Source organism: Alligator mississippiensis, chromosome 1, assembly GCF_030867095.1.
Source record: "Alligator mississippiensis isolate rAllMis1 chromosome 1, rAllMis1, whole genome shotgun sequence".
NCBI lineage: Eukaryota > Metazoa > Chordata > Crocodylia > Alligatoridae > Alligator > Alligator mississippiensis.
Genome location: NC_081824.1, coordinates 298,901,694 through 299,045,872, shown reverse-complemented (window position 1 = coordinate 299,045,872; position 144,179 = coordinate 298,901,694). Strand labels below are relative to the sequence as shown.

The following is a 144,179-nucleotide window of genomic DNA, read 5'->3' as shown; positions in this document are numbered from 1 at the left end:
AGTAGATCCAGAGAACATCAGGCCAATCAGCTTGACCTCAATCCCTGGAAAGATTCTAGAAAAAATCATCAAAGAGTCTGTTCTTGACAAGCTGGCTGATAGCAACATCCTGATGGACAGCCAGCATGGGTTTGTTGCAGGTAGGTCTTGCCTGATCAATCTCATCTCCTTCTATGACCAGGTGACATATCACCTGGACAAGGGGGAAGAGATTGACATCATATATCTGGACTTAATAAAAGCCTTTGATTTGATATCCCATAGATTCATAGATGCTAGGGTCGGAAGGGACCTCAATAGATCATCGAGTCCGACCCCTGCATAGGCAGGAAAGAGTGCTGGGTTCAGATGACCCCAGCTAGGTGCTTATCTAACCTCCTCTTAAAGACCCCCATGGTAGGGGAGAGCACCACCTCCCTTGGGAGCCCGTTCCAGACCCTGGCCACTTGAACTGTGAAGAAGTTCTTCCTAATGTCCAGTCTAAATCTGCTGTCTGCTAGCTTGTGGCCATTATTTCTTGTAACCCCCGGGAGCGCCTTGGTGAATAAAACCTCACCAATTCCCTTCTGTGTTCCTGTGATGAACTTATAGGCAGCCACAAGGTGCCATGATCTCCTCTTGAAAAAATTGGCCAACTGTGGCCTTGGCTACATCATAGTCTGATGGCTGGGGAATTGGCTCTGAGGCCAGACCCAGAGAGTGGTGGTCAACGGAAGTGAATCATCATGGCACTCTGCGACCAGTGGTGTCCCCCAAGGCTCCATCCTTGGACCTGTTCTCTTTAACATCTTTATCAATGACATGGATACTGGTGTCAGAAGTGGACTGGCCAAGTTTGCCAATGACACCAAACTTTGGGGTGGAGCATCCACACCTTAGGATAGGATGGTGATCCAGGCTGACTTGGATAGGCTGAAAAAGTGGACAGATACAAACCTGATGACATTCAATACCAATAAATGTAAGGTACTCCACCTTGGGGAAAAAAAACCCTGTAGCATGCTCATAAACTTGGCAGTACTACTCTTGCTAGCATGAAGGCTGAAAGAAACTTGGGGGTCCTGACTGACCATAAGATGAACATCAGCCACCAATACAATGTCACAGCTGGTAAAGCAAACAAAACTCTGGCTTGTATCCATAGATGCTTCTCAAGTAAATCTCAGGATGTTTCCCTCCCACTGTACTCAGCCTTGGTGAGACCGCAGCTGGAGTACTGCATCCAAGTCTGGGCTCTACAATTCAAGAAGGATATGGAGAATCTTGAGAGAATGCAGAGGAGAGCCACGCGCATGATCAGAGGGCAGGAGAACAGGCCTTATGAAGAGAGGCTGAGAAGCATGGGACTCTTCAGCTTGGAAAAGTACAGGATCAGAGGTGACCTGGCGGCAGCCCATAAATACATCAGAGGTGTACATCAGGATCTGGGGGGGACGTCTGTTCACCAGAGTGCCCCAAGGGGTGACAAGGACCAATGGTCACAAACTCCTCCAAGACCATTTTAGACTGGACAAAAGGAAAAACTTCTTTACTGTCCAAGTCCCCAAGGCCTGGAATAGACTCCATCCAGAGGTGGTGCAAGCACCTACTCTAGACTCCTTTAAAAAGGGTTTGAACACTTAACCTTGCTGGGATCCTTTGATCCTAGCTGATTTCCTGCCCTTGAGCCAGGGGGCAGGACTCAATGATCTCCGGAGGTCCCTTCCAGTCCTAATGTCTATGAAATCTATGAATACAGCACAGTAATGCTCACTGCCATCTAAATCAGACATGTGGTAAATGTCCCATGTGGCAAGGCCCCAAAAACAGTTGTCACTGAATTAGAATGGTGTAGCCTGCAAATACAGGGCTTCAGCAGTGTTTGATGATGGGACCTTGGCTGCAGGTGTTTTCCTGCTGCCACTATGGGGACAAGCAGTGGCAACAGCAAATCCTAGCACCTACCCTTTTGCCTGCCCACCTTTGACCTGAGGTGGGTCATTCCAACCTGCAGCCAGAAAGAGTTCCCTACCCCTGCTCTAGAAACATTCAAAATTTAGAAAAAAAATCAGTTAACCTGACATAGCACTGGAGCAGGCTTATTTTTCTAAAATTAGTTATAACTCCTCCCACTCCTGTTAGTTTCATTTTGGCAGGTGACTGTAGGTGAGAACAAGCATATTGAGAACAACTACAATAAACTTGATTGTTATCCCTCCGTGGAGTGGAAGCAGGTTTCATCTCAGCTTCTCATCTGATGCAGAAAGTGATGACGCAGATTCAGAGTGTTTTCTTAGAGATAAGCTGTTTATATATGAAAGGTACACAAACTTTCTTTCTTTCAACAGAAATGGTCACAGGCTGCAGGCAGGTAGCTTCTACATGCAGAAACCTCAGGAACCCACCACTACCCTTTGCCCAAGAGGCAGATTCCTTAGGTCTTGTCTCTCTTGGTCTCCAGCTGCAGTCTGACACTGGATTTATCTTCACTGCACAATTAGCCTGGGTTCTTGCTAGGTTTTAGTCCAAACCTCTTTACTAACCACAGAGCAAATCCTCTGACCAGTATTTGGAGCTGCTTTAGGATGAGGCTAAGTTACTTGATTAGAGTAAGGAATAGGAACTGATCTCCACACTAATCCTTGGTGGAACCCTCCCACTTGGCTATGAGGACCACATTAAATCATTTGAGTGCTAATAGCCCTCCAATATCCTCCCTATAATTCCCCTTGAAGGGCAGACTTGTTCTCTTGCAAATTACAGTCGACTGGGAAAGAATACTGGAGGGTCTCAGCAAAAGGCGTCTAGATATGCACAGGTGAATGCTAAAATAGTGAAGCACGTAACACAAGGAGGGCTTTGGTGCATGTGGGCTAATCTAACCCAGGAGCCATTTACTCTGCTAAGTGTTCAATGGAGACATACCCTCAGATACAACTGCTAACTACTCAGTTCCCTCCTCCTGCCCCAGCATGTAAGGTTTATATGGGGAAAACACTCTTAACCCAAAGTTCTTAACCTGGGTCTAAACATGGCCTTGAAGGGTGAATCTGGGCATCAGTTCCTTCCTCCCACAAGTTTATGAAGCTTCTCTGAAATTTCACATGGAAAGAACTTAACCTACACCAGCTGTTTTTTATAGTTACTTCTAATGTGCTCATTATTCACACCTTTTGCCATAACGCTATTTCTGACACCTTTTATCAGATGTCACACCTACTTTTATGAGCAGTCCTCCATTCAGCAGAAGTGGTACTATGCACAGTTTATTACTTTGTCTGCTTTACAATTATTTACATTACAGCTTTACACTTGCCTAAGAGGCAAACTGGAATTCTGTAACTCCTGTTGCATTTCTTAGTACAGTATATTTTTAGAAACAAAAATCCATTAGATTTGGGTGAAAGAATTTACCAGTTATTTAATCTTTGGACAAGATCTTCTTTCAAATGTAAGATTTCCTTGGGAATTGTCCTTGTTTTTTCCTCAGGCTTGAAGTTGCTTTTCAAGCTTTTTAATCTACTCCTTGTTACTTATAATAGATGAAGATTTCCAGGAAATGCGCACTGAATTCTGCCTTCCATGCCATAGGCAGATCCCAGAACCCAGCCTAAGAAGTCAAGCTGTTTTGTGCAGGGAGCAAGGGAAATCTCCATCAATCTGGGAGGTAGTATCTGCAACATGAAAAACATAAAGTAGTCCTTGAACAGCCCTGGAGGAAGGAGCTACAAAATGATATGCTATGTAATTTATTTCTAGGCTTGCCAAAAAAATGTCATCAAGATTTTCAAGCAGAGTGGAGCATGCTCCTCTGCAGTCTTCCCATCACTAGGGAATCTTATGCAGAGGAATAAAATAATGATTAGGCCTCATCCATATGAGCAACTTCACCCTGTCTGTCAAGTACTTCTGACAAATATAGCTGAACTGAATTTTGCTTATCCACTCAAGTGAATGCACGTGAACTGTCTTGGCCTAGTGCTTATTATTGCAAGTTTGATGACTAAGGGCATGTCTACACGTGTACATTTAATGCACATTAATGAGCCTTAAGTCAAGCTAAAGGCACGTGTCTACACATGCGCACCCTTAATGTGCCTTAAAAATGGCAATTTAAGGCTATTTGAGCCTAAATTTGATATGAAATTAAATATGATATCAAATTTATGCACGAATAGTTAAATTGCATTGGCAAATGTGTAGACATGTTAATGTGCATTAACATGAGGTGTGTCCATTGACTTGGGACTCACATAGACTTATATAGTCCCAAGTTGGTCCACACACCCACATTAATGTGCATTGGTGTATGCATGTGTGGACATGCACATAAATTGCCTTAATTAGGCTAGTGCATATCAAGTTTAGACATAATCTTAGGTGTAAAAGCACATGTAGACACACCCTAAATTTCTCTTTATAGTGCCTGTCCCCCCAGCCTGTGCAGGTCAGAAATATCTGACTAAAGGGAGATCAGTCTGTCCTACTGTTTCTCTTTCGTCACTAATCCCTGCTGCAATCTCCCACACCCATGCGACAGCAAGACAATAGGAAAGGAGCAGGACATGCCCCTGATTGTTTAAACACCTCATTATGTTTCCCTAAATACTATCTTCCCCTGTAACTGTGAAAGTCATAGCAAGCTGGCTATAAAGTTTACCTATAAACTCAGCACATGACAAGTTTTAATTTGATAGGAAAAGTCTCTCTCTCTCTCTCTTTTTTTAAGTCTGCTGTGAAATGTAAGTTTTATGAGGACAAGCCGTTCAGTTAACAAAGGAGAGCACCAAGCACAGATCTTTACATCAGTTTTTATATAATGTAAACCAAATGTTCCCCATGCATTTTGTATCAAAATGAAATCAAAGTCTGGCTTTTCTCTTTGGTGAATATTCTCAACTGACTTTTTGTCTTATTATGGAGTATCTTTTAAGCTAAAGTTGAAGATAGCTTCCCACTACTATAAAGCCTTGTGTCCACTTCTCTTTTTCTTTACACAGGTCAATTTACATCAAACTCAAGTTAATCAACCTGAAATGCAGCATGCCACATTTATCCCGTAAAGTCTGAAAGAAGTCACACAAGATGTTTTCAAGATATAAGGGTTTCCAAAGTTGACCTGGTGTTGACTTTTCAAAAATATTCTAATGAATTTTGTCTCATCACACCCACCTATAACTGCCTGCATTTGTCTGTGCCTTTCACAACCTGTGAGGAAAGTCATGTTGTAGTTACCAAGATATAAAAGTTAAAAATACAAGGGAAAATGTAATGAGAATGGAATTGCATATCATTAACTCCTTGACAAGGAATCTGTATCATCTTGGGATACCTGAGAGCTATGGATATTACATTTCAATAAAAAAAGACTAAGAACTCATAGACATTTTGAGTGCATGCAGTTAAAGGGTACGTGCTTCCCAAGGTCTCAGATTCTCAACAATACTGAGGTAAGGAGTTGAAATTACATATGCTGGGGAGTGATACTAGTGTCTCAATAGTCAAAATATACACTTGGTTTTGATTAGTCCAGTTATCTCTCACACATATACTTCCTTCTATTTATTCCACTTCTGTCTGTAGCCAACCCACTTGACTGAAGTCTCACCTGCCTATAATAAGTCAGGGATACAATTTATTGGCATATGTTGGGAAAACAACCCATTTGGAGTACGCTGGGCAGACAATTTTTGAAGATTTAAATTGTCATCGTAGCAGAATTCCAAAAGAAGTGTCAAATGTCTGGTGGTGCTTTCAATGAGGGCTTTGTTGTTGTTCTTCCTGCTTTGTCATGCGTTGGGTGGGGATGGGGGTTAGAGTAGAGGAAGGGAAACTGCACTTTCTACTTCCATAAAGGCTGCTTGGCTTGTATATGTGCTTTATTCTGGTGCAACAGATCAAAATTTGGCCTAAAACACTGCCTACCGAACAACCCAAAAGGACTTCAAACATTCTCATACAAATGGGACTGTCAAATGGACAGCGGTTCTAGGCAGAATCTGAGATGCCTATGTTTTTGGTCAATGCAACCTCAACTTGGATTTCTCAGGTTTTTTCACCCCTCTTCTCCAGTCTCTCAAGAGTTTTATTGGCTAATGTGATGGATTTTTTTAATGTTAGCTCCAGGGTTACATTTCCTAGGCAGGCTTGTTGCATAATTTCCAACCACACTTACATGAGAATTGCCCAACTGTTGAACTCTTCTTATATTTCATTATTTAATGTGCTAACCACATTTTGATGTTACACCCAGATTAACAATGCAAACTGAAATTAAGTCTTAAGGAAGGCACTGGACCTGTTCCATGTTTTTATAAGAATCTGAATCTGGCCCTACAAATTTATTTGAGGCTTAAAATACTGTTAATATTGAGCTACCAAAAGTGTTCCTTATCCTATGGTATGTCCTTCTAATTTGTTATCCCTGCCAGGGAAATAATGCACTCATTCTAACTCAACTCTTTCATGTTTTCCCAGCCCCAATAAATTCCATGCATTTCTAGACATTTTGTATGATGTCACAACAACTCAGATAACAGATTTACACATACTCTCTGACTAAAAATCTGGGAGTCAGGCCTGCCAAAAGAATGAAATTGGCATAAAAAATAATGATTTTTTTAATATTAAATGGATTTGTTTCCTTGCCTTATGGATTCTAAGACTAACATGGTTCAAGCTCAGCAGCTGGTTACTGAAAACTTTAGACTGAAAAGAAACCTGAGCTACTCACATAATAACATGATTCTAGGAGCTGGAGATTTGTCAACAAATCACAAGAGTTGCTAACACTGTAATTTATGCTGTGAATCAAAGGATATAAAAAGGCAGTGTTTCAGTGCACTCCTGTTGAAACCCACCATATTTTTTACCTACCTTTCAACTCCTTCCCTGCCTCTGTGTTGGTGACAGGGCTGGCCACACTACCAGGGGAACCCAATTATGTTGTCTGCTTTCCTTCAGAGGCCACTTTTGTGCCCATTATAATACCAGACAAGGAAGGACTGAAGAGAGTCATTCCCAGTACCAGTATATACAGATTGCTTGCAAGGTCACAAAGCCACCAACCTAATTATTTTATGATCCTTAAATTTCATAATCTAGTACAATGACAAGTATAACATTGTTTTCAGGTAAAGCAGGGTGAATTCCAAGTAAATTAGTATGCTTCTGTGGGCTTATGGAAAAGAAACCCACTTGTTGCATTTGAAAATGAAAAATGATGCTGAGGCAATTCACCATGTTTCACAGATTTCTCATGAATCAACTTAACTTTTAACTAGTTACTCTCTTTTTAACTTACCTTTTAACTAGTTGAAAGTGGAAATATTTAACTTTTAACTTAAGTTAATTTTAAAGACTGCTAACTTTTAACTTTAACTAGTTACATTTTTTCATAAACTTTTCCCATGACTGCAGTATACATACGTACAAATGGTGAAAATTATGTCATTAACCAAGAGTCTTACACTGAGGGAAAATGGGTTTCTCAGACATCATTCCTCTTTAAGGTTGTCAAAGCAAATTCCCCTTTGTAAAAAGCTACTGAAGCATGGTGCTGGGTGCAGAAGTATGTCAGCTGTAAGATTATGCCTTTGACTGGCTAGGATGCAGAGCAGCCAAATATGTACCAACCATATTCCCTTGGAAAATGCAGACTGAGTTAAAAACAATCACAAAAAACCAAGAGATTAGTAACAGCAGAGCTTATAAATATCGTGGAAGATAACTGAACCAAATCCATACACAGTTCACATACAATTGAGCTCAGAAATCGTGCAGGCCCTCGTTTCCAAATAGATATGGATTTGCAGAAAATCTTCATTCTGAAAATAAGAGTTGATAGAGTTTACCAACAGCATAGCACATACAGAAGCTTGCGTGGTAGGAACTAGGAAAGATCTACGTTAGGTCAAACCCTGAGAATGAGAGCAGATTCTCAACACAGTGCCCCTGCAAACAGGGACAGAAGAATGGGGAAGAGGAAGTGTCCCTTTCAATAGAAAAGGGTGCTCCTACACCCAGAGGTGTAGCAAGCATATTGAGGCCAAGGGCATTGGGGAGAGGGGTGAGCAGAAGTATGCTGACCACTGTAGATGGGGGGAGGGGGACGACCATGGATGACAGGAAGGGAAGGCTTACTTTCCAAAGCTATTGCTACCACTGCTGCTTTGACAGCATCCCCTTGGCTGAGCTCCTTGGGAGATGACCCTAGTATTCTGTTCACTCCCTGGTGCAGGGCTGTGCCTGCTCTTATAAAGGCTTTGGAAGGGGTTGGGGGGAGAAAGTACCATTCCACTCATTCCACTCACCTGCTGCCCCCCAGATACAATGCTGGGTGCAGCTCCCCTGGCCAGGCAGAGGTAGGGACAGTGCATGGCTTTTCTTCCATGGCAAAAACTCCGGGGGGGGCAATTCTGGTGCCTCCTTATAGTCAGCACCCAGGGCTGGTGCTACACTCACCTCGCCCTAGTTACACTACTACCTACACCACACAGCAGTCCCATAGCAGCTACTCCAGAAACATGTCCAATTGCAAGAGCAGAAGGACAATGGAATTAGCTGCTTACGGAAACAGTAGAATTTTGTTCAAGGAGAGATGTTCAAGGAGATCTGGACAGGCATCTATCAGGAATGGTTTAGGAACAGCAAATCCTGTATTGGGGCTGGAAGTTGGATTACATGACCCTTGAGGTCTCATCTAGCCCTACAGTCCTGTGTCCAAATAGCCTAATGACAGAGAAAAATGAGCAAAGTTAATAATGAATTCTATTTAGCCATTAAGAAATGAATATATCTGAAGTACTTTGCAAGTAATACATTTCTGACTATTGTGTTGAACCACGGTATCCAAAGTATGCTGCCAGCAATAACAATTTAGCTTAATTACATACAGCTCACATGGAAAAAGAAAATACTGACAGGAGAGCAAGAATTCTTTGCCCTGAGGTTTGGCGTGTGGAATCTAAACACCTTTGTGTTAATTGTACTAATGCTCTTAGAAACAGGAGGAGGTGGTCTCGTTTTATTTGACTACTGCCACCAGTCACTTCCATTGTTCTGTTTCCTTCCTTCCTTTCTTCTTTCCACTTACATTGCTTTTTAATTACTACAAAACCTTCACATTGTTTCTCAAGTTGGGCTTTGAATTCAGGAAGAGACATGCCTGCCATTGTGGAAAAATATCTTCAAATCACCTAGCCTAATGGTGCAAAGAAACACTCAGGTCTTAGAAAGGGAAGAGTGTGGTCTAGTGACCAGGGCAGACAAGTTTCCTTGGGTGAATTTGATATCTTTTATTAGACCAACCCAAATAGTTGGAGAATAGTTATTAAGCAAGCTTTCAAGTTCAAAAACCCTTTGTCAGGCTCAGGAAGTTTCAGCAGTTGGTGTGTGCTCTTCCTGGATGGAATGAAAAGTAAAGAAGCCAGGGGCTGGGCTGGGGAGTCAGTTGCCAGGCAGATTATAATCCAGGTAACTCAACTGGAACCCTAAAAGCCAGTTCTGGTCCTAGCTCTGCTATGACCTTGGTCAAGCCTCTTGATCTTCCTATTTCTGTGTATTTGGACTACTTAAAGAGCCAGTTCTTCAGGGTAAGGACACTCTTGTAGTACATTTTGCACAGCTTCTATTGCTATAGGGACATGGTCTCAGTTGGGGCTTCTACCTGCTATTAAAATAATTACAGTGACAAAGGGAGACGATTCCAATGCGAGGAAAAAGAGGGAAAGGGGCCAGGAGGCTTCCTTGGCTGACCAGAGAACTCCAGGGCAGCCTAAGGGCCAAAAGGGGAGCACATAAAAAGTGGAAACAGGGAGAGATAACCAAAGACGAATATACCTCCTCTGCTCGCGCTTGTAGGGAGGCAGTTAGACGGGCCAAAGCTACCATGGAGCTGAGGATGGCATCCCAAGTAAAGGACAACAAGAAATTGTTTTTTAGATATATAGGGAGTAAAAGGAAGGCCCAGGGAGGACTAGGACCCCTGCTAAATGGGCAGAAACAATTGGTGATAAACAGGGGGGACAAGGCTGAACTCCTCAACGAGTTCTTTGCCTCAGTGTTCCTAAACGAGGGGCACGACAAGTCTCTCACTGGGGTTGTAGAGAGGCAGCAGCAAGGCGCCAGACTACCATGCGTAGACCCTGAGATGGTGCAGAGTCACTTGGAGGAACTGGATGCCTTTAAGTCGGCAGGCCCAGATGAGCTCCATCCGAGGGTGCTGAAGGCACTGGCCGACATCATTGCAGAGCCACTGGCGGGAATATTTTAACACTCGTGGCACACGGGCCAAGTCCCGGAGGACTGGAAAAGGGCCAATGTGGTCCCCATTTTCAAGAAGGGGAGGAAGGAAGACCCGGGCAACTATAGGCCAGTCAGTCTCACCTCCATCCTCGGCAAAGTCTTTGAAAAAATTATCAAGGCTCACATATGCAAGAGCCTGGCAGGACAAATTATGCTGAGGGGAAACCAGCATGGGTTCGTAGCAGGCAGATCATGCCTGACTAATCTAGCCTCTTTTTATGACCAGGTTACGAAACGCCTGGACACAGGAGGAGGGGTGGATGTCGTATACTTAGACTTCAGGTAGGCCTTCGATACGGTATCCCACCCCATACTGGTTAACAAGTTAAGAGGCTGTGACTTGGATGACTACACAGTCCGGTGGGTGGTGAATTGGCTGGAGGGTCGTACCCAGAGAGTCGTAGTGGATGGGTCGGTCTCGACCTGGAAGGGTGTGGGCAGTGGGGTCCCGCAGGGCTCGGTCCTTGGACCGATACTCTTTAATGTCTTCATCAGCATCTTGGATGAGGGAGTGAAGTGTACTCTGTCCAAGTTTGCGGATGACACAAAGCTATGGGGAGAAGTCGACACGCCGGAGGGCAGGGAACAGCTGCAGGCAGACCTGGACAGGTTGGACAAGTGGGCAGAAAACAACAGGATGCAGTTCAACAAGGAGAAATGCAAAGTGCTGCACCTAGGGAGGAAAAATGTCCAGCACACCTACTGCCTAGGAAATGACCTGCTGGGTGGCACGGAAGTGGAAAGGGATCTTGGAGTCCTAGCGGACTCCAAGATGAACATGAGTCGGCAGTGTGACAAAGCCATCAGAAAAGCCAATGGCACTTTATCGTGCATCAGCAGATGCATAACGAATAGGTCCAAGGAGGTGATACTTCCCCTCTATCGGGCGCTGCAGTTGGAGTACTGCGTGCAATTCTGGGCACCGCCTTCAAGAGGGATGCGGATAACCTGGAGAGGGTCCAGAGAAGGGCCACTCGTATGGTTAAGGGCTTGCAGACCAAGCCCTACGAGGAGAGACTAGAGAACCTGAACCTTTTCAGCCTCCACAAGAGAAGGTTGAGAGGAGACCTTGTGGCTGCCTATAAGTTCATCACAGGGGCACAAGAGCGAATTGGTGAGGTTTTATTCACCTAGGCACCCCCAGGGGTTACAAGAAATAATGGCCACAAGCTAGCAGAGAGCAGATTTAGACTGGACATTAGGAAGAACTTCTTCACAGTTAGAGTGGCCAAGGTCTGGAACGGGCTCCCAAGGGAGGTGGTGCTCTCCCCTACCCTGGGGGTCTTCAAGAGGAGGTTAGATAGGCATCTAGCTGGGGTCATCTAGACCCAGCACTCTTTCCTGCCTATGCAGGGGGTCGGACTCGATGATCTATTGAGGTCCTTCTGACCCTAATGTCTATGAATCTATGACTGCTCTAGGAAACTCTAAGGTATTAAACAGACATTGTCAAATGAAGTAGATTAGCTGTGCTAATGTTGGACGTTTTGCACAGTTGATCCACTTCATTAAGTTAAACAGACATTTACCTGTTGTCCCACAATTGGGCCCCTGCTACTCCCAGGATGGCCAGGGCTGGATCCCGTGGGACAACTCTTGCGGTGTGCCTCTGCAAATGGGGGAACCCTGGTTTTTCCTGCTAGAAAAGGACAACTTGGGAAATCCCAAGGTTTCCCCAGTTGCAGAGACATGCCCAAGTCAGATTCCCTGAGCACATGCCTCTGCAAATAGGGAAACCCAGGCAGGTTCTCCCAGGGGCCTGATCTGGCACACTTCAGAAATTCCTATTCCTGGGGTTCACCATATCTGGTCCTGGGAGTCCGTGCCTGAGGCGGCTGGAGAGTGTGGGAAGCTCTGGGCTGCCCATGCTCTCCTGCTTAAAGCAAGCAGACATTGCAGCAAAATAGCACAAATTCCTAACACCAATGTTGCAGCCAAAAATTTGGGGCATTCATGGTGTGACAAGGGGTATGGACTTCAGTTTTCTTGACCTTTGTGCCACCATAAACATTTTTATAGTGGCACAGAAGTAATGTCTATTTCCACCCTAAGATAAATGGACTAAAGAAACAAACTCCTATTTACACATCAGCTGCAGTCCAGCTTTCCCTTTTTCCCAAACTTACAGGAGATTGGGAGAACATCCACCTAGGAAATGCAGCAAAACCCAGTTGGGGTTGGGTCACATTTCAAAAGTAGTTAAAGAGAAGAGCCAGGAGGTAACATATTAAAGGGAAAAGCCTTTGGGCAGCTCTCTATTCAGCAGCAGCACCTGGAAAGTATCCTGACACCAGTGAAGAGCCAATTGCTACATAACAGAAAGGGAAGCTTCTTCCAGTCCTATGCTCCTATGTTGACTGAAACACTATTTTCCAATAGGCAACAGTTCTGTCAAAAATATTTTGACAAGCTGTACCCATGAGACAACTAGACATATAATAAAGGGTAGGACTTTCAGTACAGTAATGGTTTCTTTCACAAAGAACAGTAACTCTGTTAAAGGAACTGCTTCTGTGTTGACCATCCTCACAAGTCCTGCAGAATTCACACACACCCACACACACACACGCACGCACACATATTCTGTGGTATGTGCCACAGTCTCATATGCATACAATACAAGGAAATTAAAAATTAAGGCTTCAAAGAGTTCATACCCTCTTTTCCCTTACCCAGCAATGTGCACCCCAATGCTAACTCCAACATCACGAACCATGACAGATAATGTACCACAACCTCATAGGTCTCATAGTTTCACAGAAGGCAGAGGGGTTGAGGCATCAGGGACAGTAGGGAAGCGTGTAGCAGAAGGATAAGAGAAGTTAAAGGGAACATATTGTTTCTTCCTTCAGAAGCAGTGTTTGTGGGCATTTCACTTTTTTTTTTAAGGTTTATATAAACTGTTTCCCATTGTGTCACTGATAGGTGCAAATAAACTTAAGAAGACTTCAGCTACATGACTCAGAAGAGAAAATAATTAAAAACAAATACACCACACCTCTAGGTGGAGGGCCCTTTTCTAACTCCACATAAAAGTTAATTATTGCCAGTCATCAAAGCCTTTCAGGTGGATCTTTATATCATTGATAAAGCCACCTTTGTGTTGCTAGAGAATTCTTCTAGAGAAACACCTGATCCAGAACCCCTTGTAGTCACTAGACATCTGTCTGTTGACTTTAGCAGCTACTGAACTGAATCCCATTTCCAGAGATGAAGAGCAATGAGACTCTTCCCAGTCAGGGTACCTGGGCACCCTCCCTTACATTATGCATAGCTTGTGCAGGGTCTCTGGGGGTATGTTTAGCAAATAAATCTGTAGGACACTAGTTCAAGACAGTTGTTTTCAGCTCCAAAAAACAGATTCTGACTCTTCATACTGAGTTGTAACTCATTCCTGCTAGCTAGTGAGGAGACAGAGCCATAGCCCCCACTTCTTTCCAAAGCTGGCATTTTGTCACTGAGAATTCAGGACTTCCTTAAGCAGAGACACAAAAAAGAGAAAGTTCTTTGCAGCTAGCTCCCTGAACACAACCAGTGAACACATGTGTGCAGGGGTCATAGAAATGAGAATGCAATGAGTACCTGCAAAGTGATTTAATATATGGGAGCATGAGAGAATAAATGGATTCTTAGATACGCATTTCTAGAACAGCCACATTGTACAAGATAAATAAAATGAATGAATGGTTTAAGTTTGTCTTTATAGGCTTAACATTTTCAGGCAGCAGTGTTAATCTCTATTATTATGTTATACGCTATTTGGCATATCTGGGATGGCTATGCCACCCCTAAACATATCACAGGACTGCCAAGAAAATGACTGCATTGTACTAGGCAGTAGATGGAATGCAGTGCATTCATGAGTGAATGAGGAGCTAAAGTTATTAGGTTTGATAGCACTTAAATTCTTCATCCAGGATGAGCCCTTTTAAGGGACATGCCTGTGAGCATTATTTCAATGAGGATTTATCTTTTTATTTTGGCCTTGGAATATTTTTGTGCCTACCATGAGCCATCAAGCTCCTCCTGATGTTAATACACTGGTAAAGCATGTCCCTCCAGTGACAAATTCCAGGCCAGCGTTCTGTGCCCATACCTGTTGAGAGCTGGGCATTACAGTCCCACGAGTCTTGGTAAAATGCAAATTACCCTTTTGGGGGGACTGGACCACTGAAGCCAACAAGAGTAAGATTAAACCTTTAATCTCCCTTGGCTGAGACTCAGGTTTGAAAATAATAAATATTTTGTCTCCTTGTAATTTGTATTCTTTCCTACAAACCCGTGAGAGATCAAGAACTCATTTTTCTCATGCTTCTGGAATTTGCTTGCATCTCCATTTTCTTTTGGAGAATGCCCTTTTCTTTCATCACTGTCTCTGATTGGCGTTGATTTGGCTTCCAGCCAGGACATTAATTTGATAAAGCCTTCCCTGTATAAATTCCTGACCATTGGAAACTTTTCCCTTTAGCACTTCCAACTGTGTTTCCAGAAGAAGTATTCATTTGGAATATGCAAGTTTGCAAGCATTTTATAGCCATTATTGGTGCACTTATAGGCTAGGAACAGAAGTTACATATAAACCGGTTTAAGTGATCAGAAAGTGGTTTAAACCTGTAACAGAACAGAATCTCTGTGCACATAAACCAGTTTCAGAATGGCTGAATCTGGTTTAAGATAAACCTGGGTGAATGTAGTATCAGATTTAGGTCAAACCAGTTTATAAAATTTCTGTCCCAGACCCCTTACTGGTTCATGGTAAATCAGAATCTCCAAGTATTTTGCAGCCCTGGGCTGGGCTGTCTGGTTCAGAAAGCAGGGCTGGCCTTCTCTTCTGCTCCCTATCTGGGACACTGAGGGCTGGCTGACAAGGGGGGGGGGGCAAGCCCATCTGGGGATGCAGCCCAGTCTGCAGGGGGAAGGGTGGGGACTATCCCCCCACCCCAGGCAAACCCCAGCTGGGGACTGGGGCCAGGGAGGGGAGTTAAACACCTCTTCCCCCACTCGACCTTACTGCTGGCTGCAACTGTGGACTACAAATCCCAGAGGCACCTGGAAGCAGGAAGAAGTGATGAGCAACCCTGCAGAGTCCTGCTGCTGTCATTTTGGACTATAAATCCCAGACACCTCAGCAGCAGTAGGAAGAGGAAGTGAACACACAGCCCATGCTGGCTACATGCCAGAGAGCTGTGGTCTAGCGCCCCCTGTTTTGGGCCTGAAGCATTGCAGGCATATGGCTACATTTCCTGAAAAAAGGTAAAATGTCTGTTCACGTTTGTTTCAATTTAATCTTTGCAATTTAAACTAACCTGCAAAGACTGAATCAATTCAGCCTCGGGCTTTTTGACTGTTTGTACTTAGCCATAGTGATTTGCTTGGGAGCTAAGTCTTCAGATAGGCTTTCTATAAAGTGTCACAAAATTTCAAAAGTTACTCTGTCTTAACTTAGCTCAGGAGAATTTTTCAAACTCAGTTCCCACCATTCTCTCATTTAGTTAGATGTCAACACTTTTTACTTCTAGTCTGTAATGGTAATTTTGCTCAACTTATTTCTAAACATTGCAAGTGAATATTGGCAAAGAAGCATAGATTTCATAGACATTAGAACTGGAAGGGACCTTGGATATGAAGCAGGGAAAAATACAGGCTAAATACTAGAAACAAAAATCTTTAAGAGATGGTTACAAAGACTGGAGTTTTCCTTTAGTTTTAACCTTCAATTCAGTGATCCCAAACTGTCCTTTCTTAAGCATCCCCATACATATATATTCATTAACAAGTTATAGGACCTTTAATAATTCACTGAGCAACAATGAAAACCCTGTAGTCAGTGAGTTGAGGATGTTCTTGGTCTGGTCCTTGTCATTTCCACACGGGCTATTCTGAATGTTAACACAATGTGGACAGAAGGGGTCCAGTTCAGCAAAGCACTTAAGCTCTTGCTTAAAATACTTTACTGAGAAGGAATGGATTTAAGCACAATGTAAAAGCAAACACATTGGTGATTCACTAAATTGCAGTATTAGCAGACCACAGTCAGGTCACAAAAATATGTTCATTATTTTTGGCAGCCATTGATCCTTCTAGATAATCATGTATGTGAGAGAGTTCACCCAGACCTTCAACATATATATGCATAGTCAGGAGTAGGGAGAAGTGAAGGCTGCCCGGACCTTCAATCCTCCTTTAGGCCACTGAGACAGAATCCAAAGGCCAGACCAAGTCCAGATGTTTGGTGTGTCTCCATGGCTGTAGTTGTATAAGCATCCAGGAATTGATTCGGGTTTCTTGTGTGACAGACGAGGAGTCTACCACTGAACCACAAGGGCCTCCATGTTTATTGTAGGGTTCAAATTATAACTTTCTACTATAGTAGTCTCTATATGATATAATTGATAAAATAATATTGAGACAAAAAAATAACAGTGAAGAGGTCAAATCCTGGAGCCTTCCCTCAGTTCCTATACAGTAGAACTCCTTGGACTTCAGTGAGAGTTTTGACTCACTACACACTAAAGGTAGTAAGATTTGGCCTACACGTAACAATAGGTTGTATTTCTATAGCACCTGCCATTTGAGGATCTGAGAGCATTTTACAAGAATTAATCAAATTAAGCCTCATAATAGACCTGGAATACTTGTGTGGCATTATCCTTGCTTTACAGAAAGGGAAACATGACTTGTCAATGGTCACACCATGAATCTCTACTGGGTGATAAGATTCCCAGTCTCCTATAATGTATCTGTTGGTAGGGTGCCAGGGCCTAAAAGGGGCCAGTGATACCTGCCAAGCGAATAGGTTTCTGTGAGAGGCTGGTACTGGGCAGAGCAGCATAGCAAAAATAGCATAAAATTTCAAATCTAGTCTCTTGAAAGAATTTCCCTCCTACAAGTGAACACTGAAGTGCCAAGCTAGCTTAAGGGAATGTGATGTGTAAAGATATGTATACAGATTAGTTAAATCTGCTGCTGGAAGTCAGGCAGGGTAAAATAGGAGAGGCTGTAGGAAGAAACCCTTACAGTACAGAAGGGTGAAAGACACAGAGAGAGACAGAGAGAAGCTTTATGAATAATACTGTTATCTTAGTTTCATATGCTTCCTTGTTCAGCTTTAGAAGGCAGCACCTGAAATTCCTTACCATTTTCACATACCTATTGTGTTCCTTTGTAAACTGCAATACAATTTCTGTTAGAGAAATGCTTGACTGGGATGGTTTAGTGAATTATGACCCTGTCTTGAGCAGAGGGGACCTCCAGCCCTACTTTCCTATGATCCTATTTACTTTAAATTGTAAACCCTCTGAAACAGGGGATATTATTTACTATGCTTGTAAAGCCCCAATACAATGGAGTCATGACCTGGCTGGTCTCTGATCTCTCCTACAATACGAACTATTAATACAAATTTTAGAGTATACCTGCCTTCTCTTCAAATTACTGAGCAAAGAGGAGCTGTAATACTAATTCAAAAATGGCTGAAACATTGACTACGTAAACCAGATGATTCTGAATTTCTCTCTGCAGTGATCAGTTCATATAAATAGCCCTCTGTTTGGCTCTACTCACCTCTCTGAGTGATATGGCATGTATAAAAAGATCTGAGAAAAGAACTATAAATGAGGATAATTAAAGAAAATATCCTACAGAGTAAGTAAATTTCCCACACTTAAAGAAATGTGATAGTGTAGCATTTCACCTTGAAACCTGCCCTTCCTTTGAGGCTTTGATGTTTATTTTAAGCTTGTTGGCTAGGAGAGGGTACTTCTGGAAACCTAACTTCATCTAGCAATACTGCAGTTATCCAAACAAATGATAATATCTGACGATTAGTATCACATACATAAAATTGGACATAAAAGGTCAGCACTACTTATATTTGCCTTCAAGTGTTAGCACTGATTGTGTCATTCCAGTGGGTATTAGTTTTCTCGTTTGGCACATTCCTTTCAGTTTACTCCTGGAGCTTGGAAATGCATAGATGCACAAAGTATTTTCTTGGTGCATTTTGCCAGCAGTATTGTTGAGGGCTTTTCCCACTCTGTGTTGCCACACTGTTGTCTAGAGACACATAGTGTTTATGAGGCACAGTCAACGCTGAGGAAGAGAGAGGGCAGGAATTTTGGGACAGCCTGGCTGCATCTACATGTGTACTTTACTGAAGAGTTGACTAACTAGTGCTGCAGTAAAGCGTTACCGTATACAGGTGCACCCGTATTAGGGTGCAGTAAATTAACTCCACCATAGGATACTAGTGTCTGGGACACGTACTATCCTACGGTGGAGTCATTTACGCTGATGCAACACACAAATAAACGGTGACTGGGGCTGCCTAGCACCTAGCCGAACACTGGAGCATTCTTGTGTCCCAGTCAGCCCCTCCATTACCTAATGCCATGACCCAAAGCCATGGGCTGGCCCCCTTGTGTCTGCTGCCAGCCCCGCACAGCTCTGCTCCAACTCAGACAGCTGTGGTTCCAGGTGCATCTATATCTGCTGTGCCTGGGAGCCACTTACTCCAGCACGAACTGCACCAGTTTATTGCTCCATGCTAACTGCACGTGCAGATGCACCCACTGTACCCCAGTCTAGTTCCTTCAAGTTCAGATGTGGTAAATCTTGACAGCATACACAGTCTGTTCCTCAAACATGTCCAGACTACTCCATGGTCTGAAAATAGAAACAGAAGGCAAGGCCATATATTTTCCAACTCCTCACTCCCTCCTTTAGCTTTTTGGAGAGACTTATTTCCCTAGGGGAGACCCAAGGCTGTGCTAAAAAGACAGCCGCCTCTCTGTCGTATTGGGAGGAGCCATGGGAGGGGGTGTTGCACCTGCAACTGGTACCACAGGGGTGGCTGCATACCCTCTATTTCCCAATGCCCCACTCCACCTTGATCCACCCCACAACTACCCCCAGTTTGAACTGCTCCATCAGGCACTGACTGGGGTTCAGGCTGGAGCTGGGAAACACACAGGTGGCTCCAGTTCCCCCTGGCCCCAGATGCCAGGATCCCCTGAAGAGTCTGGAGATCAGGAACTGAGGTGAGACCATGGGAGGGGATGGGGGCAAGGCACAACCAGACCCAAGGCCTACAAGGGACACCTGGTGAATGGGTGGACAGAGATATAGCTAGTTATTTCTATACCACAGCCAGAGAGGTTGTGAAGATAGGGTTGTGCTGAGAGCAGAAGAGCAGAGGTGGAAGGACCAGGCCTGTAGATCCTGGCTGTAAAAGACTTCATTTTGCATGGCTGTGAAAGGGTTAAGGCAGTAGCTGTTGCCAGACAACAAAGGGAGGACGATTGGGGCTGCCTAGCTGAAGAAGGCCAGCCCTTTGCTGTGGCCCTGGTATCCCCCACTATGGTCAGTACCTGTAGCTCATGCTCCAGTCACCCAGCCCTCCTCATGCTACTGATGGAAGTGGGGGGAGATGGAGCAGGGACAGGGGTGTGAAGGGAGCTGACCTGGGGGCTGTGGGGAGCATCTGCACTGGTGGCTGAGCTCTGCTGAGAACAGCTGTAGAGGTGGTCAGGGAGCTCCTTCGTATATGTGTTCCCTACCTCGCCCATCTCCCCACAGGCCCCAGCATGTCCTATGGGGATCTTGGAGCATTACACAGTTTAAAGAGGGTGTGGCTGCACCACCACACCCCATGAGATCCCCTCTGGTGAGGACCAAGAAGGATCCTTAAAGTAGAACCATATAAGTAGTCATGTGTAGATCACTTGATGCCTAAACTACTTGCCTTGGCATCTAGCCAGTTAACAAACCCCTTGCTCTGTGTTCTAGGACTTGAAAATTTCAAAAACCTCAACAAGAGACTTCTCCGCTTCTAGAGTTTCCTTCTGCTACCCTTAAGTCCCACCTCCCTACCTGTGCACAGGCAGAGGACAGCCAGCGCTCACCCTTTTGTACCATATTGATTGACTTTCTCCCTCTCTCTCTCTTCCAGTCTCCCACCACCCCACTCCCAACCACACAGACCTAGTGTGCTTGTGACTGGGCACTAAAGCATTTGGGAAAGAATGCCTGTATTGTATGCAAATGTACGTGACTAAGTTTTATGAGTACAAGGGTATTTACCAGTTTTCACCCTGAATAAAAGTGTGTGCCCAAACATCTATAGAAATCTCTGAAGTGACAAAGCAGTCCAAAAGGGCATAACCACTGTGGAATGAAATTGCAAGGTAAAATTAGCCAATGTGTTTACAAAACACCTTTTCCAAGCTCCAGTCTTAGTTTTGTGAGGTACATAGAAACTCTGCAATATACTAAACAAATACTGACTCATATAACAAAGGTGCAGAACTGAGCCTCCAGATTCCTTCTTGATAAAGTGTTCAAACTTGTTGAAACTTTAGTTCTTCATCTCATTTTTACTTGTATTTACATAACAATCATTGGACCTCATTAAGACTGGTATTTCTTCAAGACTGTCCACTATTCAGTGGATATACAGTGCCTAGCACACAAACAGGACCATAATCTTGCTTGGCCCATAGATGCACAGCACAGCCAACTCAGAAATCCACCAAAATAAGATGGATCTTGATCACGCCCAATTGTTCTGTTCATGAAGACTTCAAAAAGTGCTGCCCTAGGACCTTGCAGTGGGCACTGAGGATTTGGTCAGTGCCGTAACAAGGGTGGGGCAAGCAGGGCAATAGCCCCAGGTGCCAAAGCAAATGGGCGCCAACAGGCACTGCCCAGCCATGGTAGGGTGTGGGATGGAGCTGCAGGCGGCTTGTTTGGCGAGGCTCAGGGACAGGGGAAGGGTGGCTCCCACTGCTGCATGCACTCCCAGGCAAGTATGGGGGGGGCATGTACCCCCCAAAGGCAAGGGCAGGCCGCTGCTGCGGGCTTTGCCCCAAGTGCCAAATCTTGTTAGTATGGCACTGGATTGGATAATGAACATGGCAAAGAGCAGAAGTGGTCCTTCTTGGCTGCTAGGAATCCATAAGGGGCCACAAACCGCCAACAGATTCCCTGCTAGCCATCCCATGAAAGATAGGAAAACTTTGCCCCACTATCAGATGAACTCACATAGCCCCTTAACTGTAATATCTGAGCACCTTACTAAGACTGTATTTATCCTTGCAATACCTCTGTGATATAGGGCTGCTATACTTTCCCCCCATTGTGTAGAAGGCGAACTGAGACCTGCAGACACTATAATGTTTACTCTATGTCACTGGGTTCCAGGACTGGGGTACTCACTCAGACCTCCATGCTTTGGGGTTCTGTCCTCAAGTCACCATTCAGCAGAGACTGGTGGGGTGGTAAATAGCTTTATCTTTATCAGGAACAGGATTTAGCTACTCACATGCTCACAGCTTGCAGGGAGAACTACAACTACCCACCATCACAAACCACACCCACAGGGCATCAGGGGGAGAGACTGGGTTATCCCACTGCTGGCCCCTTAAATGTACATTCTATATACCACAGACACAAAGGAGCAAAACATCAAATGTATTTAGCTGTCTCAATGCCATTGATTTCAAAGGCAATTAGGCCACTAAATGCCTTTGTATATCTAAGCCTAAGTTGTGAGCCACTACAAGGAATCTGTTGCAGCAAAGAAAATCAAACCCCTAAACCTGTGATAGTGCTGTCCCTTCCTTCCTTTTACTGAACTGTCTAGGGCAGTGCTTCTCAAAGTGGTGGTCCGCAGACTGGTGCCAGTATGCGAGCCACTGGTCACTGGTCTGCAGCGAGTTGCCAGGAAAGAAAGAAATCTATTTCAGTGTCACAACCCAAAGTTGTGATTTTTTGTTTGTGTGTGCTTTGGCACTGCGAAATTATTTTTCCTGCTAAATTGCAGCTTCCTTACACGGTGGAGTTTTCTGCTGCAGAAGAGAACCCCGGTGCAACGGAGAATTTCCCGCCAATTTGAAGCTTTCTTTGCATGGTGCATTTCTTTTGCATCTAAGAAATGCATGGTGCAAGGAGTTCCCGCCATTTGTATGAAGATTCGTGCCACATTATTGGCCGATTCTAATACATGCACACGTGGCGGCTAGCGATTGGCTTGCTAGCCGTATAAAGAGCTTGGGTGGCTTCCGCCCAAGTTGGAGAGAAATCAGTTGGAGAGAGAGCAATTGGAGTTCAAGAGGGAGAGCGTGAAGATCTCTAAGCACTACGGATCCTTACGGACCCAATGCATTTCTTAAAAGGCAACAGAGGCCTGAACAGCCTCTAGCCTCTCCCCGTCGCCGATAAATTCCTAGACGTATCCCTTCCTGCATATTAAAGATATGAACCCGCGGAGCCTTAACAACTCCGGGGCCAGAGAACCGAACCAAACCCACGGAGCTTCGACAACTCTGTGGGGAAGAAATTACTGAACCCGCGGAGCTTTAACAACTCCGGGGCTAGAACGAATTTGTCGTAGTCCTCCAACGAGGATTTAAGCGGAGCTGCACCTGGAAACTGTCCGGCCTACACCGCGACCATCTTGGGTGTAAGTAAATAATCTTTAAATCAACCACTATGCGTCCGTGACTAATTCTAGCTCGCCCCGGTCTCCTCCGGCCCCGCGTGCCCGGGCTGCTGGCCACAGCCCGCGTGCGCAAAGACGGACCTGGCTCGCCCCCGGCCCGCACACAGAAGCATAATATTGAGATGTCATAGCACCACAGTTCATATGTTCCAACACTCCAGGTGATATCACATCCTGCAAGGTGAGGAAAGAGAAAGAAACAGCCATTCGCGCATTTGTGTAGCACTGTTACACGCAGTTGCTGCCACCGGCTGAACCGGGCACCGGTCCCTGGCCCACTAGAAAAAAAATTGCCAGTCTGCCACATCAGATGGTTTGAGAAGCACTGGTCTAGGAAATACCTGAATCTCCCCCTTACACTGTTCTTTTGTTGCATAGACAAAACAAGTTTCTCTAATTCAGTGGTCACCAACCGGTTGATCCTGATCAACTGGTCAATCAGGAAGCCTCTGACAGCCGATCTCAGTCTGGGGGGGACTAGCTCCCCCAGACTGAGATTGACTGTCAGAAGCTCCACAATTGGGAGCAATGGGACGCAGGTGGGTAGAGGCCAGGATGCAGCCTGGGAGCGGCGGGACGTAGAAGCAGCAGAATGCATGTGGCTTGACTGAGTTGTACCCCTTGTCACTGGGGCCGGGCCAGGTGAGTGGGATGATCCCCCTCTGTGCCCCCTGCCAGCAAGTGAGTGGGGCCCTGGCCGGGCCAGGCTATGAGAGGGTTGGAGCCTGGGTGGCTCATCCAGGCTCATGAGGGGCATTCCACTGCTGCAGAAACCCCAGCGGAGGCCTGGAGAGCATGTGCCCACCCAATCTGTGCGCGGGGTGAGGCGGCTGCCCCTGTGCACTGCACTTGGTGCCCCGAGCCATGCTACAGCTGCAACACACAAAGTCTAGTATGCAGCAGCAGCCGCTATGCCCCGCGTACAGTTCAGGGGGTATGTGCCGCCCTCCCCCTGGGACTCCACCAGGTTGTGTGCTGTGGTGGGAGCCCCCTCACATCCCTGGATGAGCTGCCAGGGCTCCAACCCACCCCCAGCCCAGCTTGGCTGGAGCCCCACTTACCCCTGCCCCCACCCCACTCCCTCCCTCACTACCTCCCTCCACAGACTGACCTGCTGGGTGGGGGAGCAGGGGTGGGCAGCAGGAGGGGGCACAGTAGATCCTGAGTTGCCCTTTTCTTCAAAAAGTGATTTTCACCTTAAAAAGGTTGGAGATCACTGCTCTAATTCTTCTCAAAATACCCTGTTAAGTACATTTTCTGAATCCAGAAAACAGATCTGGCACCTCTTCAGATCACTTGATTCCCAAAAACTTGTACAATTGTTCTCCCAGCTATTCATTTGGTCTAATAAAATATATCAAAAGAAATTCTTGCCTCTCAGAGATTTCCTGGACCATCATGGTGACAAAAACCACTCCAATCCTACTATGATCTAGACAAGGTATTTTCTGTGGTTGTTCACATGCTCATTATTTTTAAATCACCATGTTCTGATGGGCACCTTGCTGGGTTTACCTGAACCCAGTTGCCTTTCCTGCTTGATGCAGGGAGCTGGACCCAATGATCTTCTGAGGTCCCTTTCAGCCTTACAGTCTATGCATCTATGACTGTATTCATGCCCAATTCACATTTATTTTTTATAATATTCTATGTAGTGACTTTACTAAGAGAAGAATTTGTGGAAACAACAAAGTATATCTTAATGCTGAAAAATAGTCAAACAAAGGAAATATAAGAATCCCACTAATGAAGTCAAGTAACAAAAACATAATATGTGTTCTGTATGCCTAATAAAAACTAACCAACTTAGTCTGAAATATAGATTTTAAATATCACATTTTCTCAGTTAACCATTTTCAGACCATGACAAATTATTTGTAAAATGTATTTAAGGAATTATTTAGAATAGGGGTTTCCAACTGGGGTACATGTACCTCTAGGGGTACTTGGGATGGCCTCAGGAGGTACTTGGCAGTGAGCGCTGCTGCCAGCACACTCATGCATTGGCCATTGGGGGACCCCCCACCCTGCGATTGTTGACTGGCTACCAGGGGACTCCTGTCTTCTACCGGCTGCCAGAGGTACACTGACCCCAAAAGACTGAAAATCCCAGATTTAGAACAACTGATACTCCAGAATATGTAAGCAGATAGAGAAATGGAAATTTATCAGCTAAATCAGTTCATACACATTTTTCACTCTGCCTTGTTAGACAGTGCTGTCTGAGATTAGCTTGAAAGGTTCATGACCCTGCTATGAAAAAGACTAGATTCACCCACTTCCTGTTAAAGTTTAAAAAAAAAATAACATAAATTAACATTGAACTTTTTATTCAGTTTTCACCAGTATGAATATGACAGCAAGGGGGTTAGATTTTTTAGCAGTACCATTATACCATCAGAACCCTTGGTGCAGATATAGTTATACTAATATAAAGGTTCTTTACACAGATGGAGTTTGTTCTCTTTTCTACATAAATACAATCCTACCAGTAGAAGCTAATTTACACTGGTATAAGTACATCACATCAGAAGATTCTGTTTCAAATATGCCAGCAGTTAAAGCAACAAACCTTGTGTAACAACAAGGCCTGTACATAGGTTTTTTTGGCTATGGTTCAGCAAAAATTAAATAAAAGCTCAGAGAAATAGGTGTATCCCAGAGAAACTGACAAAAATGAAGTATCTGTTATATCCTGGACACCATCTTCCCAAGCTATGCAAGTTGGGGCTAACCCCTGCTTTAATGCACATAGAACAACCTCATTGTATAAATGTTGCTTGCTTCCACAAAAATACGTTAAACAGCAGGATAATTCAAAATGCAGGTGGCTAATTAAATGCCTTGCTGGCTATAACACAGGGCAATTTTTTCAGTACTCCAAGCAATCACTCAGGCTCTGCATGAACTAATTTTGTGAGTACATGGATTCTGCCTATCTTTCTGTATGACGTCTATTTGATGTGGTGCGTTTAAAACTACAGAGCAAACTGAACATGAAATATTTAGCCGATGCTTATTTGCATTCCCTATTATTCAGGAAATAATTCATTGTTTACAGGGCCATTAACCATCCAGACGTGTATGATTTCCTCTTTATGGGTATGAGGATGCAACGGTTCCAAAAAACATATTTGCACAATGTTGCCTAAAATTAACTGTTACTGTTGAAACTGGTGCCCTTTTTGACAAGCATTATGGTTTCTGGGAAGAGGAAGGAGTGTCAAAGCACATCAGAAGTGAGAGAGCCTTGGGTTGTTTCCTCCACTCATACCTACTATTACCGTTATACGTGTGGTTTTTGGGCAAATGTCCCACCAATTCCACATTCCTGATGGGAAAAAGGAATGGCAGCTTGTCCTGTACTTCAGAGTTTCAGTCTCAGGCAAGTACCAGGCCAATTATTTTGGATTGTTCCCCAAACTCGTCTGCTTTCCCAAGACTCTTTCCTTCCTCCTCAGCCAAAGTCATTGCTTCTCTGAGTCCCGCTCCCTTTGGTACAAAATGTGGATGTAGTCTTTGAATGGGCCAGACCTTCAAACACACACAGACCTTTTCCTCTTCAGAAAAAGGAAAAGTAAATCTTTCTGAGAGAGAAAATTCCCAATCCAAAGAAGCTGTGCTTGATTTAGTGGGAACTGGGGTAGTTCATCCACTATTGCATTTCTGATTTGGGGTTCAACAGGCCCTTGAGTCATGTAGAGCTGCTATAGATTACACCTGCTACAATGTGAATAAGCAGGGAATATGCAGGCTACAATGTGCTCTCATCATTTCTCTGCTCCATGCTTACTTCCGCTTTATTTTGGAGATAGGAGGAACAGGTGGTTTAGAATCAGCTAAGTCAGGTTCTCTAAACTATCATGAGCCATGAACCCTTCTTCGAACCAGCAATTCTTCAATAAGGAAACAACCCCTCCAACTGGTTCACCTATAACCAGTGTCCAGCAAAGCCAGGGCCCCTGCAAGTCTCCATCCAGGCAAAAAATAAAGGCAGCAATTACGCTGTGCAGTGCCCCACATAGCCTTCCTGGTAACATTTCTATACTCAGATATTCTGTGGTCCCTTGAAGAGAGCCCTCTTTAACACTTGTTATAGAGATCTGCATGTCAAGCATGTATGTATCAACAATACAGAGAGGGAAATTACTTATCTTGTCATTCAGCTCCTCCATACACATCATGTGTGTGGAATTAATCCACCAGCTGCTAAGATTGTTTTATTCTCTAAGGGCAGTGATAGCAAGCTGGATTGTGCACTACACCCTTAACCAAGCCTCACCTGTCACTCTAACTAGTGCCCCTGGAACTGTCTGGCATTTCATTGCTAGAAAAAAGGAAGTTCCCCAAGGAAAAAAATGAATCACAAAGCAAGATCCTGAAATCAATGCCTAAAAATATCTACCCATACAAGTATTAATATATGAAGTATTAAACTAACCCTCTGAATTCTAGATCTGCTTAAGTAATGCAAAAAGACCAGGGTTAAGTCAAAATCAGCTAACACCTAACCTTGACCTTAGTTAATTCTGACATACTTTTGGCCTCCATTCTTAATCTAGGCAAACTCTCTGAGGGGGCCATGTGGGCATATACACATACATAACATATATTTATATACACGTCCACACCCCTGCAAGGGCAGGGTAGAGCACCATACAAATATTTCAGGCTGAACTCTTCTGTACTCTGTAGGATGCATTCAAAGCACAGTTCTGAACTCTGGAAAATTTAAAGAAGAGACATCCCAAAGCAAAAGAAGCTCTAGAGGATAGGAAAAGTGATCCTTCCTTCTCTGCTTTCAAAAAATGACTTCTATAGTACTGGGAGACCAAAGCTTTACTAGGCATGAGAGGTGAAAACTCTTATGGCTGCTTTGCATTAACCTTGTCTGAAACAGAAATTTCCCCAGAATAGGTAGTGGAGACCCATAATTTGGAGCAAATGAACCCTTAAACTGTGGGCACATATAGCATTTGAAACGTTTCAAGCAGCTTTGAAATGCCCTTGAAATATTCCTAAACCTTAACCAACAAATATACAGATGAGACAAAGCACTCCAGAGAGTGACAAAAACATACCTGGAGGGAGCACTCCATGTACTTGGGGTGCTCAGAGCTCTGTACCACCCCTCTTGGCATGTGGGGGACCACCAGACCCAGAAATGCCCAGGCCTCCCACCACCAGAACTGGGAGACCCTAGAACCAGGAGACCAGAGACTCTGTGTCCTCCTGCCAGGACTGGGAGATCCCACATCACCCTCCAAGAATGAGGAGTCTGGCTCTCCAGGCCCCAGTGCCCACAGACCTCTCTGTGCCTGCTCTCCCAAGTTCCTGCAGCCCCTGACTGTCATACACTCTGACTGGAGAGTGCACACCCCACACGGAGCTGCCGTGATTTTGAAGTGCTCCAGCCAAGAGGAGTGATTGGGGTCTCTGCATCCATCTGCAACTGAAATGTTCTGTTTTTTTAAACATTTCAGACTGTTCTACTTTGAAACACTTGAAATGTTGCATCTGTCCACATCCTTACCTGTTATTTCAGTTTTAAGTCAGCCAAAACAATCGAGGGGAATGTGACCTGCTAGACCAATCCCCGAGATCCACTGAAGTCCATGAAAAGCTTTATGTATAGAGTTCAATGGCCAGCAAATTGGTGTGTTAGCTCAAATTGGTCCCTTAGCTATGGGGAACTGCGGAAAATAGTACAAGCTGGGTAGAATTTAAGGTTTATATTCTACAGTAAGAAGAAATGCATAGATTATCTAGCTGTTAAAACAGAATACACAACTTTGCCACACAAATAAATCCATGACTCCACATTGTATTGCTTTGATAATCATTATTTTTAAAAGATAATGTTACATTATTGAGCATCTCTCAGGTGTCAGGGATAAAGTATCAGCTCTCCTTGCTGTTTTGTCACATCATGGTTGCACTTCCAGTTATGACAAGTGGCAACACATCCAAGAATGGGAGAGAGAAACTGGAACATAAAATTTCCAAAGGAGCTGAGGAAAGGTACTTGATACCCAAAAGTTTGTCTATCCAGTTGGTTCAATCAAAGTTCCTGCCTAAAACAGTCATTTGCAATTATTTGCCAAATTAGACAAACAGATACCAATATTAGTGTCTCTGGAGAATGTTAGTATCTCTGGAGAATGTTTTAATTGAAATTTGTTGTCTTCCAGATGCAAGATAACCCTTCCCTGCCTGCTTCCTCTGGGATAGATAATGTGGGCAGCCACAAGTAAGGGGTGGGGGAAGGAGAAGAAGTGGCTACATTTTAGTGCAGTGGTTCCCAGCATTTTTTTGTCATGACCCATGGCTGGGAGTGGAGTGTGGCAGCCCGGGGGCAGGGGAAATCCTGGCATGCAGTATGACTCATCCTTTGTGTGTGGCGCCATTAACATTGCTCCTGCGACCCTCATTTGGGTCACAACCCAAGGTTGGGAACCACTGTCTTAGTGCAACATGAGCTGAATAACATGGACCAGAGATAATCCTGCCCTGGAGTGGCATAACTTTGAGCCATATAACAAGTGCTTAAAACCAGTTTCAGGTGTTAATGCACAGATATATACATGGCACCCTTTTGTCTGTGAGAGACACATTGCAGCCTATGACATAGATGGTTTGCAGTGTCTCATGTGACTGAATAGTCCAATCTGAGATTTATATGATCTGTGGCAGTGGTCATAAATGTATGTGTCATGGTTGGGTGATTTGGGAGCTGTCTCCTTCCTATGGACTCTTTTCTCTTCAAGCTTTTGGAACCAATTCCTGTCATGGACTTTGATGCCCTGGTGGAGGTAATAACACCACTTGTTCTGATCACTTGCCAAGGTTTCCCATTGGCCAGGATCAATTCCAAACGCCTTCATATCTTGCTCACATGGGTCTTTATAGCAAAGCTTGAGGCATCCTGTTTTGCTTGTTCCCTCTGATAATTTCCCATATAGCATGTCCTTAGGTATACATCCATCTTCCAGTCTACCCAGATGACCTAGCCAGTGCAGTTGTTTCTCTCTGATTAAAGTTTACAGTGGCAATCCCTTTTTCTGTAACAAGAGCAGAAACAAGAACCAAACCCCATCTCTAATCATGGCTATGAACCAGCTTGCTGTATAATGTTAGAAAGCCATAAAAACCTCCGTTCTTCACAGATTGAGAGTTGCAAAAGGAGGGAAACTGAGACTAGCATGACAAGGGCTGCCACAAGCAATAAGTGAGCAACATTTGCATAAGTCTTTGGACCAGAGATAATCCTGGTCCAAAGGATCAAGTGTGACCAGCTTGGTAAATTGTCTACTCTTGCCACACTTGGAAAATAACCTTTTGAAGAACCTCTGCCTTGGTAACCTTATCCTGCCATTTGACGTTGAGTATGGGGTGTAAACAGCATAAGTGGAAGCTGTTTAACCTTGCCTCTTGATGGGCATAAGTTGTCCATGTTTCCCCACCATTCATGAGAGTGCTGAGTGTGCAAGCTTTGTACACTAGCATTTTGGTCTTGATGGTAAGCTTTGAGTTGTTCCATGTTCTTGGGCTGCTGAAGCCTTTTTGATGTGAACATTAAGTTCTTCATCCAGTGAGAGGTTGGTGGTCACCGTAGAACCTAGGTAGCTGAATTTTTGGACTACTAGCTGGATCTCATTAAGGGTGATTACTGGATCTTGTGGAACTCCCTGTCCTAGACAACTGTTTTCTTTATGCTGATAGTGAGAGCAAATGCCTGACAAGCTCTTGAAAGGCAATCCATGAGTTCCTGTAGTAGGTCTTCATTGTGGGCTGTAAAGGCAGCATCACAAGCAAATAGAAGCTCCCTGATAAGCACCTTTCTATCTTTAGCCTTTGCCTTGAGTCATGAGTTGAAGAGTTTCCCATTCAATCTTATGTGAAGGTACACTCCGCCGTCCATATCTTTAAGTGTGCAGTTAGGAGTATGGGGAAGAAGATTCCAAAGAGTGTGGGGGCAAGAACACATCCTTGCTTCACTGCGCTTTTCATCTCAAAGCTGTCCAAAAATTGCTTTCATGTTGTCATGGAAGGAACGTATAAGACTTAACAGAACTGGTGGGCATCCTATGTGCAGATAATCCAGGGGTTAAGAGCTCCAGGAGCCACCCAAAATTACCACTTAAAAAGGCCCTTATTGTAGCAGGATCAGCCCTGAGAACAGCCATGGCTCTCCCTGGTGGCCAAACTACTTCTGCTTCACTTTGACTTCTCAGGGCAAGCCCCCCAGACCTTTCCTGCCTCGCCTTGATAGATGTATCATACTACTCAGGGAGACTGCCCCAGGGTCCTAGAGCAAGCCTCAGTTTGCCTCAACTGGTTTCACTTAACCAGATCCACAATCCTACTCACACTCTGCTGGTACTAGTCCTGCCTAAGGACACTAACTCATTGTCCTCCTGGCCCTACCCATGCTCTAGGGCACAAATTGCCTTAGGAACATTAATCTTAATCTCCAGCTGCCCCATAGTCATGCCCATACCTCACAGAACTTTCTCTTTTCCTCTCCGCATCTTTTGGAGCTCCTACTCCTCTAAGCACTCATTCTTAACTGTTCCCAAACAGGCTACCTTTCAGGGCTCCAGCTCCTTCAGACACTCATCTCACACTTGTCCCTGACAGGCCACTTTTCAGGGCTTCAGCCCCTCTAGGCATTTGTCCATTGTGCTGCTCCTCCTGGTCCTGCCTCTCTAAGTCATAAACCCACAATGCAAGGTATCTCATTGGCACACACCTTGACAGCACCCTTCCTAAAGCACCTCTTTGTGGCCACCACCTCCTCCCCCTATGGCTATATCATACCTCAAAGTCAGAAACAACTCAAAACACAAACCAAATGGTTTTTAATACAAAACCTTACCCAACCTTGGGTGTCTGCTCTCCTGCAAAGCCCTACCCCTTCTCATTAGACTTCCTCTCTGTCTTCAGAGTATCTTCTAGGTCTGTGGTTTTTTTTCCCCTGGCTTCTTATGCTCACAGGAACTCCTTCCCCTGCAGAATCCAGGGCCAGACTGCCTACTCTGGCTTACAGTCTGGGTTTATATTCGCCAGAAACACCACCCCTTCCAGTCACACCCTGCACTGGGGTTTCTCTTTGCCTGCTCCCCCTGCAACTGCCCTATACAGTTCTGCCCTATTGTCCTGCAGCTTGCTCCCAAGTCATCATCTGTAGGCTCTTGTCTTTCTGCTGCCTCCACTGCTTACTCTCTGGTAGCTAGCTCTGCTCCAGCTGCACCCTGGCTGCAGCCCTGTTGTGCTGACCTTTCTCTTCCTTGAAATAGCAGGGGATGGAAGTCCCCTGTTAGTTGTAAATATACACTTTATTGAATAGAACAATGTGACTGTATTTATACAGACCTACTGGCAGGCGCTGGCCCATTCTTGTGATATAAGTGAACTTGAACTACATGAGAGCTCCCATCATTTTCCTGTCATTAACTTCCTAGAATATTATGGAGGCATTTAGTGATGATTTCCTTGGCCTTTTTTAATTCATTTAGCAGCAGTCACATTTATTACCATATTGCAGTGGTTTTCAACCTTTTTCATTTGTGCACCCCTAGAAAATTTCTAATGGAGATGTGGGCCCCTTTGGACATTTAAAATAGAGGTGCGGACACTTTGTACTGTAAGTGTGAGTATTCACATACTTTAGATTGATCATTGTCATCTTTCACGGACCCCTTGGACATAGTCTACAGACCCACGGGGTCCATGGACCACAAGTTAGCAACTACTACCCTATGGACTGCCAAGAACAGGGCCCTTTTTGTGCTGCACTATATAAACAGGGAGTGTTAAAGAGTCCTTGCCCAAGGACTGTTTAGAGTGTGTCTTGCTATTAGAGAACTCGGAGGAAGGGTATAGTTCACTTTCACAGACCTTTTTAAAGTAAAGTATTTCTTCCATACTCAGTCTAGGTAATTGCAACTATAATCCAAAAGAACTGAATTAGAAAGGGGGGGGGTCATTTCCTTTTCTGAGACCCAGCTTATTGACTGTTAAATATTGCAAAATTTACATCAACTTACTTGCCTAACAAACATGTCTTCATTTCAGGAAATATAAGTGGTAGAGGTATTGATTAAATTATGCCTGGGTGAGTTTTCAAATTAATTCAAACAGCCATTTGTCTTCTTTTGCTTGGCAAGAAAAATGGGAACATTGTGCCAAGTAATTAGAAACCATACAGTATTGCATCAAGTACTTGCACTTCAGCCACTGGACAACAGAAAGAAACTCAAGAGCTGTACAAAATCCACCATCCAAGAAATTGTTAAAGAACAGTACACATTGTACAGCCAGACATCATGGCTTTCAAAGACTTGTGCAAACATTGCTCACTTAATGCTTGCAGCAGCCCTTGTCATGCTAGTCTCAATTTCCCTCCTTTTGCAACTCTGCAATCTGTGAAGGACGGCGGTTATATGACTTGCTAACATTATACAGCAAGCTGGTTCAGAGCCATGATTAGAGATGGGACTTGGTTCTTGTTTCTGCTCTTGTTACAGAAAAAGGGATTGCCACTGTAAACTTTAACGAGAGCAAAAGTGAGCAGTTAGGAATGTGTTTGTCATCTGTTACGTATCTTCACATTCATTCCCACATTCCTCACACACATTTTTATTGTTATCTTAATCAAGTCAGCTATCACTTTTCATCATTTCTGTCATGTGGGCTTTGTAATAAATAATGCTATTCTTAAGTATGTAAATAAAACACAGTTGAATAGTAAATATTAACTAGCAAGTGAAATAAGATGTGCTATAAATGATCAAATGTAATAAATAGAGACCTATGAAGGATATGATAAATGAATTAGCTGTAAGTTTAAGGTTTAAGATAGGGTTTAAGTATTGCTATTTTTGGAAAGACATAGGTGATCATCGGGGATCCTGTTTTTCTCTGATAAAAAAATTGCATATTCTCTGATAAAAACCACCCAAATCCACGATTAAAAAAAAATGCCACTGTATATCTATGTATCAATTGAACACATTGTTTTCTTGATATATTTACAATTTTAAAGAAGTTTGGAAGCCTACCAGTGTCTCAAGCACTACGATAAAATAAATTCCAAATACCTATACATTTTGGCATTTGATTTTGCGTTTTTTATCATGGAAAAATCAGAGCTCCCCCTGCCCCCTTTGCTTACAGAATGCAGGTCCAGGCCCCTCACTCCCAAGCCACATCCCCCCAGCCCTGCTGGTGCCCCTCGCCCCCCACCCACAGCCCCCTACTCCCCCACAACCCTGCCAAAGGGGGCCCCCAGCTGCCAGGGCTACAGAGCCAGGAACCTAGGTCCACAGCCTCCTGCCCCCTGCAGCAGCACCCAAGCCCCAGCTGCCACCTGCAGGAGGCAGTGGCTACTGCAAAATAACAGAACATGGAGGCCAGCTCCCCACCCCACAGGTGGCATGGCCAGAGCAGAGCGTGTGGGGGGGGCGGTTCCTCACCACTTGGCACACTCCCAGGGGCAGGAGGGACCCAGGCCCCCCCAGTCTATGCACAGGGTGGAGGCAGGGATGGGTGTAGGCTGTCCACTGTGGGCTCAGACTCTCCACCCTGCTGCTCCCCTCCGGGGCCTCCGCAGTCCAGCAGGTGGGGCCCAGCATGGCAGGGCAGAGCGGGGCTAGGTGGGGAAGCTTCTTGCCTCTGCAAGCTCCATTCTTCCCTGGCAATGTGCCCCCTACCTGCCCCACTGCAGCAAGGGGCACAACCCCATGCCACTGCCCCCACTGCTGCCAAGTGGGCAATGGACACCTCTCCAGAGTGATGCAGGGCTCACAGCAGCAAGGAACTTCCCTGTCCAACCCCACCCCGACCCCCTCCCCACCCTGCTGCATTGGGTCCCACCTGCTGGGTTGCAGAGGCCCCATGGGAGGGCAGCAGGATGGGGAGCCTGAGCCCACAGCATGCAGCCCATGCCTGCCCCCTCTCCATACACAGATCTTGGGGGCACAGGTCTCCTCTGCTCCCTCAGAAGTGCACGCAACTGCAGGGAGCCTACCTCACCCTCCTGCCCCTGTCTCACTCCCTGTCGAGGCCCTGTGGCTGCTCTTTCCAGTCCCGGGCCCCAAGCCCCATGCACCGCCCAGCTGGGCAGCAGTCCCAACCCCAGCCATAGCCGCTCCCTGCCTGACTGCCCTCCTCCCACTCCCCCCAGCCCCTCGCTGGATGGAATTCTGTCAGCCCACAGAGAGCTCTTTGCAAAACTGCAAAATTCATGTGTTTCTCTGTTGAAATGAAAAATTGCCATTTTTCACGGATAAAGGGGAAATCCACATTTTTCTTCATTTTTCCATAAGGAATGGAAAACCCAGATCCCTGGTGATCACGCTGAGGAGAACATAAAACGTATAAATACATTAAATATAATTGCAACAAGGATTGATTTTTCCACCAAACAGCCTGCCATCTCATGAATGTAATTACATTTAATTACACGTGTCCATATTTATTTTAAACCAGAGAAGGAGGAAATAGCTCTATTTTTCTTTCTATTCAAAGTGTGGCCAGACTGTGGAAAGGACACATAGCAAAAGGCAGGTATTCACTGCACAGAATTTCATGGTTTGTCTCTGTTGGACAACTCTTGGACCTTTTATTTGTGACCTGGATGATGAATCGGTCACCTTTTTGAAGATGAATTGTGAATGGAGGAATTTAAGGATGCGCTCGAGCCTGAGATAACTTCAACACTGTCACACTTGTTCTCACTACAGGCAATCCTCGACTTACAACATTTCAAGTTACAATGTTTCACACTTACATTTATTAATTGACACCCTGTTTCAAATTTATGATGTCAGTTTTGACTTACAACGCTTGATCCGATGCAACGCCATGTCAGCGAACAAGTTCGCTGCATCGCTCATCTCCCTGGAGAATATCTGTCCAAACTTCCTTGGACACCTTCTTTAAGAAAGCAGACAAGACTCCAGAAAAACCTGCAGCCAAGACTCCTGAGAAGACTCCAGCCAAGAACTCTTCAAAAAGTCCAACCAAGAGCCTTTCAAAAAGTCCAGCAAAGTCACCTCAAAGAAGTCCTTCCAAATCAATATGATTGCTATTTATAATATAAATACATTCATGTAGCTATATTACTCATCTATAATTGATTGAATACAAAATTCTGAGGTATTTTTTATGAAAATAGGGTATCAGGCCTTGGTTCAGGAACCAATCCCCCATTTATAACCTTGTTTCTTATGAGAAAATTGGTTCCGAGTTACAATGTTTTGACTTAAGACATGGTTTTCAGGAACCAATTGTGTCATAAATCCAAGTATTGCCTGTATTCCTTTTCCAACTGTCTACTCTTCCAGGCTGTGACTGAGATTTTTAGTTTTAGCATAAGAACAGATGTGTAGGAACTGGCCACAAATAAAGTTTGCCTGGAAATTAGAGGGTGTCTAACCATTAGAGCAGTAAGGTTCTGGATACAATAAGCATAGTGAAGGCATAGAAAGCTGGCTGCTTTTATGATGGAAACTGATAAATTTACAAAAGGGATTATATGACATGATTGTCCTATGATGGGAGGGGACTGGACTCGGTGACCCAGAAGGTCCCCTTCAGTCCTACATTCCTGACCTTGATCCCAGAAGGAAACTGTCAGAATCTCTAGCAACATCCAGTCTAGTGTTCCTTTCAAAAGATAGCAATCATGTCTGTGTTGCTGTTTGATCCCTACCATCTTCATTCTGCAAAAGCCATCGTTGTCCTCTCTTTCCCTATCCCTCCTCTGTTTGTCATCTTGATGCAGTAAAAAAATGAGTGATCATTCCACATTGGCAGGATGGAGTTAAAAGCAATTTTATGCTCTACCCTTTCCTTGGCTCCAAGGTGGACAGAATCTTCTCCAATCAACAGAGTAAATCATTCTCATTCATTCTCAAGCTAAGCTTCCTATATCCCATTACCAAGCCACTAAACTGGTCTAACAAACTAGTGCTATTTAAAGCAAATTAGTCTTTTCTTCTGTCAGTTTCAGTGAAAACTATTATACCCACTGTTGTGCTTTCATTTCTGCTGTTGTTCAAAGCACTATGTTCTGCACATGTTCCATTCAAAGTAGATACAATATAGTCCTCATTGCCTTCATAGAGATGGAAGATGGTATGTTAGCTGATATGACTTGCTAACAGAGCAAGATCCATTCAAGCAAAGGTGAAGAATGTCATTCACTAAACAGAAAACACAAAGACAAAAGCCCAGAACAACACAATAGCTCAGGGGTAAGCAAAGTTTGGTCCATGGGCCAGATCTGACTGGCAGTAGACTCCATTTCCCAGCAGCCCCTGTCTGCGTTGCTAGGGCCAGCCCCCTTGGAGTCCCCACCAGCAACTGCACTGTGATAGAGCAAGGTTGCTGTTGCCATGGAGACCGGCCCCAGCCACACAGGCAGGGCATATGGCAGGGCAGGGCAGGGGCTGCTCCAGAGCCACTGGGGTCTTGCAGTGGAGGCAACTTGGTTGGGGCCAGGCAGAGCCACAATCTGCAGCCAGCACGCTCCAGGCAGGGGCACACAGACAGCGGATCATGACTCTGTCCTGGCTCCTTAAAGCAGTGAGAGTGTGGTCCCAAGCTGGTGTGTGCTTGGGGTACTTGGGTACCTAGGGTGCTTGGTGACTATGGGAGGGGGAGTCAAGGATCAAAGATTTCCAGAAGAAGGGAGATGGATGGGGGGCTAAGATGAGAGACAGGGAAAAATAAGAGAGTGAAAGTGCCAGGAGTGAATGTTGCTGGGGCCAGGATTAGAACTGGCAGACTGAAGGGGAGCTGGGTTACTTAAGGTTAATTCATGTTGATTGATCAAAGGAAAATGCTGAAAGCAAGCAGAGCGAGGGAGTGATACCAGGGAGAAGCCAGCACAGAGATGGGCTGGAGCCAGAGCCAGAATGAGAGTGAAGAGACTCTGGGGAGTCAAGAGGTAGGTTGGGGAGCAGGGAGACTGAGACTGGGGGAGCCCAGGAACCAGAGAGGGGCTCCGGGGGGAGTGGGGTAGCTGCAGGTGCCAGCTGGAGAGCTGGGAGCAGCTGCAAGGACCCAGAGAGAGGCTCTGGGTGCTAGGAGCCAGATCAGGGCTCTGGGCACCAGGGGGAAAGAGGCTGCAGGTGCGGGGAGCTGCTGGAGGCTGCGGGGCAGAAACAGAAAGCTAGGAATGGAGGAAGACAGAGAGAGAGAGAGATCGCGAAGGCAGCAGAGCAGAGATGGAAAACAGGAACAGAGGCAGACACAGAGATTGGAGACAGAAAGTGGAGGTAGCATTACAGAGGCAGGAAGCAAGGAAACAGAGAGAGACACAGAGAGATCATGGAGGCAGCAGGGCAGAGATGGGAAGCAGGGAAACAGAAAGAGAGATTGGAGACAGAAAGTGGAAGAGACTAGGATTGGGGAGAAGACAAAGGCAGAGAGAGAGAGAGAGAGAGAGAGAGAGAGAAATGGGGGGAAGATCAGAGGGGCAGAGAACAGGAATTGGAGTAGGGGCTGGAAGGTCAGTAAGACAAAACCCAACTTGGGTTCTAAATTAACAGTTTTAATAAACAAATAGTATACTGTACAGCTCATGGAGTTATTGGTTCCTACACACACACGCACACACAAGCACTCACACACGCACCTATACAATGGCAGCAGGGGAGGAAAAAAGCTTGGTGGAGAGATTGAAGTTAAAGTATGTAGGGACAGAATCTAAATCCTGTGTTTAGGGAAGGATGGTGGATGATAGCTACCTATCCTGGGCTGTAAGTTGATCCTTGATGGCCATTCGGGGTCTTCTCCAGCAAGGTGTTGTGCAGAGGGGGTCGCCAGCAAGGCCTCTGGTTGGATAGGTGGCCTGGCATAATGCTGGTCCAGATGGAGAGGGAGTCCCAAGGAGGTCACACTCTACCACCCCTTTTATAGGGGTGGGCTACCTGTGTCTCCTGTGGGAAGAACATGACCAGGCAAGGACAGTCCTTCCCAGATGCCTATGTGAAGATCCAGATGTCCTCGTTGTCTGGTAGGACACAATGGTGGGGTTGCTGGTTTCTGTAGGGTCTTTGTCTTTCAAATGCTAGGTTTCTATTGTTCCTGGGTGTGGTCTGTGGTTCCTGGGTGAGTCAATGCACGGCAATGGTCCGGTTGTTGAGTTGATGGTCCAGTCATTGAGTTGATCATTCAATAGAGGGCTGCTACCGTTGTACCTCAAGCACCTTCATTCTTTCCCATTCATTCAGGAACCAATTTACATGACAGTGGTTAGACATGAGTCACAGTTACAACATAGAGGTAGAGGACACAAGATGGAGGCTTGACATACAAAATGAAGACTTGAAATTACTTGACATTACCTTACAGACATAGGCTTAAATCATATAAATTCAATATAAAACAGTAAAAATCAATACAAACATAATAGAACACTATTTCCAATATCGAAGGGGCTTGTTACTATGTATAAGAACTTCGTTTACCTAGTATTACTTTTAAATACTTATAAGGAATGGAGAGGGCAGAGAGAAAGTCAGAAATGGTTGGGGAAGGGGAGGGAATGCATTTTAAAATTAAAAAAAGAAAAACTGGGGGGTTTGCTACAGTAAGAAACAACTCCTTTATTATTAACATTGTAAAACTGAACCTGAAAAGAACCTGTATAGGTAAAGCACTTGAAAAGCAGAAGAGTGAGTTATGAGGGCAGACAGAAATTACATATGTCATGCAATCCACCCCTTGAAAGCCATGCCCTAACAAAAGAGCATGGCTACAGAGTGCTCCGAAGTGGAGCGCCTTCATTAATTTCTGTCTGCTCCAATGCTGGGCTGCTGCAGCACAGCTCAGCCCCTGGTGCTGTCTCAGGATGGGAGGAGAAGGCAGGGGAGCAGGGTCCATTCTGGAATATTCCCAGCCATGCTGAAGTAGGTGGATGGGTAGATTGGAGCTTCCCTAAAGTGGGGGGCTCTAATCCACCAGCCTCCCAATCCAGCACAGCTGGAGAATCCTCAGAATGGACCACCTTCCCCTGCCTTCTACCCTTCCCATCCTGAGATAGCATGGGAGCTGTAGGGGGAGGGCAGAATTAGGGAAAGAGGTTGCAGAAACACAGCCTCTCTCCTTGGATTGTCTCCAAATTGGAGCTCAGTCCAATCACAGTTAAATCACAGTCCCCCAGCATCCCAGCATTGTACAGCCCTGGGCTGGACTGTGCTGTCTGCTCCAGAGAGCAGGGCTGGCCCAACCCCTCTGCTCCCTAGTTGGACCAGTGAGACTTGGCTCACTGGCCTCCCGAGGCTACCCTGGGTGGGGTCTGGGTGAGGGAGGGGGGTTAAATGTCCCTTCCCCCAAGTATGGAGCTACCCTGCCCTGCTTACTTAGTGCTGGCTGTGACTGTCATTACCTCTCAGCTCCATGTTCTTGGGAAACCCTGGCACAAGACACATCCTGTCTGACTCACAAAGAATTCCTCCCTACCCTGCCCTCCTCTACCTAAACAAAACTGATTAAGATGCAGTGGGAGACATACCTAAAGGCCTCCAGATAAGGGAGCAACTGCCCTAGGTCTCATTTGTATCCAAGATGGAACCAGATGACCATTCATTTACATGGGAGATGGAGAACAGAAAGCCCAAAGCAGAGACTGCAGTGAATTCTGGGACCAGTGAAGCAGGGGAACACTGCATGATGGGGAATCTGTGCTCCAAATGCTAATCAACCCACATTTACACACACCCAGCTCAGCATTTATCAGACCAGTTCTAATCTGGATTTACAAAGGACTCACCCCCCGCCGCCACACACACACCTCTAAGCAGACGTAAAGTTTAATAGGCATCTCGGGCCATACATTCCCTGGTCCCACTATGGGAGGCCTATTTAAACTGGATTGACAAAAACTCAGTTGCCAGGTTAGGGAATGCTGAGGCAAAGAGGCTGAGTCAGAGGGGGTACGGGCAACATTTGAACAATGGTAAAGGGTTCATCACAGCATCTAGCCTGTTGGAGCCCTGACCACAAGTGTTGTCATACTTTTCCTGGGATGACTGGTGAAAGTTCTCCCCACAGAAGGTTATGAGAACTCCAATAATTGCCTTAAGTATGTTAAAAGACTATAGTAAGATCTGGAAAAGTCATGCTAAGCTGAGGCTTGTTCACAAGTAAAAATCCAAAACCCTGATGCTGCAAGCTATCTATTGTTTCTGAAGAAACCATGAGATATCCCATCAGTATATCTGCTATCCATAGGAATTTCAAGCTGGCTCCTAAGTGTCTGGTTACTCCTTAACCTTATGTTTTCCTAATTATCAATCAGTTTTTTTGAGATGTTCCAAACCAGATAACCCCTTGTCAAGAGAAAAGACAATGATTTACACTATTGAGAATGCTTCAAAGAAGCTGAACTGAGGGTATAAAAATCTGTAAAAAAAGCAGCAAAGTGTGCGTGTGCTTCAAGAGGAGAAGTCTCTCTCTAACCATCCATTTGTTCTTGAGAAGCTGGAAGAAACAGATCATCTCCCTTCAAGGACTGTGCTAAGAACTTTACCTGTCAGCATTGCAACCCAAGTGCCTTAGACCGGTGAGGTCCCAGCTCTCTCTCTCTTTTCTCTTTTCTCTCTAGGCATAAATTTCTGAACCTGAACTGTCTTAGTTAAGCTTGTGCTAAGTTTCCCCAAATACTTAGTTAAACCAGGGTAGTATTGTCATTGTTTGTGTTTGTTTTTCCTTTGCATGTCTATTGCTACTAGTACCATTATACATTTCATATACTTAGCAGTAAATAACTTTTATAGTCAAACTGGTAGTAACTGGGTATAGTTCTCCTTCTCTACTTCTCCTTCCCCACTTGCTCTGCAGCAACACTTCTTTTCCTAAGCTAAGGATCCCTGTGAAGCCCAAAAATACTGTGGGGTCTGCTCATCAAGAGGCTAAAGATTGGGACATGCTAAGTTTGAAACACATAAGGGGATCAGCTTGTACAGGCTGATTGACCCAGTTTGGCTCAGATGTGCCCTAATGAACTGAATGCTGGCCCATGAAGGTGTCAGCTGGACACCCAGCTGGAGTCAGAAGTATTCTGTTTAACTGTGTGCTTGTGTCTGACTGAGTTTATTGTTGCTCTGATTAACTGATTCCTGGCATATGAGGGTGTCAGCCTGTCCATGCAGATCAACCCAGCCGGGTCAGGCGTGTCACATTAATGTGTGTGTGTTTGTGTGTATGACTGATTTGGTGACTGGAGGAACCCAGCCCCATTGAAACTGAGTCCTGCAAGATAGCTCCATTGCGGGTGAGGACTTGCAGAAGGGAGATATACAGCTCCGTATAGAAATACAAGTAACACAAGCAGCACATTGATAGAATTACAAAGACTCTAGAAACATATCCCTAATAAATGAGCACACCCCAAAGTAATGGGCAAATCTGGTAACACTGTGGACTACAAATCCCAGAGGTACCTGGCAGCAGGAAGAAGAAATGATGAGCAACCTTGAAGAGTCCTGTTACTGTGAGCCTGGACTGCAAATCCCAGAGACCTTGGGGGCAGCAGGAAGAGGAAGCAAACACACAGTCCATGCTGACCACATGCCAAAGAGCTGTGCTCTAACACCCCCAGGCTTCTGGCCTGAGCTACTACAGGCATGGGGCTGCATTTCCTGAATTAAAAGTGAATGTCTGTTCATTTGCTTATTGGTTCAATCTTGCAGCTTAAGACTAACCCGCAAACCCTAAATCAATTCAGCCTCCAGCTTTTTTACTGTCTGTACTTAGCCCAGGTGTGCTTGTCCAAGTTTATTCTTGCTGTTTGGACCCAAAAATATTGCATCTTTATTAGGGTCTTTCTGAAGGAAAACCACCATCTCCAGGTAAATAGGAAATAGTATGCTTTGTCTTTACCTGCCATATATTAAACGTTTTCTTCCAAATGTATCTATATCCATTCATAGTGTTAACATAAAACTAAGGAAGTATTTCCTCCTTCCCTAGTTTACTCTCAGATCACATTATTCTCCTGTCAAGAATTTACCAAGAAGTTCAATAAAGATAAGATATAGACTCACATGAGCCATAAAGAGTCATCAGAAAAGCTGATGAAGATCCTTGTCCCCAGAATGGCCTCAGTTCTTTGTCATTGGGAACCTCTGTCCTCCTCTGGCAACTTCCCCCTCCCTGCCCCCGACACCCCCAACCTTGGGCCGAGGACACATTTGTATGAAAGAAGAACAGTAGCAGATGCTGTGGCTGTGCTATGAACTGGTGCAGGCACCTTTGTTTCTCCCTTCTCTACAGCAGCCTCCAAGGGAACCCCAAGAGATTAACATATAGGAAAAGCAACAGAAACTCTGAGGAGGAGAAGAAGGACCTGGAAGGAGTTCTGGCTCAGGAGTGCCTGTAGGGAGAAGAACCTTGCTGTGTCTTTAGCAAACTGCAGTAGGCACTTAGCTCTACAAGTCAGAGGTTGGATTTGACTAGCAAAGAAAATAGGTAGTTCAGTAGGAGAATTCCTGTTTCCCATATAGGGGATCTGGGTCTGATTTCCACCCAATGCAGGCACATCACTTTTTGCCACCAGACAGATTTCCTGCCATTTCAAACTCTAAGGAGAGCTAGAGAGGCAGAGACACAGGAACCATTCAGAGCAAGCTGAGATTCCCACTGGAAAAAGGAAACACTGAGAAAAGAAGGCAACAAAGCCTTTTGAAACAGGAACCGAATTTAATCAGCCACAGATGTGTCTCTGGTCATTGTGAAGTGCTCCACTGGCCACATGGTGTCATCTCCTGGATCTGAGGCAAGTCTCATGTGGGACTCTGCTGGAGGCTGGTCTTACCGCCACAACACCAGTGGAGCCATTCTCAAGTTTGCAAAAAAATGCTTCAAGTTTTAGCAATTCAAGTCTTACTTCAGCAAGATGAGCCTGGCCAGAAAAGAGGGTGAGGATAGGTGGAAGAGAAGACTTGCTTGCTTGCTTTACTCTCTAGTCTGATCATCCCTCTCTTCCCTTGACATTTCAGGCTGTGCAGTAACTGCTCCCCCTTCTGCAGTGGGAGAGGACTGGGCATTGTCAGGCAGGGGGAGCTGCACAAAATTTCTTTCTTCTAATTCTCCATGCATGTGTTAGTGGGCAGAAGAGGATGGATGGGAATGTGCTGTGAATGCTCTAGTAGCCTGGAACCAGCCTTTGTATTTAAGTACCAGGGGGTCACAGGAACCTGTCAGGGCATCACACCTCTACAGCCCGGTGAAGCTTTCCTAGATGCTTTGGTTTCTGAAATGTGCATTAAAGCTGAGCCAGGAAGTACCTGCGGCAGAAGCAACCACTTCTGCCTCTTTTGGGTTTATCTAATGCAGGCCAGAGCACCTGTTTTTGCATCAGCCCTTCCTGGTCAGTCCCACACACACCTCCCAGAGACACTGGTTCCTAGAATACTTTCACCTAGCTGTGAAAGCAGCAGTGCCTGATCAAGAATCACTGCAGTAGCTGAGGCAGCATACCAGTGGTTCTCAACTGGAGTTGGTTCTGCCAAATGCAAAAAAAGTATGAAGTGTGCCCTGGGTCTAAAAACCTTGAGAACCACTATTCTAAACAATGTGGAAGGGACTTTCACAGCACTAGTCATGCGAGCAAAGATTAGTCAGGATCAGGCTCCTCTGTTCTGTTTGGAAGGCTAGATATGCATTAGCTTCCCTGAACTAAACCCACATGCTATTCCTGATACACAAGGTTGACTAGCTGTAGACCTGGAACTGAATCCAAATCCCTTCATCCCGTAAAGGAGAAAGATCCCAAACAAAGGGAAAAAGGCAAAGAACCTGTGGCAGAATTGGAGCCAGATTCCCAGATAATTAACAATCTTGAGACTTCTCCTGGGGGGAAGGAGAAAACCCTTGCCTTTCAGAAGAATTTCATCAGACCACCCTGCACAACCCACTATTCAAAATCCTCCCAGCAGTCCTGCAAAATTGCTTGTGGGTGCAATTTAGCCTTGTTACTATGGACAGAGGCTCTCCTTTTTATCCAAATGCTATTCTGTAAAATCAAAGCCCCAAATTCCAATTTAAACATGGTTTCCCCTAATATTTGTTAAGTAGGCTCAATAGAAAACATTTGTTTATTACTTTCTCTCCAAACAAGCACTCTATAGTTAAATCTGGTAGATTGAGTTTAAGAAAGCCATTCACATAAAATGGTTGGTAATAATTATTTTAAGGTTGGCACTGGAACAAACACAAGATTCTTCTGTCCACATTTACTAATAATGATCAAATTTGTAGAAAATTCTCAGCTAGAGGACTATTTCTGTCATCCTTTGAAAATGACCAGGTGTCTAATGTATATAATAAATGAGAGCATTGTTTGCAGTTGGCATTTGAGATCAAAGTCCAGTGTGGCAGAAGAGGCAAGGCATTTCCTGAGTGGAGTTGAAGAGTTTAAGCATTGCTGAATATAAGTCATGAGGAACCCACAATGTCAATGAATTTATTTGATGCCAGCACTTTCTGCTGGGTATTGTGTTTGAAAGAGCAGTTTTATCCGCCGTCCCAAGAGAGGAAGGAAGGGGTCCGGGTATAGCCATACCTAGGGCCTGGAAAATGCTCTCCGAACTCACTTGTTATGGAATCTGAATTCCTGGTACTTTGGGACAGATTTATGCCAATCTCTTGATACATGGCTGCCCAATGTCAACTAAACTAGACTCTGGCTGACCTTCCTGCATAATCAACTTCCAGATAAGAATAAGAGTACCCAGAACTGCACTTACCCATGAATTCCTCTAACAATTTTCATGGCTTCATAACCATCTTTTTACTATGTTTCCAGTGCTTTTTCTCTTCTTCTGTTATATAAAAGACCCATACATCAGGGGAAATTACCATACTGACTATATGCAGAATCAAATTCACAAAGTAATTATAATAAGAATTGGATAATTTTTCACTTCTCATTTCCTTCACTTCTGATGCACCAAGGTGTTACTTGTAGCAACAGTAGACAAAAAGAATTGCAGACAGAATAGCAAGCAGATGTTAGTGACAATGTTCCTTGAAAGATCAAACAGAGAAATCATAATGGGAAAATTTTTTTTAATTTATTTTTATTTGCAGGGGGGGATTTGTAAATTAAGTAGCTACACAGGAAGTCAGGGATAGGAAAGAATCTTTATTCCAATTATATTAACTACTTCATTCCTGTCTACAATACCTATGTTTTCAGAAGGAATAAAGTATTTCTATGCCCATGAACTTTGTAGAGAAGATGAACAGTCATACTAATATATTCTTTGGAGGAAAAGGAAGAGAAGGACATTATAGTCAAATCAAGTGTCAACACTGCAACTTTTCTCCAGAATGTGTCACATTTGCTTTATCATTTAACTGCAGGGTTTTTTGCATACATAATATTTTGTCATGTTCATCAAAATATGTATTTGGAGGAAAATATTACATTTCTTTCATTCAACCAAATTCTTTTTGAAAAGCCACTTACCACACAGTGACATCTAATTATTTTAACTTTCTCCCTTATAACCTGGTCCTTATCACTGCAACATCTGACCATCAGAAAATAGTGTGCCCATCCTCAGTGCGTCAGTAATTTATCACTAGCATTTATACAGAACATTTGTTTTTATCACCTCTGCCCTCTAATGCTCCTTTTCTAATCCATCTCCAAAAGGTCTAACTAGTTCCCACCTGTTTCCCTGCATCACCATGTCTGGCAGCCTGCTAAGCATTTGCGATAAGAAGAGGTATTTTTATTGAACATATAACATTATCTTTTTTATGAGTGACAAATAAAAAGGGGTGTTTTCTGAGCAGGGGGAGGGGTTGAAGACATTTTGTAGTGAATTTCACATTCATGAAAAGGAACTGAATGGAAGTTCTGCTACTTGAAATCCTTTCTTTACTCCATAGAAGTCCAGCTACCAGCCAGGCTAGCATATTTACTTCAAGCATCCCCATGTAACCTTTCCAATGGGCCAAAAGAACAACCACTCTGACCAAGGGCATATTTATACTACAGCCTGTGGTGTGATGTAGATATTCCCAACTTTGCTGTAAGTGAGCTAGTTTGGAAAGAAGAAACAGTCTAGCCCCGCATGAAGCATGGTGCTCCACTAAGGGAAAGTTGGCTTGGCTGAGGAGGAGTGCCTGGGAGATGGGATGGCACCACTTGCAGATCTACGTGGAACTTTCTGACCAAATAGCTTGCTGGTCAACATGCAGTTTTTGGTCAACTGAAACTGCTAAGGAACCTGGGTCAAATTTGGTGACTATTCCTAGAACTTAGGAAAAACTCTCGCACTAGGAGGGTAGTGAAATACTGGGACATGTCACCCAGAGACGGGTAACATCCTTAAAGGGTTTTCAAGACCTGGGTAGACAAAGCCTTGCTGGAGATGATCCAGTTGCGGCTGGTCCTGCTTTGAGCAGGGGGTTGAACTAGATGCCCTCCTAAGGTCCCTTCCAACCCTCACTTTCTATGAGTCTATGCTTCTATGAATAGCTTCAGCCAAAACTCACAGGCATAGCAGGACAGATCTGCACTGGGGCAGCTGTGGGACACAGTGCAGTACTGGGCTGTCACAGTGCTGATCATGGTAGCTATTTTTGTGCCCCTCCCACCCTGGGCCCCGAAGGACAAGTGCTACCCAGGGCTGCTGTCCCAATCACTCCCCTTTCTGTAAATATCAAACGCAAGCTGTCCCATTTCATTAAAAACTGTGGGCCGGATATTCATCAGTCACTTCTCTTTAGTCACTCTACTACCAACAGTATTGTTTTTAAATGGGAAAGAGACAATATTTCAGGATTTCCAAACTAGGACATTTTGATATTTTTTGAGAGAGAGAGAAGACCAAATTTAAATTTAATTTTTAAGTAGGAAAGTAACAGCGCTGAAAACCAAAACAAGTCATTTCATTTGAGGTTCATTGAGTATTTTTCAGGTTTTCATCTCAGTGAGAAAAAAACAAACCTTTCATTTAGGGTCAATTCTATCTGAAGTTTACTTTTCAGTTTTTGGTTCTGGCAGTGAATTGGAAAAAAAAAAAGTTACCAGTATCAAAACACTCTAATTTCACAGAAGCCAAATACAAGTGCCAGTGGTTGGAACTGGTTAAATAAAATAACAATACAGATTTACAAATACAGGTGTGAATAAAATGGGCCAACAATTTGATTTGCTGTTATTGGAGCAGTTGTAGCATTTATTCTTGGCATATAATGCTGATTAATGCAGTTAAGCGTTCTTGGAAATGCTTCAACCCTACCCACAAGGCTTCCAGGCAGCAGCACCTGGCACTGACTTGGGTGAGAAGGGGGGGAGAGGGGCATCAGAAAAACAACATCTGTTGCCACAGCCACACTTTCACGCCGGTGGCCTCAGCAGCTGGAAATCATCGCTTCCCCATGTATTGCTACTGCCCCAGGTGCCCAGCTGCTCTGTTATGCCTCTACTTCCAGGAATTAATTTTTAACACAAATGATTATTCCTCTCTGAATTTACACTGAGACTGTTTTAGTGGCTTATTTTGTCATTTGTTGTCTTCTTCTCCTGCTTTAGAGGTTCAGTGATCCAATCTGGATGCAGAAACTATGCTCATACACCATCACTAGACTTTTGACTTAATGAAAGTTCAGGGTCATTGTGTTCTTCCCTCTTTGTGCACTACTTCTCTCCATTAGCAACATGGCCACCCATTGGCTGACTAGAGAGACAAATTGTAAAAGAGACTGCAGAGGACTTTTCTACTTGCACCTACAAAGGCAGTTAGTAAAAGGTCTGATGAGATTGCTGTTGCCCTAATTTCAATCTGCCCATTAGATTATTATCTAATTTGATTTGTGCACTTATATTATGTAAGTGGTGAATAGACTTTAAAAAAAATCCAAAAATGTTTTTGTGCACATCTTGAAAACCATTGAAGAGCTGACCCGTAACAAGCATATGTATATAAACAACTGTAATTGCAATATGTATATACGTTAAATACATTATATATTAAATATTATGTCACATTTTATGACTTGTTATTCATTTAATCAACATTTGAGTTGTTCTTCAGAAACTGTCAGGGCAGAGCAACTAAAATTGCCACATTCAGAATGTCATATGTTGTGTGAAAGTCTCAATTTTTATGACCAAATCATCAAATTAAATGCAAACACTGGCAGAAAGCTTGGACATTGCTTTTATTAAGACAGCAAAACTTGGGCTACATAATAACTGATTCACATCTGTTCACAGTAAGTTTCCATTTAGTAGGCAAAATATCAAATGCAAACTACCCCATTTCATTAAAAACTGTGAGCCAGATCTTCATCTGCTCTCTACTAATTTAGATCCATTACATTCAAAAGGTAAAGCTCCAGCCCTCTAATTTTAGAGAAGTATAAGAAGTGCAAATACTACTAACTATAAAAATATAGATATTAAAATAGTTTCCTCTTTCACTGTGTGCACAAGGCAAATACATTTTGATACGCAGAGTAAATTTACCAACAATAAAAGAAATTCCCATAAAATGGGAAAGTACTGGTACATTCATCAATCTTAAAAGCATTGCAGCTTTACTGATCTACCATCAACCACAGCAATGGTTTGCACTAGGCTCAGTCTTGCTGTTGGAACCAATATATTAAGGAAAATTCTCTGTGGCAAACAGAATGCAAGAAGATATGATACAAGGGACATCTGCATACTCCATAAATTTTTTTGGGTCAAAAGCTGAGAGAACTCACTCTGCCAACAAGTTATAGATTATAAAATGCCAAAAGAAACCACCAAGATCATATAGTCCAGAGGTGACAAATATGTGGCCCTGCAGGCTGAATCTAGCCCACAGAGCCATTGCACCTGGCCTGCAAGGCTCCCAGAGGGGCCAGGAGTTCAGAGGTGGGGTGAGCAGGGACAGGGCCTACTGCCAAATGTCCAGTTACAGAGACCTCTGATGGGCATGCATGTCAGTGGCAAGAGTGCAGGTGAGTTTGACACCCTGATCTAATCTACATAACATAAACCAAAGAACCTCACCTGATAATTTCAGCATCTAGAGATGAGATCCTGCAGATCCTGTCCATTTTCCACTGAACACTTTCAGACTTCCAATTATAATAGAAAGCACTTATTTATGATGATGTCCATCAACCTCAAAGGGGTGTGACTGTGTCCCCTGGAAAGCCAAATTGTGACATGGGCCCAGATAAATAACTCCACAAGTAGAGTTTCTTGAAAAATCAGAAACAAAGTTACCATCATTGCTAGATAACAAGATATTATGCAGCTTCTCTCCCCATCTCACCTCCTTACAGTACAGGGCTGGAGCAGCATAGGGAGGAAGACCAGGCTATGACAGCTCCTGAGATGTAACTTGCTATAGGGAAGAGATTGGACTAAAGAGCTGTAGAGATACTGGACATTTATCAAGTTCCCTGTTCTCTATTAGTGATCAGAGATTTAGCTCAATTCCCCACAAACCTTGGGCCATCTGGTCATCTCATCTCTGGATGCTGGATGCTTATCTTTCCTCGGGCTGTGCAGGGAAGATATCCAGATAATGGAGAATTAGTGGAATGTTTGCATGGTGAAACTCAACAAATAAACCCAGTGTTTATAAAGGATCTCGGCCTTTCCTTTAAAACCAATAAGAAACACGTTTCATCTTTGCTTAGAAAACAAGGGTTTCTGAGCAGCAAAGAAAAGAGCTGAACTCTGCACAAGAGAGTAAAAGATGCCATAACAGAAAGTAATATTGTAGACAATGTTCTTTTGATCATTTTTTCTTAATCGGGTATGAAATTAAGGGTGGTAGAGCTGCATCACCTGTGCGGAGAGGATTTTTTTAAGCAAATAAGTCTGGGGCAGTGGCTGGCAAACATGGCCTGTGGGCCAGATCTAGCTCATGAACAGACTGGGAATCAGCAGCAGTTTCCAGTCACAGCTCCAGAGGAGGCGCCTCCAGGCTCCTATGACTAGGGACCTATCTAATTCACAAGGGCTGCCCCCTGACTTCGCAGGTGAGACGCAGGCCTGGGCAGCCATTTTGCAGGTGGAGCACGGCTCCCTCCCTCCACGTGCTTCTGATTGGCCGAGGGGCCCCAGTGGCCCAGCCCCTCACCACTGATTGGCTGCAGGGCTGCCTGTCATGTGGCCCCGCCCCTCTCCATTGATTGTCTGTGAGGGCTCTCCATCACACAGCCCCACCCCTTGGCTCCCAGCAGACAGCCCCCCCACCCCTCCACACCCCAGCAGGCTGCTGCAGTGTGGTGAGGACTGCTGGCTCCCTCTGGAAAGCCAGCATTTTATTTTTAATAAGGTTTTTTTTTCCTGACGTTTTCACAGATTCCGCGGATTTCATGGGCATTGCTGAACGTCACGGAAATCGTGAATTCGGTAACTCCCTACCTATGACCTTCCATGGTCGCCATGTTCAGTTTGTTCTCTCCACTGCTGCAGATGTGGCTTCTACAGGGTCCTAATCTTTGCCACTTTCCTAACTGTTCCTTTGACAGCATCTGCTGATCCCCAGGATGGGCACACGAAGGTGGCCTGTGGCAGAGCCTGGATTGCAATGACTGGCCTGTGGTGGCAAAATGATTGCCAACCCCTGGTCCTGGACATAGCTGAAATTGGTGCCACTGATCTGGGAGAGAAAAGGAGGGGGAAATCTTATTTTAAAATATTTTTGGACAGGGGGAATAATGCTGCCTTTGTGCAGAGGAGAGTTGTTCTGTGCCTTTACAAATAACTGATTTCTGTTGCCAAAGTAAATAGGTAAGTAAATGGGCCTTTGGTCCCAGTCTGGAAACTGGCCTACTGCTGTTTACTACAGAGCATGCAATCTAATTGCCTACAGTTGTAGAAGCTCTCGGCCAAATAAAATGCTACTCTGCTGTATCAATAGTCAGCTGTAACAGAACTGCTCTGGGGAGGAAAGCAAGGAGATAATATTCTACACTCTAGGTGAACTTGAACTTGTAAATGGATCTCTGTTTAGGAGAAGGATATGGGAAGGATATTTGACTTCATTTAGTAAAATAATAACAGACAAGCAGGTGCAACTGGATGCCTGGAGAAATGGAAGTTGACATGCCTGGGTCACTGGCAGGAAGAACTCTTTCCTTCCACTGTAGTTTCAATCTGTTAAAACTCTTAAATCTATATTCTAGAAATTGCTCTGAAAAAAACTTTTGTGGAGCAATTCAGGTATTTTTTGCTGATCAGCCAGGACCCATTTTACAGTCTCTCAATTCATACAATTTCTATACCCACCCCCACATTTCTGCTGCAAGCCTAAGTTATGGGTATCCCTTACCTAAATAGCTGAATTGAAAATCAAAAAGAAGAGCCATCCAGGGATTTGTTGATTTGCTTCCTTGTATAGTTAGAGATGTACCAGCTTTCAAGAGTAACAGAACACATGACATGAGCAAGGGTACTCTGCAGCTGGGTAGAGAATAAAGGCAACATGCTGTGCACAAAGCTGATTGAGGATGCACAGACCTACACAGCCAGATGGCTTGAATCTAGAGCTGAACCTATGGGATGCTCTGAGGGCACTGAAGAAAAAGCCTGGCAGACAAAAAGACCAGATACAGTAGCATTTTATAGCCCATGATAACGTGGGAGGATTCAGTATTGTGACTGGTTGTTGGCCTCCATCATAAGGGCTAATGGGAACAAACTGCTGAGAGGGGAGAAGCCGCTGCTGTCTGTGTGATGAGACAAGTTCCAGCTAGAAAAAGAAAATATCAGAGAATCAGTCTGAGGAGTTGTAATCTATCATCATTCTTAGAAAACTGGACAGTTATCTCAGTTTCTAGGCAGAAGCTATAGTGTACTGCAGAGGTTATAGTCTGTTGAGTATAAACAAATAGACTAGGTACAGACATTATACTTTTACCAATATAAGCGATCAAAAACCAGTCTATACCCAGAACAGAACAGAAGTTTGGTGCACACACTCATTTTAAAATGGCAGAACCCACTCTAAGATTTGCCCATTCACCCCCTCCCCACCACAGGGTGAATGTCTTGTTCTGTTCACTACTGATCTAAACTATGCCGCTTACAGAAACCCATGTAACTTAGATCGATTCCACTTTGGGTTTTTTTACTGTCTCTTCCTGTCCACACACACACACATTATAAGCAGGGTTAGTCTCATTTATGCTAAGATCTCTTTATGCGGCTCTGGCTGTGTGAACAAACCTAATAAAATGGGTGTTAACATGCCATTTACAGTCACAGAAGTATAAAGAGGCCTTCTGGTAAGTGAAAATCAGGCCCTATACCTTGAAGGATGAAGCTCAAGATGCAATACAGAATGGAGGACATTCAGACCACATCCCCTTTCCTCCCTCAGAGATGCAACTCCATACATCAACATGGAGGCAACCAGAGGATCACCCTCAGCTGGGGTGATCTCCTTGTGCCTGGCCATGCCTATAAACCAGAACAAAGTATCCCAAGCTAGCTGAAGTTCAATAACAGCATACCTAATAGCATCTATTGAAATGAGATAACCTTAATACAATATCACCTATAGTTTTGATAGGATGTTCCCAAGGAATACTGAACATCACAGCAAATTATTTGCAAAGCCATTTGTAAATGCTGTAACTGTGATCTATGGTATAAATATACCTAGTTATGATCAGGAATAGGGTGGCCATCATAGAGAATAGCCCGGTTATCCTCTGTCCTCTATTGATATGAAACCGGACGACTTTCTTCAAGAGAAAAATAGAGAACATAAAGGCGTCGGGTTTTGTATCAATAGAGGACAGAGGACAGAGTAGCAGAAAACCGGAATGTCCTCTATGATGGCCACCCTAATCAGGAAGCAATTAGTTGAGAGAGACAATCATGATAAAAATCTCATATGAACACAGACCCTGTACTCTGCAGCCTAATGCAACCAAATTCTGCAGCCAAAACTCCAAAATTATGCGTTCATTTATTATATTGCCATGAACTGTCCTGCCACACCCAAAGCCATGCTTCTTCTAAAAGGAACAGCTGAATTCTGAGGTATCTTGGGAAAATGCCAAATTCCCAATTGCAGAGTCACTGAGTGAGATGACTGGGGCTGTTCATTCCTTGCAGAACCATTTTTTCTCAGGCTTTCTGCAGACTCAGATAGGCAATGGCTCATACTTAGTTAATATTTTAAATAGTATGACCTAAAAACTTCCTTTTTCACATTTAAAAAAACCCAAGCCACTAGTACAGGGCACAATTCTGCAGCACATTTCAAATTCCCTGAATCATGGGCTAAGTGGGAATCCACCAATAAATATAGTAGCAATATTTCCCTCAGAAATTCTGTTTGATATGTGGCACAGAATCAAATGGTTACAAGTACTTCATAGGTGTCATGTCATCCACTGCGAGCTCAAATGAAGCCATACAAAGTAAAAGGAAGTAAATCTCCTTTACTTCTTTCCCTAGTAGTAGGATTGCCAACCCTCCCGGACTGGCCAGGAGTCTACTGGAATCGGCATTGGTCTCTCAGTAACTATTGAAAGCAATCTGGGAGATTTTAATAAGCTATTTTAAGAAAATGAACTTAATGACATTACATCATATTGGAGAAAAAAAATCTCCCAGAATAGCTCCAGTAAGCGTTGGCAGCTCTACCCAGTAGGACCTACCTAGATAATGGGTCCAAGTACAAGGGAGGAAAGCAAGGACTAGATGCTCAATTCTCCCAGTCCCCCATGGGGGTGGGAAGCATTCACTACACTATATAAATATTCCCTGTATCACTAAACTAGAAAATGCTAGCCTGTGAACATTTCAGCATTAAAGGAAAAGCTGAGGCATTTAATAATGAATTGATCATGATTTAGTACTTACATGCGATAACTTTGGAATATTTAATCATAGAACACTTGGTAGCTAAAGTTGTCTGATTTGATTCTGAAGTTGTATCTCCCAGTCTTTCGTTGGTATTGGAAAATTAAAACGGCTGCTACTGCCAGCACAAAAACAAACACAGTGATGACAATAAGGATGATGTACCCAACTCCTAGCCCAGGCTCCTTTCTTGTCTTTGAATCAGATGCTACAAATAGAAAAGGTAAAAGTTTTTGAATTCTAAAACTTTGTTCCTGAATAAAGAACGCAGCAGAGCAGTAAGATTTTGCATAAAATTTAGGGTGCATCAAGTAGCTCAGCACAGTGATAAGAGTATAAATACAAAATTAATTAAGTCACTTTGGGAGGGTGATTATCACAAAAACATCTGTGACTTAAAGACCAAGAATAATCCAGCTGGTGTTTAGAAATTTGGCTCTAAACTTTTTTCTGTAAAAATTATGACAAAGCAATGGATGAGATGAATACATAGATTTCTGACATGCTGTCCTATTTTCAGGATAACCACACAGATACAACTCCCATTGATTTTAGTCCTACTGTCATTATTCCATGAGTAAATTCAATCTTTTTCCCAAATATTTAAACACTTCTCTAAAGACAGGTGTTCAGTCTTCAGTACATATGTGCATTTGTGCACGTGCTCTTAATTTACATATGCTTCTTATCTTTTTAAGTACATGCTTGATGTGCATAAGGAAACAAGGTATTCATCCAAGCACATAGCCAGCAAGGCACCCAACTGGTTATGAGCTTGTGCCAATACCTGATGGACATTCAAGTTACTGACATCTGTATGCAATTAAGTATAAACTCTTTGTTAAGGTGTCGTTCTCAACCGCTTATGTGCAGGATACAGAAGCCATGTTATTTTTCCAAGACAGATGTAATGCAATAATGCTTAATGTATTTACTACTTATCTGTGAATCCAAAAGTCAAAGCCATGGAATTGAAGTGAAGATATACTATGCACATGGCAGTCCCTGGATTCCTTAGCACTGCCAATATTAGGCGCAGGTAGAACATATATCTATAGGCACATGCAGCTGTTCCCAGGACTCAATCTATATCATGCAATTTAAAGCTTGGTCACCTGTTTGCTGGTGCCAGAAGCCAGACCAGGAACATGACCTAAGTAATTAGGGTGACGGTGGGATTGGGGATGGGCTAGTGGGTCTGTAAGGAGTGTTGACAGGACCAGGAAGGGTCTGGTAGTCATGAGGGCACTGTTCATCCAGGGCTGGAGGTGGTCAGGGGGGCTAAATATAGCCCAATCAGAGTGGGGAGGGTAGGAAAAGTGCAGTCCCAGGGCTAGGGTGAATGGCTGGGCTTTCCCAGCCCTGGGGCTGTGCCCTTAACGTGTATACATGTTCAGTAGATTGAGCTAACATACCCAAGCTAACTTAATGCACTTCCTCAAGTGAATTGAGTTTAATCAGGCTGGCTATATTTTGTCCAATCTAACTTCTCTGAATGTGTCAGCACTTGGATCAACCTAACCCTCGTTAGATTGATATACACGTAATGTCTGCATGTACCCTAGATCTACACTTTGCAGTACCACTTGCTACAGTACATGGCAAGCAGAGTAGCATCACTGTACAACCTAAACAGCAAAGGTTCATAACATTTAACTATACCTGCTCCCCTGCTGTCACACATTTAGGCTTACCTTTTCTTTATGTTTAGAGTTAGACATTAAAATCTTAAAATTAATCTCACACTTAAAATTATAACCATGTCTGGGCAGGGATGTGAGGTAGCAGCAGAGTGGAAAGTAGTATCTAATATTTGCAATTTGGATACTAGCATAGGCACCAATTTCATGAGTGCGCCAATGCTCAAGCACCTGCAAAAAAAAAATTAGCAGGTGCTCACCCACAAGCCATGTTGGGCAAGCCGGGTTGAAGTAACATGCTGCCTCTTCTGGGCATGCATGGGGCTCAGCACAGGAACCAAAAAAAAGCACCCACTAGCATAAACCAAAGTCAGCATCTATGGATACCAGAACTATTTTTTTTAATACAAGTAGTAGCACACAGTATGATCATCTGTCCATAAATTTAGTGTCCATCATTTATTAGCAGTATGCAACATTGGTGATAGTATTTCCAAATGCAAATGCAAGAAAGATTTGGTAAATGTTATACACAATTGTATTTACTGGACTTAATTGCCATATGTAAAAAAAAAATTAAAACAAAATAAAATGCAAAAAATAAACTTTTAAAACAAAACAAAATGATGGCAGCAACCAACTATGAATTTCAGGCAACAATGGCACTTAAAAAGAATGCTTAGAGATAAATTCAGATGGGAAGTGCAGATTTCCTGGCACTAACTCTTCCCTAGATTACCCTATTCCTAGGCCACCGCTACTGAAAAGGAGACTATGTTGGTGCTAACTACATGGCAAGGCACCAAGTCAAAAATCAACCCATGCCTAGCAGCCCATTGGGCTAGTGTAGTAAAGGCATGCCAGCTTTGATAGCAAATGGCATGCAAGGAAGGGAGGTAATTTGCCTTACATCCAGCCATCTTTGATTTCTAAGCCACCTTGACCAGGTACAGTTAGGGTGACTGGGAGCAGCCTGTGGTGTAAGTTCTGAACGGGGCTTAAACTCATACCTCAGAAGCCACAATGAGACACCAAAAGTGTTCTGTCCTACCTCCAATGCATGAAAAGAAGGCGTAGACTAGACTCTATTCCAATTCCAACTTATTCCAGTCCTCCAACATTTTGGTATTACATTATTATGATGTAAGGGAGAAAAAGTTTGTATATGCTAGGTCAGTGGTTCTCAATCTTTTTTAGACTGGAGGGGCGTGTCTACATGAGACACTTCACTGCACAGTGGGCTAATCTAAATACAGTAAAGCATCACTGCCTACACATGTGCACCATTTACCATGCAGTAAATTAGTCTACTGCCCAGTTAGCTACTACCTGTAAATGCAGGTAGTAAACTAACTGCCCAGTAGATACTGTGCAGTAGTGCATGTGTCGATGCTAACCAAAAGCAAATTTGCTCCTGGTCATCCCCAACACCAGGGGGGGACAGAGAACAGGCAACTCCCCCAGTCCTGGTGCTCCTCAGCTACTGGCTCCCCCCAGGAGCTGGGAGCTATGCAGTGTCAGGACAGGGTAGCTCTTTGTCCCTCAACAATAACCAGGAGGCAAGTAGCACTGGGGCTGGGGAGCTTTCTATTCCCCAGGTGTTGGCTGGGAGCTGTCCCACTTCTGGGGCAGCTCCCAACCAGTCTTCAGCTGGGTGGGGAAATCCTCAAGCAGCCAGAGGTTGGCCTGGAGCTACCCCAGAAGCAGGATGGCTCCCAGCCATATCTCAGCTGCTCAAGGATTTCCCTGCCCACCCAGGGGCTGGTTGGGAGCTTCCCCAGAAGCAAGACATCTCCCAGCCAGCCCTGAGCTGCACAAGGAAGCTCTGCTGTGCATGGGACTTGTCCCTATGTGCATGGAGCCTGGACAGTTCTGCAGCAGCAGCTGTCTCCCAGACCCCTGCATATCAGGACCCCTCCCAATGTATATAGGGCCAGGAGACAGCTATTCCTGAAGGTGACACAGCTCTCCTGGCCCTGTGCACATCAGAATTGGCCTCCATGCTTCCTGCCAGTGCCTGGCCTAGTACCCTAGGGGAGCCTGGAGCTTCTCCTGGCTGCTGTAGGAAACCAGAGCAGAGTAGGAGCAGCCCTGTACCGGGCTGCTCCTGTTAGGAGCAAATTTGCTCCCAACAGGAAGCACATGTAGATCTCCCAGGGAAAGCTTACTGTGCAGTATTTTACTGCACATTAGGCTTTTATAGCATTAATAGCATGTGTAGACACACCTGAGGCACCCCTTTTTGACTTGAGGCACTCCTCAGAAATTGCCAGCTCTTACAGGTTATTCATTTTTTTTGACTGCAGAAAAATAGTAGAGCAATTCTTCTGTTGCAAAGATCTTGGAAAGTCCATAACAGATCCAAATGCTTTTGACAATACAGATTCCTATTTGAAATTTCTGGGTTAATCTTGTGAATCATGTTTGTATACTTAAAGTGTTAAGATTGCATAGCACCCCACAGCACTCTAGTTGAAGATCTTTGTGTTAGGGAGCCTAAGGGAGTGTATCAGACTTATATTATATCACCTCATATCATCTTTGATTTTGGTCTTCAGAGCTTAATGGGCTGCGCTCTAAAAAAACAGGGCTAGTTTGCCAGGACACTGTACAAAAAAAATTACTGATTGTGATACTTAATACTAGGGAGGCTCAGGACAGTATAATTCGAACTACCTATTTGTCTGTGTAAATAATTCCAATTGATCCCCAGCACATATAATTGCAAAGAACATTTTCTTTTTTTTTCTTCCCCTCCAATTGTTGACAGTCATTGTATCTCAATCAGCACAGATTTTCTTGTAAAATATCAGCAATATCTCAATCAACAATCATGCTTCTCAGATATATAGTATGGGTATCTCCCTAACAGAGAAGGCTTTGAGGCTCACCCATCAGTAAAACAGAATCTTAAAAAAGTTAAATAATTAGTCTTAACTTTTTGTAACCATCTATAACTTACCAGCAGCTTTGCACAGGGGTCCCCAGGAAGTTCTGTGCGTGGCAATAATTTCACCTGTTTTCAGGGATCGAGCACCGTTGCAGGTCTGTAAAAATCCCCCAAAGATCTATGTTTAATCACAGATGTTATACCTTATGCCTTTTAATGACCACCTTAAAGAATTAAGAATTTATCTGGCCATCAAATCCCAGATACTGCCTTCAATCTCTCTCAACAATAACCTTTGGCCTTTAAAAAGAAGCTAAAAAGAGAAGATCAGAGAGAATGGCACTAGCAAGATATGTTGTGGTTTGCCAGTCACAACATTGGAACCTCCATAAATGGGACTTTGGAACAAATAAGTAGCCCAGTGGTACCCTAGAGATGCCTAAAAAAGAAAGCCCAGAAACCATGTTTTTAGTATTTTCTGTACAGTGTAGTAATATGCTAGCTAGCTTTCTCCTTGTCTCTTAGGACATGGGAAAAAAGGAATTATGAGTTGCAGAATGTTTCCTCAACAACACTGCTCATTATTATTATATAGGTTGCAATATACTACACATAACAGTTTTCATCAATATCAGTGCTCCTATAAAAGACTGTGCCATTCCTGAAGAGTTTACAGACTAATCTAAGAGAAGCTTTAATGTGTAAATGCAATATGCAAAACAAAGAATACAAAGGTAAGCCCAAAGGGTAGCTTGACTACATCAGAAAGTTTCACTTGTTATACTGATATACCAAAAGGTGAACTTAAACTAATAAATGTATAACTCCCTATATAGATACCTGTTTTAGTCTAAGAGTGATTTTTTTCCTCTCATTTGCCCTAAGTGCCTTCCAAAACAGAACAAACTAAAGTCAGTAATGTCACTATGATACTGGAATAAGAGTATTCACCTGAGGAATTACACCAGTATAAATGTGTCAGCTTAAATTCACATTGTAACTTATATCAGTATAATTTTCCCATGAGGACAAACTCTAATACATATTTAGGTAGAGAGTTATTACACACTCTGTTGGATATTTAGCTCCAGTTTCTAATCATATAATAATACTATATTATAATGTAGCTGGCTTGCCAACAGCAGCCCGATTTGCCAGCTTGGAAGCGCTCCAAGCTATTGGTGGGGCATTCCCACCAATCAGGTGATGGCAGGGGAGGCCTGCCCTGCCCCTACCCAGGGGCAAGGTGAAGAGCCAGACCTGAAAGGGGCCTAACCCCTTCTCTCTCTGATTAGTCCATTTGCAATCTGGGGGTGTAACCCCTAAGGGAATAAAAAAGCAGCATGCCAGGCACACAAGTGGCTGCAATGAGGAACAGAGAAGAGGGTGAAGAAGAGCTGGCAGAGCTGGCCAGTGGGGCAAGGCTGTTGCCTCTGAAGAGCCCAGAAGAAAATCGTCGAATGGGGAGGGGAAAGCAGCAACATCCCCCAGCCCTGCCGCGAGGGAATGTGGAGAGCAGTGCACGGAGGGTCCAAGAGGGACCAAATCCCTGGAAGCTGCACAAGGCAGCTCAGATCTCCAACCCCTGGCATGAGGCCAGGCATTTGGTGCGTAGCTGGTGCATGGAGAGTCCGAGAGGGACTGAGGCCCTGGGAGCTGCATGAGGCAGCTTGGGTCTCTAACCCCTGGCACGAGACCAGGCAGTCAGTGCACAGCCAGTGCGCAAAGGGTCCAGGAGCAGTCTGGGATCCAGGAGCTGCTCGAGGCAGCTCGGGTCTCTAATCCCCGGCACAAGGCTGGGAACACGGTGCACAGGTGGTGCACAGAGGACCTGGGGATGGACCAAGACCCCAGTACTGCACAAGGTGGCTCAGATCTCCAACCCCTGGCACAAGGCCAGACACATGGCAGAGAAGAGTCATCGGTGCACAGGACAATGCACAGGGCCTAGAGAGGGCCCAGGCCAGAGGGAGTCATGGGCAGCTGAGGACTTCCCTGCTGAGGGAGGAAATGCTTTGCCCAGGGCAACCAGTGCAGCTTCATTGGTCCCAGAAAGTTGTGAGTTGCCCCGGGAAGGAGGATTCTCACAGGGGAGGAGGGATTCCACCCCATCAGTTGGGGCTAGCAGCCGAAGGGAAAGCCCCAAAGGGAAAGGGCTCCCAGGGGTCTTGAGGGTTTCCTTTCGTGGGCTATTCAAGCTGGGTAGCAGGGAGCCTGAAGGGCCCTGGGGATCTTTTGCCTCTCCTTATCTTTGGGGCATTGCCACTGCCCCAGGACAACAAGGGCTGTTCTTCTGTTCCTTTTAGAGACGTAGCTTTTTCATCTGATGTTTCTGTGTCTCATATTTTGTGAACCCTGCATCTCATATTTTGTGAATTTGCACCTCATGCTTTGTAGGTTAGTATTTCACTAGAGCATAAGGTTGCATGATGTTTACTGAGACCTTTGCTTCCCAGATCCCTCACCTGCATCCAGAGTATATATATTGCACATAGTTTCCATGTTTTTAATATATGTTCCATCTTTAACTCTTCCTATGTATTAATACATTTGTATATGCTTAAAGTCCTAAGACGTATCCTGGCTTTACTCTATAGGAGAAGGAGGAAACTGCGTGTAGTGGGGAGTTTCACCCCACAATCCACTTGCCCTGCTAACATTCCCTTCAACTGGAGAGGGGAGTACATAATTGGGTACTATCCAGGCTACAATAACATTAATGTTATATACATGGCTCTGTCCTACTTTCTTCCAAAACCAGAATTTTGAATCTTAGCCATTTCCTATTATGAGAGGTTTTTTTCACCTAAATTTTTCCATTCCAGAGCTGAGCGAGTCCAAGACTCCCATACCAAGAAAATGAGGAATGACAAGATTGAGAGAAAAAAAGAATGTATTCTAAACCTCTGAGCTAAGGTCAGGTCTTAACTGTGAAGCCAGGCCAAATAAGGAGTAGTGAAGAAACACAGCAAAAATCAAACTGGGACTCAGAACTGCAGTTCAATCCTTCCTTTCTCCACAGGTTCTGAAACCTTTTCCTGACACAACTTGATTTCCCAACTTTTTCAGTGAGAGGGGTGGATCAGCACCAAGGCTTCAGTCCTTCCCTACCCACTATATGAAAGGAATTAGCAACCTTGAATTTATTTAGACTTCAGTAAAGCCTTTGTTTCTTTTTCCCACATCATGCTCTCAAACAAACTGGAGGGTACTGGGCTGAACCAGTCTACAGTGAGGTGGGTGGACAACTGGCTCAAAGGCTGCTCCCAGAGAGTTGTAATCAGTGGGATGGCCTCATCCTGGAGGGCCGTCTCCAGTTGTGTCCCCCAGGGATCAGTGCTTGGACCCATGCTCTTTAAGATATTTATTAATTACTTGGATGATGGGGTGGAAAGCTCAATGATTAAGTTTGCAGATGATACCAAGCTGAGGGGAAATGCGGGCACATCAGCAGATAAGGTAAAGATCCAGAACGACCTTGACAGACTGGATTCATGGGCAGAATGGAATCAGATGAGATTTAATGGGGAGAACAGCAGGGTTCTTCACCTAGGTAGGAAGAACCCTCACCATAACTAAACAATGGGTGGTGGTCCACTGGCTGGCACAGCATCTGAGAAAGACCTGGGGGTTGTGATTGACCAGAAGATGAACATGAGCGATGAGGTTGCCAGCAGGGCAAATAGAACTCTGGCCTGCATCAGCCAATGTGTGGCCAATAGATCCAGGGAGGTGCTCTTCCCCATCTATTCAGAATTGGTGAGGCCGCAGCTGGAGTACTGTGCCCAGTTCTGGGCACCGCACTTCAAGAAGAATGTGGATAAGCTTGACAGGGTACAAAGAAGGGCCACCCGTATGATTAAGGGCATGGAGGATAGGCACTATGGGAAGAGACTCTGGGAACTGGGCCTGTTCAGTCTGAGTAAGAGAAGATCTGATAGCTGCCTACAAGTACACCAGGGGTAAGCATCAAGATGTAGAGGAGCAGGAAGGCACCTCAAGGCAGGACGAGGACCAATGGGCATAAGCTAATAGAGGGTAAATTCAGGCTGGACATAAGAAAAAACTTTTTATCTGTAAGGGTCACCAGAATCTGGAACACACTCCCAGCAGAGGTGATGCACTCCCCGTCCTTGGAGGTGTTCAAGATGAGGCTGGACAAGCTCCTTGTTGAGCTCATCTGAGACCAATACTTTCCTGCCCTTGGCAGGGGACCAGGCTTGATGATCTTACAGGTCCCTTCCAGTTCTATGATTCTAACCTAACAGCACCAGTTCTCCCTCTCTGCACAGGTCTGGTAACATGTGGGCCTGCAGCCAGGCCCATAAATCAATCAACTGTACAATAAATCAGTTCAACCTAGGCATCCAAGGCCCAGTCCTGCTTCTCTCCAATTTTCCCACCATTTTTTTGGTGACCCTTAACACTCTTACTTCGGCATTCTGAGTGGTTCTCTGTACCCTGCATCCTTTTTTGACATACCCAATAGTTTCCAAATGCCCCTCACTCCCCTGCTCTGACTGTCTTGATGGTTTCCTTTTCCCATCTTCCTGTGTTTTCTACAAAGTTCTCATCACTCCACCATCCTCTCCTAATCCTGCACAAGGCCATTTTGAAATTAAATTCATAATATGCACCAAATTAACAGTATTTGCATAAGACCAGGGTTGTCAACTGGGGGTACGCATACCCCTGGGGGTACTTGGACCGGTCCTAGGGCGGGCAGGGATGGAGTACCACTGCCTCCCAGGAGCAGGACCACAGCAGGGTAAGGGCAGCGGTGCCCCTCTGCAGGGTGGGAAAGCTTACACATGGTGACCACCGCCACCACACACCAGCCTGGTGAGCTTCCCAGCCCCACAGAGGAACACCGCTGCCCTCACCCCGCCCAGTGAGCTTCCCTGCCCTCACCCTACCCTAGCCCTGCTCCTGGGAGGTGGTGGCACTCTGTCCCGCCCGCCCACAAGCCATCCCTGCTTCCCTGCTCCATATCTGCCTACACGCTACCCCCCCTCAGTGTTCAGCTGTGTGCTACCCCTCCCTCCACTCAGCGTTCGGCCATGTGCTACCCCATGCCCTGCTCGGCATTCAACCACACGCTACCTGCCCTCCCTGCTCAGTGTCTGGCCACTGGGGGTACTTAGACTAAAAAAGGTTGAAACCCCTGGCATAAGAGATAAACTTTCATTAATATGAGGCAATGCATTTTCCATTCTTGTTCCATATCCTACAAGAAAGATGGCGTAGAAAAAGCTTCTCACCTCCCTTGCTGTAAACCAGGAGTCTTTCTGATTAAGTCCATGAAAATAGGCCATCATGAAACCACTCTAATTGAGATCAGCCGGAATTAATGTATTTAGTCTTGTAATGTAAGTGTAATATGTGTAACAGCAGGTGGAACCAGGGAGCAGTCTGCAGAGCTGTGCTGACTGTTAATTTGGACTGCAACTCCCAGAAACATTCAGGGGAAGAGGAAGCTTGAGGCTGGAGTAAGGACAAGAAAGAGCAGCCTGCATATGGAACCTGGTCAGCCCTACACAGAGAAGCACGCAGCGGAGCTGAAGATCTCACTGGCTCAGTCAGTCAGGACTGTGGACTGAAGGAGCTGGACTCAGATTTGGGGGCAGCTGCAGGCTGCTGTTTGAGCACTTTAGGAACTAAAACCTTGTTTGGGGACACCTCCAGTGGTGTGTGGCAGAAATTGAGGTGCTGAGTGTATGCAGGGATTGAATTAAACTCCAACTCATGGGGGTTTCTGTGACGGTGGCAGCCAGAAGGAGCTGCTGCCACCACCACCCGAGCTACTTAAAAAGGTGCCGTGTGGGATGGGGGCTCTTGTCTCTTATGCAGGGCTCTCGTCTCTTATAGGAGGCTCAGTCCCCACCTCCACCCCGCCCCCCAACCCTCCCCCCTCCATATTTTGAACCCTTAGTGTATTTTATAACAGTGTTGATGTTTCTTTATCTTTTACCTGTTCTCTCCCTTTGGTCCCTTTGGCTTGTGACCCTAACCCCTATGATTTTCTGTATAAAAGTGGGAACTCCCCCTTGCTTCATGTACCAGTTTCTGGAGCTTCTGGGTTGGCACAGTCTTCCCCTGGCCCATCTAATAAAAGATGTTAAGATAATAACAAATACAATATTGATCTCTGTAGCTCCTCCTAGTCTTTTCCTCAGATCTGTTCACTGCTCTTTACCCTTTGTGTGTAGTTCTTCAGCCAGTTTTCATGTTCACGCTACTTTGGACTAAATAGGCAAGTAATACTTTGTAAAATATTGTATCAAACACTTCAACACACCATGATGTACATTACATCTACTGCAGATCCTCTCTCAACAAAACCTGTGGTTGTAGCAAAAAACAAGACAATGAATTTCCCCCAAAAATAAACCCTCCAAAAATTGGAGTTCAGTCTTAAGTGGGGAAGCTGATTTTTTTCGCCTGGAATAGAAGCACAAAAATGTTGTAAAATGACTGCTGCTTTTTTCCTTTTCTCTACCCAGCGGCCACGTGGAGGAAGGGGGAAAGTCCAGGCTTTGGCAGTAGCTATAGTTTTAACCTTTTCACAAATGAACTGAAGCAGAGACAGCCTAATCTTAATCTCATTTACGCATCCTCACAGCCAATTCAACTATGAAAGAGTTAAAACTAGCTTTTGCCTGAGCAGGAAAGGGAAGGTGACTGAGCTAAATGCAGCAAGAATTCTGGAAAAATCGTTTTCTTCATTCTGCCTTCTCCAAACCAAGGTGCATGTCTTATTTAGGGTCATGTGGGATGCAAAAAATATGCTAATCTAGTCCATGGTACTAGATTATTACCACGGTACCAAATTAACATGGTAATCTAGTCCATGGTACTACAACTTTGTCCTGTAGGAGATTGACATATCACCTATTACATAAAAACAGGATATCACAGATTCTAGGAAGTAAGATCATTTATTTAAACACTTAGTCCATCAGTAGGTTTGTGCATGAGTCTGCCCTGCAATGCTCCCTACATTTCCTCCCAACTGGGCTTTGTCCAGATTATGTACCTTGTATTACCTTTTCTTTACAAAAGGGGAGAAGTAGCAAAGATGTTGCTGGGCTGAGACTTTGGCAACCTACTCCATGTTTACACATCATCCCTGCCAAGCCCAGAACGGCAATCCAGTCACTCCCTCTCCACCCATAACCAAACCTAGCAATTAGAGAGCACATCTGAATTAGATGACCCTGGCCACACACTCCAGCCTCACCTCGTGGGCTATCACTTGGGCATACATTCAGGACCACCACTAAATCAAATACACTGGCTCTAAACCAGGCTTGAGTGAGGGCAGCACAAGAGCAACTAGGCAGGGTTCATTTCCTCAGCAGTAGTCCTGAGAAGCAGAGAAGCAGCATAGACATGATCATATATTCTGTTCCTTGCTCTGCTACTAGCTAACTGCGTGAGCTTGGGAGAATTCCTGCCCCTCTTTGCCCTGCAGTTTTTCCCTCTGTAAAATGGAGCTAATGATACTTACCCGCCTTTTAAAACACTATGGCCAAATCCAGATGTACAGGCACATGCGGAGCAAATGGAGTTCACATAAGGAATACCTCTTACTACTGAAAGGTTGATGTTAGTTTGCCACAGGCCAGTCAAGTTAATTTTGACAAATGAATGTGTGTTTAGGGAAGAAGAGAACTCTAACCCTATTACCTTTTCTTCTTTGTTTAATTTTGTCAAATAGAAACTAAAGTTATAGTCAAGTAAATTGTCAAGCCCTATAAACCATGGTGTTACTTTAAATATTCAATCTTACATAAATAATTAGCTGTCAGACCTACTGCCTTCCTTTTTTTTTTTTTCAATTGAATGTCTAACTCCTCTTTTCTGTTTTCTCTGGGGAGAATTTTGTAACTTGAGACAGGAACAGATTTTCATCTCATATGCCCTACTAGGAGGTATCATTTGCTTTGTATTGAGGCAAAATTGAATGATATATGGCTAGAGAAAACTCTTACATAAGGGATCAAAGAGCCAATGAAAATAATTTTGGCAAAAGAAAAGGAAAAGATCCTTATATATTCAGTAAAAAGAGAAAGCCAGCAGAGAGTCCCTATTCTTGTTTCCATGAGCAACAAATTATAAAGGTGGAATAGTATATGGTATATGCCTGGAACTACATAGAAACTATGGTCTTTTTTTATTACACTCAGAAGACAAAGGTTGACACAGATTATGTCATCAACATATTGCTCATTATTATCTTATTTTAAAGTAATTATTAAAAGGTGCTGGATTGACGGTACTAGAAACCTAGCTCCATGGAACTAGATAGTTACCATGCAAGCTTCCTCACACAGTGCCAAAGCCGTGATATGTGGAAACAGTGCTTAGGGAAAAATATGGACTGTTATTCTGTTCTTGAATTTTCTGCCATTACTATGAGTAAAGGTGCTAGTTGACCATTTTTGTGGTGTAGATGCAGTGAGGAGCAGTATTGAGACTAGCTGCTCTTTTTGCAAGAGTAATCAGATGATAGGTTTCTTTCAGTCATTGAAGATCAGTAATCACCAATTTGAGAGTAAAAGGCTAAGCCACCTAGCTCCCAACCTTTCATGCCACTTTTTAAGTTCCATACTTGAACTAGGCAATGGAAAACAGAAAGAGGGGAAGATGGGGGCTTACATATGACTGTATTGTTTCTCTACCTCTCACTGCTTCCAGTTGAAAAAAGAAAGGCAATGTAGAAGAAAGGATGAGGACGCCAATACATTTTTGGAAGCATATTTTCCAGCTGGAGTAGTATATAGGACATAGTCACATAGAAAAAGTTTAAAGGAGCAAACCCCTTACCGTCCTGCAGGTGCTTTCAGGAGTCTCTACACAAATGCGAATTCTGCAGTGGAGATAAACCACAGAATTGTTGACAAAGGAAAAGATATTCAGTTTAAACTGAGCTTTGCTTGAGTTCCCATTCTCAATGAGAGATGTGTAAGTATTTGGGACTGGGCAGCTGAAACACAGGAACAGGAACACACACAAAATAACTAAGAGCTATTAGAGTTATATACCCTGGCAACAGTACTTTGTAATTCAGCTTTTAAGCTGTTTTTGAATATCGATAGCTAGATATTCTATATAGTATTCTCTATCATGGACAGTGGTAACAAGATGCTGGTTGTAGACTTATCCCCTGAACAGTACCACTGGACAATAGCACTGGGCCATCTAAACAGAACAGGAAATTCAAAGACAAGCATTAGTGGGGTACTGCAGTATCAGTATTTGTGAGGGGGCAGGGGAGGGAAGGAGGCGTGGGGGAAGGAAACCAAATTTAATCCTGAGCTTACAAAAAGTAGAAAGGAAATGGAGTTCACATATGGAATACCTTTTACTGCTGAACGGCTGATGTTAGTTTGCCACAGGCTAGTCAAGTTCATTTTGTCAAATGAATCTGTGGTTCTAATGACCAAAGCTGCCTCCATCACATCAGGGATCAAAACCAACACCTAAAAAATGTCTCCTTTACAAATACTAAGGGAAGGCCCCAACCTCACCAAGATCCCTTTTAAATTGTCTGAGGTATTTATTTTGAAAAGAAGAATGATTCTTGGATGGCAGATAAAAAAGAGAACTTAAAAGAAAATGTATAAATAGCCATCTTAACTTACACAGAACGGTCTTCAAGCTAAAAGGTAATACTGCTAGAAAGCTGGCACATCACTTCCAGCTGCAGAATATGCTATACCTGTTCTTAATAAAAACAAATGACAGAGGATCCATTGAATTATTGGATGGAGTTGCCCAGCATTCAGTGAGGACCACCTTGAGCTTGCTTCCCTCTTTATAAATTCCTACTTCAATCAGTATGTCATCACTGGCTGAAATGCTGAAATTTTTGGGTATTGGAGAGTTTCCAACGAACAGCTGCATTTCAGTAATAAAGTGTCCAGATCCATGTAAATCCTCAAAAATGGTGTAAACCCTGCAAAGACAATTTTAAAGATCATAGATTCAATAGTATGTTTCTATAGGTGAGAAATATAAAGCTTGGTTTTCTGGCATCCATGAACCACCAGAGTGAGGAAGAAATCAGCTAGCCAACATGATGCTAGGATTTTCAGGAGAGGGTCAGTCCATGTTACATTGGCAGACCTAAGGGAAGTATGGAAAAGAGTGGTGGAGATGAGAGTAGGAAGCTACAGAGGGTGAAGTGTACTGGCAGTGTAAGGAGAGAACACCAAGGGAAGAGGATTGCACCTTACTTCAAGGCTCAGAACCAGGAGAGCTAAAGCTTGATGCAGAAGACAAGAGGAAGCCAATGAAGGGATTCAAAGAGAGAGTGACCTGTTCAGAATGACAAGAGAAGGACACAACTGTTTGGACATGCTGCAGGGGAGTGATGGAGAGGAGGGAGGTGATGGTCCAGTAACCAAGGCCCAGATAGGATCTCTGTTATAGGGATAAGGAGGAAGGGCCAAGGTTTGCAAATGCACTAGAACAGCATTTCCCAAACTTTGATACCTGAAGCGCATGGTCTTCTGAATCAAGATTGGTGGCACACATCACTCATGCACCCAAAAAGGGGTGGGGGGAGGGAGGGAGGGAAGGGAGCGTTTTAAATAGATCTAAGTTCAGAAAAGATATGGAGGGGTGCTTTGAGTCTAAAAATGTTGAGAATCACTGATTCACTTAAGAGCAGAGGGGGCAGGGCCTCACCTTCTTGTGCCCTGCTTCTTCCACTGTCTGCCCTCCCTTCTCCCCTAGTCTGTAACTCAGGGGGCAAGGGCAACCCCTGCTGCTAAAGCTGCTCCTGCAGGGTCTCACATGCCAGTGATCACCTCTGTAGCCCTTCTTGCTACCTCGCCTCCATCACTTATTGTAATGTTCCTAGAGTACAGCTTAGAACATAGCATTTCTTTCCCCCCACAGCTACAGAGTTCTACCCATTAGCATCTGAAGTCAAAGAAAGGTTTTATTTACCATTCTGGAGTGTATCCAGATGAAGTCAAGAGGTCATTTTGAAATACACAATGAATAGGGCTTACAATCTTCAAGTGGTGGATAACTCCCTGCAAGGAAATATCATTCCGAAGTATTGTTTTCACTAAGGTGTTAGTCAGATTCTGAAAAATAAGAAGGAACCAGGGACAATTTATGAACCTTAATGTTTCTGAGAACACCATAGTCCCCCTGGTGAACTATTTCTGGTAACCATAAGCAATATCTCAGGAATTCTGTATGCTCCTTGCCATGAAAACCAAACATGTCAGCATCTATTACCTCTGTCATTTCAGGACTAGAAAATACTCTTCTCAACTGAACAAACCTGCTCTTCTCAATTAAGCCACAATGGTCACTGTTCCATGAAAATACTCAGCATTTATGACTCATGTTCTGTGAGTGTGGCATATGAGATATATATGATGCCATACCCTTTTCCACAAAAGGTTCTTACTCCTCAGTGTCTACTATTTAGTACAGCATTGCTTGGGATATTTATTTAGATATTACAGTAAAAAATATTTTGAAAAAAGGTAGAGGTTATGAAAATCAAGAGAAGACCACCACTAGGGGCTTTTGTAACCCAAGGTGGCATGGGAAGCAGGTCAGAATTCTGGATGCATTGGAGACAACAACATCTCCCTTCCATTTACTTCCCACCTAGGTTTAAGGATCACTTTTCACTGTGCAAGAAGAGCTGAGTTCTTGGTTCATCAGAGCAGGAATCTCTGACAAGAACTAACTGCCCCACTGCACACCGTAGTCCAGTATCTCCTACTACCTTCAGTAGGGACACAGACGTATTGGACCTGGATGTTTCTTCATATTCACCCACTCAGATGACTTACACTTTGTACTTCAGCTGCACATTCGTTCCACCCTGTCTGCAGTACAACAGAGGTGTCATTGCTGAAGCTCACATTGCAATGAGGTTCCCCAAGGTAAAGCGAAGATTCTGGGATAGATTCTTGCTGCAGAAATTTCTTCTGAATTGCAATGACAATCTTCTCAATTTCACAGAATACCTTCACAGCATCTTTTATAGAAAGCCTCTGGGCAGAGGCAATGAATGGGAGAGGGGTGACTGGTGGAGAATGGTAGACATTTGACATAGAGTCTAGGGAGGCCTGCGGTACTGCAGAGCTAGAGAACATAGCGTGTTCCAGAACTTTGGGTTTAGTAGCAAAGGAATCTCCTGCAGCAAGTGAAGATACATGTGCCCAAGGCAGTGAACGTGCCATAGGAAAAACTGTGCTGCCTGCAGGATTGTCATCTGTAGCTGCAGGACTACCACTGGGAGGAAATGCTGTAGAGGAATAAAAAGATTTAATCCAATTTGTAGACCCTAACTCATTTCTTAAGGACTTCCTTTTATTTTGAATTTTTTTTAAGAAGGAAACTCAGTTATTGGCTAAAAAGTAGATTTCTTTCTTAACTGATCACTTGCAGGTACTGCACAATGGAGCTTTCTCTTGATTAAAAATGACAGGAAAAAACTCAATGTCTCTAGAAATGCAATAACTGATTCACTCGCAATGTGTATTCAGCTTCCATAAGTCTTTTGGAATCCAGAATTTAAAAACTGATCAGCTCTCATTTAGGCACAAAAATGAGTGGTCAGATTTTGCTGCACAAACCTTCACAATAAAAGCCGCTGGCTGCTGAGCAATTTGGGAAGTCTGGTCCTCATAAGGGTGCCTAAGTTGCACTAAAGCTCTTTAGAAAATCTGGTTCTACTTGTTAGTGCCAGACATTTGGGCTAAGTGCAGACAGTCAAAAAGCCCAAAGCAGAATCAATTCAATTTTTGCAGGTTAGCCTAAGCTGCATAGATTTAACTGATAAGCAAGTGAACAAAAATTCACCTTTGATTTGGAAAATGCAGCCATATACCTGCGGTGTCTCAGGCCAGATGCTGAAGGGTGCCAGAGCACACCTCTCTGCTCACCTGGAGCAGACAGTTTGGGTCAAAGCTAGCCCACCCACCCTGCCAGGTAGGGTTTGCAGGGGAGGTGCAAAGCATCCTGGGATAGTGGGGGACTGTGAGTTAACTTGAATCTGTAGGGGATCTGGGACAGAAGTAAACCAATTTAACATAAATCAGTTAAGTCTGATAATATATCCATCCAGGTTTATCTTAAACTGGTTTTGGCAATTTTGAAACACACTAAACTTCTGTTGTGTTACAGATTTGAACTGGTTTCCACTCACTGATACCAGTTTATGTGAAATGTATGTCTCTAGACTTAAATATCTGTCCTTGACCACTTGGGAAAAATCTGGAGTGCAGCATGGTACAGGTACAGAAGATGTGTATTACAAATACATATTTTAAAATAATAGAAATGTAGGGGTGAAAAGGACCTCAAGAGGTCATTTAGTAGAACCCCCAGCTCTAAACAGGATTGTCCTGACTATATCAGCTCAATCAAGTGTCCATCTAACCTGATCTTAAAAACACTCAAGGATAGAGATTCCACAGCCTCTCTGGATAGCCTGTTCCAATGCTTAACTACACTGTCATTCACAAAAGGATAAATGTAAACAGATTTAGTGAGAAGAATAACAAATGGGGGGTTTCTCTGGCAGGGGGAGGAAGGGGAGAGAATTGAGGGGAGTAATATGCATATGGGCACTAAACACTAAACTCCTCCTTCTAATCCTTCTTCCTACCTAGTCAGTTAACCTGTATTTTTTTTTAACAACACCTACAATACCTGTCTTCATCCATCATTGATAGTGGCAATGTAAATGGCCTACACCCACATAACTAATAGTGGGTGCAGCTGGGGTCATATAGACTCTGTTATGCAACATTTTACTGAATTATACACATAAATAGCATCTATCCTGCAATTTACATTGGAAAAAGAACCTCTTAGGAAACCATTCATATCTTTCAAGAATATCCCTAATTGAAAAATTCCTGATTTGATGCCAGGAAAAAAAAGAAAAGAAAAGGAGCAGAAACTATTTCAGAAACATCTTTCCCAAATCTTTACTATTATAGTGTTAAAGTTTCTTGATTTACTGGCATCAAACCAAGACCAGTATATATTTACAAGCCTTGTGACCTCAGTCAATACCTGTAATTTATCACTATGGCTACAAAAACAAATACAAACCACAAAAAATGTGGTCAAAGGATCTGTGAAATCAAACCACCTATTTTAGCTAAACAGTAAATTATTTGAGAAAACCTGGAAAAAACTGGATGAAATGAGTATAGACAAACAAATCATTAATAACTTTAGTATTTAATGTGACTAAAACTGCCTGCTCTCTGATTTATAGTTTCTTTTCTTTTGCCTCTGCTGCTCCCTCTGTTAATGCTTGTGAAAATAACTAGTGCTTGTAATAGTTCTGTTAACTTGTCAGGGCAAAAATAAGAAAAAAAATCATTGTTAAAAAAATAATGAGAATGGCCTGACCCCATCAAATGCTCATACTCTTGCAATGAAAAAAGCATGTCGAAAATCTACTGAGTATAATAATAGAAATACTAATACAAACACTAAAGATACACCAAAATACACTTTTTTTCTAATCAGATATGTTTTCACACACTGAGGGCATATCTACATGTGAATTTATGCACCCTAAATTTAATGCGCCTTAGCTTAAGGTGCATTAAGGTGATTTAGGTGCACGTCTACACATGGACACCTTAAGTTGCCTTAATGCAGCTCGCTGGGCAGTCTGCTTTGGTCAGCACCCTAGACAGTGCAGGCTTCTGAGGGATCCTGAATCCCAGGCAAGCAATGAGGTGTCCTGGCTCTGTAGGGCTGCACTACCTGGCCAGCAAACCTGCTCTAAGGGAAAGGCACAGGGGAGCCACTACAAAGGCTGTGCCCACACTGCACTGCCCCCTTCCCCTGCAGGGAGTCATGGAGAGTCCTGTCCCTGGTGCTTTGACAGGCATCCTCCCACCGCTACTCCCTCTGCTGACTTACTGCACATTGACAGGGACTGCTGCTGCCAGACCGCTACAGCACAGGACCCCTCAGCCTGCTCAGTCACATAGCATTAAGGTGCCTTACAGCGTCTATATGTGGGTTAAAGTGCCTTAACTAATCACACCTATATTTGACACTTGCTTCATGCAGGGATTAAATTTAGATGCAAGTAGCCTAAAATCACCATTTTTAAGGTGCATTAAGGGTGCATACGTGTAGACCCATGCCTCTTAGTGCCCCTTAAAAATGGCTAATGCACCTTAAATCACCACATGTAGATGCGCCCTGAGTCACATTTATCCTACACATAACTCCATGGCCTGAGGTGGAGACTCATTGCAGATGGATGTGACCAAATGATTTTACAAAGACGAGATCATTAGAACATCAACAAAGTCAGGAGGGAATAGAAATTATTGCCTTTGCAGTTTCTTCCGGGCCTGTCTGAATTTAGATCAATAAATCCTTCATTACAGCTGCATTGGTAGGACCCATATATGTTATGGCATGATGCCTCCGCTGAACAGTCATCTTCTTCTCTCTTGCATTCATCGTAATCTGTTTTTTAAGGGGGGAGGGAAAAAAAAGAGAGTTTGTGACTGAAGTCCTGATTATTCACAAACTGGAACTTCCTTCATGGTGTCACTGTGAAACCAGTTCTTGTTGGTAGCATCATGTCACTATTATGCTTGTTCCCTACTGTACAGTACTGCTATTAACGGGAGTCTAATACAGCAAAAATACTTATATCACTGCCTAGAGGAATGCCATCAACAAGAGCCTCCCTCTGTACTGCTGATGAGAAATCCTATGACGCTCACCCCAGTGATTTTTTCATTTTTCCCTGAAAAATGACAGCTGTTACTCCCCCTGCCCCACCCCAGCCCCAAGTATTCCTATAAGGAAGGAAATGTTTAATACGCTGGCTGAAAAGCTGGAAAGGAAAAAAAAAATGTGAAATTTTTCATCTGAATTCTCATTTTTAGTCAAAATGTATAATTTCAAAGAAAAAAATGGTTGAGGTTTCTGGGATTTTTGCAAGTTCAGATGGAAGCATTGATGCAGGCTGGTTTCCAACTTCCTCCTATTACTTGCTGCTATAACTAATATGACGCACCAACCTATAACACTTGTAACATCAGCCTCTAGCACTTGCAGCACAAATAGTCCTTGATACCTTGCAACAAACCCCTACTATTCATTAGTACAGTTTGCAGGGGACAAATACAGCCTTGTAGGTGCTGAAAGCCTACCATGATAACAGTCATCATCTTATTATGTGGCACACGGCTGTGGTGATGATGGTGGTGGTAGTAGAGGAAGTACACCACCATGTGGTAAGTCACTGGCACAGCACAAATTTCTTATGCAAATCAGGCTCTGTTCCATACAGGGATCATGTACTTGGGTGATTTATTCATAAAAGATTTAAATTGAGCGCTCACAGCTTAAATCAGAAGGCAAAAAACAAAAGTGAACTCTTCTAAACTTCCAGGGTCAAATTTCAGAATCCTCAATGCACTGACAAGTGTTTTGCCCTACAAGAAGTCACTTAAATGTGACAGACTATAGCCCTTAAAATACAATGCCTTGCTGAATAGCGCAGCAGAGGACACAGTTATAAAGGACACATCAGGGCAGACAGTTTTCAAAATCTTTCAGAATATACAGCTGGAGATCTGGCAGACAAGGAAAATGCACTGAATTCAATGCACATATTTCAATAAAGCTCTCATGTATCCTCCCTGAGATTCTAATTGAGAGGTTAGAACTGTATCTTTTGAATCAGCATAGTGAAACAGAGGAATACCAAATACGGTGATGGTTTAAAATTTTTTTTTTTCCAGAAATACATCAATCTGTGAAGTAGGATTCAGAAGCAGTTAAGAAATGAGTATTACTGATCAGTCTCAAACGTGATCTGTAAAGAAGAAATTGTATAGTAGCCATTTATGATTATACCAAACTGATGGTCTTCATCTGAGTTTTGCAAGTGAGCAGTAGGCAATATTAATTGATAGTGTAAGGGACACAATTATTGCCTAGATAATTAATGTGTTGGGGTTTTTATGGTTTTGCACCTGGGCTGGGGGAAACCAGTATACTGTAGAGGGAAATACTGCATTTTAGGTTGGGTTTAGGATAAGGGGAGCAGTTGTTTTCATCCTTGCATCACATTTCTTGCTTTATCTTTTCATGTTCTCTGAAAAAGTTCATTGGATGAATTGGCAGAAGTACTTAGGGGAAAATAATGGCTTTTCATCTGTCACTTTTTACAGTTTCTCTGTTCCAAAAATCACAAACTAAAGATACTCTTTATCATTTTGCCAGCTTTGAAAAATTACAGTGATATAAATTGCACCTTACCATGTATGGAGACACTGTTGTTGTCAGCTGTGAAATAAGAACTGTGTTGAAAGGCATCACGGAAAGCTGTGGCAATGTACTGGATGTCCAGATCTTCTGCTATCACTAAACTGAAACCTACCACGATGCTCCCATTAGTAATACTGGTAATGGACATTTTAATCATACCATCATCCATTTGCTGAATAAGGTTAAGGGGCATAGATTTATATACCTGTGATCAAAACATAAATGCACATGAATATAGACAGAATTAATAAAATTTCATACAGCAATATTATGTATTGCAAGAGTGCTTCATGCTCAAAACCCATTTTCTGCAGTCTTTAACTACTAAGCTTTCCTGATACAGCTGAGACTCAATATGCATTTAACTGTGGACATAAAACAAGGGAATGATTTCATTCATTTCATTTATTCAGACAGGGATAGCATAGACATTGGCAGAGGCTCCTTGTAATACCAAAGTCTGCCTAGGAAGCAGGTTATATTAGTGCAAATTAGTTTCAACATTCCCTCCCTGAAGATGGCTTCAGGGAAACAATGCAGCCCAATGCGGAGGTGCTGACCAGGAGCCAGTCTGACCAGCGGGATGCTCAGGGTTTGGCATCTCCACAGAAATCTCAGTCAGGGAGACCCTATGGAGCCTCAGCCACTTCTTACAGCTGCTCATGCAGCATAAACCTCCACTCAGTGAAGGGAATTCAAAGTGGGAATTCAAATGTATTCAAAGTGGTAAAGACTAAAATGGACTGCAAAGGCACCATAGAAAGATCTGGCACCATTGACTGAATGGTCGACCAAATGACAGATCAAATTCAATTGAAATAAGCGTAAAGTGATGCACCTGGGCAAAAATAACCCAAACTACACCTACATTACGATGGGCTCTACATTAGCTGTCACCACACAGGAAAAAGATATGGGAATCATTGTGGACAGTTCACTAAAAACTTCAGCTCAGTGCTCAGCAGCCATAAAAATGGCAAACAAAATGTTAGAGATTATTACAGGAATTGTAAACAAAACAGAAAGTACCATTATGCCCCTTTCTAAATTCACTATGTCCACACCTTGAATACTGTGCCCAATTTTGGAACCACACCTCAAAAAAGATATAGAAGAGCTAGACAAGATACAGAGTGGGGCAACAGAAATGACTAGTGGTACAGAGGGGCTTTTGTATGAGAAAAGACTAAATAGTTCAGTTTAGAAAAGAGATACTCTAGGGGGGACATAATAAGGGTTTACAAAATACTAAACGGTAAAGAGAAAGCAAATGGGGATTTATTATTTACTGGGTGCATGTACATGGGTGCTTTATTGCACCAGTATTAGGGCACAGTAACTTAACTCCACCACAGGATAGTACTGTCAGGGACATTACTATCTTATGGTGGAGTAATTTATTCCTCTGAAACACACGTGTAGATGGTGACAGGGCTGGCTGGGGCACAAGGTTGCTAAAGTGAGGGGGCTGACTGTCATGTAGCCCTGCACTGTAGCACCCTCATGACCCAGCCAGCCCCTCCACCACCAGATGCAACCACCTGAAGCCTGGGGCTGATTCTCCCCCACCCCATGGCCTCACCCTCCCCTGCATGCCTTGACTCAAAAGTGCTGCAATCCCAGGTACATGAACAGTTTTCTCCAGCATAAGCTGCACTGGAGTTTATCATGTCACATTAATTGCACGTATAGAGGTACTCACTGTCTATTATTATACAAGAACTAGAGGTGATAAAATGAAATTAGTAGGCAGTAAGTTTCAAACTAACAAAAGGACATTCTTTTTCACAAAGCATGTAATTACAGTGTGGATCTCCTTGCCACCAGATGCTGTGGAAGCTGACCATTTAGCCAGATTCAAAAAGGGATTGGACAAATTCTTGGAAGAAAGGGGCATCAATAGCTATTGAACATGGGAGTTAGGGGTGCAACTTCTGAATTAGAACATCCTAGATCCTGGAGGCTGCAAGTGGGAGAGGAACAGTGGAAAAAACCCTTATTATACCCACTTCATTCTCCCTTTCAGCATCTACTCTCTACCACTGTGTGACACAGGATACTGAGCAAGATGGACCTATGACCTGACCCAATAAATGACAGTTCTCACATTCTAATAGCAGAACCAAGCACTCCATGCCCTCCCTCACAGGGAACAAGGCTGGTGCATGCATCACCAAAAATAAACTGGGCCTTCATTTATACCCAAATGTCAGGCCACAGAGGAAAGAGAAAGGGAGATTTTCATGCTCTCAGCACTGCCACATGATGACAACCTCCCCAAGGTCTGAGTCCTCTACCTCAAGCCTATCTCATAAATGTTTCATTCAAGTCTTCTCTAAGGAGTCTTACATTATCACTACAAGTTATAACAGACCCTTGGACACATGTCATACGTCTCAGACCTCCACAGTCCCCTGAGAGCCAACAGCCAGATCCTATTCCACCTACTGGGCACCTAAGTGAATTTAGGTTAAGAATGAACCTGTTCCACCCTGCTTAAATCTCTTGAGTTTATGAAACAATGCATGGGTCATTCTCCTCCTTGCTGCTTTTTGTGACAGCTGTAAAACCAAGAGCATGGTGTGCTACCAAAGGAGACAAACTTCCCCAAGTCCTTGAAACATTTTTTCAGGGACTTCAGCAATCCAGGCTGACCTTGACAGGCTCAAGAAATGGGCAGCCGAGAACCTGATGGCATTTAACACTGAAAAATGGAAGGTTCTCCACCTTGGAAAGAAAAACCTGCAGCATCCTTATAGGCTCGGCAGTGCTACACTGGCTAGCACTACAGATGAAAGGGACTTGGGGGTCATGATTGACCACAAGATGAACATGAGCCTTCAATGTGATGCTGCGGCTAGTAAAGCAAGCAAAACGCTGGCTTGCATCCATAGATGCTTCTCAAGCAAATCCCAGGACATCATTCTCCCCTTGTACTCGGCCTTAGTGAGGCCACAGATGAAGTACTGCATCCAGTTTTGGGCTCCACAATTCAAAAAGGATGTGGAGAAGCTTGAGAGAGTCCAGCGGAGAGCCACGCGCATGATCAGAGGTCAGGAAAACAGACCTTAGGAAGAGAGGCTGAGAGCTATGGGACTCTTCAGCCTGGAAAAGAGCAGGCTCAGGGGTGATCTGGTGGCCACCTATAAGTTTATCAGGGGTGCTCATCAGGATCTGGGGGAACACCTGTTCACCAGAGCGCCCCAAGGGATGACAAGATCGAATGGTCACAAACTCCTCTGTGACCATTTCAGGCTGGACATAAGGAAGAACTTCTTTACTGTCCGAGCCCCCAGGGTTTGGAATAGACTGCTGCCAGAGGTGGTTCAAGCACCTACTTTGAATGCTTTCAAGAGACACTTGGATGTCCATCTTGCTGGGATCCTTTGACCCCAGCTGACTTCCTGCTCTTTAGGCAGGGGGCTGGACTCAATGATCTTCTGAGGTCCCTTCCAACCCTAATGTCTATGAATCTATGAATAGCATCAAAATTAGGCACCTAATAGATGGAATAGGATCTAGCTTCTAGTGGCTAGGCCAGAAAATAACCCTACATTAACTGGAGAAATTAACAGCCTCCAGTTAGCCTCAAAGTACTATACAATTTATGACCTCTGGAATTGGGCAAATAACTCATTAAAAACAGACATTTAAGCCAGGTACAGACATTATACTTTTATTGGTACAAGTGATCAGAAACTAGTCTATACCCATAAGAGAACAGAAGTTCAGCACACACAGACTGGTTTAAAAATAGTGGAACCCTGTCTAAGATATTCCCCTCACCACCAAAAGGTGAATGTATATTCTGTTTGCTATCTATCTAAACTATGCCACTTACAGAAACTGCATAACTTAGATCAGTTCTGCCTCCGGCTTTTTTGAATGTCTGTATCTAGCCTTAGGGCAGAATCCTATTTAATTTCAAGTGCCCAGATGGTGCTTGCTTAATTTAATGATTGCCATTTTGGCATTTTTCAGTTTACAATTCTATTCCACATACAGTGCAGATCCACATAGTTCCTGAGTATGTACAGTATCCTGTGCTCTAGCTGGGCAGGTACATGGCTCTGTACATGCCTGCCTGAGCAAGCATAAGTCCCAAAATTGTAGCTGGGCAAAACCCCATGACTAGATGGTGTTATCCACTCCCCTCTTTGGCCCCTCCTCTTGAGGCTCAGACACTGCACCTTGCATTTAATATTAATTGAATGGAAGGTAGGAAGGAGGTTTCTTTCACATTGGGAGTAAGAGTCCAAGCAAAAACTGAGGACCTCTCTTAAGGAAGCTGCCATCTGTCTTCCTCCTAGTCCTACATCTCTCTCTCAGATAGCTCAGCTTCAAAAGAAGGGCTGAAGAAGGGACTGGACAATGCCTAATTTGTGGTCTGGTAGTTAGTAGGCCGGAAGTGTATGTTCAAACTCCCTGTGATTGAAAGGAACCTAGAACCTCAGTCTCCCACTTCCTGAGCAAATTCCTCTAAGCACTAACCTACTGGGAAACCATAGGACCTATTGTCATGCTCCTCTAGCAGCGCTAGCCATGGGTTTTTGTTAAGAACCACACACAGCTCCACCATCCAGGCCAGTCACAGTTCTTTTCTTGCTCCCCACTTGCCTCTGGTCAAGGAAGTCATTGTCAGCAATCCCTCACAGTTGAGGTTGATCACTCCCATGGGTCAAGTTAAGGGTTGTAGATAAGTCCATTGATGGCTAAGAAGATTGCCACAGACTCTCTGGAAGATGCCACAAGTGGAGATAGGTTAAAGGGAGGGTCAGATTGCAAGTTTCTCAGTCTTGTTTCCTTTCCTTTTATTTCTGTCATTTTTCTGCCTCCAGGGCAAGATGGTTTTCCTCAAAGTAAGGTGTACCTTCTCTCACAAGGCATCACGATGTAAACCTGTCCCAGGCTACTTTTTCCCAATATAATAGAACTTTTGTTTGTGTCCCGATGTTGTGCTTATAGAACATACAGTGATACAGTCTTCTGAAGGCAGAGCTGGCACATCAGATCCTAAACTGCATTTCCTTATTGATGCTGGCCTTTTTTGAGAGATGGCTACCAAGGTATGAAAAGTGTTCAACCTTCTCCAACTCCTGTCCATCAATAAAGATCTTTATTGGGGGCGATAACTGGCCTGAAGCAGGCTAATAAAGCACCTTTGTTTTTCCAATGTTAAGCATGTCCCAGGCATGCTTAAGAGAAGCAGTAAAGGGCCATTTGTAGGTCCTCCTCAGTATGCACAATGACAGCACAGTCATCAGTGTACTGAAGTTCCACAATCAAGGCTGATGTAACTTTGGTTTTGGCACAGAGGCGGGAAAGATCAAAAAGGTTCCCATCCACCCTGTACTTGATGCCAATGCCATATAGCAGGCAATGATGGATAAACACCTTGATGACCACAAGAAAGATGGAAAACAGAATTGATGCAGTCATACAGCCCTGCTTGACACCAGTTCGAATGGCAAAGAGATTCATAGTGGAGCCACTGCATAAGACAGAGGCAGTCATCTGGTCATGAAGGAGTCTTAGGATGGTGACACATTTCCCTGGACAGCTATAACAGAGCACAGGGTACACTCTGTTAGTCATAGGGGGTGGGCAGCAGCAAAGCAGCCTGCCTGTAGGCAGGACTGTCTGATTGGGAACAGGCTCCAGCTGTCTGCTATAACAGCAGGATCCTGAACAGGAGAGCCAGCAGTCTGCTGCATGCAGCCAGAAGGACATCACTGGCTGGAGCTGCTGCTTACAACACTCTGGGGATGGAAAGAGGTTCCCTGTCCTGGGTATGAAAGAATACTACACCCTGCAAGGGTAGAATGGTCTGGTGGGGCTGCCCATGGCAGGGTAGTCCCTGGAAATGCTAGGCCAGTTGCCTCCCCAGTGAAAGGCAAGTATGCGGTGCCTTACAACCCCAGCCCCCACATCCCTGGTGGGAAATAAGGTCAAGCCCAGGCTCACCATGAGATCTGAAGCAGGGCCCAGGTCAGGTGCAGGGACCTGGAGCAGTGCCCAAACTCACCACGAGATCTGAGGTTACACTAAGGGTGCCAGGAATGAGGCTCCAGGGGGGTGGGGCCTTGAGCCTTCAGGGAGCTATGAGTGAAGCTCCTGGGGCAGGGGGATAAGGGACTATAGTCAAAGGCTTCGGTCAAATCAATAAAGGGGCTTGGATACAGTTCCTGGTCTTGTTCTCAGCCTTTTTCTTGGATTTGCTGGGCCTCAAAAATCATGACCATGGTGTCTCTTGATGATATTAAGGAACACTGAGACTCAGAAAAGATTTCCTCAGCAAGCGGCAGCAGCCGGTTCAGCAGAATTCAAGTGAGGATCTTCCCAAAGATGGAAAGGATGGCAAAACCTTGATAGTTTCCACAGTCAGACTTATCTCCCTTTTTTTTTAAATGTTGACAATATTGACATTCCTTAGGTCAGCAGGAATTTCCTCAGTGTTCCTGATTTTAAGAAACTGTGTGGAGCTTTTGAGGCATAGTTTCCCCACCAACTTTGAAGACATCAGCCGGCATGTCTTCAGGGCCAGATGCTGTGTTGTTCTTCACCTCCCTTATTGCCTAGTGGACTTCTTCAGAGGTTAATTAACTGACAAGTGCTTCCCTTACTGGATGCTGTGGGATGTATTCGGAGGTTTCATCAGTCACTGTCAATTCTCAGTTCAGGAGCTTTTGGTAGTGCTTCTTCCATCAGTTTTTCATGAACTCATTGTCTTTGAAGTTTATACTGCTGTCTTCAGAACTAAGCAGGGTGAGTCTGGAAGGATTTGGTCCATACACAGCCTTGATTGCACTGAAGAAGCTCTGCATGTCATGATTGTCAACAAATTGTTGGATTTCTTCTACCTCCTCTTCCCATCATTCGTTTTGGGTTTCAGCTTTAAACTCTCACAAAGTTCCCTGCTTCTGACTAGACATAGGATGGTTTTGCCAGTCACAGAAAGCTTTTCTTTTCTGATTGAGAATGGCTTAGATCTCAACATTGTTTTCATCAAACCAGTCCTGATGCCATCAAGTGATAAAGCCAATTGATTCCATGAAAGCCTCATGGATGGTCTCTTTTAGAGCTTGCCAATCTTCCCCAACACTAGTGTGATCATTTTCAATCGTAAAACTGGTGAGTTTCTTGCTGAGATATGTTGGGAGGGCTTCATGGTATCTAGGGGTGTGAAGGCATTTGATGTTGTACTGTCTTTGGACTGATTTGGGTTGCTTTCAGTGTTTCAACACAGCTCTGATGGACATGATTCATCTCACTAAATGATGATTGGTCCTCTCATGACACATGTGATATGGACATCTTTTAGATGACATGCTTTTACAATGATGTAGGTGAGAAGGTGCCATTGCTTTGAGTGGGGATGTTGCCATGTTGTTTTGTACTTGCCATATTGTCTGAAGATAGTGTTAGTAATGACAAGGTCATTTATTGAGTAAAAGGATGCCATTGGAATTGGCCTTGCCCTTTCCCTCCTTTCCAATGGTGCCTTTTCACATGTTAAAGTCCCAGCCAACTCTCACATTATTTTTTCCTCCAGAGCTCCCCCCTCACTCCCCCCCCCCCACACACACTGCTGCTTACCAGGCTGCTAGCTGGCTGGCCACTGCCTAAGCTCCGAGGGGCCTGATACTTTTTTCCTCTGGAACTTGCCCCCACCCCCCATACACTGCCACTGGCAGAAGCAGCAAGATAGTCTGGATGGCTGTGGAACTGTGGCCACCAGGTACTTCAGGGCTGCAGCACTAGCTCTGCCAGACATCCCTCGGTGGCAAGGTGCTGTGCTTGGCCCTGCTGTGCCCTGGTGTCCTGCTCACCCTGACTCAGGAGGGACCACTCCATTCTGGGATGCTGGAGGACTTCAACATGGGCAGAACAGCTGTGGAAAGTGGCCACACCTTAATGGAACAGAAGCAGAATTAGGGGGATTAAAGATAATCCTGCTCTGGAGTGGTGTAACTTTAAGACACACAATGAACGCTTTAAGCTACTTAAAGGTGTTAACATGTAGCCAATCCAGGGGTTAAGAGCTTCAGAAGCCCCCTAAATTTACCATGTAACAAGGCCTTAAATGTCAACATCTCTAGACAAGTTACAATTTACTTCTCCCTTCCCACTAGCCCACCTCTTCTATGAAGTGCATTATGGCTGAAGACATGGCTTAACTCAGCCCCTTAGCCTTATTCACTTGACTCAGGGGTGGGCAAAATGCAGCCCAGGGGCTGGATGCAGCCTACCAGGCCATTCTATCTGGCCCGTGAGGCCCCTAAAAAATTTAGAAAATGAATATTTATCTGCCCCTGGCTGCCTATCATGCAGCCCTTGATGGCTTACCAAAACTCAGCAAGTGGCCCTCCACACAAAATAATTGCCTGCCCCTGACTTAACTGTTCTTGTAAGGTGAATCCAGAGGGTAGGGCTTGCATATTATACTAGACTTAGACACAAGACTCCAACAGATCTTATATGGTCCCACCAGGGGACTGGGTCCTCTCCCCACTTCACTCCAGTTAACTTTCTCAGGTCTGCTTTGTGGACCCACTTTTATTTTAGCTATTTTTTTCTTTGTATTATTCTGAACAAAGCAGAGGTAAGAACTTGGAAAATGGCATGATTATGTTCTCTACACCCAGAGTCAGCCACTAGGTGACACTACTAAACTGTTTATTGGTATGGTTGCATATACAATACATAACAATACACTACCACACCCTAAAGATATAAAACTGAGACTGTTATCTGGAGAGGAAGAAAAGAAACCGTCTATTTTAAAGGAAATAATTTATTAAATTACAAAGGGGAAGGGGAAACAAAGCCTCTAATCGCTCAGCTTTTTCTACCAACATTTAAAAAAACACCCTCTTTCTCAGGATGTACAGTTTATCTACAGTTCCTTTGGTTTACAAAGGAAAAGAGCAGCAATATGCAAACAGAAATACAAAAAGGTACATGAGTGCCAAAAGTGCCAAGAGACAGGCTGAAATTGGTGGTAAACACTGAGGCCTACAGACAGAGTAGGGAAACCCTCCCCTGGTAAGCCAGACACCCTAGAACTAGGTTAACCCACAGTGAAGTCCCTGGAAAAGCCGGCGAAGCCAGACTGACATGCTAATTGAACTAATGGTGCCACAGTAGCATAGCTGGAAGTTTGGTACTGTTCAGGGGTCAATGAAACAAAGAGGCTCAGAGCAATGTGTGTCATTATGTAGAGCAGCTGTAATTTCAGAAGGGTAATGGTCAAGTTCATAGCCACCTAGTAATAGATCTTGAGCAATATGTCTGTGTGTGGATATACAGACATGCAAACAATTTCCCCATTGAGTAAAAGGAGGTAAGGCTTTACCATACACAGGCTACTGGACAAATTGAATACCCACTCTTTTCCTCTGGTAAATGGAAGCCCAGCACATAGTGGCTTGGTCCTCAGTTAAAAAAAAGGTAACCTACCTCAGTTAAGATCCCACTTATTGCATGCAGTTATTGGGGGATAAAAGCCCTGCTCCCAGACCCCGCAGTAAACTGCTAGTATAACCATATTCAGAGACACCAGAGGCAGAGTGACCATATGTAGCATTTTAGCCAGGACAGTATTGGATTTCAGAGGCTGGTCCTGACCAGATGCTGAGAATTATAATGAGCATCCTGGAAACACAGGGCCATGGGGCACAATCTGGCTGGGCATTGGAGCAGTACAGAGCACCTTGCAGGTGGGCAGACAGGCACCCCTGCTTGCCCTGCATGCAGCCCCACCCTCACCCCCACCCCTGCTGCCTGGTGAGAGTGAAAGGGGGGGACATAATGTCCCAGATTTTCTGGAAGATATCCTGGATTTCTGGGACTTCCATATGGTCAGCCCAACTAGAATTGTAAATTTAACAGAAGATTAGTTAAACTGCATAAATGCCTGTGTGGACATGCCTGTTCAGTATTAAAGTGGTCTTAATTAGATTGGTTTTACATTACCTTGGGAATGAATTGAGCTCAATTGAATTAAGGCCATTTTAATTCTAAAGAAGCATGTCTACACAGAGATTTAATGTGGTTTGACTAATTCACTGTAAATTCACATCTTTAATTTTTTTGAGAGCTCCTGTGTAGATGAGTCCTGACTGATATAATCTCTGGCTGTCTCAGCAGAAAGGCAAGACCAAAGTGCACAGAAATTGGAATATCCTTTCCAGCTCAGTGATGTAAGGTGCTTTGCCATCAAGAGATCATGGGAAAGCTAGTAGGGACTACAACAATGCTATCCTTGCACTTGGGTTTCTATATCATGTTAATTTCCATGCTCTTCCATGAACAATAATATTCCTCCCTCTTTCTCTCCAATAGCAAAAAATATTTCAAGCACTGCGAGATACTAGCCTAAAAATCCAAAGTTGCTTAAAAAGTACAATGATTTACAAAATAGAAGAAAAGAAAAATTGGGGACTGTGAAGATATAATGCAAAAAAATAAATAAATCTCAAACTACCATGGATACAAAGAAATCTTCTAGCAAAGTTGATCTAACGAGGACCACAGACTTCTCTTTAAAAAGTCAGTGGTCTGGGCTTTACACCATTAAAAGAAAAAACATTAATATCTTTTTTAAAAATATTTTTCTAGAATCTCACTTCTTGGGCTGATAGAAACAAAAGCCCTGTCACAAGACACTGTAGAGTATTTTACCTCGCACAGTGGCCCATAACTAATGGTTCAAAAGGAGAGAGAAAGCCCTCATCCTTCATCTGGCCAGTTGTAGGGAATAATTGTTTCAGGCAGAAAATAAGGAAATATAAGTGCTGTGGCTGTGACTAACATTGCTGCCAATCTTCCTTTCATTCTTCTACATGATATTTTTACACATTTTCTTTAACTGTTTGCATCAATGGTTTAGGGAAACTGACTTTATGTTCTATGAACAAGTATATGTTTAATTTTATCCATGTATTAAAACACAAAAGGTTTTGATCAAGGTTCAGTATTCCAAAGTATTCTGACACAAAACAGTGATGAATGGAAGGGAGGGCTGTGCTTAATTGCTGCATTTTCCCTTTGCATAAGCATGTCACTTTCATTTTATGGCTAGGATGTGTCAGTTTGGGGTCAAGAAACCTGGGAGCTAGAGAAGTTGCAGACTAATAATGGGAAAGTTATTTTATATCTAAAAATGTATGAAACAGGGACCTTATATTAGTTTTTTTCTACCAAATGAGATGATGCATGCTGCTTAGCGCATTTTTCACTTTCTATTTTGAACCTTCACTTTCTATTCTGAACCTAGACACAAAAAAATGGCACAGTTGCAATATTGCCATTTTTTTGTGTCCAGGGATGGCTGTGTGTTTCACAGATGATTTATGAGATAATTGTGTACCAAGTTAGCAGTCAGTTGTAAAGCATGCAAGTCCTTTGCAGTAGTTCAATAAAAGGTTCTAGAATAATCAATCATAGATTTATCATCCTCGATCTCCCCTCCCCTCAGATAGCTCTCTGTAATGTAGATGCGTAAAAGGAAACAGACAAATGGGAATACACTACAGCAAAAATAACAAGCCCCACGCTTTTTAATAGACCTGGTTATTTGTTTAACAAACACCAAAAGGACCAATAAGAACAAACAACTGATGTATTGGCTGACAAGTAAAAGGAGAGTAATTCCTCCCTGTAAAATCCCTATGAATTATAGTATTCCAATATGGTTTGATGTCCTGTGCCATACTTAAATGTAGCATAAAAAGTGATTCAGAAGAGGAAAAATGGCTCTCTCGTTATAAATGGATATGAAACAGGATAATAAAAACATGTCTGACCAGTGCACATAAGAAAGGGTAATCCTAGTAATACTCTGCATTTACATACAGCCATGCAGTTCAATGATTTCTAAGTGCTGCACAAACATCAATTAACACCTTACAACACCCCATAAATAAGCTCAGTTCCATCAATGTTCCTCATGCAGCTGATAGATAAACTGAAACAGAGAGCACCGAGAATGCAACCCCACGCTCCTGAATCCAGCTGTTTTGCCCCAACAGCTGCACCCCACTTGCTCCATGTTGCTGCAATTCAGGAAGTGAATTCTCAACCCATGCATATAGAGAGAGATAGTGCAGACTACTCACTGACATTCCTCATCTTATCAAGCCCCATTTCCAGCAACTTACTTCATTGAAAAACAGCCGTGTAAAGTTTTGATACTCTTCACTACTTGCATTGCTAAAGCCTGGAACATATTCCACACTTGTTAGTTTTACTGTTCCATTAAGTTTTTGAGCAGCTGCAAAATTAAAAGAAAGTTATTGAGAAGAATTATTTCACAGATTGTGATTCATGGACCACTGGCAGCCTAGAGAGAGTTCTCTGGTCACATGGTCTTGGTTCTGCTCATAGGACATGGACAGGTGGTCTATCTGAGCACCAAGAATTTCAAGCAGGAAGCTCTACTGCCCTTTAAATAGTAGGAAGGGGCCAAAGCACTATTAAAAAGTCAGGAGAAGGTGCCAGGGCTTGAGCAGTTTCAGCACTGTCCAAGCTCCTTGTAGGAAGGTCCCTGCAGGGCACTCTGATGGCCTGTTTTTTGGCAAGCCATTAGCAAGCCAGTGCACTCTTCCTTTCTCCCTTGGTGGGGTGGGAGGGAAAGCAAAGGACTGTAAGCTAACAGGAGCCCTAGGGATACTGAGACAAATGTACAAGCATTATATGCCATACTAGAAAACTTCTCTCTCGAGATGTTGCTGATGGGAAGTGCTAGCACTTTTTCATGGGCGAGCTCGCCTCCTTCCATGAAGAAAACACCTTAATGCCTGTATGCTAGCTTTTTGTTCCAGGAAAGAGGCATTTTACCTGGCACAAATATAATGCCTGTCCAGTTTCCAGCTGCTGTGTTACATCAAGGCAAACTAAAAACACATTAAATGAATGTCCTGCTATTATTTTTTCACATAAGCTATTGGTGTAGTTGCTTGAGGGAAGTCATATGACCGTGGCTGGGAAGGGCAGTGCTCCCAAAGATATGATTGCATCAACAGAATCATTTCAGTACCAAGCTTCAGGGCAGACTTTATAGTACTGTTACAACTGGATTCACTGTCAGTCCACTGTTTTTAAACAAGCCCCTACCCAGACCTCTCTTAAATGCCAGCTTGCATTATAGACTTCAACAGCAGTAAAGTCCAATTACAAATTTGTTTCTAAATAAAATTACCGGTCTTTACTTTCAGATGTGCTGATTTAGTTTCCTTCATACAAACTTCTGTCCCGATTGTGACTGTGTAAAAGACCCCAAGTTCCAGTCCTGTCACTGTCAAGTGTCTGCTGCGAGTTTTAGTTTCCCATATCAGCTGATCTTCACGAAGCAGTAGAAATCGGAAAACAGGATTCTGCGTAGATTCTGTGGACCATGCTGCATGAAAGCTGGTGCTACTCACATTGTAGAGAATAATCCTTTGAGCTGTGGCAGGTACTGGGAAGAAAAGAGAACCACCACCTATCAAACCTTTTGGTGGGAAAACTATCATCTCAGTTTAAAATCAGCTCTCAAAGCAGGCTTGTTCCATCCTGCAGTGGAGAGGAATGCATCTAAATCTAAATGGTAGATCAGTGGAGCTTAGAGACTCTTGCTCTGCATGGGTCTTCCATTTCTCTTGAACCTCCAGAAGAGACTCTCAAGAAATCAGCCTTGTTCAAAGCATTGGTTATGAAAAGATTAAAGCAGTGATTCCCAAAGGGTATGCCGCAGCACACTAGCATGCCACAGGAGTGAAGGCAATGCACCACAAGATCCTGTTAAGGGTAAACGCTCTCCTCCCCTGCCTGGCACCCTGTGTCTGCCCCAGCTACTCCAGCAGCACATGTGACTGCACCTGTGACTGCTGCTGCTGCCTTCCCCCACACTTCCCGACCCCAAATGGCCCCTGTGCCAGCCTTCCCCATGCTCCCAGCCATTGGTCCTGCTGCAGGCAGGCATGTGGATGCCCTTAGCCCCTGAGGTACAGACCAGGGGTCGGGTGGCACAGTCAGCGGAAAAAGTAGGGTACACCAGGGTGAGGCCCTAACCCAGCCACCCATAAGTGGTACCAGCTAGAGCAGCAATGTTTTTGAGCCTCAAAGGCCCCCTCCAGATCTTTTCTGAATGTAAATCTATTTCAGCACTTTTCAACTGAGGTGCTGTGACATTCAGAGAAGTGTACTACCAACTTTAATCCAGAAAAAAGTGTGGCCCTGGTATCAAAAGTCTGGGAAACACTGGTTTAAGGCCATGATCCTTCCTTAACTAATTTTCAGTATTATACAAAGGCCTATAGGTATGCCATCTTGCCTACTATTACAGGCTATGCATGGTGAGTAAGAAGAGGGTAAGACTGGCTCAGTTCCAGGGCATGTTTTCCATCACTGGGCACAGCTACATGAGAGCTTTATCGCAGAGCTGCCTAATTATCTCCACAGTAAAATAATTAACTCTGCTGCAAGTTTACAAATTTACAAGGACTATCCTGCAGCAGAGTTCTTCCAGCAATGCCCTTGGAGACACTGACTGGTCTGGCTGGGGCACAAGGATGCTTCAATGTGCAAACTGCCTGCCGGCTAGCCACACACTGGAGCACCCTCATGCCCCAGCCAGCCCCTCCATAGCACGTTGAGCAAGATCAGACTAGCCCCATGCTGGCAGGCTGGCTCCCCAGGCCCTCTGCCAGCCAGGGCTGCTCCAACCTAGCTCAACATGCTACAGTCCTGGACACACATGTAAACTTGGCACTTGGGTGCAATAAATTCTGGCATGATATGCATTGGAGTTTATTACTAGCAAGTGTAGACATGCCCATAGGGATGTACTTTGTATCCCTAGAGCTGTATACACTCCACAGAGATTTCCTTCCTTCCTCCTTGTGACCAACACATACTGCTATGAGGAATCTGCTTCAAGTGCTGATCATAGCGAGCAGCTGGCTCTTTTCTGCCTCCACCTTTGGCTGATCAAATTATTTTGGGGTTTTTTTTCTTTTTGTTTATACATTTTCACAAAACCCCCCACAGATTTAGGTCAATTTGTGCAGAAATCTTTTGATTTGTTTTAGCTGGAAAAGGACAGTAAAGAAACTGAAAAAGTAAAAATGAAATCCTTTAGCATATTAGAAATGAATTGTTCTGACATTTTGTTTTGAAGCAATGCTTTGGTTTTTAAAAAAAGTCTTAAGCAGGTGGGGAAAAAGCAGAACTTCATTTTAGGTCAAATAAAAATGTCGTTCAACTCCCAAACCCAATAAGAATGTGAAAGAACGAAAAGAAAAGGGGAAAGAGGAGAAACCTATGCTCTCTACATGCTCCATGAAGCAGCATCTCAAGGAACTAGAAGAGTAGAAGCTGTAGAAGAGAATTTCCAGGAAACAATGTGAGAACCAAGGAGGTCCAGTCATGGGTGACTATTGCCACCTTAGTCAGGGTGCCAATCTCTCTGGCGCCAATCTCACCAATGGGAGAGATGCACATGCAGGAGAAAGACAATGGGGGGAGGGGGGAACCCCCCACAGCCGATCACAAAGTGGCCACTTCCATTCCCCAGCCGGTGCTCACAGGGGGGGCGCCAGTGCTCCTTCCTGTCCCCCTGCCCATCACCTAAGCGGTGAGCGTGGCCTGTCAAGGGGTGCACCGGCGCTCTCAGAAGATGCACATGCACCCCCGTGCACCCGCTACATGTTGCCACTGGGTCCAGTCCACAGAGAAAAGACAGGACCTGGGCAAATGTGAAGAGAGACATTCCAAGAAGTGAGAGACCCTAGTGCAGGAGGAAGACAATGGCACAGAAAAGGCTGGTATGAGTGATGGAAAAGATTTAGGAATAAGAGAAAAAAATAAAAGAGAAGCCAATGAAATGAAGTTAGGATAAGCTGAATAATTTTCATAGAAACTGTGAATTTGGTAATTTTGCAAAAAAACATAGGGACCACAAAAAAAGCAGGAAAATGACCAGCAAAGGGCGGGGGGGGGGGAGGAAGGGAGCTGCAAACGGACAGGAAGCCCTGGTGTCCTAAAGTATGGGAGGGAGGTGAAGGAGGAAGACTTTCAGGGCAGAGCACAGCAGCCCCCCTCATGCTTCTGATTGGCCAAGGGGCCCTGGAAGTCCCGCCTCTCCATGGAGATTGACAGATGACCTCCAGGGAAGAGCAGGACTTCCAGATCTCCTTGGCCAATCAGAGGTGTGTGGAGTGGGGGGGCATCGCAAAAATGGTGCCAGACACTTTGGTTGGCCTCGCTGGGAATTTGAAGGAACTGCAAGGTCAGGTTATCCCCACTGGAATTCTCCCCAGCCAAGGGCTCTCTTGCAAATGTCTGTGCCAGGAAAATGCTTCCCATATGTGTCAAAAGAGTTTTCATAGCCCCTATATGCTCCTGCTTCTGTGGCCGACCACAGCAGGAGAGAGAATCAAAGATTTGTGTGGAGATGCCACCTAGCATCAGTATTTTCAACAGAGCAGTATTTTAAGTGTCACATGATGCACCCTATGGGCTTTGTAAAAACAGACTTCTGAAAAGTCAGTCATTGATAGAACTTCTGGAATAGTATTTGAAGGCGCAGTTATCTTGATCTGCTTATTTAGAAACAGCCACCTAAAACTGACACCAATTCCAGAAAGAAGAAAAAATATCTCCATTTGGTCAGTTCCCTCCCATTCCCCAGTACAGAACTATACATCTTTCCAGGCTCTAACTGATATCTTTCTTCTCATACAGTCCAGTAGTCCAGTAACAAAGAGTGGAGGACAGTGTTGAGTATACTCACTGCAATCTGTGGTCAGGAAGTTCATCGTATTGGAAGCAGGTGAGAAGTCAGGCCGTGTGGTTGACACTGAGAAGGATTCTTTCAGGTATTTCTCAGACCAAGTGTTGTTCTCTCTGCCTATCTCTTTATCAACTGTAGAATTTAGCTTATGAACTCCAACATTTTCTGTAATGGGAAAAGTTGTACTGGAATAGTCCTGAGAACTAGCTCCAGGAAGCTGGAGATGGGCATGTCGGTCTCTGAAGGTTTGATTTCTTGCAGTAGTGGACAATATGGATGGTGGTGAATTGTGATGTTCTTGCCCAGCTATACCTGTGGAAGCACCTGTAGTAGTAGCCAGGTGCTGTGGTACACCAGTAATAGTCTTTCTCGTGGGTTTTTCAATTAGCATGTTTACAGTCTTCCACTGCTCTGTTACCATGGTTGGTGTTCCCATGGTTGTTTCCCTCACCATACCCATTGTGCTACTGTCCCTGCCAAAACCAATTGAAGAAGCCATGCCCTTTCTCCAAGCTGCTGGAGGAGTTTGGGTGGAAAGATGACTATCTGATGCTTGCATGCCACTTGATGGCAGCCCATGGGGTACATTTAATGTGGTACTTGTATTGGAACGGAGAGGAAAAATTGTTCTCATTTCAGTATTTGCTGGAGAAGCGTACAATGCAGTGCTTGTTTCAGGAGGTATTTCTGTAATCCTTGATGCACCTGAGGGCATTGTTTCAGTCACAGGGTTTACAATTTCACCTGCAACAACATTTTCACATGACATGGAAGTTCTAAATCAAGCAAGAAGAACATTATAGCAATCTGTATTTTATTTTATTTATCTGTCATTTATCTGCCATTTTAATGGCAACAAGACTCATATTTTGCTAATGCCTTTTAGCAAATATGATACTCAAGACAGGTGTTAACATTATGTTTAGTACTGTGTTGAGTTGTAGAAAGATCCAGATTCAGCTCTTGGTCTCTCTCTTCAGCCCCAGACAGACATTACACTTTAGATATAATTAACATGTTAATCATGTCTTAAGTAGTAGCCCAAACACATGGTCATGCAATTAATGGTGTGATAAGATAGGGAATAAGCAACAAAGTTATTACACAAAATATATATAACTGTGACTGGTTCCCATCACACCTTAAACTGCATGTGCAGCCAGCACCAACAGGTCACCTGAGGAAGTTGCAGTGAGAGAAGTTTACATTAGATATTAGGAAAAACTCTCTCACTAGGAGGGTAGTAAACCACTGAAATAGGTTGCCCAGAGAGGTGGTGGAATTTCCATCCTAGGGGGTTTTTAAGACACAGCAAGACAAAAAGCCTTGGGTGGGATGATCTAGTTGGGTATGGTCCTGCTGTGAGCAGGGGGTTGGACTAGATGACCTCCTGATGTTCCTTCCAACCCTCATTTTCTATGATTCTAAGTGCATCACAGCTCTTCAAGACTGGTGCACTCCCATGGCTGGAAGTGCCAGTCAGCTGATCAGCCCTCCCAGCTATTTCATAGATTTCATAGACATTAGGGTGGAAGGGACCTCGGGAGATCATCGAGTCCCGCCCCCTACCCCGACGGCAGGAAGCCAGCTAGGGTCAAAGGATCCCAGCAAGATAAGCATTCAAACACTTCTTAAAGGAGTCCAGAGGAGGTGCTTGCACCACCTCTGGAGGGAGCTTATTCCAGGCCTTGGGGGCTCAGACAGTAAAGAAGTTTTTCTTATGTCTAGCCTAAAACAGTCTTGGAAGAGTTTGTGACCATTGGACCTCGTCATAACTTGGGGCGCTCTGGTGAACAGACATTTCTCCAGATCCTGATGTACACCACTGACGTACTTATAGGCTGCCACCAGGTCACCCCTGAGCCTGCACTTTTCCAGGCTGAAAAGTCCCATGGCTCTCAGCCTCTTTTCATAGGGCCTATTCTCTTGCACTCTGATCATGCACGTGGCTCTCCTCTGGACTGTCTCAAGCTTCTCCACATCCTTCTTGAATTGTGGAGCCCAGAATTGGATGCAGTACTCCAGCTACACCCTCACCAAGGCTGAGTACAGCGGGAGGGTGACATCCTGAGATTTACCTGAGAAGCATCAATGGATGCAGGCCAGAGTTTTGTTCACTTTACCAGCTGCGGCATCACGTTGGTGGCTCGTGTTCATCTTGTGGTCAGTCATGACACCCAAGTCTCCTTCAGCAATGGTTTTAGCGAGTGTAGCACTGCTGAGCCTATAAGCATGCTACGAGGGTTTTCTCCAAGGTGGAGTACCTTGCATTTGTCAATATTCAATGTCATCAGGTTTGTATTTGCCCACTTTTTCAGCCTATCCAAGTCAGCCTGGATCACCAGCCTATCCTCAGGTGTGGATGCTCTACCCCAAAGCTTGGTGTCACCAACAAACTTGGCCAGTCCACTTCTGACAGTAGTATCCATGTCATTGATAAAGATGTTAACGAGAACAGGTCCAAGGACATAGCCCTGGGGGACACCACTGGTCACAGAGTGTCATGATGATTCACTTCCATCGACCACCACTCTCTGGGTCCGGCCTCGGAGCCAATTCCCCAGCCATCAGACTATGATGTAGCTGAGGCTACAGTTGGCCAATTTTTTCAAGAGGAGATCATGGGATACCAGATCAAAGGCTTTTTTAAAGTCCAATATGACATCAATCTCTTCTCCCTTGTCCAGGTGATATGTCACCTGGTTATAGAAGGAGATGAGATTGGTCAGGCAAGACCTACCCGCAACAAACCCGTGCTGGCTGTCTCTCAGGATGTTTCCATCAGCCAGCTTGTGAAGAATGGTCTGTTTGATGATTTTTTCTAAAATCTTTCCAGGGATTGAGGTCAACCTGACTGGCATGTAGTTCCCTGAATCTATTTTCCTCCCTTTCTTGAAGATGGGCACCACACTGGCCTTCTTTCAGTCTTCAGGTACTTCACCTTAGCACCAGTTTTTGAAAATCTTTGCCAGTGGCTGAGCTATGACTCCTGCCAGCTCCTTAAGTACTCTGGGGTGCAATCTGTCAGGACCCGCTGACTTGAAGTTGTCCAGCCTCTCAAGGTGTTCCTTTACAAGGTCTACACCAATGCTGGGTATAAATTCACCCTCACCCTGGCTGCTGTGGAGCCAAGGGCTCTGATGTGCTCCTACGTCTGGGAGTGCCAATCAACTGAACAGAGCTCCCAGACATGGGAGCACCAGGCACCTGGCTTGCTACCTGAGAGTCCAAAGGGAGCAGTAATCATAATCCCAGACTCCCCCTGCACCAGACTGGGATCTGATTCCTGATCCCACAATCATGCCTCCTGCCATGCATGTGTGTTATGGCAAGAGATGTGATTGTTAGGATCACAGCCTAGATCCCATTGAACCTTTAACTGAATATCAGCCAGTGGTCTTCCAGTCAGCAGGACTTACATTTTCATAGGAAAGGCACTTAGCTCTAGGATTATCAGAAAAGGAAAAAATGCCTCAAATTAGTCTAGGCCAGGCCACTCTTTTGGCTGATTAAGAAGTGGCATTAGGAGGTTCCACAGGGAGACTTATCCCATGCTCTGCTCCTGGAAAGAGGGTGGTTGGTATCAGAGCCTTGAGTATTTGGTGATATTAGGCAATGCGTGCTTTGGCTTAGGGATCTCATCTTGCATACAACTGGAAGGCATTGTGCACACTATCCCCACTGGGTGAATGTTGAATACTGTTAGAAAATAAAGTGGAGGGAGAAAGCCCTTGCCAAATAAATGAAACTGAATACAACTCTCTTGTTCACCTTCACAGTTTCTTCCAGGGCGAGACGGATTGGTGTCCATGGTTGTCTTGCATCGGCACCTGTAGGAGCCCATTGCGTTGATACACTCAGCATACATGGAGCAGTCATTCTCTGAAGGAAATGCACATTCGTCCCAATCTGTAATGCCAAAACAAAAATGTCAGTAAAGCAACCCTTCTTCTGATTGGATTACAGACAATCACAAAATGATCCTTCCTGAATAGTTTGACTGACTTAAATGGTCTTTACCATTTACCTGACAACCAAATGTTAAGCAGCTCAAAATACCACTTGATTTTGAAATCCTTACAAATAAAAATCACATCACCTCCATTTATTTCAATGGGCATCCTAGCCAGGAAAGGAATTTTGATCAAGGTTCTCCAATTTACACACAGATTTAGATGTTTGCTTGGCATTAGAAAATAAGATATGTATTTATACAAAGGAAACAGAGATGCAAATTCATCTAAAGTATACATTCCATTGCATTCAGTTTAACACTGTCTCATGAATTTGTGTATCAGTGGAGCTGCATGCCAGCAGACTCCAACATGTCAGCTAGATATTCTGGTTACTTTAAGAAAGAAATTGAATCCAATTAATTTCTTATGTCAAATAAAGAGGTCAAATGTAACTGCTGCATATAAGAAGCATTCCCTAACAGCAAGAGGAGGCAGAGCATTTCTACCCTTTGAGCTTTTTAAGGGCAGGGGGGACGTGTTTTTTTTTAACTGTATCATAAAGACTGGGGTCACAGCTGCCACCCTTTAAGGCAGTCTCCACAGAAAAACCATGCTGGAAACTGCTCCTAAAAGTCTAAAGATAATCCTTCCAGATTTGCTTCCAGGTATCCCACTAGGGTAGAATGGAAGAAACTTCCATCACCACTGCCTGTCCTAGGAATCCATTTTGTAGCTAGACACTAAACTTAATTCTCAAGGTTCTCAATCAGGCCTCTTTCGTTAGCACTTGGATCCCGACCCAGCAAACACCTAGATATGAGGTTACATTATAGATAGGGATCCCTCTAAATCACAGCAGAAGTGCCCCCTGCAGTGACTTCTTTAATGTTTTTCACGTCACCGCTTGCCCCACCCCGTCCACCACCTGATTGGTGAAGGTTTTAAATCTGCTGCAGTTTTTGCTTCAAAGGAGATCAGTGGCAAACACCACGGCCAGCAGCCAATCAGATGCTGAGGAGGGGGGGCAAAAGGTGAAAAGAAAAACATTAAAGGAACTGCTGCAGGGGGCACTTCCAGTACAATTTATGGAGATCCCTAAGTATAGGCTAAGTTTAATGCAACTTCTTGCTTGTGTACAGTTCATAGGACCAGAACCTTAATTCACTTGGGATTGAGGGAAGAAAAAAGACTAAAAATGCAGTCCAAGATGCAAAACATTCTGATCACAGAGCTGGAAAATTGTCTTGCACAAAGCAACACTACAAGCCCTTGTTCTGAATGTGTACAGGCAACAGTTACTGCAATTAGTTTTCACTAACAAAGGACAGTTCTTTTCTAAAAATAGAAAAAGGAAGAGCACGTGCAGGCACATATGTATGTGTGTGCATTGTCTTTGTGTCTGCACTTATCCTTCATCTGGTATTTCCTTCTAAGTGATGTTTTAATTCTCTATCTTTCATGCTCATTAGCTAATTGCCATATTTTATTTATCCACAGTGTGTGTTTCTTTAGAAGTCAAGATCTAACCCCTTGGACAGGGTATAGAGGTACTACAATTTGCTATACCAGGAGGCACGAAAGCAGTTCACTGCTGCTTTACCGAGACATGGGGCAACTGAGATTTTTTATTTGTTTTTAAATGCTGGGACAGAGATATATTCCCTCTAAGTAAGAAGGAATTTATGTTCATTATTTGAGTTTTCCCTCCGTGTGCTTAATAAGGCCCTGCGCCCACCTGGCTTCGAATGCCTGCTCGCAGGCCACTTTGGCCCGGACAGCAGAAGGTGTATGCTTTCTAGCTTCGTGAGTTCCTTGAGGTGGGCTTCAGTTGTCCCGCTGGCCTTCCCCGAACTCTCCTGCCATGTCTTTAAATGTTATGTCAGTGTAGGGTTCAGCCTCGAAACTCCCCTCAGGGATGACCACTCCACTTGCAGGGTGTTCATGGGGCTATACCTCCCCTATACCCCAGCCTTACACCAACCTCCAGCAGGGCGCCAGATTTTGTCTCAGCTGCCGCTCCAGTGTGGTTTTTCCTTATGCCCTGTGGTATCCCCTTTTCTCCTTGGAGAAGGATACTTAGCCAGCCCAAATTCCGGGCCTGAGATCCCCTTTGAGCTGGTTGGCTCTCTTCTTGGGGCTTAAGTGTGCCCCTGTTGAGCAGGGGTAAAGAAATAAAATGAAGAAAAAGAAATAAAGAGAAAAGGACCTGAAAAGGGGTCTTCCTGTCCGGTATCCTACCGGTCAGCTTTCCCAGCCCACCTGCCCGAACTTGGCAGTTCTCCCCTGATGCTGGTCCTGTGGGGTCCCTCTCTTCCTTCCGCCCCCTAGCCCAGCTCCCTGACCTGGTACCTGGGGTGTTCGAGTGGGAAGACCTCCACTTCCCCAAGGTTGGTTTTCACCTCTTCTTTGCATTCACCGAATTGGCCACACCGCCACTTGGTGTCTTCCCTAATGAACCTCCTTAATGACACAAGAAGGAAGTCACTCCCAGTGTTCCACCCTTCCCGGGGCTCAATCTCAGTGCCCATGGTGTAGGGAGCTCTCGCTGCTTCCCCAGCCGCCCAATATCTAGGCACTCCCTGTGTGTGCTGGTTCTGCCTGTTGCCAGCATGGAGAGCCTCTGCCTCCTCACTGGCTCTCCCCTCCCTACTGCCAGCGGCTGCTTTTATCCCTGCCGGCTGGTACGTCCTTATGACATCACCAGCCGGCCTTAATTGCATAAAGGCATGGCTTGTAAACTGCACGGGCTTTTCTCTTCTGTCTTCTGGCATCACTCCTTCTGCAGGTAAGTGGTTATTTTGCATTTCTTTCTTTATTTTAGTGTTTCTTCCCACACTGAGGCCCATGGGTGGGGCTTCCCGGTCCTGCTTCTCACTATCTCCAGGACAGGCCGCTTTGTGCAACTTCCTTTATCCCTTCAAATAGTCTTATTTCCTGATGCAACAGCCCCAGCATCCATATTCATCCCCTGACTGCTTGTCTGTATACTCCAACTCTCTCTTGCCCTGTCTGCTGCAGGTTTCACACCTCAGTCCTACTCCACTCATTCTGTGTGCTCCCTACCTCTTCTCACTGCATCTCTCCCACTGCCCACTCTCCACTTCAGTCTGCTTTTTACTGTCCCTTCTTTTTTCCTGAATTTTTCCCCTAATTCCACCCTAAAAACTTCTCATTCAAATATTTTTTTTAAAATTGTTTTCAGGCCACCACTTTGTTCATTCTACTCGCACATTATATTTGTGCTTCTACTCATACATTATATTTGTGCATGTAAAAGTTGCATACATGCTGTATTCTTAGCCTATCTAGATTGTGTTATCTTCAGGGCAAGGACATTGTACCACATTTATGTTTGAACAGTGCTGAGCACAGTAGGACCCTGTTCTTGCGGAGTCCCTAAATACTGTCCCAGAAAACATAATACAAGTGATGTAAGACTCCAAAGAAAGATGCTTACTGTGCCTCTCCCTTTCATTACACCATCTTGTCTGACTTCTCATCTCTGCTTTTTAAAGGCTGGATTCTCTTGTCCACTGATTTCACTTTGTGATGAACTAAATGCTTAACCTTTATGGAAATTTGTAGAAGTGCTCACTGTTTTCTAAACTGTGTTAACTGATTCGCATTACATAGTTAGAATCAAATTTTAATTGGAATTAAAGGTTAATAGATGATCACTGACCATCACGGCAGGGGGCACTGGCATTACACAGTCTTTACACTTGACAGCCCCTTAACAGACCCAATTTGCAGCCTGTGTGTGAGCTTATGTGCTTAGCATTTGCATAAGGAGGCAAAAATAAGTCTGCCTAAGCACCATTATATTGTTGCAAACCTACTGACAGTTATCTGAAGTGCTGTTCCAGAAGCTCTAATGAGCACTTTTGAGCAGGAATCCTAGTTTTCTCTGATTTAAAAAAAATCCTCCATTTTCAGATTTAAAAAAGGACCCCAAATCCACATTTTCTGTAATTAAAATGAAACAGTGGTGTTTCATTTTAATCATGGAAAAATGTAGATTTGGGGTTACTTTTTTAATCTGAAAAAAAATTTTTTTTTAATCAGAGAAAACCAGGATCCCTGCTAATGAGTGACTTGAGAGATACTTAGTCACCGTGAGGTATTGTTGACTTTGTAAAAGTTTTACTTTGTGCCTGATAGCCTCTGTTGTGTTGGAAAAACCCAGTTGAGTTTCCATTGTTGGGATTGACATTTGCAATGCTTATCTGCATTCCTAAGGACGGTTTTTTCCTAAAAGCAGTGCCATATATACTTGCTATTTAATACAGTTTAAATTGCCCAATTTGGGCTGCCCTAGTCTGCATTAGCTTTAATCCTCATTCAATGAAGATTAGTTCATTCAGACTGGAGCCAATTTTACCTTGGACCAGCCCAGCCATAATGATGGCTGTAGTCTGAATAAAATCTAGAAAAATGTAACGTCTATATATGGCTTTTGAGGACAGACCTTCATTTGTTATGAAACTGCATAGCTCTACCAATATAAAAGGGGGATATGCTGATTTATGCCAGCTCAGGATAGAGCCCATGATGTTCAGAAATCTGTAAAGAGCTCAGTATTCCTGAAGTGGGAAAACCTTGTATATAAATCTTTTCCCTATGTTGCATATTTCAGTTACATTTTCTGCAATGATAAAACAGATGCTTCCCTCAAGTTAAAAATACATATATGAGCCTTTCTCTTGTCTATAAAAAGCGTATGATGGGCGTAGTGCTGATGGATAAGAGTGTTACTTGAGATCTCTTGGATTTTTGAAATCCAGACATTTTGGAATTTTTGCCCCGCTCATGCCATTTCTTCATGATCACAAGTCCTACAGTCCCCTAATCCTTGCAACAAGAGAACATGGTAATGTTTGTAATGCACCTTGGCACATCAATTCGCAAGACTGTATCTGATGGCAGTTTAGTCAGTAATGCTTCATCTACAGTTTGCTTCTTCATTAATTCCCCTCCCGACAAAATGCTCCACGAGTCTGAAGTGCATTTTTCCTAACAACATTAAATGAGCTTTTATAGGGTGCATTACACAGTAAAAGAATAATCTAGTTATAATCTAGTTTGCTGTTTTTGGCAGATGTTTGAACTCTGGTTCTATCAGCCATGAAACCTGATATCAAAATGTATCCATCTGGTGAGAAAAATGGCAAAACCCATAGCTAAGAGAAGTCCAATACAATTTAAATTCCATGCATATTTCCTGAGTCTTTTTCACTGGAATTTCTCTGGCTGGATTTCTCAGGAAGATGTAGAATTACATGTTTTAAAACCTGGGTCAAATGCAAAAAAAAGACTAGAATCACAAAGTCTCCCAGATAACACACATTCTAGGGTTTCAAGAATTCCAAAGTAATCCATCCATGTGCACCAAATTCCTGGCATCCCATGAAAAGGAGGGGCAGAGAGGAAGTAACTGGACTAACCAGAGTCCTTCTTAGCCCTACTTCAAGACAAAGATGCCATATAGAAAGCAAATGATGCCCATGACCCCACATGTCACCTAGAATCCAGGTGGGCTCAGGGACAATGTACTCCCAGAGGTCCACTCTATAACTAACCTTGTGAAGGGCGGTCCAATTCATCATTTTTCTTACAATACTATTGCTGTAAGCTTAAGACTGCTTTTTTCCTCTGTAAAATACTTTTTATAAATCATGCAAGGGATACTATGGATCATCAGAATATTAAGAATATTTTTAAAAGACGACCTACCTCCTACTGAGGAGCTTTGCTGATCAACCAAAAATACTGAACCTTTGTACAGGTAAGAAAGCACAGGAGCAAAGCTGGATGCATCTGTTGAAAATTCAGGATCCTGTATGATAACTCTAAGCCTTACTAAGATACTTCCAGCTTTCAGGGATTCAATTTGCACTTTCAGCTTCCCAGTTGTGTACAATGTGGAAATATTTGGTGGAAATGAGTTTCCAATCTGAGAAAAGGCAAAAGCAATACTTTAATCAGGAACACAATGGAAAGAACATGTTTAAAACAACTCATCATTATACTGTTACTGTTGTCAATATTTCACACATTATATACACATACACCAACACCCCATTTGCAGAAAATCATCAAGTTCATAAACAGCAAAAAACAAGACATCACTTGAGTCTAAAACACTCACACCAGATGGGAAAGACATACAAGTGTGAGTGAAGACCATAGCATGGATACCTTTGGTATATCATGATGTTTCAGAATCATAACTGCTTCTCAATGTAAGTATCATTGCTGTCAAACACTAAAGCAGTTTCTGAAGTCTAATTTTCCTGTGCAGTAAGTCATTTCTCTGGCACTTTATGCCCAATTTAAGGCCTATTTACTCTGCCACAACAATGTAGAATGACTGAAATGTTAAAAAGACTCAGGACCTAAAAGAAGTGTGAAGTCAGTATAGATGCTCATTATAGCTGAAACAGATCATTGAGTATTTCAGATTCTGAGCTAGCTCCTTAGCCCCAATAAGGAAATTAGCCTCAGACTTGGTTTATGTAGCCTAGTTGGAGATTCCCCTAGCATATGGAAATGCCTAGTGCTATGGAGTCAGTATTACCAGTTAATCCCCACCCAGTCCTGCCTTCAGGGCATCCTGGGAAAAACATGAATGCTGAAGTGTCCAGTGCTCTGGCAGTCCTCAACTGCTGCACTGGTCCCAAGCTATATGCAAGATAGCTAACACCAGAGATCCAAATCAACATCAAACAGGCACTCAGGTCAGAGATGGCATAGATCACATAAATTGTCTTCTATACCTTCCCTCCATTCACTCCACCCCATTCATCCTAAGGACACAAGGACAGGAGCAACTTTCTGCTATGACGCCAACTTAGAAGCTTTTCTCTTTTGTTATACTTTACAGCGGGAGTGTCAAACTCATCTGGCCCCTCAGATTAGACCCACAGACTGGCCCCATGTACCACAGCCAGTCTGGAGAGCCAGTTTGGCACAGGTACCTCATGCAGCATGTGCCCCTGACCAGCCCTGCATGTTGCATGCAGTGTGCACTAACCCTGATCTGGGGCTGCATGCAGCATGCTTCATGAAGTGCCCCATCTGACCAGCCCTGTGCCCTGACTGTGGTGCATGGAGCCAGCCTGTGAGCCCCAGACCAGCGCAAGCACCAGGGCCAGTCCAGCAGCACACACCAGACTAGCTCAGTGCACCACCTGCAGCACGTGTGGCCTCAGCTAGTGTATGCTGCATGCAACACACAAGGTTGGTTCAAAACCTATGGGCCAGATCCTCAGGGTCCATGGACCAGATCTAAACCGTAGGCTTATTTGACACCCCTGAATTCAAGCCCTAACCCCCATTTTCAAATGTCACTCTGGCACTTCAGAGTTTAAGGAGTTTCAGTGACACTTAGACATCGAAATAACTGGTGAAAATAGGACTCAGACAAACTTTTGAAAACTAAGATTTTGAAAACTGTACCTGAAATGAACTGAAGCTATGGACTAAATTTAGCCAGGACTCAACTGATCAGAATTCCACTTTAATTAGAATTCCAATCCTAATTTCATTACAGTTGCATTTGCTTGCACCTGGGCTGAATTTGGCCCAGAAGTATCACATACATTTAAAGGGTAATGCTAATGAGGTACATTTCTCTCTCTCTCTCATCTGCTGATTTTGTCCCAAGTTCATCTCTTCAGCTCTAAGTGAACACTCACAGGCTACCATTGTTTGAAACATATTGTTCCAACTTAATTGTAGTTGCATCCAATTACAAATAAATCTCAACACAGAGACACAAGAAAAATGGATCAAAGAAATGGAGACTTATACACATTTATTTTCTTTGTGTTACTTGACATAAACCTGACACCACCAATAAATTATGCTTTACTAGCAATCAGCTAAGTAGATCTATGTATTGTGCTGGTGGAATTACAGCAGTCAGCAAGCCAGAGCATGGTGATGAGGTGCACACTGGGGGTCACACCAAGCTATTGACTCCATAAATTTGTAAGCTTGGGCACACAGAATGGAGTGAACAGGCAAAGCTTATTTTTCAGTGGTATGACAGGTCTCATTCAGGAGGCAATGAAGACAAAGGCTGTGTACACATACTCAAATGACCTGGGAGAAGTCTCTGGAGTTGTTCTCCACGTAGAAAAACTTATCTGGAGATGCCTGATCAGACATTTGAATACAAAGCCAATGAAGAGCAGAGAGCTGCAGTGTTGATGCTATGGAGCCAGGGGACCTGTGCAGACACCTCAGTGTGCTCTGCTGTCTACCTGGCAACAGATGGCAGCAACGCACAAGGTAGCCCTGAATGGCTGACCTAGACTGCTCAGAATCAGCCTATGTTTCTGTACAGCACAAGGTGGAACTGTATGTTTTGCTCCCTTCTCAGCTGGAGTAGCAAAATCCAACCTGAGTGACACACTGTCTATCTTGGGGAGGGAACAGCAGGAGGAAAGTACCTTGGGACATTGTGCTGTGGCTGTTCTCAAAAGGGTAAGTGGTACAGACGCACACTCTCCCAGGAGAAACTTGTGGTTTCTCCTGGGAGAGCAGCAACTCTCCCTGGAGAAACTGAATGTTTGTATGTGACCATGCCCTAATAGCCTGTGGCTTGATGTTGCACTGAAAATATGTTTTTATTTGAGTAAATAGCTACACCCATGGAAAATGGCCTCTACCACATACATGGTCTATTGGGGCATTTATACACATACCTTTGCTTGCTCCAATGCAACAGGAGTCCGGTGCCTCAGAGCAGACTTGATTCAACAAGTTTGCAGAGCACGCAAGCTGATGTGCCCAGCACTGCATCACATTCATTTGTATGAATGGTAAAATGCACGTCAGTGCACAGAAAATAGCAGTGGTGCACTTTTTAACCTAAAACACCTTCAATGTGTGTTAGTTCAAAAGTGCACTGCCGCCATTTTCTCAGTGCTGATACACATTTTGCCTTTTCTACAAATGCCATTGATGGCTACAGAAAACTTTATATTATTTTTCAGTAGAAAGTTACCCATTTTTCATGAGCAAGTGTGCAACTGGGTGGAGACACACCTGTTGTGCCTTCTTTTGAAAATGTGACCCACAATATACAGTCTTTTTTATCCTTATAATCATAAATGGATCTACATTACCTTGACTGTGGGGAAATTCTGGGCTTGGGTTATGATCTTAACTTCATAATCTGAGCCCGATTCAATAAAATGGATTAGAAACAGAAGGCCATATTTGAAACTCCCCGTGCTTTAGAGAACTTCTCATCTGATTCCAAATTTCATGATACAAGTTGATTTATTTCTTCTATCATGATTGCTGAATCAGTACAGACTGGACATGTCTACATGTGCCCCTGACTATGCATTTGGTACTACATGGTCATTTAGTACTGGCAGGTACCACACAGTCATTTAATACTTTCTTCAGTACTCACTGGTACATCAACGTAGTATGTAAGAATAACTATGCACCACAGAGACAGCACAGTATTGGGGAGGGTACTGCACAGTCATGTAGTACTTGCTTTAGCTAGGGGTTTAGCTAAAGCAAGTACTAAATAACTGCACTGCAATACCCTCTGGTATTGTGCAGTATCCGCTGGTATTTGGTACTGCGCATTTAATACTTGCTTTAGCAAATACTAAATGACTGTGCAGTTCCCACCAATACTGCGCAGTCCCAGCAGAGCATGGTTATTTTTAGACACTATGTTGCCATAGCAATGAGCTACGGTGATGTAGGTCATCGCTACAGTCACATAGCGTCTCATGTATATACACTCACAGGATATAGTATGTCCATACCTAATGAATGAAGTTATAGAAAAATCTTGACCAGTCACTTCTTCTTGATGGATAAAGAGCTCCGAGAACAAGTAAAACTTGGTTAAAAAAGGGATCACACAGTTAATACAATGCCTCTTGAACACTTCAAAGATTCATTAAAAATCCTCAGATTAATTTACTGGAAATTAATAATTACAATAAAAATCTTCCAGGAAGGCGTCCATCCACCTCCCTGTTTTTAATTCACCCCTCTGAAAAGTAAAACTCTCACTGGCTTCAGTGATAAGAAGGTCAGGGCCCAAGTTTGCCTTCTTTTGTCCAATAACTTTTGTTTCAGTTAAGGGAAAGTCAGAGAAAATGGTGCAAGGATTTCTAATGGTTACTGTACATGCATAAAACTTCCCCATTACACTATAAATTAATCCTATATAGAAAGATTACGCACACAGAGTTTAGTGTTACCTCAGTAAGCAGCAATCTTGAAAATTCTTGATATTCCAAGCTACTAGTGTTGTGGAGTTGTTCAGTGAAGTTATAGTTCAGGATCCTTATTGTAATCCCAAATATCTGGGCATCTATAAGACACATTAAAATAGTGATAGTGCAGAAGAGAAAATGGTTTGATCAAACTTGATGGACCCATATTAACATCTCAGATCTGGGCTTATGTCCAAAGCCAAACTGAGAGAAAAGCCTTAGTGATGTAAATCAGCGTAGCTTCATTAAAGTTAAAAGAGCTACTTTGACCAACACCAGCTAATTCTTCAGTGTTCCACCAGGGGTGCATGTTCTCCCTTGCCCTTGCTAGTGATTAACTTTTACCTTGTCACATTGGGTTGGTTAGCTAACGGAAATGTAGGTTCTGATCTGATTCAGACAAGGAAATCATATCTTGCTTACGTGGGAACCAAAACAGCCGTATAAATTTAAAAGAAGGAGCTTGTAACATTAGTCAAGTGTATGAAACTCTGTAAAATACACATAAGCATAGGAGGGCAGCACCATGCCTGGGGCAACCACAATGTAGACAGCAGCATCAGCTGATAGCCACAGTTACTTTTGCGCCCTGCCCCGCAACAAAAATGGAACCTGGAGATACTGTCCCGGTCACACCTCACCTCAGTGTCTGCTGATAATACAACACAGCCTCTGCAAGCTTCCTTACACAGCTCTTGTCCATTAGCCCCAACTTGTCAAACACAAGCTCATCAAAATCTGGCCTTCACCTACACAGTCTCTTTCTTTGTGGTATTCTGAAAAAAGCCCTTAATTTATAACCTTGGGTATATCACTAGATTTCCTTGTTCATCCCTCAATCTAACTATATAAACAGGAAAAAGCAGGGTGACCCTCAAAATTAATGGGAAATGTGCTATGTATCAATTGCAGCTGAATGTGCTGCCAAGCTGTAAGTCCACACAATGTACATTAGATTTATGTCTCCAGTTGTCTGAGTCAGCATCAAGCAAATGCACTGCTTAATCAACTGCATAACAAAAGACCCACATCACTCAGAATATGCCCTGCTCATCTGATCGTCTGTATTGAACTGGCATTGGCTTAACGGAAGAAGAGTGTTTTGAAAAAAAGATGGAAATGAGTTTTGAGGGGATAATGGAGTATCATTAAAGCATAGAAAATGGGTACAGAAAGAAATGGAATATCTCAAATTGGATACTTACTAGTTTTAGCACTTTGATGGGAGATGATGGTTTTTCCACAAGTTTCATAGCTTATCTTCACCAAATACATTATACCTGCTTCCAAGTCAGACACATCCACTCTCATTTCTGTAGTGGCCATGCTTTTGAAGATATCTTTGTCCTTGAAAACTTCAACTTGGAAAGTGTGATTCAGAGTAGAATTCACACTCCAGGATATTTCAAAACTGCAACTTGTAACACTGAAGATTCTATGGTTTCTAATTGCAGAAGAATCTATAGTAATATTGGGGAGATTCATCAAAAGAGAAAGGAACATTTTGTCCAAGGAAACATCCAAAATGCTTCTTTTATGATCAATAAGGTAAAATTGCTCTTGGCAATATACAAAGCCAGATTCTGCCACCCCTGCACTGAGTCATCCTTTGTGCCCTAAGTGGCCCAATTAAAGCAATTAGTTATATATATTTATTACTAATGTAACAGTTATTGTTTGTTTTCCATTTGCCACTAGCACTTGTGATTGATCCACAGTAATACAAATACCTATTCTGATAGTGATGGGATTAATCATGAAGTAGAGTACAACTCATCATAAGTAAGGATGCAGAATTATGAATCCGTCAAGAAAAGCCTTCACTGCCCTTGGAATAATGATTATATATAAAATATGTATAAATGTTTTGTATTTGTATTGGTTTATTCATCAGACAAATGCTGTCCTGACTTATACCTGAAGTCACACCACTAATTTCAGTGATATAAGTGAGAAAAGAATATGGATTCACTCTCTTTAGAAAACACTCAGGACTGAATTGGAGAATGTGGCATCAAGAAACCATAATTTCTGTTCTTCTTTTTAAAGCTGATTGAGCTTCTTCAGAAAATAAAGGAATAAAAATTTCTTAAAAACAGGTCTGTTTCAACAAAACAGATATATTCCCAATCTCCTGACATAGTTGCCTACTAGATAAGTCCTAAGGACTGGAGACATAGGGCCTTTGTACACACCACAAAATTGACCTTTAAAGTGGCTTAAATGCCCTTTTGCACCACTTTAATGGTGCGGCTGTTTACACTGATGGCAGCATAATGCGCCTTAATGGTGTGTCTGTTTATACTGTTGGCATATTGCACAATAGATGGGATAAACGCAGCGATAAACGCAGCAAAGTAAAACACCTCCAAGGTGTTTTAGTTTGCTAGGTTACAGACACGGAAGGAAGCACTGGGCCCCGTGAAGCTCAGGGACTGTAAAGGAAGCCCATGCGGGCAGCCCAGCAGCAGCCTGTGCAGGCAGGCTCGACTGAAGGAAAATAAATAAATAAAAAAGCAGCAAGCCTGATCTTTTTTTTTCCCTCCCCAGAGCCTGCCTGCCTACCTGAGCTGTACGAGGGCCTGGTGCTCCCCTGCATGGCTGCTGGTGGCCAGTGATTCCCTCCACGGCTGAGGTGCCCCTGGGACCACCTGGGTTGGGTGTCTGCATGTGGGTGCCACCTGGGGGACACCATCACCTCAGAGGGAAGCACCGGCCCCCCTGTAGCTCAGGGACTGCTCAGCCTGCCGGCAGTTCACCCTCCCCTCCCCGCCACCAGAGAGGCAGGTATATGCCACGGGGATTTACTTCAGTTTAATTTCCCCTAAATTGAAGCAGTAGGTTTCTGAAAACACCACTTCAATTTAGGGAGAATTAAACCGAAGTAAATCCCCGTGGTATGTACAAACAGCCATATCTACTTTTCTAAAATAACTTTAATTTATACCCTCTGGTTGAGGGTTTAAAGTTGAGGATGAAGACAGGAGTCAAAAGCAGTGAACATCTCAGTGATTTAGACAAAAGATAACTTTACAACCTTTCTATCCCATAAGAAAAATGGAAAGAGATTGTCCATGGGATATTTCTTAAGTAAGGGAATTAAACTAGGGCATACAATGGTTAATCTCTTGCGGCTCTTTCTTACTGTTCTCCATCAGATGTCACTGTAGATATCATAACTCAATCATTTTCAGGACAGAAGGGAAAGGAACAAGTGATGAAACCCAATGTTACTTACAGCATTCTGAATCAGTAGAGTTCTCAGATTTTGGCAGAACAATTGTTGAATTATCTAGAGACACAGAACTATTGCTAGTACTAACTGGATCCGAAGTTGATCTTGTAGTAGACTCTATCATGTATAAAGAAAAAAGGAAATTATTAAGCAAAACAAATTATCTAGTAAAAGATATCCAAAATAAAAATCATCTACACGTGCAAAAGCTTATAAGCCTTCAGACTATACTAGTACAATATGCATAATAAAATATTTTCCCTCTTTCCATTGATACCTTAAAACTATCTTAAATCTCAAAGGATAACAAAGCTGTTTGCTAAGGCCCTGCTAACTCTAATTTACTTGCTTAATGCACACAGTTCAACTGAAATCTGTGGGCTCTATGCAGATGCCTAAATGTTTTGTTGCATTGGTTCCAGGAAGAAATGTTGACAGTGGGTGATTTGACCTTAGAAGTTCGCAGGAGTTGAAGCTAAGGTTTTGGCAGATGGACTGGGGTCAGCTAAGTTTTTTGGCAATAGGAAAGTACAAGGGATAGCTTGGAAATGTGAGATGAGGACAGGGATGTAAAATGATCAGCAGTGAAGCAGCAAACTTCCAGCTCCTCTGTAATCCACCAATGACAACTCAAGAGAGAGCAGAGAAAAACTGTGCTGCAAAAAATCATGGCCTGCAAATGGCTTCTGATGGTGTGTTAGAATATCCCCCACATGGGTGCTCACCACTTCTGGGGGGAAAAAATAGAAAATCAAACCCACTTTTCTTACCTTTACATCCTCCACTCAGATGGCTAGAGTTTGTGTCCATATGTTCAGGCTCACATGTACAACTGTAAAAACCTTCCATGTTTATACAAAGCTCTTTTTGGGGACATGCATTGAGTTCAGCATAGGAACATTCATTTACATCTAAGGAGAGGAATTCAATTTAGGATGGAATTTACAGGTATCCTAAAAGCAGTATTTAGATTCATCACACGTAAATCCAGACTATGAACCCAACTACGCAAAGGTGAACCTGAAGTAACCCTACCTTTGCGTAGGAGTAACTGAGATGAAAAGCTGGGCTACGAGCAATTGAAAAAACCCCTACTTTGAAAGTGTTGTTTTTCATTCTCAAGGCTAATTCCCCAATGAAGCAATTTTCTATATAAATTATACAAGGATGTTTGACTTTGGAGAGTGTTCACGGCTTGTGTCTAATTCAGTGCCCATTATAGAGGAAGCAAAAGAATTGAGGAATAGAGGAATGCCAGTTCCAACTGAATCTCTTTCCTGCCTCTCTCTCGCCTCTGCTGTGTTCTCCATGAAGTTTTTGGCACTCACAAGAACTTCATGGAGGAAAGGAAAATGTACTTTCTTGTTACCACTCCCAGACCCCATGGTTTGGCCATGAAGGAGTATGTGACTGCAACACACATCTACTTCATTATTAGTACTTCCCTAGCACCAGTTCTGATCCAATTCTAGCGCTTCCAGATCTATTCTATTTATATGACCTCAAGATTGTTTTGACAAACTTGACAATTAGTATAGCCCTTTCTTACAATTCTAGGGCATAGTTTTACACCTACTAAAACTGTTGAAGATCCTTGCATTGAGCTCTGTAGTAGATGGACTGAGTCTTCACAGATAAGCAAGCATTATTCTTTTTTTTTATGAAAGCAGTGTCTAGCCATGAATATTTTGGAGCTTAAATGTTTCAACACTTAAATAGCCATATTTGTTAGATCAATCATATTTAAAAATGACAGGATCCAAAAACGTGCTCTAAATGTTAGGTAGCTATTACAGTAAAGCAATTAGTGGACTAGAAATACTCATCTGACTTGCAACACGTCTATAAAATAGAAAGCATGTCTGCTTTCCAAGTGTACCTTGACATTTTTATTAAAGAATAATAAACTATAACATATTTTGTCCCTAATTCAGGACAATATGTCTTTATATTTAAAATAAACATAAAGATGTGCTACATTATTATGAAATTGTATTGTTTCCTGAGCAACCAAGAACATTCCCCACCAAAATACTGATATCCAAAATACTACTAATTATAAACTTATTTTGCTCTCAAGTGGGTGTTTTAGACACACCTATTTAAAATTTTCCACCATATAGTTCCCATGAAAATCAATGGGACACAAGAATAACATCACTGAAAAAGGTCCCCAAAGGACATTGTCATACTAAACAATCACCTTGTACATCTACATCGATAACTTCATACACACGCTTCATAATGGCTTTCAGCAAAGAAGAAATTGTTATTAGTGAAGCTGGTTGATATAATCCAATGAGAATATGAGATATTACTGTTCCAGAGTATGTTTCTGCGTGAGCAGTCTGAATGTGGTACACTGAGGAATGAAAGGGCTGTAGTGCACCAGTCATCTGTTAAAAAAAGAGATGAACAAGTTTTTGGTTTCTTTAGCAGTATAACTGAGTAACTTCCTAATAATTAATACTAAACTAAGAAGAGCAAGAACTGTTTCAGACTTAAAAAATTTAGGCAATAAGCAACATTCCAGATTGTCATATTTCAGAGAAAAAGAAACTGGATGTGAAGAAAATTCTTGAGACCTTTTTAGGAGGATGCATTGGAATAGGGACCTGGAATTTGGCAAGGAGGTGGCCTCTGTGTCAGGGATGTGTTAGCTGTTGTTCCTGCAAAAATCTACCCAAGTTTGACTAAAGTAAAAGCCTTTTAATAATTTGAATTTGCACAAACATGGTAGAAATCACTTACATTCAATTTAAGCTAAATCTCTGAAAATTCCATGTCTAGCTCCAGCTTCTAACAGCTTCCCAGTCTGTGCACACACTGTCCCCACAAAGTAAGTGATCTTTTGTATGGGCTCACTAGGACTTTTCCTGTAACTGGAAGTCTCAGTTGTGTCATTCTGGGGCTGAACATCAGAAACTTTAACTAGATATTGACAACACAAGTCTATGACTAATTGTGCAAGGTAACTCGCACTGACAGTCAGAAGAAGACACTGGGACTGGCTGGGCAAAGGAAATGGAGTTGAGAGTCAAGGGGTAAACAGAGATGGCTGGCTTTGGCTGGGCAAGAAGAGGGGGATTAGATTCTGTAAGAGAGATAAGAACAGGGAAAACACATCTCATGAAAAACAGTTACACAGGAATCTAAATCTTGCCATTTCTTAACTTTTGAGCACTTGACTTCGCAATATTAATTTTCCTTTACCCTGTTCTTAGGGTGTAATTGTTATCTATAATGCATGTACTATAGGTGCTCTGCAAGCTAGGTTGGTGTCCATAAGACATTACAACTTGGCTGATCATCACAGAGATGAGGTACTGGTATGCAATGTAGTGAAAAAATAGTTTCTGTTTGACGTGGCTTGTTGTAGCTAAGTTATTTAATATATACTCCCCTATTACTGTCCTCTACTGGTTAACCTACTCTTAGAAAGATTAGGATTGGCAGCCTTTAATCTTATTAGGCTATAATGCAGAAGAGTCTAGGTTCATAGGAAAACCCAATTATATATACATCTATACATATACACACATGTTACTCAGCTACAATGTGCAGGAGACATTAGTGATGAGGGGAAATAAAAGCACACACAAACTGGTAGTTAAAATAAATTGTGTTGGATATGGTGGGCAAAATGGGAAAGCCCATTTTATTTGGATTTTGCCATTAAACCTCTAATAATTACAGATAGGTAAATCTTGGGGCAGGGGAGAAAAAAAACTTTGATTTTATCCAAATACACTTCTCAAAACCTTGACTCCCTGGGTGCATCCAGATGAGCGCGCACATGCCTCTTGCCCTGTCTCAAACCCCTTTGAGACGGGTCAAGAGGCACGTGTGGGAACGAAAAAACGTTCCCCATGCTGCAAGTTTGCAGTACGTGGGTGAAATTAGACCCCTGGACATCCAGAGGTCTAAAAAAAAACCAGAGTTAAAAAAGTGGGGCAGGAGACCATGCCCTGAGGCAATTGGAGGCTGGGTCCTCCACAAAACCACTCTGGCTGCCAGATCGTCTCTGTGGTTGGCCCTCACCCTGGTGCTGAAGCCTGCTGCCTGCCAGGTAGTGTGCTTCAGCAGCAGGGCTCCACTGCCAGTAAGTAAGGGGTTGCGGGGGCTGGAGGAGGGGAAGGGGACTATGGGTGGGACACCTGCTGGCCCTGCCCACCCCCCCAGTCCCCCCATCCCTGCCCTGCCTGCCCCCCCACCTGCCCCCTCCCCTGAGGCCCAGGTCCCTTCCCTGCCCAGCCCCAACCCCGTAGCCCCCCGATCCCTGCCCCCCCCACCCCAGCATCCCTACAGTAAACAAAAAACCCCCAGCACTTTCTTTTTTTTCCTTTTTTTTTTTTAAGTGACAGTGCCTGGTGTTGAGGGGACAGCCATGGGGGTCTGGGGCTGCAAGTGGGGGGTGGGGCTGTGTGGGGCAGCCATCGGGGGGGGGCTGCAGCAGCTGGCAGGGGATGGGGCCAGGTGGGGCAGCAATCAGGGGGCTGGGGTAGGGCATGTGGGCCTTGCAGGAGGGGGTGGTAGCCCTTGTGGGGGCTGTTTGGCCTCTGTTGGGGGGCTGTAACCCCTGTGTGGGGGACCGTGGCCCCTGTGTGGGGGGTTGTGGCCCCTGTGGGCGGGCAGCAAAATATATATTCAAGTATTCATGAAACATTCATTTAAAGTACTTTATTATTATGATAGAGACACTGGTAGGCTTCCACACTGCTTTTAACACTGTAGATATATCAATAAAACATTGCCCAACTGATCGCTGTCTCTGTCTCACTCTCTCTCTCTTTACAGTAGTGTTTTGTTTTAATTGTGGAGGAACATGGATTTTGGGGTATTTTACAGAGTGACTTAGGGATTTTTTTTATCAGGGATTTTTCAGTTTTCCAATAAGGAACACCAGAATTCCTGCTAGGGGGGCCAGTGGCAGGACCCTGCCTGCTCAGAGCTGGCACCTTAGACTCAGCTGGCTGTGGCTGATCTCCTGGACAAATGGGGCCAGGAGAACATGCTTTGACAGTTCAAAGCAGGCCACCACACTGAGAACATCTTCTGGGCGATAGCTGCCCAGATGGCCGGGCAGGGGGCACACATGGCAGAAGTGCCGCACAAAGGCCAACTCTGCTGCCACAGCCCAGTGGCAGCTGGCCCAGAGAAACAGGTGCCTCTACTGGCTGTGCAGTCCCCATCCGGGTCCGGCAGGTGCACAGCAGGTCACAGCCAGGCAGCAGCCCCACTGCCAGACCCCTGCAGTGGGTAGAGCATGCAAGGAACTCTCAGGACTGCTTCAGCACTCCAGCTGGCACAAGGGGTAGTGTCCCCGGGTACCAACTGGCTGGGCCCCAGAAGCTCCTGAGAGCAAGTAGCCCTGGGCTACTTGCCAGGGCAACTTTCTGTACTGCTGAGGACAGCACAGATGCTGGTCCCGGGCTCTAGGTCCCCCTGGCTACAGATCTGGGAGGAGCCAGGCAGGGTTATTTTGCCCCAAGTGGCACAATTTGCTCCACAACAAAGTGCATGTCCGAGCACGTGCGCTTGAGGCAAAAAGCCTCGGCTCAAATTTGCACTACTTCTACTTGAGCTGCTGCAAGAGCACATGCTTGCATGTGTGGACATGCCCCCTAAGTCTATAAACTGGGCTGAAAATCTTAGTAGAACAGGTTTTCCTCTGACATTTCTACTATTCATTGCCTCTGTCTCCACCCAAAAGACAACATCAAGAGAAGAGGTTGTCTTGTATTTCATTACTTATCCTTTAGGTCTCAGATGGAACCTGGCAGAGGGCAGTATAGAAATTAAAACTAATGAAGAAAAATAACTAATTTTACTTTTTTGGGAATCTCCTAAAAAGTCTGATCTGAGCTTGGGATGACTGTTTCTTCAATAGGGTAAGAATATTTATTGTAGAAATACTTTAAAGTTTGAAAATGTCACACTCTAGGGAGACCAGCTTTTTTTTAACACTAGCTCACTTGGTTGTTTGTTAGTAGTTGATTCTTTCTAGGTGCAGTCATTCTAATTTAATCAAAAAAGGAGCAACAAGTATGTGGTAAATGGTAGCATTTCATATATGTATTTGTCCCAGCTTTGTTTTACTTGGTTGATTAGAGCACTTCATGCCACCTGTAGTCAAAACACTCGTAGCTACTATATTACACCATTCTAATGACCCAATGACACTACACACAGAGTTACCATTGTAATTCCTCATCTACACATGTGACAAAGCTCATTGTTTTGCAGAGCACTACTAGCTGTTGTAGTAATGAAAATTAATTATCTGTGACCTAAAGACAGTCATGGATTGAAACAGTCAAACTTTTAGAGATTCAGAATCCATCTTCTATCTAGGTCCCAGTTTCCCAGCTGGAACTTGTCTCTAGAATGGGTTTTGACTCAGGGCATTTGTACATGTGATGGGGGTTTAGTCCTCAGGGTTTTATTCTATGCCTCCTAAATTGAAATAATGGGTTTTTAATTGAAACCCACTGTTTCAATTTTTCTGTTACATTATGGTAAGGAGCCCGATCATTTTTTTTTGGTCGGAGCTGGAACCTGACTGCAGCCCAGGGGTGATCTGCCAGCGGGCCTAGCAGCCCCTGAGCTATATAGGTGGGCCCTAGTCCTTCCTCCCGGGGCCACCCAAGCAGGCTGCTAGCAGGCTGGGTGCTGCCTCAGGTAGGAGGCAGCACCTGGCATGATCTAACTCTGCCCCTAGCCCACCCGGGAAGCAGTGCCCAGTGGGCTTCAAGCGGGCAGGCTCGGGGAACAGTTGGATCGGGTCGGGTGCTGCCTCTAAGCTGGGGCAGCACTTGGCCCAGTAGCAGCCTACCCGGGTGGCCCTGAGGGGGTGTTGCCACCATGGAGGGAAGGATTGGACCCCCTGCAGCTCAGGGGCTGCTCATCCTGCTGGCAGCTTGCTCCCTGATGGTGGGAAAGGTGGGCAGACTTCACCAAAAAAAAAAAAAAAAGGATCAGGCCCCTAGTCAGCAGCTACCTGCTGAAGGCAGAGACAGTGAGGGACTAGATCCTTTTTTTCTATGGAACCTTTCTGCCACTCCCACAGTCAGGAAGCAAGCTGACAGCTGCATTGTTGCAATTTGTAACATTGCAAACTAAACTGTATTTGGATGTAGTTTAGTTTGCAATAATGCAAACTCATCTAAACCTCCCAAAACTGGCACGCATGTAAAGTGATGCCATTAAGCCACACAAATGACATTTTTGTCATGTGTACGTTGTGACAACCATCACATGTACAAGAGCTCCAAGACTCCAAATTTAAAAACATCCATACTCTAGAACTCTACAAATCGCAACTAAATTGTGTGTTTTGAAGCCAAGACTTAGCCAGGGCTTAGAGTCAGCCAAAGCATAACTGGAATAGAAAAAAGATGATAACTTCAAGTCTATGAACTTTAGATTCCTTTAGCCAAAGTCTTGATAAATGTCAAATTGAGATAAATGTGAAACTGAAATAATCAAGAATGAATCTTGCATTCACCTGCTTGGAATATGTTGCACAATTCCCCTACCTTCTGTATCTTAGAAGGGCACAGTGGAGCAGCTGCATAATAAGGTCCTGATCAGCACAAAGGACCACAAGCTCTCTTTCATTTTGGCATGCCTAGTTTATCCTGGTATTTGAGCATCCCTGATATCATATGAGAAACATAAGAACTTTTGAATTAGTACATACCAGGGCATGCAGAAGGCGTGAATGATTCAAAAGTCTTGGATCTATTCTGTGTAATTCATTAAAATCCATTTTCACAAGGACTGATGCATTAAACCAGTATTTTCTTAGGTTCCTCTCTGTAATTGAACACATTTAAAACAACAAATAATTTGGGTCTTATTCAGGGCAAATAGCAAAATTCTTAGAAACAGCAGTGGGCTGTGGCTCAAACAAGGAGAAGGATTTTAGGATAAAGGTATACTAAAAAGGTATACTATAACCTAAAATCTTGTTGCAAGGGACTCACAAGGCCAACTACTAAAATTGATCATCCTTGAATTGATTAATCTTTTTATTTTATAAAGATGAGGGTAGTTACTCATGTTAGTCTGAAGTCAAGCAGAAGGCAGGACAGATATGCATCTTGTCGATTAACTAAATAAGATATATAGAGAGCACAAGGCTTTGTGAACTTAAGTTCACTTCATCAGATGCTGTGAAAGAACAGATTAACAGTTGCTCTATTTATCTTCATCTTCAGCAGAAAAAATTATGGCTTATTTCTTTGGGTGGAGCTAGGAGCAGGGGTAAGAATGTGTAGATAACATACCGCCTGGTAAAGGAGTAACACAGCCTGCTCCTATGGATGAGTTGCAGCATTTTTTAAGTCCTGGACAGTCGGTGTCAAATGTGCATGAATAATTTGATGTTTCCATATCTTCCTTTGGACAAATACCAGGCCTTGAGGCAAATTCACTGGATCTATTTAGGGCTGTTTTAAAAAGAAAGAGAGAGGAAGAAAGAGAGATTAAATTGTCTGTGATTTTTCTTTCCCCTAACACTGGGATATTCAGTTTATGGCAGACACCTGCTCCTAAATGAGGTGTTGTGATGTTATGGGAAGAAAAAAAACTAACTTACAATCAGTTTTTCCTTAGAAAATTGTTGACATGATACATTTTTTATGATGTTTATGATATTCTTATTGAAAATTTAACTTGATAAATGTGGTCTCCATAAATACATTTTAATTTCAAGATATAAAAGAGGGACACATTTTCAAGCTCTGCAAAACAGCAATACATTTTATATTGTCCTGAAATAATTTTCCTATATTTTGACCAGCTCCATTTGAAAGAGAAAAAAAAAGAGAGAATGTTGAGGTTTGCCCCATAACACTTTCAGAAATCTTAAATTATCATGTTACACAAAGATATAAATGTGTTGGTTTTTTAAAAGGGTAAACAGCACTCTCAGTCACACTCATTCTACACACATGAGGAAAGGGAGAGCAGATTTAAACTCTGACAGCCTCCATTTGATTTCAAGGAGTTCTGTGAGGTTGTTATCCTGAAAGAGACTACCCAACACAGAGGGTAGCTAAGGAGAAGCATTACCACTTCCTAAATAAAATTTAAACAACTTTCCTGGAAGCATACCAATAAGTGATTTTCCGTTATTGGACATCTCATTAGTTATCCTCAATCTGAGAAAGACCAAAAGAGTATTGTGTAATACAGATCATGTTCATATGAACTTTCCTTCAATAAATCCATCAAATATAACACAAATATAACCCTTCCACATAATGTGTTTAGATAGATCTCTCTCGGCTTTTCTATTCATTTTATCCCCAGTATTTTTTCATATCACAAAGTTCCAGTCTACTAACTGCACAATTAACATCAGCAAGGAGAAAAATTAAAGTGATTCCTGTGACTGGAACCAAAGATGTTCAATGTATGAAAAAATGCACTTATCACAACCCAGTCTCCACAGAATTCAAGAAGCACTGCTAATTTTCATGGTCTTCAATTTCCCAGAGTGCTGATTACAAGTGAATCTGATGTTTCTGCAAAGTGGATGACAATATTAAAGTTGAGACTTTGTGCTCCAGCTAAACATACTCCTTAAACAGTCAAATGATCTTTATCCATCAAGATTTAAAGTAAGCATATGTAATCTGCTAGCAACTGTGTATTCCTAGCGCACAGACATGCTTTGCTTATCCCTGGAGGACACAAGTCTATTACAGCTTTGGTTTTTTACCTCAAGTTATAGCAGGATCTTGCTTTTAGCTCTGGAACTGTCTCTGTAATCCCTAGTGTGTCCACCACACAAGAAAGTTAAACATGCATAGTTTGCAGTACAGTTTCTGCAACTGGGACACACAACAGTCATACTAATTCCATAGAGAAATCATCTGTTTAGACTCCTAAAGGAACATTTGCATGTTCAATTGCTGCTATTGTACCTGCAGTCTAAATAATGGGCATGCAAACTGAAGTTTGGGGTCCAAAATATTTCAAAAAAAATTTTCTTAACTCTATTTTGCTCTTTATATGCATAAAAATGTGTGTTCAAGCAGAGCTATTTGCAGCCTCCAAGGTTTATTTTGCAAAGGATTTGGGGACTTCATTTCTGCAATTTGTTCCATTGAGGCCAGAAGGAAAACAAACCCTGAAAATTCAGTTGGAAGTTAACCTTCAACAAAGGTGAATCTCAGTGGTGAACCCCAGCTTCCTGCTCCCTGACAGATATTATGTTTAAGGCACTCTGCTGGGACAAAACCAGCTTCCAGCTCTGCCACAGGCTGTCCTTGGGCAAGTCACTTAATCTCTCTTCTCAGCCCCCTTCTGTAAAACCGTGGCTTTTCTCTCTCTGTTTCCAATCTTATCTGTCTGGATTGCAAGTTCTTTGATGTAGGGACTGTCTCTCACTAGGTGTTTGACCACAAACCAGCACAATAGGCCCCCCAGTATCAGCTGGGGCTTGTATGTGCTGCTGTGATACAAACATTGCCAATTGTACAGACAACTTCAAATTTACTTTCACTAACTAACTTTCTGTGAACAAGAGTCGGATTTATATGTGCATCAAAACCTGTATCCCAAACTCTGTTTAACTGGGTTTGATGTTCAATACAGCTTTTTTACCCAGCTCTTTTTATAGCATGTGTAACTGTGGCACAAACAATTAATGTCTCACATGCAATCTCAGAAAACAGCAGGAGCGCTGGGAACTCACTTGAGTCCTGGCTGAGAGCCATACTAGGTATTAATCGAGAATCTAAAGAACATCATGTTTACATCAGCACAGCAACAAAGACAGATTCACATCACATTTCTGTCTAATCATATCAGAGGCACTTCTAAAGTCAATTTATTCCCTCTGCTTCAATTATCATGAGAACAGTCACCCAGAACTAAGCCATCTGCCAGGCAGCCATAGCACTGAGGAGCAAACCAATGAACACTGTTGGTTCATCTGTCAGAAGAATAAAGCATAATCCTTTTTCCTTCATTCTGTGTATAAAGTTAGAGAACTAGAAATGAGGAACCCATTGCCTAGCAACCAAGAACTCAGTTATAAGGTTACTGCGTATGGCAGCCACGATTTCCAGTTAGGCAGTAGGCTCAGGAAGAATCCCCTGGGAGGCAGATGCTAAGGGACACAATTAACTCAACAATAACCTCTTTTAGCTAGATCAAGAATGCCCAGCTTTCACCGAGATTTCCCTTTGCACCTCTGCCCTGAGACTGTTTGAGGGCATGGTCTGGCAGAGGACAGAAGTACTGCAATTGCCAAAGGGACAGACAAGTGAACTAACAGAGTGGTACATAGGAGAGGCTGGGGGCACTGGCTATTATCAAGGTTATCTGACATTTCCCCATTATAAAACTCTGTCTTCAGTTGCTTATAACTTTACAAAAACTAATTTGCTTGGACTGAAATTTTCCATACCAGGCATTTGCCTTGAGCCACATTTTCCTGGAAGGAAAAGTGTCAACTACAATGTTTCAGCTCATGATCAAATATTCTGGACCTTCTCTTTGTAAAGCTCTGGTTCCCCTGTGCTTCAAAACAGGGAGCTGAAATTTGGCAGCGGGATGGCCTTTATGCCAAGTAGCCATGACCTTTTGTCATTCCTCTGAAAAATCTACCGAATGTAGCCAGTTATAAGCTCTTGAAATATCTCTGTTCAAACATGCTTACTAGAAACTGTATAGATTTTAGTAGCTAAAATCTGAGAAGTGTCCAACCTCACAGAGCATGCTGCAGTATAGGACTTTCTCTGAAACGGTCTATCCTGGGCATGGACGGATACAGGATTTCAGAAAGGGGGGTGTGGGGGCAGCAACCTATGCTGCCAGGGTGGATGTACCCCCTGCTCCCACCCCACTCCCCTACCAGGGTGGGCAAACTGTGTCATAAAAGCAGTAGCAAAGGATTTTAGGCCCCTCAAACAGGTAAAAAATCTTCTCTCCCTCTTTCTCCTCCTATACATTCTCTCTCCTCCCTTTCCCTTTTCCAGTGCCCCCCCCTACCCCCCTGCCCTTCCCAGTGCTGCTGCATTTGTCCCCAGTTGGTCTGGGATGGGGGTAGGCTCCAGAGCTGTTCCTGTCCCCCTCCAGATGGACTGTATACGGAGCCAGGCTTGGCTAGAGACACTGATGGACTTGCCCCTTGGCTGGCAGGGAACACTGGAGGGGACCAGGCAGAGAGAAGAAACCTGCCTACTGCTGCTGCTATCCCTACCTGAGCCTGGCTGAAGTGGGGAGGAGCAAATCTGGAACTTCCCCTGCCTGCTTCCTTGACACCATGGGTGAAGTGGAGGGCAAGAAAGGTGAGAGGAGGGGGTGTGCCACTGATCATGGAGGAGAAGGGAGAGGAGGTTCTTACTTGCTTTGGGGATTTAAAAAAAAGTCCCCCTTGCTGCTCCTGCAGCATGGTCAACTAAAAGGGGGGGTACATTTGTACCACTGCCCCCCCCCCCCCCGATCTGCCCCTGGTTTTGAGCTATGCTGAGTCCAGGAACTAGGACTGGAAGCTGGGAGCCTTGAATGCTGTGCTCTTTGCGACCTCTCTGCCAGCACCCAGATAGCATAGAGAAGGAAGGTGCCAAAAGTCAATGCAGAAGAAACGTGACCCAAAACTGGTATGACTAGAGGGAGAAGACTGTAACAAACTGCCAGGGGCAGAAGTGTAGGAAGAGAGGAAAACTATGATTAGGAGTTAGGGGACACAGGTTGTGGAGCCACTGTGTGGATGAGAGGTAAAGAGACAAAACAGATTAGCGAATTAAGACTGGCTGGGCTGTCTTTAATTACATGAACACATTTTTTTCCCCATTCTGGGAATAAACTATAGTTATCTAGTGAAGGAGACTATTGTCAGCAGGTCTCCTGCTTCCTTTGTTGAGGAAGTTGGAAGGTATGTAACAAATGAAGCAAGGAACTGCAGGAAGAGAAAGCATGGTGTCGTCTCATGGTCAAAGCAGCTAAATACCACCCTAGAGAACTGGATCCCATCTTTTCCTGCTAGAAAGATTTGCTGTACAATGCTGGGAAAGTGACTTCACCCACACTTTTCAAAGGTAATTGCCAATTGCACACTCAGTTTTTTGGTGCCTGACTTGTAACAGTACTGAGTACTAAAGTGAAACTAAAGTGAAACTGAGCTGGGTGCATGCAGGCAGCAGCTGCCAGTGGGGGGACACTATCACAGAGTGAAGCACCAGCCCCCACCCCCGCAGCCCAGGGACTGCTGCGCCTACCGGCAACTCACCCTCCCCTCCCCACCGCCAGAGAGGCAGGTAAGACATGAGTGTACATGACACGGGGGTTTACTTTTCCCCAAATTAAAGCGGTGTTTTTAAAAACCACCCGCTTCAATTTAGGGTGAAGTAAACCCCTGTTTCATCTACATGCACCCATTGAAAGCTGTGCTTTGGAACACGCAATGCCATAAAAAAATTAATTACTCTGGAAAAAAAACAGGTCTCAGCTGTTTCAAACTGAGCTCCTACAATCTGTGAATTCTTGTGACTAATCTCTCTGTACTTCAGTTTCCTCATCTGTTAAATAGGGATAGCACCACCTTTTGCCATACACAGCTTTTGTAAAGATATTAATTAATGTTTATGAAACTCTTATATACTCTAATGATAGGAGTATAGAAAAGTTCATTGAGAAATAATCATACTGTCTGCAGAAACATGGACTCACACACTGAACAATGTGGATACAACAAAATATAGAATACTGAACTCATGTTAGCACTGTCCATTCTGTGCACTGAACTAGGAAAGAGCCTTGTGAGAAAGATTGTACATGACTGTGTAAATAAAGACTGCATCTAAACTCATATGTACACAGCACCTTAATTCTGGCCCTTCCTAACTTTAAAATGCTTGACTTTACAACATTAATATTGTTCTTTTAAGGTATGGGTGGGTGGTTAGGCATGCTATTATCATAATACTAGGATTAATACTAGAAGGAGCTACTGTAGAAATTATAGCAGTCACATGCTTATGCTGGCTCCCCAAATGATAAACAAAGAAACAGAAAAAACACAGAGGCAAAGGTAAATTATTGTTTCTGAAAAGGGAAGGTGGAAAAATTAGCAGGAAGATGTGCACAAAGACTATACAGATCATTCTACTCTTATTCCAACACAGAAAAGGTCACTGTGGATAACACCAGGAAGAAAACACAAATACTTTAATGGAATGTAGTGCAGTAATTCCAGTAGTTCCAATTTCCTCCTTTCATCATTTATTTAAGATTGTGTCTAGACAGTGCATTACCATTCATAGAAGTTATGACTAATACTCTGAGAAGCAAAATAAAGTGCCTGAATAATCCAAAACCAGAAATCACCTGCAAAATATGTAAATTCATTTATGACTGAAAGGTAATTTTCTTCAAAGGAAAATCATCTAAAATAACTATGACATACCATTGACAAACATGTCCAGAACAGGTAAGTATATTAGTGGTGTGACAATGCTAGACTAAGGCCTGAACACCCACCCTATGAAAATCACAATCATAACAGTGGTTAAAGTCAGGAACACCAAAACTGAGGTATCCAAAAAAATCACTAGTTACTCTGTAAAAATAATGAATTTTCTTAATTTGTGTAACATAAATAAACAACTCCCTTCCCACTCCTCAGCTCCAGTTATTTAAACAGGCAACTCCCTAGAAGCAAATCTTGAGAAGGCTTTGATCCATAGTAGTTTTCCATCTACCTTCCTTCCAGAAATGTTGTATAATCGATAGCAATTTTCTGACAGCTTGAAGATACTTCGTGGAAATATTGGCTTCTGTGGGCCCAATTCTGCATTGATTTACGCTGTGTGTCAGCCAACATGAGTTGCATGGATCAATAAAACCAGGGCAGGAATTATTTCTAACTATGTTTTGTTTTTTCCTAGCAGATGGTTTTAAGGAAGACATAAGATAAAGATAGAGACCCTTCTTATGTTCCAGTCAATCCAGTGGAAATCTTCCATTTCTAAAGAGTGATTTAATAAGTAATAGATGACAAATAGTGCTTGGATTTTTACATGTATGTAAGTGCTTTTGGAGTATAAGGGCTTATCTACAAAAGAAAGTTGTACCAGTAAAACCTGAATCATCTTTTATGATAATGTTAAGCATAGTGGATACTTAAGTGATTTATTTCAGTGTAGTTAAAGCCATTCTTAACTAAAGATTACCCAAAATACTCAGAGTAAGGGCCAGATTGTATTCCACTTACTGGGAACCTAAGTGGGCATGGGGGCTAAGTGTGATTCTATTCCACTCTGTTCAAGTCCCTGAAAATCCATTAATGCACCTACTTCCATATATACATTGTCATCTTACCCTCAGAATTAAATCACAGAAAAGCAGCAAGGAGGAGGAGGAAGGGAGCCCATCCATTTTTTGTACTAACCAGGCACATTTACATTTGAATATTAATGCAATGCAATAACATCCAGCACAGTTCTCACTGGAGTTTATTGCTCCCAGACAGTGTTTACACATGCATCCAGGACCACAGCTGCTCTGTCTCGGCTGGCAGGGGGATGTGGGAGTCAGCCTGCCAGTCCAGAACTGTTCCACCCTAGCTCAACATGCTGCAGAGGGGTTGGCTGGTGCACAAGGGTGCTCCATTGTAGGGCTAGCACTCTCATACCCCATCCAGCCCTGGTCACCATCAACACATGCATTGCAGCGGATTAAATAATTCCTCTGTTATAGTTACTAGTATCAGGCAGTACTAATCTATGGCAGAGTTAATTAGTTTACTCTTGCCTAATACTGCCACATGTGTAAATGGAGACGCTTTACTATGGAGCTAATTAGGCAACTCCACAGTAAGCATCTTGTGTAGGTGCCCCCACAGTTTTTCAAGTAGGGCAAAATAAATGTAGGCACCTCAATCCACTTATGTGCCTAACAGGTGGAATGGAATCTGACCCTAAGTGTCCATCCCACCTTTTGTACCAAAAGCAGCCCTAAACAAAATGTTTACCACAACAGCAGCAGCAGCAAGGTCTTTCCCATTTTGGAGTTTTACTACAAATTCAAAAGTTAGACCTACATTTCCCAACCTTTCAAGCAAACCTGGGAGTAATGAAGTAAATATGCAAAGTAAAAAGAGTCATGAGAAAATTAGAGCAGATGTAGTTGCAATGTGAAATTGGGAAGTAATGTTTAAATCACAAAAGTCCAAAGCAAAATTTGTGTGGGCTGGCTGCCCCAGCATGACGCCAAACTGAAGATTATGTTAATAGTAAACCTTATTAAATGAAGCTGTTGCGTTCTTGGCAGCACTTAACAATAAGCTTGTAAAACGAAGTCATCTCCAGACTACATACAGTGACTATACAGTAGACTCTATGCTATCTTCCAAATGTGCCTTAACCCTGCCATGCAAAGATCAGCTGTAAGAATGACAAGGTAATGCATTATCCAAACTCATTTAGAATGTTGCTTGTTCACTGAATCTGTTACATAAATTGAAGTATAAGAATGCATTATAAAATGTGCCTTTTCAATCCACAAGAGACATTTTGGGTAGATGTACCACTGACTTTTGCAAACTCACTGCCTTCAGCAGACAAACATGCACTTACAAAAACTTAACTTCTTGAGTCACTGTCTACAGTGAATCACCTATGAAAAGGACCATTGATTTAAGCAGTTGATCTGACTAATACTTACATAAAGTACAGTAGAGTCCGACTTGCTCATAACCTTCACAGCAATCTGTAAAATTCACAGTCTCAGGGACTTCAATAGTACGATACTTAGTTTTGTGGTAAGTTTTGGGACAAACCATCCATGGAATCCATCCTCCACATAAGGTGTTTTTCTCATATGACTTTTGATAGGCAACCATTTTAAAGACATTTTTGGTCACACTATAGTTGCATAGATGATAGCCTAGCAAGGAAAGACCTTTATCTAGAAAAAAATGGGGAAAAAAAGCATTAGTGTTAGCTTCTAGTATCGTAAAATGAGTTTCTTCAGTGTCTGGATACAAAACTCAATTAAGATATAGGATAAAAGAACCAGAAAAGATGGATGGTTATCAGAAAGGCTAATAGGAGAAGTACTATTACTGGAGCAGCCAGGTAGAAGAGCAAGTTGATAATGTTTGTTAACGTCACTTAATAGCATCAATTAGTCCAGTCAGTAAAAGCAATGCAGATTGTGATCAATTCCAGATAGACCAGATAGTTTTGGGCTTTGGGGCAAAAAATGGCAACTTGCCTGGAACAGACTCCGAATAAAAACTAACAAAAATAGTCCTGAGTGTACACATGAGTTAATGGACTTGCAACTTCCAGGATTCTCTGAGGGAAAAGACAGAGTATTTGCAATGATTACAGACAAGGAAATCAGGGATGAGATAAGCATAGTGTTTTTCAGTCACCTGCTTTCAATGCAGTATTCTCCTGTGGACTTCATCCAGTCTTATTTTAAATGCCTTCACAATAGCTTTTGACAGAGTACACAAGATCTAAGTATAGTAATCACACAACATTTAGAAAGTATATTCAGGTATCCAACAAGGATTCCCTGAGGAATGTGTTATTGGAGCTTCTGCTTCACCATTCTACATTTTTAATAGATAATCAGGGTAAATCCTACAGATCAAGCCCTCAGCTGCTCTAAATTGGCAGAGTTCCACTCACTTCAATGAAACTATGTGAGCTTACACAGAGGCCAGAAATCTGACTCGGTATCTTTCTAGACTTTAAATCAGCTGGAGGAACTGAGCTTCATGAAGGCACATGCTAAATTAAGCTTCAGTTTACTGCTGCTGAGGCCCTGGCAAAATCTTCATTGCTGTGAATGGAAAGCTTCAGTGGTGAGCTAGAATACATGCAAGTTGGGAGTTGCAGATGTAGCGCAGTGGGAGAGGGACCCAAATGAAGGAAGATTAAAGGTTGTCATAAGTTTTCCATAACAATACAGTCCAAAATATTGCTATCAATTAGAGGAATAGGTAACTTGAGAGAAAAGAGTTTTGGCTTAGAGGTGATGCTTAGATATAGTCTGTTATGGGATGAGATATGAAGGAAATATCAGTTATTACAGGTCATTTTATACAAAATGATACATTTTAGATCCCAATCCTGAAAAGTTTCATGTAGATATTTAATGTACACGAACTCTTTTGAGCTAGTAATGTGTAAAGTTGTGACACTTAAGAATGCTGGAAGGATTACAGCCTTGGTAAGGATAGAAATTATTGTCCAGACTATTTTCAGCAGACTTGTTTCAGTTACAAGGAAATAAGTTAATATATTTCCTTTGATTTTAGACTTAAATGATTTATGTGTCTAAAAATCTCAATTATCAAAACAAAAAGTATCAAGGGAGGAAGCATTAAAACATAAATAGTCCAGAATGTCATTGAAATGTACATAACATAATATAATTTCTTCTAGATATTTTATAAAATTGGGATAGGGCAGCTGTCACTGTTCCCATATGGGAATACTATGGGAAAAGATAAATGTGTCTATGCTAGCTGAAATTCAGACACAGCAAAAAATATGACAGACTCTAAAATTAATAGAGGGGAAGTAAGACTTTTCATCTTTTAGAGTTCTTGGGAACTGTGGTCAGTCAAAGAGAGAAAATAGAGCTACTATGATGAACAATATAAGCATACAGTCAAAACATTTTCAGTATAAATGAACCAAAGGAGAAAAGAAAAGTGTAACTTGATTCAATATAAAAAAAAATTAAAAACAACTGTTAGTAGGTAACCTGCAGCAAAAGCACCACAGCAGCCTGGGCAAGCTTCATGTGTGGCATGCAGCAGATTAGGGAGGGGATAGGGAGGCAGAACAGCAGCAGATACGACAGGGAGCAGAAAACAGGGCATCAGATCAGATTGGGGAAAGGGATCAGAGTGGCCCTCAGGGAGAGTGCTATGCTAATTTGTAGGCAAGGTTCTCTGAGTAGATGTGATATCTTTTATTAGACCAAGAAGTTGGAAAAAAAGTTCTTAGCAAGCTTTCAGGCTCAGTCACCCTTCTTGAGGCACAGGGAGAGAAGCTAAAAGTGTGGCAGGATGTCAGTGAGAATGTAAATACAGTAAAATCTCTTGCTGTCCAGTACTTAACCAACCAAAATACTCCATTAACCAGAGTTTCCAGCCACTCGGCTGACTGGACACAGGGGGTGAAGGGCGGGAAGCTCACATGCAGTGGTTTTCACTGCCACCCACCACCCTGTGCTGCCGCTGCTCTGCATGCAGCCGCCACCCCCACTCTCCCGTTCCACCAGCTGGATGCAGGGGTGGAGTGGGGGAAAGCTTGCATGCCACACCTCCCTCCCACCAGCTCCATGTTATCTGAAAACCCTGCCAGGTTATTTCAGATAACCAGAGTTTTTACATAACTGGCAATTCCCTTACTCCAGGGATGCTGGATAACAGATTTTACTGTAGCCAGAAATTAGAAAAACAAAAGGTAAAGCAGGTAAGGGAGAGGGAGAAAGTTGGGGGGGGGGGAAGGGGAGGTCAAAGGGACACATTACAGTGCTATAATACAAGGTAGAAAAGAGGCTGTCTGTGAAAAAATAAGTTTGCTGATCTCCAACTATTTTCTTTTTCACAGACAGCCTCTTTTCTGTAATGTGTCCCTTGGGCCTTGTTTTTCCCCTGCTTTCTTCGCCCGTCCCTTCCCTGCTTTACCTTTTCTCTTCCTAATTTCTGCCTATTTACATTTTCACTGACCTCCTACCATACTTTTTGCTTCTCTCATTCCTTGCAGTCTCAGACCAGCAGAGACTCCCTGTGCCTGAAGAAGGGTGACTGCGCCTGAAGGCTTGCTAAGAACTTTTTTCCCAACTACTCAGTTGGTCTAATAAGAGATATCACATCTACCCAAAGAACCTTGCCTGCCTATGTCCTTAGACCAACACGGCTACAACCAAAAACCCAGCACGCTAATTTGTGGCACACCTGCCCAAAAGGTCTGCCCCCCCCCACTGGTAAAGACTCAGGAATTTCAAATTCCCATCAGGAAATATACTCACAAAAATGTATAAACAGTCAAAACCTTATAGGTATATCACTGAAATTTGGGTGGGCACGTTTTTAAAGAGCGACATGATCTTAGTCAGTATAACCCCTCCAAATTCAGCAGGGAGATCTGGACTGCCTCTAGCAGAAGATCTGCCCACAGATGTACGATTCCCCTTTGAACATGACAACAGAGAAGTTAAAAATTGAATTGTCAAGGTGATAAAATCATTGAGAACATTCAAGAAACATTTTCTCCTCATTTAAACAAAACTTAGCAGCCATAATTTAAACATGACTGACATAAAATTATTCAAACAGGAAAATGCATTCGGCATACAGACAGCCTAAGACAAAGCACTGACAGTATGCTGCAGTACACTGCAGGGAATAATACTGCCTTCAGATGGAAGAACTAAAATGAGGTCCATCTTGACAGTCAAAGTCTCTGAGCAGTATAAAGGACCTTCTTTATTCCTGGTAACATGCTTAGAAAACTGATGAGAAAACCATATTTGAATCAAATTTCTAACTGGCCTTCAGTCAACCTTTCTGAGACGTGGATGTCAGTACCTTGGGTGTACCTTAAGCTGCCATGCTTAAGCCTTCCCCAGCTGCCATTTCAGTCCCCAAGGGCCACTGTATCTGCTGTAACTTAGAACAATTCTGAGGTTACTCTAGGTTGCTTAGCTTACTAAGGCTGAGCTGTTACGTGAGCCCAGTGTGAATCTACCATGAAGTCATTTTTGTACCCGCCTCCAGGTTCTGCCTTGAGCACTCTGTTGTCTAGAGGAGACAAGGCACTGAACTGGGAGTTAGGACACCTGGGTTCTTTTCCTGTTACTGCTATTCATCTCCCATTTTGCTTTTGGTAAGTCCCCGTATGTTTTCCCTCCACCTACAAACTGGGGACAATTATGTCCATCAATTGAGGAAAAGCATTGTGATAAGACAAGAGAAAGGATGGATGATCCTGTGAATAAAGGACTGGGTTGGGCCTCAAGACAGCTCCTTCTGTGTGTCTGTGAGCAATTCATTTAGGCATCTCGAAGCTAGACAACACAGTGCCTAACTTCAAGGCACCTGGTCCTCACAGTCAAATCCAGAACCTTGTATTAGGTACCCAGGCTCTTTCTACTGTGCTAGGGAGTTAGGCACAAGTGGTATGCAGAACAATTTGCATGCTGATCAGACAGCCATCAAAAGACTCATCATACATGGGGCTAGCAAGAAGGATCATAGTTTAGGGCACTCATTTGCTGGTAAGAGATAATCCTGGGTTCTGGTTCCTCCTCCAGGGACTGTTTCCATCTTTTGTCTGCTTTATTTCAAATACAGACATTAATCTGGGGAGCAGAGACCAGAGCACAGGATTCTTCCTCCTTTCCAGCCCACCTCTCAGTATGTGCCATAAATGTGAGGCTACAAAAGTCACACTCCTTGCAGATGCGCTTGCACTCTCATACCTGTAAGTAAGTGTTGAATTATTTTTTGTTCAGTGAAAGGTTCATCAAGAGAGGTAAAGCCCTGTGGGGTTCAGGGACTTCTGCAGGAGGTGTGGGCTCAGATCTTTTGAAGGTAAGTGTCTAGAACTAGGTATACAAGTTTCCTTGGGTGAATTTGATATCTTTTATTAGACCAACCCAAATGGTTGGAGAATAGTTATTAAGCAAGCTTTCGGGTTCAAAAACCCTTCGTCAGGCTAAGAAAGTTTCAGCAGTCGGTGTGTGCTCTTCCTGGATGGAATGAAAAGTAAAGAAGCCAGGGGCTGGGCTGGGCTGGGCTGGGCTGGGCTGGGCTGGGCTAGGGAGTCAGTTGCCAGGCAGATTATAATGTATCAAAAATCCAATGTCTATGTTTAGTCCCTGATCTCTAGTATCCAGCAGGTTGATGAAATGGAGCTCATAGGCTCGTCTCTGGGAAGTGTTGTGTAAGTTTCCCTTGAGGATCAGGACTGAGAGATTGGAGAGAGAGTGGCCCTCCTGTGAGAAATGTGCCCCCACCGGTAATTGGGTGTTTCTGTCTTTGATAGATTTCCGGTGTGCGTTCATTCTAGTGCGCAGTTGTTGTCTGGTCTCTCCTACATATTTTCCATCAGGGCATTTGGTGCATTGGATGAGGTATATTACATTTCTGGAGGTGCAGCTGTAAGATCCTGGGATGCTGATGGCTCTGTTGTGGGGTGTAGTAATCGTGGGGGTGGTGGAGATGTGTTGGCAGGTTTTGCATTTCTTGTCCTGGCACAGTCTGGATCCTTTTGGTGTGTTCTGGGGTTGAGGAAGTTTGCTTCTGGTGATGAGGTTGGCGAGGTTCGGTGCTTGTTTGAAGGCTAGGATGGGTGGCTCTGGGAAGAGCTTTTTAAGAATACGGTCTCTTTCTAATATGGGTTGCAATTTTTTGAGGATTTTCCGTACAGGTTCAAGGGAGGGGTGATACGTCATAACCAGCGGTGTGTGATTTGTGGGTGTTTTTCTTCTGTACTGCAGCAGTTCTTCATGTGGTATCCGGGTGGCCCTTTCAAACGAGCGATCTACCTCTCTGGAGGAGTGTCCTTGCTGGGTGAAAGCCTTTTTAAGATTGGTGAGGTGGCGATCCCGGGTGTTCTCTTCAGTACAAATGCGGTGGTATCTGAGGGCTTGGCTGTATATCACAGCTTTTTTGGTGTGTTTAGGGTGATTGCTGGTTTTGTGCAGATATGTATGTTGGTCTGTGGGTTTCTTGTGTACTGTGGTCTGTATTTTACCCTTCTGGATACTGATCATTGTATCTAAAAAGGAGATGTTGGTGCTGGAGTATTCTAAAAAAAGTCAAATGGAGGGATGGTGACTGTTGAATTTCTGGTGGAACTCAGTCAGAGATTGCAGGTTCTCAGTCCAAATGATGAAGATGTCATTGATGTATCTTAAGTGTAGCCAGGGTTTGATGGTGCAGTTCTTAAGGAAGTCTTCTTCCAGGTGGCTCTCAAAAAGGTTGGCATACTGTGGGGCCATTTTAGTGCCCATAGCTTTTCCCATCATCTGGAGGAAGTGTTGATTATTAAAAGTGAAATTGTTATGCGTGAGGATGAAGTGTATAAGGTCAGTAATATCTTTGGGCCTGTATTCTGGGTTGTAATCTTGTTCCTGTAGATATGTAAGGCAGGCTTGGATGCCATCCTGGTGTGGGATGTTGGTATATAGGCTGGTAACGTCCATGGTGGCTAGGAGTGTGTTGCTGGGAAGGTGGTCTATGTTTTTAAGTTTCCGTAGAAAGTCTGTAGTGTCTTGTACAAAACTTGCTCGGTGGGTGACAAGCGGTTTTAGGATTGATTCAACGAAACCTGATATTTCCTCAGCTAGGGTCCCATGGTTGGATATGATCGGTCTCCCAGAGTTCCCTTGTTTGAGGATTTTAGGGAGCATGTAAAAAGTCCCCGGGTTAGGTAGCGGGGGGATCAAGGTCTGTAGTTTTTCTTGTAGTCTTGATGGAAATGATTTGATGGTATTGTTGAGTTTTTTGGTGAAAAGGGGAGTAGGATCTTCTTGTAGTTCTTTGTAGTAGGTGGTGTCAGAGAGCGGTCTCTTGGCTTCCTTTATGTAATCCTCACGGTTTAGGATGACTATGGCTCCTCCTTTATCAGCTGGTTTTATTACTATTTGGTGGTTAAATCTTAGAGATTCTATGGCCTTTTTCTCTGGTAGAGAGAGGTTGTTGTGGTGGTGTGTGTTGCTGATTATTTTATTGTTCATTCTTTCCCTGAAGCAGTCAATGTAGCAGTCAAGGTTAGGGTTTCGTCCACTGCGAGGTGTCCAATCTGATTTTTTGGGGGCTTTTTGGCATTGATCCTTTCCTGAATGTTGTCAGAGGATGAGCTGTTGTTGGGAGTGGGTTCAGTTTGGTCGTGGAAATATTCTTTGAGGTGCAGGCATCGGAAGAATTCTTCTAGTTCTCCACATTGAAGTATTTTATTAGGGTATTTTTCTGGACAGAAATGTAAGCCTTTAGAAAGGACAGATTTTTCAGTTTTGGTAAGCGTGTGTGTGGAGAGATTGATAATATTTGTGGGTTGGTTGCTGCTTTCAGTTTCATCGAGTCTGAGGTTGGAAGGTATCCCTTTTTTCAGACAAGGGCTCTATGCTTTAAGCCAGGCTTGTCCAAGATGCGGCCCATCAAGCCATTTTATCTGGCCTACAGCGGTAGCACTGCCATCGTGGAGCACGGAGCCACGGCGGAGCACGGAGCCACGGCCGTGGCCACGGCACAGAGCAACAGCAGCAGAGCACAGAGCTGTGGCAGTGGTGGTGGAGCACAGAGCCACAGCCACGGTGGCAGAGTGTGGAGCTGCAGCCATGGCGGCAGCGCTGGCGGAGCCGCGGCGGAGCGCAGAGCCATGGCAGCAGCGGCAGGGCCGCCACAGAGCACAGAGCCGCGATGGCAATGGTGGCGCCGGCAGAGCCATGGCAGCAGAGCGCAGAGCTCCAGCAGCGGCAGCAGGGCCGCAGCGGAGCGCAGAGCTGCAGTGGTGGTGGGGCAGTGGCAGTGGGGCAGTGGCGAGGCAGGCAGGGCCAGCCTGCAGGCCCCAGCTGGCAGCGAGGGGAGGGGAGCTGCTTACCCCTGCGGGGCCCAGGCTATGAAAGATGCTCCTCAGTCCAGGGTGTCACTGCCGTGTATTGCAGTGAAGGGTATGAGACCTTTGAAGGCCGTTAGGCGGGTATTTATGACGCTTGGAGTGAAATTAGGCATAGACGCTTATCGGTTGTAAAGCAAGATTATTTATTTACGCTGTTAAGGTGGTGAAAGACAGAGGTCAGAGATATTTGGTTAGTTATAGCTTAAGGTTTGAAGGTCGGTCTGTATGAAAGTTTTTTGTTGGGCAGATAAACGGAAAAAAAATCGGGCCGGCAGGTCGGTGATTTATGTCTTAAGATTGGGTCGAGACGCGAGGGGGGCACTGGCAAGTGGTCAAGTTGTCAGTTACTCTGATACGTGTGATCAGAGGTCTCCAAGGTTCGTACGGAGGTCTCCCTTCTTCACGGAAGTGAAGATGGGTTTTATTTGTATATTAGCCAATTGTTTTTTGCCACGTCATAAATTTAATTAGAATCGCCAATTGTATAGTGGTCTTCGCTAGGGTGTTATCATAGGAACACTCCCGGACACTCTCCTGTCATTTTGACCACTTACAATGATTTATATAAAGCAAAGAAGGCAAAAGTTTTTATCTCTGTTAGTGGCGCAGTAATAAATTTCTTTTTGACATGCGCAGAAAAAAAACACCTGTTATTTTCATCTTGTTAGTTAACCCTTAGTTACCTTGTATAGACTAAAACTGTTTTGATTAATATATTTCTTGCTTGTGGCATGGGCAGTACTTAATTTGGTTGTGACATGCCCCCTTGCCCATGGCACAGCAAGTTACATCATATTTATGTACAGACCATTTTGTTCATCATTGTTAGTGTTTGGCAAGCGGGTGTATATAAAAGCAGAAAGCGTGGTTAGCTTTGTTTTGAGATATTGTAAAATCTAACAACCAAAACATATAAACACAGCAATCGGTAATAACAGCGTAATGAGGGGTATTAACAAGTTGAGAAACCATGATGATGTGTCCCATCCAAACCAACGGAAGAGGTCTGTACATAAATATGATGTAACTTGCTGTGCCATGGGCAAGGGGGCATGTCACAACCAAATTAAGTACTGCCCATGCCACAAGCAAGAAATATATTAATCAAAACAGTTTTAGTCTATATAAGGTAATTAAGGGTTAACTAACAAGATGAAAATAACAGGTTTGGGTTTTTTTAGTTATAGGGAGGCGGTAGCTGATGTTTCGGGGTTGGAGCCGTTGGGTCCGCCCCATTGTACTCCTGTAGAGAATGAGGTAGTTGTGGACCTTCCACAACTCTGTCCTCCGCATCCTTTTTTGAAGCTCCGCCCTTCTTCTCTGATTTTTTGAAGAAGCTGAGTTTTTCGCCGGCGCCATATTGGGGCGATGGTGTAGGCGATTGCTGCGCAGCAGCATTTTCAGCTGCGACTTTTCCCAGGGTCAGAAGTTGGCTATTTACATTTTTAATATCGTGCGTTGCGTTAACAAGTGCGCGGAACAGAATATTAATCTTTTTTTTTTTATTTGGGGCCTGCCCATTTGGTCGCGGTGCGACCCTCTGTCTCCAAGTTTTTATGGAGCTGGCTGAAGAGTTTGCGACTGGGGGACTGGGGCACCATGGTCAGACAGTTAAACTTGTCAGGGGGTGTTTTTTTCTGCCCTCTCGTACGTGGCAGATGCAACGGGCAATCTCTTGGGCAGGGGTTGGGTTCACCCCCGCCGGCACTTTTGCCGCTGTCACCATCTTCACCCGATGTAGGGATATGATTCCCACTTCGTCCCTGGGTCTGTACATAACCCCTTTAGCGCTCATAACACACCCTAGGGCCCTCACATCGAGCTGAGCGCTCCACTCTTTCCCTTCTCCCATTTCACCCCGTAGGAAGAAGTGTCCAGTAACCGCATTCACTCCTATTCCCCTTGCCTGATGGTAGGCAATGTGTGCCCATAATTCATCCGAATCGGACTTCAGGCGGTCCCCACTGCGCCATGGGCAGTTCTTTATTAGTTCCAACTCCATTGTGTCTTCCCCAGATCCTGTTCGTGACGCCATGTCACTGCCGTGTATTGCAGTGAAGGGTATGAGACCTTTGAAGGCCGTTAGGCAGGTATTTATGACACTTGGAGTGGAATTAGGCATAGACGCTTATTGGTTGTAAAGCAAGATTATTTATTCACGCCGTTAAGGTGGTGAAAGATGGAGGTCAGAGATATTTGGTTAGTTATAGCTTAAGGTTTGAAGGTCGGTCTGTATGAAAGTTTTTTGTCGGGCAGATAAACGGAAAAAAAATCGGGCCGGCAGGTCGGTGATTTATGTCTTAAGATTGGGTCGAAACGCGAGGGGGGCACTGGCAAGTGATCAAGTTGTCAGTTACTCTGATACGTGTGATCAGAGGTCTCCAAGGTTCGTACGGAGGTCCCCCTTCTTCACGGAAGTGAAGATGGGTTTTATTTGTATATTAGCCAATTGTTTTTCGCCACGTCATAAATTTAATTAGAATCGCCAATTGTATAGTGGTCTTCGCTAGGGTGTTATCATAGGAACACTCCCGGACACTCCCCTGTCATTTCGACCACTTACAATGATTTATATAAAGCAAAGAAGGCAAAAGTTTTTATCTCTGTTAGTGGCGCAGTAATAAATTTCTTTTTGACATGCGCAGAAAAAAAAACCCTGTTATTTTCATCTTGTTAGTTAACCCTTAGTTACCTTGTATAGACTAAAACTGTTTTAATTAATATATTTCTTGCTTATGACATAGACAATACTTAATTTGGTTATAACACAGGGGTCCCAGTGCCCTGGAGATTCTGAAAGCCACACATGCAATTGAGCTGTCTCAGGTCTGGGCCAACAATCAGCTTGTTGGACCTGGCCTCAACAGTCCCAGATCTGGAACATTGGGAGGGGACTGGGATGGGATAGAGCCACCCACCACCTGATCTTCAGGATGGGACTTGGAACAGCTCACCAGTGGCATGATTGGAAGGAGTTTCATTCTCTATTTCCAAACATCATGCCTCCTGCCATGCATATCTGGCATGGGAAAAGGTACACCCCAGCGGCACCTGATTAGATGAGCTGGGGACAGGTTCCACCTCTTTCCCCCAGCACGTGGCCAGGGGAGCTGCAGCATGGCCCGCGCCCTGCCCGCATGCGTGGTGGATGGAGGCACGAGGTAAGTTCCCGTGCGGAGCTGGGGGCGCATCAGGGCAGATGGAGGCACAGGGTAAGTTCCTGTGTGGAACTGGGGGTGCCTCAGGGCTGGGCCAGGGCGGACGGAGGCACAGGGTAAGTTCCCATGTGGAGCAGACCCATTTCATTGTCACTTCCTGCAACTTCATTGGTGTCAAAGGTCACGTGACATCACTTCCTGATGTGATGTCACTTCCTATGAGGTCTTTGAATACGGCTCGCCGGCCCACTGGGTGATAAAAAGTTTGTGATCCGGCCCCACATTCAAAAAGGTTGGACACCCCTGCTTTAAGCATTAGGCTGTTATACATGAGGGGTGCCAGCTGTTCTTCTGGCTATGTTTTAAAAGAAAGTGGTGACTACTAGCGGACTGTGTAGACAGCCTGGTCCTGTTTGTGTGCAGGAGGCACACTATGATAGCAGGTACCCAACCAAAACTCTCTGAGGATTTGGTCAGAGAAAGTCATTTTTTCAAGATCCCATTCAGGCTTAAGTAGGAGGAGCTGGGTACCAAACTCATCAGCCCCGCTCAGTCCAGGGCTGTCCTGGGAATGCATGAGTGCACAGCTCTAAGCATCTCAGAAATTTTAAAGTCAGGAAGTAAGATGCTTGTGGAGTGTAGCCGCCTCCAAGTTTAGGCAAGAGCTGCACACAGCGTCTCAGGATCACAATTTTGGACTTACATGACTACGTCCCTTATTTGATCTATCTGATAATCTTACTCTCTAATTCAGTTCACCTATAAAGAAGGTATAATGATATTACACAGGTGTGTTGTGAGGCCTTCACAGTGATGCATTGGTCACATAAAAAGATACATTTTGACCTACCAGAACAAAAGAACATAATCTTTAATAGTTGCAGTCAGGAAGGAATTTTACTCCCTGATCAGATTGGTATGGATGGTGGGGGTTTTTGCCTCCTTCTGTAGTGGAGGATGTGGCCCTCCTCCTGGGATCTCCTGAGGCATATGTTAACAAACTTTTACAAAAGCAAGACATTAGCTGCTGTGGTCCCCCTACTTGTAGCAGGTTAGGGCATTATGTCTTATGTTGTGGCAGGATTGACTGTGTAGTTTTACTAAGAGTTTAGATTATAGATTTGTATGGGATGGTTTGGATAGGGATGATCCTGCCTTGGGCAGGGGGTTGAGCTAGATCAGGTGTGCTCAGCCTCAACACAAGCCAACTGCGAGCCCATGGAGCCATGGTATCTGCCCTATGGGGCCTCCCATGGGTTAGGAAATATGGCAGTGGGGGAATGATGGCAGTTAATATGTCCATCTCCCCTGCTGCCAAATTCTCAAATGCCAAGCCCCACACAGTGGGTCAACACTGCCCCCAGGAGCAAGTTGGTGCCACATCAAGTTCTTCCCCCACAGAGGTGGGGGAAGGAGGCTTGAAGAGGCTACCATGGGGCTGGGCTGGGGCCTTGTCAATGCCCCACTCTGTGTAACCAGATGGGCCCCTACCACACCCACCCTAGGGTGTTAGATCAGGACCACCAGCCAGATCCAGACTACAGGTGGACCAGGCACTGCTGATCTGGCCCACCAGGCAAAAAAGGTTGAGTACCATTGAACCAGATGACCTGCAGAGGTTCTGAGCAGACGTACTACTCTACAATTCAATTATATTAGATAATTGCAATATTCCGATGTAAAATTAAATTGGGCTTGTGCACAACTCTAAGGAAGGGTTGTTCTTCATGCCCCCAAATTCCACCACAATACTGCTCTGTATGAACAAATGGCAAGTGTGGTAAAAACCTGAATAAAACAGTACAATGAAACCAGGGAAGTATATAAATACATATACAATACAGAGCTAAGGCAACAAATTAAAAATAGCATAAAAATCTAAACACTACATAGCAAGCTGCACCAACTCAGAATTTCTAGCAATGTTCAATATAAAGACTTTCATAAAATCTAGGAATTGAATTTAGTACAGAAATATGAAAGCCATGAAGTTTAAGTAAAAAGAACAGCTTTCAGGAAAGATATCTCAAACTGTATATACAATTGTATTAGGCAAGGAATGAAGCTGACAAAGCCAAAAAAAGCAGGTCTGAGATATTTACATGACAACATAGGACACACACTTCCAAAAAGACTGAACCAGAGTTGTCAGGAGTGAGGATAGCACCAGCTTCTCCTACTCTAAAGCTAATATACTTCACACTGCAGTCCAATTTAAAATAAAGTCTGTAAGTAATGAGGCTTATTTCCCTGTGGACAGAAGTTCTTTTTATCCCCCACCCAAAGCTCTGTGGCTTAGCACAGATTGGTCTCTTTAGCATACTAGTATTCACTGCTCATTAGCCCACAGTCGGTAGGATTATGCCACCAACAAGCTGAATTAAATAATAGGGTTGTTTTTCCACTAATGCCTAAGTGAAGTTACTAGGAAAGCTGTAAGGGTGTAATCATCACCTGGAGATATTTCTGTTATTTTAGGCCTTGTCATCGGTAAACATTGACATTTTTGCTTTAGCAAACACAAGCAATCAATGTGAGAGACCAAATATAAATATTATGTTAAACAACTACAACAAAAGAAACCAAAATAAATGTTTTACTTATAGAGGGGACCTTAGTAAGCGGCATCTGGATAAGAGTTCGGAGTTCAAGTTTAAGGCAAATCAGCCTGGTTTGTAGGATCATGGTCATGTGCAATAGCATCCAAACCCTGTGAGCTGGTCATCACAGAATTTTGATCCCAAACTGTGTAAACATCACAAGATCAACTGGTCTCATGGCAGAATCAGTATCTTAGACTGAAATTTGTAAGAATAATTATCACCTCAGTCCAAATGGGTTTAAACCAGACAAGGACCCTTCTTTCTTGGATGTTATCTAGGATGAATCTCAGAGAGACAGGTTATATCAGTAGAGTTTAGACTCCGAAGTTTGAAAAGATGTGGATGAAAGGTTTATTTTTCTGGGATCACCTATCTAAAGTACCTTAAACAGCTCAAGACAACCTCTTGTCATTTTGCCATTCCCATATTCTGTAGGGCCTTTTTTTAAAATGCAGTTTTTGACAGGGTTATTGCAAAAAGTGTACAGAAACTAAGAAATGGTTTCTGAAGTTTGGGTTCCATCAAAAAGTCCAGCCAATATTTATAAGCTGTTCAAGTCTATATAAATTAACCTAGAAAATTAAGAATGTAGATTAGAATGTAAATTAACACTTAATGCCCAGGTATTTGGTTGAATTATTTTCACCCCCAACTAATATCTAAGATCCAAATTTAAAATGTGCCACCTACAATCTTACCCTTCCCATCTTATAAATCTCTAGGGGTTACTGGCTTTAATTTGTACATATACTTTTATATAAATTCTTCCAAAATGATATTTGAAAGGGTTTTTTTCCCCCTATCAAAGTGTGTACCTTGCTGAGTACAGCTACAGCCTCTCTCACTTCTGAGACAACAGGTATTTTTGTTTTGTTTTAAATATCAATAGTGGATTCTTAAATAGCTGCTGAAACAGAAGCATACTTCAAGAAAGCAGTAACTATAACTTTTTCATTTAGAATAGAGACCTCTCATTTATATACTAAACTATCCCACATGGAAACAAGAGTTCTCTGATTCAGTGCATCTTACTCACCTGTAAAGCCATTGCCTTTCCCCTGCCCCGTGACTGTCCAGAGAATGAAAACATAAATAATTACAATCCTGATCATTGTCCCAGCAAACCTCTGCATCCCTCTTCTTACTGCTTTGTTTTCAGGCTACTGAAATTCAATTGTTATCACATCCAGACTTTTGGAATAAAGGAAAATTTCCTCTGTTTTTCTCCTTTGCAAATGGGTGATAACAACTAGCCACAAAACAAAGAAAATCCAGTGGGTATTTCAGCTGTGCAGTCTCATTAACAGTCTCCCCATGGAACACCTGCATCTCTGTGGCTGAGCCTCCCAGTATACAGCAGGAGCCATCCAATGTAGTCATTATAGAATAAAGAAAGTACAATGAGAACTGCTGCTTCAGTCTATGTCTATCCTTTGGAGCACAAACCCCACCTTGCACCTTCATGTCAAGCATAGACAGGAACCATCTCTCACACAGTTCATTGTAGCTCCACATTCATTTTAGATCCAGTTGTGTTATTATCCTGCAAAGCTAAAGTGGCATTACCATTCACACCTGTAAATTACTGCCGTAGTAAATTCTGTATCTTGAAACTGAAATGATTAAAGATAACTGTACAGGTAAAAAACCCCTTTTCATAAGAACATAAGCTGCCTTATCAGCTGCTTTTATTGTGTCACCCATTTTGCGATGACCCAGCATCACACAAATGGTTGGTGGCAAGATTAGAGCTAAAATAGGACTAGGAAAACATAGCACCAGGCTGGGCATGAAGGGGTAAATCTAAGAATCAGAACCCCTTTCTTTTAAAGGTATAAATCTGGAATGTAAATTCGAGAAAAACAGACCCACAGCCTTACAGTGCAGAGATGACATCAACGGGCAATCACAGAATACTTTTCATTTTTATAAATCAAACAAATGATACAAAAGCCCTCACTAATGAATTGTTTAATTGAGATTTTAGATGAGCACCTGAAAAGTCAAAGTCATGGCTCCCAAACATAGGTAACATGCTAATACATAAGCAATGATACACTGCAGTTATGCCAACTACTACACAGGCACAAAAGAACCAGACATAGTTTCTATGGATACCATAACTGTGAATTTGCTCATTTGTGCACATTTACAATCTCAGCCAAAACCCTGCAGCAGTATGTCCCTGGACAATCCCCTTGTCAAGTCTCTGAAGCTAAGCAAGTTTAGGCCTCTGGCAGCCAGTGAGATGGCTCACTTGTCTGAGTCAGCACAACACAAAAGCTTTGGCACAGTGCTGAGGGCACTTAACTGCTGTTCTTTCAGATGGTAAGAAAAAAAAAATCCCTGGAAAATTTGGATTTAAATTTTTTTTTAAGTATTTGTTCAAATTTTCTCTGGAACATTCAATTTTCTGTGGAAATTTTAATACCAAAAAATGTCACCAAAAAACCAAAAAATTTTGATTAGGAAATGCTGCCATACATATTTGAGCACCTCAAAAAGCCATTCTCCTCAACACACCAGACTTGCTAGGGTGCATCCCAGTGTCTTCTTTAGAAGAAGGGAGGCAGTTCAGCATGAAACGTTGTCTGGGTTGGAAGCCCCACCAATAGAAGAGAATAAAGACAAGGGCCAACTGAGCTCTAATGCTCATGACACATGGAAGCATAATTTCCAGGTATAAAATATTACACTTATGCTTCATTTTTATAAATGAAAGACCAAAATTCCCCAGAGAGAGAAGTCAATTTTTATAAATGGTTTAATTGTTTAGAACTCAGATTTTGGTCAAAAATCAGATTTGATGAGAATTTTTCAACCAGCCCTTTATATGATAGGTGCTAACTTAATGAACATTTATTTCTGCAGCACTCTGAATAAATAAAAAGCGTTTCATGAAGTGTGTTGGGAAAAAAATCAATCATAGGTCATTGCAATCTGCAAATGTAAATACAGTATGTAATGTAGTTTCAGTTGCATTTAGTGTTCTTCTAACTGTCCTAAATAGTTGTGTAGTGTTGCTGCACCCTTCTAAGCAGCTGCAGTATTCCAGAGCTGTCTATGAAACAACTTGTCACTTTATTCATCACT

The 144,179-nt window shown here is 43.5% G+C and overlaps 2 protein-coding genes across 2 annotated transcripts; both read right to left on the bottom strand.

Moving 5' to 3' along the window:
* Window positions 1-51,045: 51,045 nt before the first annotated feature.
* On the bottom strand, window positions 51,046-130,438 carry LOC102567714 (uromodulin-like 1). Its single transcript, XM_059724348.1, has 23 exons — window positions 130,429-130,438; window positions 127,395-127,637; window positions 119,003-119,164; window positions 118,414-118,529; window positions 112,915-113,107; window positions 111,482-111,622; window positions 110,715-110,828; window positions 108,682-108,936; window positions 107,462-107,574; window positions 102,951-103,170; window positions 97,033-97,170; window positions 88,630-88,761; window positions 77,361-77,377; window positions 76,479-76,692; window positions 74,498-74,669; window positions 71,006-71,450; window positions 70,137-70,279; window positions 68,902-69,138; window positions 68,007-68,166; window positions 59,246-59,334; window positions 58,874-58,877; window positions 54,648-54,841; window positions 51,046-52,521 (listed from the first exon to the last, which is right to left on the bottom strand). The coding sequence occupies exons 1-22, from the start codon at window positions 130,436-130,438 to the stop codon at window positions 54,668-54,670; spliced, it is 3,492 nt and encodes a 1,163-aa protein (XP_059580331.1). The 3' UTR covers window positions 51,046-52,521; window positions 54,648-54,667.
* LOC132247731 (uromodulin-like 1) lies at window positions 88,757-93,999 on the bottom strand. The gene is made up of 2 exons (XM_059720759.1): window positions 93,262-93,999; window positions 88,757-89,946 (listed from the first exon to the last, which is right to left on the bottom strand). Exons 1-2 carry the CDS (start codon window positions 93,974-93,976, stop codon window positions 89,675-89,677), a joined length of 987 nt encoding a protein of 328 aa, XP_059576742.1. The 5' UTR covers window positions 93,977-93,999; the 3' UTR covers window positions 88,757-89,674.
* Window positions 130,439-144,179: the final 13,741 nt, after the last annotated feature.

Bases quoted from the DNA above. Each gene is read 5' to 3' on its own strand.
- LOC132247731 (XM_059720759.1), bottom strand. From the start codon at position 93,976: ATGCCCTCAGGTGCATCAAGGATTACAGAAATACCTCCTGAAACAAGC. The intron at 89,947-93,261 runs GTGAGTATACTC...TTTTCTTCCCAG, and splicing joins CTTCCTGACCACAGATTGCA to TACCTGCCACAGCTCAAAGG.
- LOC102567714 (XM_059724348.1), bottom strand. The intron at 71,451-74,497 runs GTTCTAATGATC...ATTTCCTCCCAG, and splicing joins TCCCTCCTGACTTTGTTGAT to TGGTAGTCCTGCAGCTACAG. The intron at 70,280-71,005 runs GTAAGTCATCTG...CTTATTTTTCAG, and splicing joins GTGCAGCTGAAGTACAAAGT to AATCTGACTAACACCTTAGT.